Source organism: Chrysemys picta, chromosome 1 (assembly GCF_011386835.1).
Source record: "Chrysemys picta bellii isolate R12L10 chromosome 1, ASM1138683v2, whole genome shotgun sequence".
Classification (NCBI taxonomy): Eukaryota; Metazoa; Chordata; order Testudines; family Emydidae; genus Chrysemys; species Chrysemys picta.
This window is the reverse complement of record NC_088791.1, coordinates 12,246,533-12,390,711: the sequence shown is the minus strand read 5'-3', so window position 1 is coordinate 12,390,711 and position 144,179 is coordinate 12,246,533.

The following is a 144,179-nucleotide window of genomic DNA, read 5'->3' as shown; positions in this document are numbered from 1 at the left end:
TCCACTTTTCACCGGGGAGGACCCTGCCCCTTTCCCCAGGTGCCTCCCTGCAGACCACACTGAGGTATCTAATTCCCTGAGAGGGCTGAGCTTAGCATACACCCTTCTCCTCAGCATCTGCTAGTGGCTAGCTTAGGCGGTTCCCCGCCTAGCGTGCTGACCCGTGTGGATCCCTTTCTTAGGTGCCTATCTCTTCCCGTTCATGGTCTAGCCCAAGATCTGAGCATTCCATTGGGTGGCTGGGCAGCTGAAAGTGAGACCTGAGTTCCTTTGTGAATTTGGGCCTGAATGCTTTCCAGGAGTGCCGAGCGCCCTCAACTCCCATTGACTTTAATGGGCACGGAGGGTGCTCAGCACGTCTTAGAAGCGCTCAGCACCTTGCAGGGTCAGGCCCTCATGAGTTAAACAAGCATCAGTCTCATGGAGATAGGCCCTACTGAAGAGTTGACAATCTAAGGGCAGAGTCTGATCTCCTTTACCAGTCGGAGCCAGTGGAATTTTTCCTGATTTGCTTCAGTCTAAGCTATTATTATTTATATTGCAGGAGTGCCTAGAGGCAGGGCCAGATTTACACCTTATGCACCCCTAGGCACAACATCTTCAGCACCCGCCCCTGCCCACAGCTGACCTTCTAGTTTTCTGTAAAAAATGAAAAGAAATATAAACACAGCCTCCCTGGGAAGGCACGAGACCCTCCACCACGCATGGCGCTCTCAGCCCGAGCTGGGGAGCAGCCCACCTGCCCCAGGCGAGGTTCAAGGTGGGAACTGTACCTCTCCCTGATGGGTGTCTTCCATCCGTTCCAGCTCTCCAGCTCTGCCTGTGCAAGTGAATGGGGCGCTGGCCACGCCCCTCCTTCTCTCTCCCCGGTATGGAGTGGAAGCAGTGAGGCGGCCGAGATTGGGAAAGGGCTGGGACACTCCCAGCATGTTCAGTAGCTGCTCCACCTGGCAGCACCACACCACCCCAGGCAGGCTGACTAGGACACTCAGCCTGCTCCAGCCCCACACATGCCAGGAGCCCAACCGCCCGCAGGGGAGCTGTATGTATTAACTTTTTAATTTTTATCCACTTTAAACTTTTAGGTTCCCCTAGAACGCCAGCGGCCCACCGGCATATGCCTACTGTGCCTAATTGGAAATCTGGCTCTGCCTGGAGGTCAGAACTGATCAGGGACCCATTATGTTAGGCGCTGTACAAACACAGGCCTTACATTCTAAATAGACAATGGGCATCATTGTCCCCAGTTTAGAAATGGAAAACTGCGAGATTAAGTGACTTGCCCTTGGCCACACAGGAAGTCCTTGGCAGAGCTAGGAACTGACCAAGGTTTCTTGTGTCCCAGTCCAGTACCTCACCCACAAGAGCATCCTTCCTCTCTAAGGCCCTGACTCAGTGAAGACTTAAACGCACCACTGTGTTCTCAAATGCACAGAGCTAACCGTGTGCATATGCCTTTGCAGGACACAGCCCGACGTGACATAAGAATCTGGCTCTAGTTATAGTAGCCGCGGATTAGCTCACAGGAGCACTGCAAGGTTTAACTAAAGTTTGCCAAGTGCTTCTCAGATGAGACGTGCTCTAGCCAGTGGAAGGTATGATTATTATATCACACCGCAGAAAGGAACGACAGAGCACTCTAGTAAGACGCAGAATTTACAAGAAAATAGACATCAGAGCCTTGACAACGTAACCAAAACTGAATTTGTTGACAACCCCCAGGCAGGGAGGGAGATTATAAACAAATAAAAATGTCTAAATCACTGTAGTGCACTAATTTATTGTCAGTGGCCTCTTTGAGAAGGAACATTGCCAAACAATTCAGTTGCAGTGTAAATTATGCAGAGTGCAACACTGGGGAAACTGGCAGCTGCTCACCCAGCTAATAGAAATATTGAAAAATCTCTGCCTGATAATTTATTGGACTCTTCGAAGACTACAAGAGCAAGTAGCGAGCCCGGAATGTTAACTTGCTAACAAGACTTTATGCAGTTTACCTGTCATATAAATAATGGAACGCTTCCCTTTGCACGGCTTTTTACGTTGATTAGCTGTTTCTGTTAGACAACAGTTGTATTCTCGGGACGGGGCGGGATTTGCCTCTAATAACTAACACTGGGCTTGATTCACTGAAATCTTGGCTTTGATCCTGCTCCCACTTAAATCAAGATTCTGAGCCATTCCTGTGTCTCCTTGTTCTAGCCTCTTTGTGCCATTCAGGTGGCACGGAGCCAGGATCTGGCCTTAACTGAGAATTCCCATACGAGGGCTCTCAGCTAGTGTAAAACTGACATCTATGCCAACTGCCACCAAACTCAGCATAAGGGGCATGCTAAGGGAAAGAGAAGATCTCTCAGGGAGGTCAGGGCATGCCGGGGCAGGGCAGAATACAGCTGCATGTTACCAGTTCTCAGCTGGCAAGTTGGGGACCCTAGCCAGCTAGTGTAACATAAAGCAGCCTCTAGGCTGCTCTAAGATTCGCCAAGGTAGTGATTTGGGTTGGAACAGATGCATGCAGGCAGGTCCTGAATGTCTCCACTGGTCTCCTGGACCAAGTGGATCTCATTGAGAGGGAGTCTGGCCTTTCAACAGGAACAGGATTGGGCCCTTGCTTCTTTAACAGTAAAGATCCCAATGGCTCCTTCGTCTTTATGGTGAGGATTTAGTGAACTAAAGATTCATGAGACGAAAACCAGGCCATTCAGGGTTTCTGGCTAGAGTGACATTGTCACCAGGGGAAAAGAACTGGGCCCCAAACTTGCTTCTGGGGATGGAGATGAAAACAAATTGCAAGGCTGTGAGTGGGACTGAAGGGTGCTGGCAAATTACATGCTACAAAGGTAGGGGGATGTTTTGCCTCCAGGTACTGTCCACTCATAGAATATCAGGGTTAGAAGGGAGCTCAGGGGGTTATCTAGTCCAACCCCCTGCTCAAAGCAGGACCAATCCCCAGAAAGATTTTTGCCCTAGATCCCTAAATGGCCCCCCTCAAGGATTGAACTGGCAAGCCTGGGTTTGGCAGGCCAATGCGCAAACCACTAAGCTAGGGTGACCAGAGAGCAAGTGTGAAAAACCGGGACAGGGGGTGGGGGGTAATAGGAGCCTATATAAGAAAAAGACCCCAAAATCAGGACTGTCCCTATAAAATCAGGACATCTGGTCACCCTACACTAAGCTATTCCTCCCTCCTCATAGTCCCTATTCTGGTCACTCCACCATGGACACACCCTAATGGGAATGTTCATTGGGACCAGAGAAAAATTCCTGGGGCAAGATCTTTGAAATCCCTGGAACTACATCTTTTTACACTGGCTGAGAATCTGGCCCCTGACTTAAATTCCAAGCATCTCTTATTTCAGGGTGGTGTTCCAACCATCTTCAATTAGAATTCAATATATTTAAACACACTTTAGGAAACCAATGTAGCTTATAAACCACTAGCAATCGCCATAAAACCAGAGCTATAAACCTTTGTGCTGAAACTAGGATGTCTTCCCGGGCCACATGCTAGTTGGAACGGGGAGCGCGCTGTCCATCTCTGCAGAGGGGTGGCCATAATCAGAGCCATTAGACACAAACAATATGTTACACTGCCTAGGAACTGAAGAGCTGTCCTTTGTTTTAAATTAATGGCTGCAGCTACAGTTAAAAGCCTGCCATTTGCGTGGCACGGGAACAATTGCCTTGCAAGGGAGTGATGGGAAAATGGAACCTTTGGCTGGGTGTCAACAATTTACCACTAATCCTCTCTTATCCACTCAATGGGCTTTAAAGCATGACCCCTTCTTGTCTCTGCTTCACCCCTCCCATTCTGGTACAAAATTGTAGCATGCAAGAGGTACTTACATACACACTAACTCATCATCCAGTTGATCTCTCCACGCCTATCCCTTGGCCAGGGTGACAGTCCTCCAGGCGCTGTCATCCGTTGGACCGTCACATAGATCTTTGCTTCCCTGGGGTTGAAATGAGCAGGGTGGAGCAGAGTTGAAGAGCAGAGTCCACTATGGACAAGTCCACACAAATCGTAATGATTGTGGTTAGCACCCAGGTCCTACGTTAATGGGAGCTCAACAAATATGACAGATCAGAGAGACAGAGAGAAGACAGGAAGGATGACCTTGTGCCTAAGGCACTAGATTGGGACTCAGGAGGTTCCGTTCTCATATCTGCCACTGTCTTACTCTGTGATCTCAAGTAAGTAATGATCTCTCTGGGGGTAGGTTTCCCATCTGTAAAACGGGGATGATAATAATATATCCAAGCTGCCACCCTGTGTCTGTCTTACCTATTTAGATTGTGGGCTCATTGGAGCAGGGACCATATATTTCTCTGTTTATGTACAGTGCCTAGCAGATCTTGGTCAGGGTCCCTGGGTAATAGCATAATACAAAATAAGTAATAACAATCATTCTAATTAGGACTGTCAAGCGATTAAAAAATTAATTGTGATTAATTGTGCAATTAATCGTGCTGTTAAACAATAATAGAATACCATTTAATTAAATATTTTTGGATGTTTTCTACATTTTCAAATATATTGATTTCAATTAAAACACAGAATACAACGTGGACAGTGCTCACTATCTTTTTTATTACAAATGTTTGCACTGTAAAAAACAAAAGAAATTGTATTTTTCAATTCACCTAATACAAGTACTGTAATGCAATCTCTTTATTATGAAAGTTAAACTTACAAATGTAGAATTATGTACAAAAAAAACCTGCATTCAAAAATAAAACAATGTAAATCTTTAGAGCCTGCAAGTCCAGTCAGTCCTACTTCTTGTTCAGCCAGATGCTCAGACAAATATGTTTGTTTACATTTGCAGGAGATAATGCTGCCCTCTTCTTATTTATAATGTCACCTGAAAGTAAGAGCAAGTGTTCACATGGCACTATTGTAGCCGGCGTCGCAAGATATTTATATGCCTCATGTGCTAAAGATTCATATGTCCCTTCATGCTTCAACCACTATTCCAGGGGACATGTGTCCATGCTGATGACAGGTTCTGCTCGATAATGATCTAAAGCAGTGCGGACTGATGTATGTTCATTTTCATCCTCTGAGTCAGATGCCACAGCAGAAGGTTGATTTTCTTTTTTGGTGGTTCAGGTTCTGTAGTTTCTGCATCGGACTGTTGCTCTTTTAAGATTTCTGAAAGCATGCTTGTAGCACGGTGGTTACCCCGCTCCTGCCCTCAAGGGCTTAAAATAGCCCTGGGGGAAGGTTGTGGCTGGGAGCTGCTAAGCTGGGCTGATTGGGAAGCAGCTGCAGCTGGACCACACCCCAATCAGGCCTCAGCTGGCCCTATATAAAAAGGCTGTGAGCCAGAGGCCAAGCAGTCTCTCTCTGCATTCAGAGAGAGAAGGGCCTGGCTGTAGGGAGCTAGAGACAGGGTACCTGAGTGGAGCAGGGCTGGGGAGCTCCAGCCTGGAAAGCCCCAGGCTGTGGCCTAGCAGAAGGCCAAGGGGTACTAGGGGTTGCACAGGGCAACCCAGGGGTAGGCCAAGGCAGCAGATCCAAACCCAACCTTGCCAGTGATGAGTAGGCTGATACTGCAATCTGCCCCAGGTCATGGGGCTAGATGATGACTGGCAGAAGCCGTATACTGAGGGGAGGTGGGGATAGTGGGTGAGGGTTCCCTGAGGTGGGGAGACCCTAGAACTGAGGGTTTACTGCTAGGGGGTAGCACCCCAGGTACAAGGGCACTGGGGTCTGGGAGGGACACGGGGGCCGAAGGACAGGCGGACCACCGGCCTGCAGGGGGCGCTCCAACGCTGAAATGAGCTAATTCCCAGAGACTACCTGCAGGAGGTGCTGCAGGGGTGAGTCCGCTCCTCTACAATGCTCCACACCTCGTCCCTCTCAGATTTTGGAAGGCACTTCAGATTCTTAAACCTTGGGTCGAGTGCTGTAACTATCTTTAGAAATCTCATATTGGTATCTTCTTTGCGTTTTATCAGATCTGCAGTGAAAGTTTTCTTAAAACGAACAACATATGCTTGGTCATCATCCAAGACAGCTATAACATGAAATATATGGCAGAATGTGGGTAAAACAGAGCAGGGGACATACAATTCTCCCCCAAGGAGTTCAGTCACAGATTTAATTAACGCATTGTTTTTTTTAACAAGCATCATCAGCATGGAAGCATGTCCTCTGGAATGGTGGCTGAAACATGAAGGGGCATCTGAATGTTTAGCATATCTGGCACATAAATCCTTGCAATGCCAGCTACAAACGTGCCATGCGAACGCCTGTTCTCACTTTCAGGTGACATTGTAAATAGGAAGAGGGCAGCATTATCTCCTGTAAATGTAAACAAACTTGTTTGTCTTAGCGACTGGCTGAACAAAAAGTAGGACTGAGTGGATTTGTAGGCTCTTAAATTTTACATTGTTTTGTTTTTGAGTGCAGTTATGTAACAAACAAAAATCTACATTTGTAAGTTGCACTTTCACGATAAAGAGATCGTACTACAGGACTTGTATGAGGTGAATTGAAAAATACTATTTCTTTTATCATTTTTACAGTACAAATATTTAGAATAAAAAGTGTGCATTGTACACTTTGTATTCTCTGTTGTAATTGAAATCAATATATTTGAAAATGTAAAAAAACATCCAAAAGTATTTAATACATTTCAACTGGTATTCTATTGTTTAACAGTGAGATTAAAACTGTGATTAAGCGAGAGTAATTTTTTAAATCACGATTAATATTTTTGAGTCAATCGCGTGAGTTAATGGCGATTAATCGACAGCTTTAATAAATAAGAATAAGTAAGGATGGGCAGAACACATTATTTCACAACTCTGAGCTGAAAGGAACATCTTTGAGGAGCTGATGGCAGTTGAATAGCAGATGGACCATTCAATTCTGGGTCTCAGCTGACAAAATGCCTGATGTGATGGTGATTTTTTTAATGATGTGGACAGCCTGTGCAGAAGGAACTGGACCAACACCACCTAGGTCATTGAACATAGGCCACGAGGCAGCCATAGACATTAGCAACCTTTGGGCACCACTGAAGTACTCATCCAAAGCCCTCTGAACTAAATGGACAGATTCCCATTGCCATCGGTGAGCTATGGATCCGGCCCAAAGAGATTACATGACTTGCTCAAGGACACCCAGGACGTTTGTGGCAGAGCCAGGAATTTCACTTCGAGCTGAGTCCCAGCCCAGTGCCTTAGCCACAAGAAACAGCCATTCTCAGGGACGGTTAAGGTGTCATCCACATTACGACTGTTAACTGTGTTGTATCCAACTCGGGAGACCATGGTGCTGTAATCAATTTCCCCGGTATAGCTGTATTTTTAGTGCAGATGGAACCTAAAAGGAAACACGGAACTGAGACAGGTCTAAACCACTCAGGATTAAATTTGCCCATGTGCAGCAGACCAAAACAAGGCCTATGTCCTTTTCAAGATCTCAATGCTTGAGGTAACCCTTCAGGCCGTTAGTGTCATAGAGGCCTGTGCTGGTTTTCTGCATCCACAAAGGATAGGTAACAGGGAATCTCACACCACGGGCTGCAGAGTCTGGGGCTGAGACAACCTGATTACAGAATGAGCCCCACCCGGAGGAGAATCAGGCAGTTCCCCATCAAAGCACAGAAGATGGCTTCGCTAAAGTCTAGAGAACTGCAGCTAGGTCTGTAGACACTGCAGGGAGCAAGAAGATGCCTATAAGGACCTAAGTCAGTGGAGAAAAGCTGAAGAAGCAGGAGAGAGTGGGAGAAAGCGGGGAAAGCCTGTAAAGGCCAGCTGGGATGAAGACTATGTGTGTGTTAATCAGGAGAGAGATACTGACCTGCTTGGGGCCGAGAGGGCGCAGTATGTAAGGGCATGTCTTCACTACCCGCCGGATTGGCGGGTAGTGATCGATCTATCGGGGATCAATTTATCGCATCTAGTATAGACGCGATAAAATCAATCACCAATCGCTCTGCCGTCGATTCCGGAACTCCACCGCAGCGAGAGGTGGAAGCGGAGTCAATGGGGGAGCGGCAGCCGTCGACTCGCCGCCATCCTCACAGCCAGGTAAGTTGACCTAAAATACGCAACTTCAGCTACGCTATTCGTAGTGTAGACCTAGCCTAAGAGGACTAAACAAATTGGACCCCTTGTGGGGGTTGTTTGAGCCACCTTTGAACTAGGAGCCCTTAAAGGGCCCCGAAGAGGGAGTAACAAGGGCAGGGTGCCACTAGGTGACCTTTGGCCACCTCGAGATGCTTGTGTGGTCGCTGCATGATATTACAGGGTAACATATAGAATAAGGTACTGGAGTGAAAAAAGTATTGCTTCAGTACATATGGCCCCCATTACCATAGTAACAGTGCCTTACGGCCTTCAATATATTGATCCTCTCAGCACCCTTGGGGACAGGGCAGGGCTATGATTCTCACTCAGGCATCAGGGCCCAGATTCTCAAGGTGCTTCAGTACCTTGGAGGAGCTAAGCCTAAGTATCAGAGGGGTAGCCGTGTTAGTCTGGATCTGTAAAAAGCAACAAAGAGTCCTGTGGCACCTTATAGACTAACAGAAGTATCGGAGCATAAGCTTTCGTGGGTGAATACCCACTTCGTCAGACGCATGGCCTAAGTAAACACCCCAAAGTCACCAAGGGAGTCTAGGACAGAGCAGGGCCAAGAACCCAAGTTTCCCAAGGCCTAGAGTAGCATCTTAGTCACTGAACCAGCCTTCCTCTCATGTCATAATTTTAAATCCTCAACACTGTTTATTTCTTCAGCCGGAGGGCAACTAACGAAAGGGCTTGAAAAGAGGCGGAAGACCAACCAAACACTGAGCATGCGCAAGGGCCTCATCTGACTCCTACAGCATTGTTCCCCCCATGATCGGTCTTGAAACTAGCACAGCACATTTATGAAAGCGAGGAAGGGGAATCGCAGAAGGCACTGAGATGTAACCTCCTGCTTAAGGAACCTATAAATCATTTAGAAACCTACTACTGAGCTTATTATAAGGCAATAGAACAAATTAGAACTAATAGTGTTACAAAAATCTTGTTATTAAGCAACAACATATTATACCCATATACATCATTCTGCTGCTGTTTAGCTAGCCACAGTGAGAATATGTAAAAATGATGGATTAGCTCTCTTCCCCCCCCTTCTGATTATAAAGCACATTAGCTTAGACTCAGAATATTAAACTGCACTATAAAATACATTATTAATACGTACCGCAACCCTCTTTTATAGCCTTATGACGGTTTATGTCAACGGTATCCTTCAGAATGTGACATTAATAAAACTGCTGTAATAACATAACCTCTAAATTGGCTGTTACTGGTAATGAGGGAACAATTTGGTAGGGGAGTTCTTTGGCAGAACTGAAGGCCCATTATTAGTGTGATGGAAGATTAATTAATAATTATTCACTATCTAATGTAAGCGTGTGATGGTCTGGGTCTCGGCTCCCCTGTTGTTTTTCCTCTAGTCTCATCATAAATATGCTGCTGTGTCATTGCATGTGGTTTTTGGCTAATAATTTAAGAGTGTTGGGGGATTTTAAAATGAGATCTAGGGCCTGATCCTGCACCCTCAATGCCCTCTGAAGTCAGGATCGGGCCCACAATGTTCCCCCCACCCCCGCCAGCGATTTGCTGTTGTAAAATAAACGCGCCTGGTTTTTTATACCTTGAACCTGGCTTTAGCGGGAGCGTTAGCTCCTTGCAGGATGGAGCCCGTAAGGCCTTGATCCCGCAAAGACTTGATTAAGCAAGTAACTTTATGCCAGTGAACAGGGCTGGCTCCAGGCACCAGCTGAGCAAGCAGGTGCTTGGGGCGGCCAAGGGGAAAGGGCGGCACGTCGGGCTCTTCGGCGGCAATTCGGCAGAGGGTCCCTCTCAGAGGGAAGGACCTGCCGCCGAATTGCTGCCGAAGAAGAAAGCAGCGCGGTGGAGCGGCTTTTTTTTTTTTCTTTTTTTTTTTTCGCCGCTTGGGGCGGCAAAAACCCTGGAGCCGGCCCTGCCAGTGAAGACCCCCATGGAGCTCCATGTATGGGGCTGATTGTTCTATGGGACTCCTCCTTTGCATAAGTCTTTAGGGGGCGGAGTGCTCATGCATGATACAGTGATGCTTTAGTGTGATGCTGGGGAACAGCCAGAGAGAGCGCGAGAGAGCAAATGACTCCATAACCTGGAGGGGCAGATCACTCATGTGAGATTGGGGAGGGGTGGCATCTGGGTTCCAGTCTGCTCCAATGACAATTTAATTATTTATACAAACTGGCGTAGATTCAACAGGAGACTGCAACAGTTTTACCCTAGAAAATCCAATAGGCTGGTAGTTGGGGCATTTACTTAGAAAAAAGGGAGACTTTTCACATCTTTGCTGCAGAATGAGGGTTCAAACCTGTGTCTCCTATGTCTACGGTTTATGTCCTAACCACTGAGCTGTGGGTAAAAGTGAGCCACTGCTGCTGTTCTGCACCTCCAATCCCCTTAGGAATCTAGCCCTTTGTTTCCAAACCTCCTTGGCTTTATTTATTTTAAAACGGTTAAAAGCGCACAGAAACCACAGGAAACGTTTTGTTTGACCTGAAACAATCCCCCCCTCCCCCCCTCCAACTTTTTGACTTGCCAAAAACTCTGAAAAAAAAACCAGTTTCATGATGACCCCAAACTAAATATTTTTTCAATTTTTTTTTGGTGAAGTCAGTGAATTGAAAAATGCTATTCACACATCTCTAGTGCTGAAAGCCTCCTGAAATAACAGCCTTATATAGAATCATAGGATTTCAGGGCTGGAAGTGACCTCAGGAGGTCACCTAGTCCAACCCCCTGCTCAAAGCAGGACCAATCCCCAGGTAGATTTTTACCCCAGTTCCCTAAATGGCCCCCTTAAGGATTGAACTCAACCCTGGGTTTAGCAGGCCAATGCTCAAACCAGTGAGCTATCCCTCAATCCCTCAATTTGCATTAGGGTGATGTTTATAGGGGAGATTTTTCCAAGTGTCTAAGGGGTTTAGGTGTACGAGTCCATAGGCCTTCTACATATAAACCCCTTAGGTGCTCTTGAAAATCTCCCCTTACAGCATTGATACCAGGGAAAAAACTTTTGGCTACCCAGGCTAGCTAATAGCTGTACTTCACTCGTATACAGTGGGTCCAGGACAAAGCCTAGAGCAGGCTTATGTCCCCAGATCCCACAAGCACTTTCACTTAACTTACGTGAGCATGCCCTAGAGTTGTATTTTATTGCATTTTTAAAAAATCCTTCCAGCAGTGGTTCTTGGTTCATACGAAAAGCCAGGGCCAGCTCCAGGCACCAGCCAACCAAGCACATGCTTGGGGCGGCACCTGGTAAGGGGCGGCCAGTCTTGGGGTGGCGGGGGGCAGCGCGGCACGGTGCTCGGCGGGGGAGGGGTTCGGCAGCATGGCGCTCCGCGGGGGGCGGGGGTGTTCGGCAGCACGGCGCTCCGTGGGGGTTTCGATGGTGCTCCGCGCGGATGGGGGCTTCGGCAGTGCCACGCTCCGCGGGGAGCGGGGGTGTTCAGCGGTGCGGCGCTCGGGGATGTTCGGCGGCACGGCGCTCAGCGGTGAGGGGTTCGGCAGCGCTCTGTGCGGGGGGGGCTTCAGCAATGTGGTGCTCCGCGGGGGACGGGGGTGTTCGGCGGCGCAGCGCTCGGGGATGTTCGGCGGCACGGCACTCAGTGGGGGTGTTCGGCGGCACTCCGCGAGGGGGGGTTCAGCAGCTCGGCAGGGGGTGTTCGGCAGCGCGGCGGGGAGGGCGGGGGCTGTTCGGCGGCACAGCGCTCGGTGGGGAGGTGTTCGGCAGCACCGCACTCAGTGGGACAGGGGTTTCGGCAGGGCGGGGCGGCGCTGGGGGTGGGGTGTTACGGCGGGGCCGCACTTTTTTTTGCTGCTTGGGGCAGCAAAAAAGTTAGAGCCGGCCCTGCGAAAAGCGGAAACATTTTTTCTGGATGTGGAGCTCTTTCCAAGCTATTTGTTCTGCTAATGCTATAAATCATCTTCCTACTCTACCAGCTAATAGAGCACTGTTAACTAATGCCATTTAATCCAAACAGCTAGTTTTGAATAGTCTGATCTTGTCAAATCTGTTAGGCTTGAAATAGCAGAACAGTATTAACATGGAAGCTTTTTAGATTATTTTTGGTACTCAGTAATAAAGTTGTTGGCCAACAAAAGGGGAACCGCGGCCAATGGGAGCTTCGGGGGAGGTACCCGCAGGTGAGGGCAGCCCATGGAGCCCTCTGCCCCCCCACTCCAGGGGCCGCAGGGATGTGGTGCTGGCCGCTTCCTGGAGTGGCGTGGGGCCAGGGCAGAACCCGCTGACAGGAATTCCAGGCCCCAGGGCAGAACAGTCAATGGGTCCCCACGCACGCGCGCACAAGCCGCGCCCACACAGACACAGTCTGCCCGACATTTGAGCGGTACTGCGCCTGCGCTGGCCGGTGCCCAGGGGTCTGCTGGCTGCACTGCTGGGCGCGCTCTTCTGGCATGGCCAAGGCTTTCACATGCCCGCTCGGTAGGGTTACCAACTGTCTAACCGCGCAAACCCATGCCCTGCCCCTGCCCCACCCCTTCCCTGAGACCACGCCCCTGTCCAGCCCCTTCTCTGAGGCCCCGCCCCTTCTCACTCCATCCACCCTCCCTCCATCACTCACTCTCCCCCACCCTCACTCACTTTCACCAGGCTGTGGCAGGGGATTGGTGTGTGGGAGAGGGTGCGCGGTACAGGCTCTGGGAGGGAGTTTGGGTGCAGGAGGGGATGCGGGACATGGACTGTGGGAGGGAGTTTGTGTGTGGGATGGGGTGCGGGCTCTGGGAAAGAGTTTGGGTGCAGGGGTAAGGGATGTGGGCTCTGGGAGGGAGCTTCGGTGCGGGCTCTGGAAGGGAGTTTGGGTGCAGGGAGGTGTGGGGGGGCTCTGGGAGAGAGTTTGGGTGCGGGGTGAAGACTCTAGACTGGGGCACGGGGTTGGGGTTCAGGAGAGGATCAGGGGGTCAGCGCTTACCTTGGGCGGCTCCCAAAAGCAACCGGCATACCCCTCTGGCAGCGGCTCCTAGGCGGAGGGAATCCAGGGGGTCTTCACACACCGCTGTCCATAGGCACCTCATTCGCAGTTCCCTTTGGCCACAATTCCTGGTCAATGGGAGCTGCAGAGTTGGTGCTTGGGGCGGGAGCAGCGTGCAGAGACCCCCACCCTAGAGGCCACAGGGATGTGCCAGCTGCTTCCAGGAGCAACGAGGAGCGAGGGCGGGCAGGGAGCCTGCCTTAGCCCTGCCGTGCTGCCGGAGGTGGCGACGGTGGCCGGAGGTCCCCAGACCCTTTTAATTTGCCCAGGCCCCTGGGCAATTGCCCCCTTTGTCCCTCCCCCCACCCTCCCCCGTTGGCGGGCCTGCTTCCAGGTACGCTAAAAGGAAGCCTTTCTATGCCTAAGCAAGCAGCCCCTCTTGTGGAAGCTGGTCTTTATATATTTTATGGACCACAAAGGAATATAGCTGGGTCAGATTTCCTAGAAATTGCATTAATCTCCTCTGTGACATTGTGCAGGCCAACTATGGAGTTAAGAACTTGAGTTTGTTTTCTAAACTAGATTTCTCTTTTCGACAGGAAAGGATTGATAGATAGATCTACCGTGTCTCCGTGCTGCTGGAATGGTAGATAGATCTCATCATGTCTGATTTAGCTAGAGGTGTTGTATTCATCCCAACTACTACAGTAGTTCAGCATTTCCCATATTAATTCGATTAGCAACACTGAGGTCCTGAATGGACTTCAGGGAGTCTTCAGCTCTTCTCCACCTCTCACGTTGGAAACTCTGCTTGGGGTTTTTTATGGGTTATTCTGCTCCCATGGAGGTCCAATGGTCAATACCATGACTGGCAGCACCATGGTTAACAGCCCTGCAACACTGGGCCAGCAGCTTCGTGGTGTCATTTAGCTGCATTCTTTTGCAGCTCCTACAAGATCCCGCTAGTATCTCAGTGCAACTTAATACTATATCTGTTACATTGAGCAACACCCAGGATCAATTTACCTGTAGCACGTGCAGCACTGAAACAGTTAATTACACAGGGGCATAATTTGCTGATGAATCACAGATGCTGCAATTGCAGATGTGGAATTTATAAGATCTAAGGAGGAGAAAGTTTCCTGAATACAGGGTTGCAAATGCCACCTGTTCAGGCGATGACCCACAGACAGTACAATGCAAGCAAGTACTTAAGGATCTGTAAAATAAACCAAAGGTGCTACTATTATTCTGTCCTCTAGCTAAATCATAAACATCCATCTTTTTCAGTTATCTATCCAAGATGTGTCACACATGTCTACAGGAGAGAGAAGGAATCAAGCCAAATTTCAGAGAGCTTGTGAATCATTTTACTTGGCATCATTTAACCTAGGTCCTGTTGTTAATAAAATAGATTTATTTTTACTGTAAACCCACTCAGTGCTGTGTTTGCAGGGAAGTGGGTATTTACCCCAGTTGCGTTAATAAGCTGCAATGTGCTTTTGTGGCTTTGACGGAGCAAGAAACCTTACTATTTCTCTGAGCTGTCCAATAGAGGGCTGGACACTTCAGGGCACACGGTTTGGGGGAAATTCGGGACTGGGAGTGTGTTGGGGTCCTCTGGCTGGCTGTAACTAAGGCTGGTGGAAGACAGAGTGGGGTTGTAGACAGGTTGCTGGGATCAAAGCTTCTGAACCAGGTCTGACTGCATAGCACACAGACATTCGGGGTGTGACCTGCATGCTTGAGAGCTGGCTGTGAGCATTCCGGGCGACAGCTACAGTAGCAAAGCACCGTAAGACACCCCGGGTTGAACGGCAAAGGTGACACAACCCTTATTGGTCTGAATTGCACCACAGAATGTGACATCTGGTTTTTTTAGATTGTCTTCTAAAGACTTCAATAGCTGGTGATGTGTTAAAAAAAATAGCCGGCTCTGATTTTGAAACTTGAGTTCAAAAGGATATAGAGAGAAGTTCAAAGTGATACGATACCATCCTCTATTTATAGCTTTGGCTGTATCAATCACAGCAATAACACATTCTGTCAGCGTGTCTTTCATGTGATCAGCAAAATGAAAAAAGATTTAGTTGAATCAGAGCCCAGGTTAGATCTGTCACTGCTCGATTTTAAGTCTGTTTTCCTTTTCCTGAAAGTCATATATTTTTTCATTGACATATTCTCTTTTCTTCCTTTAACTCTCTTCATTATTATTTATTAAGGCTTCAGTCCAGCAAGGCACTTTAGCACATGTTTAGCTTAGCAAACAACTAGTTCCACTGAAGGCAGTTGAAATCAATGGGATTTTAAGTTAAGCATGTGGTTAAGTGCTTTGGCTCAGGGCCTCAGTCAGTGGTCTGGATAAACATTTCAGCTAACCTTGCCTTCTTGATAGGGAATATCTGAGAAATCATTTCCTTCGCTGAAACATACAAAATAGCCCAGGACAAAATGTCAGTTACAGGAGCTGTCAGGTAAATTGTTGTTGCCGTATTCAATTATGCTTTATGATGTTCAATCTCATTAGTACAGCTAGTAAAAAAATGGGCTTTCCATCCCATGGGAAATTCTGAGGCATCGAAATTTGGTTTAGTCCCAGTTCGAAACCCAAAGTCAAAATCTCTGGATTTTTTGCAAAACAAAATATTTTGTTGCAACCTTATTGAAACATTTCATTTTGATCAAGTTGAAATGTTTCATTTTGACATTATCATTTCAATGTTTATGCTAGATCCAATTCCAATTTACAATGTGAAAGTCGGCTTTTATACTGTGTACTATGTACAATTATAATTTAACAAGAATCAAAATGAAACATTTTGATAATTGCCATAGAAAAAAATGACTAAATTGATACAATCCCACAAAACGTTTTGATTTCACTGAATCAGCATTTTCTGACAGGAAAATGATTCCATCCAGAATTTTTCTACCAGTTCTATTTCTAGGCTATACAGAAGAAGAAAAAAGGAATTACAGCTTATGCCTAATCAAAAATACAGTTCTCCCTAGTGCCTTTTTTAATGCCTGGAGTAATACCCATGCCAGCAAATCACTGAAACACATGTCTAAACCTCATCCCTTTTTGGCAAAACCCTTAAACACATGCCTAGCTTTAAAGCATGTGCCTATGTCCCATTGAAGTTAAGGGCTTTGCTGAACAGGGGGGAGGAGGTCGTTCCTGGAAAGAGATTTATTTAAAAAAACCCCACGCATTTGTATCAAGTCTGAAAGCGTGAATAGAAATTAACCTCTCACAGACTTTTCATAGGCCGGTGCAGGACTGGGAAGTCCAAGCCTTTGCCATTCAGAGAAGACTTTTTCCAAACTTCCACTGCAGGCCTGTGACACACCTGTGCACTCCCACTCAGTAACTGCAGTAGGTGTCTGCTTCTACGGATAAGACAGGACTTTATAGGCCCTTGGCTTCACAGGTGTTCCACCTGCGACGGATCCCTGCTATAAAACGGTCATGGGAGGTAGGGGTGAAAGAAAAACTGGCTGATTCTGCAAAGCAAATGGTGGTGGCTTTCAACCCAGACCATCCTCTCTGTCTGTCCCTTTACTGTTCTCCTCCTCCCTGCCTTCCCCATGCACCCCTGCCATCTCCTTTTTGGGTAGGGAGTGCCATTCCTAGAGCACGGGCCCATGCAGACCTGTCTCCCTTGCAGCCACGCTCTGAGAAAACTCTGAACCACTCCCAGGGCACCACTGGCTACTGTAGAAAAAAAGGAGAAGGAGGAGGAGGAGGAGGGAGTGTGGTGGACTAACTGCCAGCCTTGATGGGACCTCTTGTAAGGGGAGCAACAACTGAGATGTTTGACCGGATGTAGGTGGGGCAGCCGTGTTTGGCATAGGGGGTGTGGGACAGTAGGTCAAAATTGGCTAACTTGAAGCACCTTGCTTCTATGACGGAGATGCGCTTCTCTTCCAGTCAATGACATGACGACAGGATAAATCACCGACAATGGTGTGTGCAGCTTTTGAGGTTTTTAAGGTCAGGCTTGACAAAGCCCTGGCTGGGATGATTTAGTTGGGGATTGGCCCTGCTTTGAGCAGGGGGTTGGACTAGATGACCTCCTGAGGTCCCTTCCAACCCTGATATTCTATGATTCTATGTATCTATGATTCTATGGCTGTACTGATGCAGTGTCTCAGCATGGTCATGGTGGAAAGGTACTCTATTCCAGACAGGTCCTAAAACCAAGGTCCTAAAATCTATGTGGCTCAAAAAGATCTGATGGCATTTTTGACAAAAGAAGTTTTATTCATGTCAGTTCCCTGGCCAAACTCCTATGTGAGTAATTACATTGTGCCTCCATAAACTGCCCCAGCAGTTTCAAGTGGATGCAGTGTTTTTCTTCATGTCACAAAGTGATTGTGCAGAACTGGCATGTCTTGTTCAACAACTGTCACGGTCAGGGGTGGCTGGATTCCAGCGGTGGGTGAAATGATTTTTTGTAGTAAGATGAGGCCCTGCAACAAACTCTTGTGTCAGAGGCCCAGTCTGAGGCCTGAGGCCTGAACCAAAGTACTTCCAGGCATTGCTAAGCAAAAGCTGGGCTGTGAGCCAGAGGCAGGCCCCACTCACAGAAATTGGCGAGAAGAGGGCTGCTAGAAGCAGGTGCATTCACATATAAGTGCTAATAAGAGGAACTTGTGCCAAGATGACATCAGGACACGCCACAGACATAACAAGGAACAGGCAGGTGCATCTTAAAGACAGGGTCAAAAGGACAGCATGATGGATAGATCTGTTTGAAACAACATGATCAAAGGAGGAGACAGCACCCTAATGAGTCAAGGGGCTGTACCTAAATACGTCAGTAGGGATGAGTAATCTGTCCTGTAACTGTATAAAAGTAGGTCCCGGAGTGCACATCTTTGTCTGGCCTAGGGGGCAGTGGAAAGTCCCGCCACTGACTGAGCCGGTCCATTGCCAGGGGGCACAAATTCATAGTATGTCTTGTAGAGTCTATGGGAAACTATCACTGTGCTTCGTTTGACAATAAACCTGGCTCGGGTTCCTTTGTACCTTACTAGAGTCTGTGGTCTTTGGAGGTTCTCTCGGGGTCTGCTGTGTCAGCAATCTGCGCAGAGCCGGGGCAGCACACAGAGGGAACACGCACGCAGCCGACTGTTATCATCATCGAACAAGAGCAGAGCACCACCCCGGTAGCTAGTGACAACAATTTTTTTCATGGAATACCTTCATATAGGAATCACTTCACCCACCTCTGGACCATGGCAGCAGTTGAGTAACACACGGCGTGATCATATTATGCCTCAGTTGTCTATAGCAGAAGTCACGTTCGGATTCTTCGGAATGAAATGCAGTAGATAAATTGGAAGATATTATCTGCATGATTTTATTTACATCCAGGCAGGAAACTCTCATTCATCCACATAATCTAATTCAAACACTAGCATCACTCCTCACCCAGGGGGAATGGCTGAGGAAGAGCATGGCTTACTCATCACCACCACCAAACACACGGTCCATCAGTTGAGGCTGTCACTAGGGACCAGCCCTTCAACGGGTGTAAACTGGCCTAGTTGTACTGACGTCATCAGGGCTCTGTGCTTTACATCCGTTGGCCCTGATTTGCAAGTCTGGAAACTGAGCAGGGAGGCTGTTCACTGACGAGCAAAGAGGGTGAATGTTTTCACTGCGGGGAGCAAGGTCTAGTGGTTAAAGCCCAATTCAAGGAGAAAGGAGATCTGAGTTATCTTGCAGCGATCCGCTGTGACACCTTCTGCAAATCACTTTACCGTGCTATGGCTCTATTGCCTGTCTCTAAAAGGGGGATAATAACACCTATTAAGACTTTGAGACCCTCAGATGAAAATCACTCCAGTGGGTTATTATTATTCACTGGGATTCAGACGGCTGCAGCCAGACAGCCATGCACATCCAGTGCAATCAGATCTGCTTGAGACTTAAGCAGTTTTGCAAACTTCCTCTCAGTTTGGATTAAAAGACGCTCTCAGAATTCATGAGGCTGGCTACTCTTTAAATCCTTAGATGCAGCAAACAGACAGCCACTTCAACCAAGCGTGGATCAGACGGGTTTGCTTTTCCTCATCCGACACAAGTAGGGGTGGCTGGGTTATTTTTATCCCCACCCCTTCTAAAACAAGAGGGATTGAATTGTCTCTGGAATGGATCCTGGAGCGCAAGGGAGTGGGATTGCCATGAGATTCATCGGGGCAGATTCTCAGTTACACAAAGGCCCCTTTACGCCCCTCTGGCAGCATAGAGGAGCCTTAAAGTGTGTGGCGGTAGCTCCCTGTGCAGAGAGTGTAAAGGGGTCACTCAGTGCACAAGAAACACATTCTACTTTAGTTACAGCAGGCTGGGAACGTGCTGCTTTATTCAGTTACAGCTGGTGGACCCACACTAACAGGAAGTATGGGAGGAGTGAAGCAAGGCTCCAACTCATAATACTTTGAGTATCCCAGTTAAACCCTTGATGACCACTTTACTACAGAGACCATCCCCAGCTGGTGTAGAGATCGTGGTAAAGGACTGGCCCTACTCCCAGCGCCTGGGTGCAGGGGGACTGATCAGGGGTGCGACCAAAATGTGCAGCACTATGGCTGTTCTCTGCTTCCCAGGGACTATAGGGGCAGAATGAACCAAAATTCAATAAAATATTTGATTAACTTTCCCTCCCTCCTCCTCGTTATTTTTCATTTTCATTCATTCTTCGTCTCCAGGTGAACTGCCAGAAGGGGAAGTGCCATGAAGAAAGTGGCTCTCATGGCATTTCTAGTCCCAACCTAAACAGGAATTCTAACGAGAAAGCATTGTTGACCTATGATCCTATCATGCCTTTGTAATAACACTATCGGGGTAGACTACTGATTGGTTATAATGCTTAGTAGATTGAAATACACTGGGGAAGTAGAAAACACAAATAACAGGGGGTGTTAGTCCTATATTATTTAGTTTGAGCCCTTGTGTGCCAGGCTTGATTTTTAGTTAGCCAAAGTACGCCTAAGATTTTAACCCCAGGTCATAAACTGTGTCATCTTATCCTGTGTAACATACATGCTGACCACAAAAGAACAGGTACGCGACAAGCTTGCAAAAGTAATCCTGAAATAGGAGCACTTGGGGAGGGGGCTTTTGCAATATAGTAATTAGGCAGTTGAATCTCAGTAATGTCTCTGATTTATTAAGAAATTGATTGAAGCAAATTGCTTCAGTCAGTGAGTGGAAGTATGACTGTGGTGACGGTCACCTGGAAAGTTACGTATGGACAGTGGGCAGGAATAGTTTATTACGATCATAGAAAGAGTCAAATGTGCCATGTGTCCCATAGAAGATGGGTATAAAAGATGTGACTTCGTTCTCCTAACATTTGGGTACATCCTGAAATGCTATCCATTAGTTCTTGGTCTACTCTCCTTTGTGCTCCACTGACACATTTTCTCTAGCTTTGTTTTCCCTGACTCTAAGGAGTATGTCTGTAGTCCTAAGACCTATCTCTCTGTTTGTAGCTTTATGTTGTTTGGTTATATTAATGATTGGACTTATTTGGATGTTAAGTAAAACCTGTGTCTGTATTTATCATCTCTGTCATTTGTCACATCAGCCTCATAACAAACAAGAATCTTCTGTGTAGCCACCTAAAGGGGAAGAATCTATGCTAAAATAATAATAATAATCATCCTAGTATACACACTTGCAATAACTGGTCCTGCTACAACATCTAACATTAAGGTCTATTGTCCTTTTTATTGGTTACCTTTATCAAATGATCTGGGTTCCTTGGATGGAAAATGCCAAGTACAATGTTATTATACATTAGAACAAGGCAAATACTTTTAAAGTACTTGTTCTGCATTTTCCACCCTTTTTGTTGTTTAATTCAGAAGGTCTGCGGGGTTTTGTAGCCTGGTTACGAGAAGGAGCTTTTCTTCCAAATCAAAATATTTAAAAAACAAATCTGAGTTGGAGAAGCACAAAAAAGTACATTTCTAAAATGTTGATTTTTTTTTCATTTTCCTACTACCCAATTTTTAAAAAAAAAATCCTAATATTAAAAGCTTTTTAAAATATATTTCTTCCAGGCTAAAAAGTACTAGCAATTTAATTTATTATTTAGAGTTTTTCTATACCATGCATTTACTATTAGAGAGACAAGGTGGGACCTTGTCCTGGGACTGACACAGCTACACGCATTTACTCTTATTATTTAGCACATATATTGCAGTAATAGAGTCCACAGCCAGGTCGGCCCTATCTCTCTATGGTCTGAGCACATTGCAGACATTAATGAAATTATGCTAACAATGCCTTGATAAGGTTGGAAATTGTGATTATCCCCATTTTACAGGTGGGAAATGGAGGCACCGATTTTTTAAAAGCCTGATATTCAGATGAGGTACCGAATGCCAGGAGTGGCAGAACTGGGGGGCAAGAGTGGCTAGTGGAAATATTGTGGAGACTCTACCCCCAGGTAAACTCACACATGCCTGGCAAGAGTGGGACCGAGAGGGGCAGCAGCTGCTGTGGGGCCAGGGAGAAGGGAATAGGAATCAGGGGAGCTGAAATGGCTCCAGAAGCAGGTAGGAACCCCCAGGGCTTTGGGAACTGGTAAGCCCGGGAAGACAAGGGGAACCAGTAGGAGGAAGCAGCCCAGATATAGAGCAGTAAGGCCAGAGAGAGAAGGCCCAGACTACTGAGCTGAGAGTCCCTGGGCTGGAACCCAGAGAAAAGGGTGGGCCCGGGTCCCCCTAACACTGGGTGAGTGGCACAGAGGCAGTGAGCGAGGAGACTGCCTAGGACTACTGAGGAGCTAAACCTCCCCTGAAAGGGGGGAACGTGGACAGGACAGTGACATGGCAGGAGGGCTGAGCCACAAAGAGGATGCTGTGGTTCCTGAGGCTGCAATAGGGGCTGCAGGCGGACAGCACATACAGAGTGACGGTGTGCAAACCCCGGAGGGGGTCATTGGCCACGAGCTAAACCCCAGAGTACTAGGAGGAGGCACCAGTCAGACTGTCAATGATGCATCCCGTGCAGGGCCGGCTCCAGGCACCAGCTTGCCAAGCAGGTGCTTGGGGTGACCACTCTGGAGAGGGGCGGCACGTCCAGCTATTCGGCGGCAATTCGGCGGACGGTCCCTCACTCCCGCTTGGAGCAAAGGACCTCCCGCCGAATTGCCGCCGCAGATCACGATCGCGGCCTTTTTTTTCTTTTTGCGCCGCTTGGGGCGACCAAAACCCTGGAGCCAGCCCTGACCCCGTGACACATAGAACTTCCCCCCAAAAGAATTCCTAGAGCAGATCTTTTAGAAAAACATCTAATCTTGATTTTAAAATTGTCAATGATGGAGAATCCACCAGGCCCCTGGGTAAATTCCAAGGATTAATTACTCTCACTGTTAAAAATACATGATTTATTTCCAGTCTGAATTTGTCTAACTTCAAATTCCAGCCATCGGATTATGTTCTATCTTTCTCTACTAGATTGAAGAGCCCATAATTAACTATTTGTTCCACATGCATTTCCGCTTAATAGACTGGAATCAAGTCATCCCTTAACCTCTTTGTTAAGCTAAATAGACTGAGTTCCTTAAGTCTATTATTATAAGGCAGGTTTTCTAATCCTTTAATCATGCTCATGGCTCTTTTCCGAATCCTCTCAAATTTATCAACATCCTTCTTGAATTGTGGGCACCAGAACTGGACACGGTATTCCAGCAGTGCTCATACCAGTGTCAAATACAGAGGTAAAATAACTTCTCTACACCTACTCAAGATTCCCCTGTTTATGCATCCCAAGATCACATTAGCTCTTTTGAACAGTGTCACACTGGGAGTTCATGTTCAACTGATTATCCACCATGACATCCAAATCTTTTTCAGAGTCACTACTTCCTGGGCTAGAGTTCTCCAGCATGTAAGTCTGGCCTACATTCTTTGTTCCTTGAAGTCTACATTTACATTTAGCCATATTAAAATGCATATTGGTTGCTTGCACCTAGTTTACTGAGCAATACAGATCACTCTGAATCAGTGACCTATCCTCTTGATTATTTACTACTCCCACAATTTTTGTGTCATCTGCCGTTTTTTTCAGTGAGGATTTTATGTTTTCTTCCAGGTCATTGATCAAAGTGTAAAATAGAGTAGGGCTGAGAACTGATCCCTGTGGGACTCCATGAGAAACAAACCCACTCGATGATGATTCCTGATGTACAGTTACACTTTGAAACATGTGTGCCATGTTAATTTTATATCGTTCTAGTTTATTAATCAAAAGGTCGTCTGGTACCAATTCCAGGACCTCACAGAAATCTAAGTATATTACATCAACGCTATTACCTTTATCAACCAAACTTGTAATCTCATTAAAAAAATCAAGTTTGTCAGGATATATTTTCCATAAACTCATGTGGATTTGCATTAATTACATTATCCTCCTTTAATTCTTTATTAATTGAGTTCTGAATCAGCTGCTCCATTATCTTGCCCTGGATCAATGTCAGGCTGACAGACCGATAATTATGTGACCCTTCTGCCCGTCAGAGTTGGCAGCAACAAGGGCCGGGTTCAGTATCTAGGGGTTCTGTTTCAATAAAGCAATGCAAAACCGGCTCGAGACCCCACCCAGTGACCTGGGACAATTACATACCACCCCCCTGGGTGCCTCTAAGAGGCAATACTTCCCCTCTCACAAGCACAGAGTCTGAGTGTAGCAAAATCCTTTTAATAAAGGAGGGAAACAATGCGGCATTATGTTGGGGAAACACCACAAACAGGATTCATAACACAAACCATGAGCAAAAGACCCTCCCCCAAGTAAGTTTGGTAGTATCCTTTTGCCCTCAGGGTCTTAAGTCTGGCAACCCAACAGTCACCCCCACCCACAGTTTCTGACCTTGGTCAGTGCAGCCCCCAGAGTTCAGAAGTTCCTCTGCAGAGTTTACCTCCCAGCCTGGGTGGAAGGTGGGGGGGAGGTATGGGGAGGCATCTTACATGCTCCACTGCTTGGGTTGACGGCCGATTGCAACGCCTCTCCGTGGGGTTCTGCTGCAGTCTTCACCGCCAGCCACCCTGCTATCCGCTCCGCTCGCCACGCCTCTCTGCTATCCACTCCTCTCTGTCCGCTCTGCCCGGCACGCCTCTCCGCTAGCCGCTCCTCTCCATCCGCTCTGCTCGCCACGCTTCTCCGCTCCTCTCTGTCTGGTCTGCTCACCACGCCTCTCCGCTATCCCCTTCTCTCTGCTAGCCATCCTGCTAGCCACTCACCAACTTGTCTTCAGGCCCCCCCCTCCACTTAACACAGCTCTCAGCAACTTCAGCTCTTTAGTGACTTCTGTTCTCAGTGATTTTAGCTGGTAGTAGGGGAACCTCAGTACTAGTGCACCACTAGCCCAAAGTAGATCTAATGCTTAGACCCAGGTATCAGTGATTTCAGCTCTGTAGCATATAACAAGATTCCAAATTGAGTCAAAATTAGCTCTGTTATTGCACAGTGGAGAGAGAAGTAAAGGTAGGGTTTAAGGCCCTCCAGAGGGGCCCACACTACCAGGTACAAATACTTGTCCCCAGCCTCTCTCAAGTCACTGAGGTTTGGAACCCATGTCTCTTGCCTAGCAAGTGCTACTTAGTTGAGGGTGAGTCCCTCCATCATAAAATGTCAAGTACAGTTCTACTGTCCTTGTTTCAGATAACCAGGATAACAACCCTTTATTACTCCTGCCCCAATAACAAAGAGACTGGGGATAGCACAGCAGCCAAAGTGACCATTTGGGCAAGCAGTCCATGATGCTAGGCAGGGTGGGTGTGTCCATGCACACGAGATCAGCCCCTGAAGTCCCTTTCCACAGCTCACCTACAGATGTCGGGGGAGAGCTCGTTCTGACTCTGCTTACAATCACATGATAATACTGTAATACAGAACAGAAATATGTATTGAACACTTCTGCTTTTTCTGCATTATTATTGATAATTTTGTCATTTCCATCTACTAATGGACCAATACCATAGTTAGGATTCTTTTTGTTCCTAATATATTTAGGAAACTCGTTCTTATTGTCCTTAACTTTGCTGGCCATAGAAATCTCCTTGTATCCTTTGGCTTCCCTTATTAATTTTCTACAATTCCTGATTTCTGAATTATAGTCATTACTATCAACTTCCCCTTTCTTTCATTTGTTATATATACTATTTTTACAGCGTCCTTCACTTCCCCTCTAAATTAGGTGTCAGAAGATGGCAGATCCTCAATAAAACCTTGTTTCTAGGCTCTCCCTATGCCTTAACCATAAAGCTGTCCCTGCTCACTGGATGGATAGAGCAAACATTCAGGTACATGGCAATCCTGGAAGGACAGGAGATCTAGAGGGACATGGATTGCCTAACTTCTGCACATAAAAGTGATTAGAAATTTAAATCATACTTGTAGGGATTGAGGAAAAAAAAATTCCCTCTCAAAATACTCTTGATCTCAAAATGCTTGCTTAAGTGGTAGCAGCTGACTGAAAGGCAGTGTGTAGAGGAGGCTACAGAGTAAGGCAAGTGAGAGCATGTAATAGTGTGGCGGCTGCTAACCATCAAGTACTCCTCCTTCGCTGTCAATACACTCAAGGAAGGAAGATCTCTTAGAGACCAGAGAAAGGGCCAGTCTGGTCAGAGTTTGCATTCACAGGGTAAGCTCAAATCAGCAAGTGGCCCAGATGGTTCAAATCAGGAAACAGATCTGGAAACCCTCAGGGAGAGTTTAATATTCAGAACCTCCCTTGTGTTCACACCACTCTATGTGAGAGAGAAGAGCTCAACCCACAGGGGCCATGTGTTCAGTCTTGGCGTCGCTGTTGATAGTCTGGATAACATGGGGACAGGTTCCAAGAGCCATTAGTTTGAAATCAATGAAATAACTCCACATTGTGTGTGTTTGAATGGAGTTACTGTATCTTAAGTTCGCCATCTAGTGGCATACAAGAATAGCACCTGCTGTATGGTTCATAAATTCAATAAAGGTGTTCTTATGCTCTGCAAATGGCTTCCTCTTACCACCTCCATAGCAACGGTAATCAGAAGCCAAGTTCAGTCAGTGGGGCTGTGAAAGCATTAGCCCAATAAAACTCATTTCACAGAGACTGCCGTGCAGCCATCAGAATTAGACTGCAAACACCTGTTTTTTGATTTCTTAACCCTGCTAGCTAAGGGACAATGGTACATCCAGGGTATTTGCTAGCCATGTGGTGAATTTTAAAAGAGTTTCATGTGAGGAAGCATATTTCATGAATCCCTGACACGCAGCAAATGCTTTCCATAAAAATTAGACATGGGATTTTCCTATCAGCTGGCTGGCTGGCTCACCCCATAGATTCTTTCCTGACATATGCACCCAGACTTTGGCTTGGTTATCCCCTCCTCTGCCATGCACAAAGAAGAACTAAATCATAAGCATCCAGTGCAGAGCTGTCAAAGGGGAGTGCTGGCTCCATGATAAGCTTCCCCCTCCTTGAGGCCCCACTGAAATCCTTCCATTAGCGTCAGGAGTGGAGCTGGGCTGGAGCCCCTGTCCATGAAATTCTTCCCTCCGGAGGCTACATATACCCAAAGTGGGCATCCAGGCCTAAATGCGATGTCACCGCCTGCACCCCAGTCAAACAGAAAGCATTTCACCCAGCTAGGGGATGGCTGGTCAATGCCAGCTCAGTCCCTGCATGAGTCATGGTGATAAGAGAAGTTGAAGAGTAGCCAAAGAGCAACCATTGCCTGAGCACCCTTGTATCAACAGGGCCAGAGTGGAGATCAGCGGGATATAGGGTGACCAGATGTCCCAATTTTATAGGGACAGTCCTGATTTTGGGGTCTTTTTCTTATATAAGCTCCTATTACCCCCCACCTCCGTCCCGATTTTTCACACTTGCTGTCTGGTCACCCTAGCGGGATAGGAAGGCGCTAACCCCATTTAGCTGGACAGAGTCCACGGAGCTTCCTCTGCTGTTTGTCCATCAGTCCTTTGCTGAAAAACATTTCCCTTTAAGGTCGTCACTTTAGCAGCACTTTGTAAAATATATATCGAAAGTGAGAGGAGACTCAGCTCTTTTCATGTGACTGCAATTTTTTTTTCATAGACAAGCAGCAGAAGTGCCCATGAAGACATCATTGTGAAATCAGTTTGGATAATACATAATTCAGTGCCTCCGATTTGGCCCCCGAGGCAATGATGGTATTTTATATAATGGCTTTTACTCACAAGGGGGAAATTAATTGCCTCTTCCCAGCGAGTTGCTCAGAGCTAAAACTTCATCTGCGAGAGGCAGAATTCCCTGTAGGAGTCCTGATTTTTATTCAGATTTCTCCCCGTCTTTTATTATTGCAACAACAAGACTAAAGCCTCCTAAACAAAATAGAACGCTTTTACGTTTCAAACGCTATGTATGACTTTGGCTAGAGAGTTCCAAACCACACATTTTAACTGAAGATGTTAAAGGAAAGAGCAGATTCAGCTGGATTGTCATTTTTGATCAGTACCTGTGGCGCAGCTTTCAACATATTTTGAAATAAACAGTAGAGTCTTTGAGGATCGCAGCACAGAGATAAAATAGCTAAGCAGTGTCCGTGGCAACATTGGGCACCTTGCCACAGATAGTCCTTCATTTAGCTTTCACTTGGCCCTCAGGGCTCATACTGAAGTTAAAATGGCAGATCAAGCAAGTTACCGAGTCACGGGCAACAAACAAAAATTCATGGAAGCTGTGACCGGTCTGTGACTTTTGCTCCATGGTTTCCCCTGCCACTGTGGTTTCTGGGAGCTGTGGGGTCAATTCTCCCTCTACCCATGGTAGCTGGGAGCTGCAGGATGACCATGTTTCCCAAAGAGAAAACAGGACACCCCCAGCCGCTTGCCTGAGGTGTTTCCCCCTCCCCCTGCGAGACTGTCGCCCATCGCTGGAACCCTGAGGAGGGCCCCCTCAGGAGACTGTCACCTGTCCCTGGAACATTGCAGGGGCCCCCGGTCGCTGCTGTCGCAGGAACCCTGCCAGGGCCCCTCTGGCTGCCAGCTCCAGAGTCCCACAGCCCCTGGGGCTGAAGCAGAGAATGTCATGGAGGTCTCTGGAAGTCACGGATTCCAACCTCCGTGACATAAACATAGCCTTACTTATGTGTAAACCACTGATGAGGATGTAATAGAGATCCCCCTCTGTGTGCCTAACCCATAGAGGATATGAGTTATCACGCCCAGCTACAAGGAATTGGCTCTTTAGTTCAAGCTATAGCAGCTCATGCTTTTAGCTCTGGAAGTCCCTGGTGTGCCAGTCTAACGGGTGGCCATCATGTATCTTTCTTTATCCTCCTGCACCCTCAGGTGCATGGGCGTCCACCAGTTTCTGCCATTTATTTCAGTCCTGTGTTGGTCTTTTCAGGCTTCTGAATGTCATGCTGATGAATTTGGCTTCTTTCTCCCTTGTTCTGTGAATGTTTCTCTAAGTGGCCCATCACACATGCACCACTTAAATACCACCTAAGAACGGATAGTGTACACGCATGGCAGAGCCAGCTTCCTCACTTGTGCTTCCAATGGGTTCCTACCTACAGCTGGTCAAAATTTTTCACATGAAACATTTTTCCATCAAGAAGTGTCCTTTTTCCAAAGAGGAAACGTTTGTGTGAATGGGATTGAAATGTTCCATTTTTTGTGAAATTTCCACAACATTTTTATCAAGATTGTGATAGAAATGTTATCAAAATGTTTCTCAAAATAAATTTTTAAGTATTTTAAACCAAAACCTGGGTTTTCAATAAGAGAACAGAGGGAGGAGGGGTTGGTAAACAAGAAATAACCATTTCCAGAGCCAATTTGATTTAAAATATTGCAAAACATCACCAACTGATGGCAAATGGGTCCATTTCAGGATGGAAACAACTTCAAAATGTCAGCATTTTTCACAAAACCTTTTCCCCGTTGTTTTTTTGAAAGATGCTCTCAAAAAGTGAGTGATGTTATAATTTCCATGTCGATTCAGTTCATGACATCACTTCTTAGGCTGACAACGGTTATGCTGGTGGCTTTTGTGATGGTGACATTATTGTTATTATGTCCTGTTTAGATCACCACAGAGTCTGGGAGCCCCTTGTCATGGATCAGGACCCCACCTTGCTGGCCACTGTACAAGCACGCAACAAAAAGATGGTACCGGTCCCAAACAGCTTACAATCCAAGTATAAGACAAAAGAGAACAGGTGAATACAGATGAGGAGTACAAGGAAACAATGAAACAGTATTGATCAGCCTGATCGTCTCTGGTCTCAGCACACCAGCAGCCTAAAGGCAAGTATTTTGTAGGCAACAGGTCAAAGGAGAGTTTTAAATAGGGTTTGGACGGTGGATAAAACAGTAGCTCTGTAGATATTTACTGGGAGCTCCTTCCAGGCATGGCAGACAGCATGGGAGAAATCTCCAAGGTGCTTGTTTGAAAATATAATGAGTGGGTGATGGAAGCTGGCTTCATGGGAACATGCTCTTGGAACTGAACTGAGACCATGAAACTCGTTTCACGTAAGCCGCCAACCAGCTACCAAATGCGATAATAAAAACACTGCTGCCTCGGGATGATTGGATTTGCCACAAATTTACCAAGCGGTGAAAAGCTTTGTATCCCATTACTGATGCATTCCCATTTGTGCTGTAGATTACCCTACCCAAAGAAAGAACTTAACATTTAAAAATCCCCACTCAGGCCAAGAAAATGGACTTTGAGCTGAATTTCAATAACTGCTTTCACAAGCAGGCTGGATTTGAGTGGAGCATGTGAATATGACCTAGATCGTTGGAGCACCTCATCGAAGCACTGTCCAATAAATTGCATTACAAATTGCACTCATCTAACAAGTAATGATAAAAATGTCATCTTCACATTACTGCCAATTACCAAATCACACCATGTCGCCACTGCTCGTGAACAATAAAATAACATTAAAATGTGAAATAGTCTAAGAGCCGGGAGAACTCTAGGATTTCAGCCCCTCATGAAACAGTCATTGGGACCATTTGAAATGCTGATAAGTGTCATAAAGAGGGGCATAGATAGCAAAGTGCTTGTGACAAAAAAATGTTACTGCCTGCTATTTCCCAAGGTGAATGACCTCCATTCTTCCTCTATCCTATCATGTGCTTACCTAGAACAACTGCAGCATAATTGTATGCCTTAGCCGGAGAGATGTACAGAAAGGAATCGCTCTCTCTCTCTCTCTCACACACACACACACATCATTAGAAAACCCACATTTTGTATTGACTTACATCCCAGGGGCCTACTCAGCTCTAGAGTTGGGTGAATGCAACATACCAAATGACTTACTTAATTTCCTCTCTCTCCCTTTCCATTTGTGAATTGAACAGCAATGAGATACGAAAACATCTGCAAATATCTTTGTTGTCATTATTTATCATTTGTGTAACAGTAGCATCTAGAGACTCCAACCATGATCTTGGCCCCATGGAGCTGGGTGCTGCTGTACAAACTCATAGTAAGAGATAGCAGCTACCCTAAAAAGCTTACAGTCCAAATAGACAAGACAAAGGGCGGGAAAAGAAACCAAGATACAGAGCGAGGAAGTGATTTGTCCAAGGTCCCACAGCAGGTCAGTGGCACTACTTGAAATAGGACACCGGAAAAGTTGCAAATCATGCATGATTCGTTTACAAATCCGCAATCACCCAAAGAACCAATAATGAACAGGAAATAAATAATGACCAAGGAAAAATGAGCGTTCTTGTGCACACATGGACACGTCACATCTGAATGTAACACACTGATGTGGTGAATGTGACCATGAATCCGCTACGGGCTGGTCAGTCACTACACAACCTGCTAACTAACACAGCCAGGGGAATTATCTTTTAGCTCGCGTGGTAGAGGCCTGTACTAATGGTGCTGAGGATCTGATGCTAGCTGGTGATCGTGACTGTTGTCATGGCTTGTTATGCAAATATGAAAAATAGCCATCTCCCAAACTTGCATGCCAACAAAACCTGTTTGCCACAGACTCCCCGTGTGAACTTGGGGAAGCCAGTTAGGCAGTGTCTTCACTGCAAAGTGGGTGTGTTTGCATATTGAGTTAACAAATTTGAGATAGCTGGTAAACCCAAGGTTGGGGTATAGGTTTGACCTTGACTAACTACTTGGAGGTAAAAGCTACCTGTGCCCGGTCTCCACTCATCCACTCAGATCTTACACTGAGATAGCTGCTGTGTTATAAAAATATATCTATTTCTACAGCGAGGATAAAGCCTTAATCTTTGTGGCTTAGTTTCCCCGCTGTAAACATCACGATGATAATACATCCTTTCTCCACACTTTGCCTTATAGACTCATAGACTTTAAGGTCAGAAGGGACCATTATGATCATCTGGTCTGACCCCCTGCATGCTGCAGGCCATAAAACCGTCCCTACCCCTTCCCTGGACTCTGCTGTTGAAGTCCCCAATCCTGTGTTTTAGTGACTTTAATCGGCAGAGACCCTCCTGCTAGTGATCCCTGCCCCATGCTGCGGAGGAAGGCGAAAAACCTCCAGAGGCTCAGCCAATCTACCCTGGAGGAAAATTCCTTCCCGACCCCAAATATGGCGATCAGTAAAACCCCGAGCATATAGGCAAGAGTCTCCAGCCCGACCCCTGTTAGCCATTATACTATTTACCTACCATTGCTTGGCTTTCCTTGACTACTATGTTTTACCATTAAACCATTCCCTCCATAAACTTATCTAACTTAATCTTAAAACCAGACAGGTCCGTCGCCCCCACTGTTTCCCTTGGAAGGCCGTTCCAATATTTCACCCCTCTGACGGTCAGAAACCTTCGTCTAATTTCAAGCCTGAACTTCCCCACGGCCAGTTTATATCCATTCGTTCTCGTGTCCACATTAGTACTAAGCTGGAATAATTCCTCTCCCTCCCTTGTATTAATCCCTCTAATATATTTAAAGATAGCAATCATATCCCCCCTCAGCCTTCGCTTTGTCAGACTAAACAACCCAAGCTCCTCTAGTCTCCTTTCATACGACAGGTTTTCCATTCCTTGCCTATTTAGGTCGTTACCTCCTTGGAGCAAAGACTGTATCTCACTATGTGTCTGTACAAGACCTAACAAGATGGAGTTCTGATCTCAGCTGGAGCCTGTAGTTGCTACAGTCATAACAACAAGGAGTGGGACCAAAAGTAGCCAGTCCAGAAAATTCTAAAGGGTTTTTATGGAGGACTTTTATGTAAGGCTTCCAAAAGAGGAATAGGGGTGGGAGGTGCTATAAAGAAAGCAGCATTTCCTGTCATGGTTCGGCAATGGAAGCACCTTCATGAAACATTCATGACCATTTTGAATATTATATAAGAACTGTTAGCAAAGGATTCATGCTGTGTATCAGTTTCCCACCCAGTGCACAGATTGTTTCTAAATATGCTATAGTCTATCTTTGGAAATATAAACGACTGTAATGAAAGACTCCTGTTCTTAAGGCTGACGAAGTGACGTTAACTGTGGCATGGCAGTTATTGATTCTGCTGTTTAGAGCAAGATATGAATGGCTTTTAGATAGTCACGGCTAGGTTGCTAATGCGTTGCTGTAGGGTATTCCAATTCGCTTCTCCAGTTATTACCAAGGTACGCCTTTCCTCAGTGTCTTGGCATAATTCCAGTCTGGGTAATTAATTTTGGCCTACTGGATTCCACTCTGCCGTTTCAATTAGATACAGTGGGCCAATTCCTCCGTTGATGGAAATCGGTGTAGTTCTAGTAACTTCAAAGCACTGCCGTCAATGGAGCTGTGCCAATTTACACCAAGTGAGGATCAAATATTCCTATTTCCAGTCTTAATCTGCTAGGTAGTTGTTGTGGCGTGCTGTTCAGCAGCTGCCGTGTTCCCACCCCAGAGGTGGCTGCACTTCAGCCATGGATGAACTGATCCCTGTGCATCGTTGATATAGGAGCTAGAGTTGGACGAAAACTGCAAAACAAAATCTTCAGCTTAATTCATGGAAGTTTTTACATGAAGTTACTCCATTTTAGTTCATAGCCCATTTGCATTCACTTTCCATGGAATAATTAAACTAACCAGTGTCGTGGACGACAAATGTACACAGAAGGTGAATTTCAAGGTCAGTTGGGAGAGTGTTGGAAGTCAACGGGAGACTCGTGGGTGCTCAGCACTTCTGAACGTTGGGACATTTATTTAGGTACCTAAGGCCCTGATTTAGCAAAGCATAAGAGCTTTGCTGACTAGAAGTAAATATAAGCATGTATTTAAGTGTGTTGCTAAATAGGGACATAAATAAAGATTTAAGAACCTGACTTTAGGCACCCAGTTTTGAGAATCTTGGCCAAGATGATTTGAGAAACCCTGAAATTTAGGTTCTGAAAGGTCTGAAAAATTAACAAATAAGGTACTATGCTTAATGACAATTTACTATTCCCTGCCTATTTCTCAGTTAACTGCCTATTCCCTTATCTTTTCATAAAGTTTCTTCTGTCAGCCTCAAACATGAACCACATAGCAAATGTTTCCATTAGCTGTACCACCGCTTCAATGAGGCAACTGCATTTTTATGTAGATCACAACAATTTGTCCTTTCGCTGATAAGAGCAACATTTTCTATGCTCATCATGACCTGCCTGTCCATCTCCAGCTTATGCATTGGCATAAGGTCAAGCACTCTGTCACTATTGTAATGAACATGATGTTGTGTCTGTAAGAGGCCCCATTCCAGAGCCTGTGACGGGACAAGGACAGTGCCTGAAAGGTTGAGAATGTATCGTTCATAGCAGAGGGATAAGAAACTACAACGTATGGGATCATAAAGACTGTCCAGAAACTTGTGGAGGGGAGCAGCAGCTCATCAAATCTCGGTCTTTGCAAATGTCAGAGTGTTTGCTCTAATCAGGTCAGTAGATTTCTTTCTTGATTCATTAGCAGAGCCATCTGGCAACAGAGGACTCATTGTTCCAAATTCGAGCGTCTAATCTCCATGCAAAGACTGCGGATTTTGCTTTGGATCCAATATGTCAGAGTCATTAGGAGCAGCGCTGTGTTTTTAATTCTATCAGAGTTGGGAGACAACAAGAACTCTTTAAATCTTCATTCCAAACTCAAGCCAGTCCTTAATAGTTCAAAGAAGAACCCTCAGTTACCTTTTCTCACGGTGCTTTCATTTCTGGAGACTCTGAAACTAGAACTACAAGAGTCTCCTGTTACTAGCCAGTCTGGAAGCAGGCAGCACTTCCAATCATGAAAGGAAGCCAAATCTCCTGAAATTACCAACTCAGTTCTGCAGAATCAGGAGTTCTATGTAGACCGAACAGCAGTGACAAAGAGTTACGGTTCCCTAAAGTTTTCCATTATTGCCACCCGTTTTCAGTTGCTAATAATTTTGACAGATGTTAGCCACTTGAGCTGAAGTTTGCCATGTTTGGTCTCTGCTTCAGATTAGTTATTTTGGAAAGTTTGAACTACACTGGTTTAGCTTTTTTCGAGAAAGTGAAAAACAGATTGACAAAACTGTTAAAAACATTTTCCCAGACACATTTGAACAGTTCTAATGCCTTAGGGGTTAAAAGTGGGAACCTGAAATTTGGCAGAGGGATAGTTCTGGGGTCAGAGATTTGCCTTTCGCTGTTCCCGTGAAAAGCTATCCAGATTTGGTTGAGTTAAAAATCACAGACCATCACCATTAACAGGTGCACACTAGAATTTGTTCTACACTTGTCCTTTGATTTTCTGGACATTCCATCTACACTGAGCATGCTTCTGGGCCCCATGGCCTCTCCTGAAGTGTGTGCATACAAACCACAGAGAGACTGAGCTCCAGACAAGACACTGGCCAAACAGATTAATCTATTCCTCCTACTGTTGCATTCTTCCATCAAGACACCCTTTGGCCTTAGTGCAAAGAACTGGAAAACCATGCATTCTGATCACACCTATTCCACTTGCTAGTGTTAATAATTCTGTGCACTTCACAATTCTTATTATTGATCAAGATCTTCTACTCCTACTATTCCTCCATGACACAGACGAGGTAGTTGAAGATCTGAAAGGCCTCACATGGCCATTTCTGCACGAATCTTGAATAGAACCTACGTTTAGAATATGTCTCATCCTCCTAGTCACATTGCCTTTCAGAATCAATATGTCAAACCTATGTGCTTAGCTATGATGTCTGTCAAAATGGGGCAACACCTTTTCAGGACCTACAGATGAATGAGCACTATGAAAATACAAAGTATCTTTAACAAATAAATAGCACTCAAGATTCTAACACAGCCCTCTGCTCTAACCACTAGACAAAACTCCCCTTCCAAAGCCAAAAAGAGAGCCCAGGAATTCTAATTTCCAGCCTCTAGTAATGACTAGCAAATAGCTGGCTGGCAAAATGTATATCACATGCCCTCTTGTGGTGAGTATACATTGTGAATAACAGTCTACTACTGGTACCACGTAAAGGAGATGCTCTTTTAGCTCAAGTGGTCAAGGTATGTGGTATGGATCTGAACATGTTGGATTCAGACACTGATGACTCATGTAGGCAGCTGTTACAGTTGCAGGTAACAGAATTGCTTTGTTTCTTCAGTTGTCTTTTTTAAAGAACAAACTAGAAAACTCTGTACGAAAAAATATATTAAAAGAACATTGGTATGGTGTCAAAGTCAAACACGAAAAGTTAGAAAATGCCAGAATTACAATCATTCATGCTACTTTATTTCGGCCCTCTTATGCTTATGCATTCTGAGTGTCCGTTCTAATTTAAGATAAGACACAAAAGCAAGTTTAATAGACAGACAGATGGACTGGGGGAGAGAAGATGAGTGATAGGAAGATGTGGTCACAATTAGCATGTTGAATAAACCAAGTAAAATATATTTATAGCCTCCATCTCCACTGACCACCTGGCAAGCTATTATCAGACAGCAATTTAACTTGGTAGAAGACAGGACAGTGGAGAACTTTAAGGAGGACAGAGCAGTGGGGTGGGTTGTCTTTGGGGCATCAGGAGCAGGTCTCATTCACCTTTCCCCAGAATGTCCACCTCCCACCTATATCCTTAGATACTTTGACAGACAAATGACTTGAGGAAAATCTGTGTGTGGTACTTCTAAGGTGCATGTTGCCATAGTCACAGGGCCCCTTTTGAGTTGGGCAACTGATCTGTGCCACTGGAGTGGTGAATATAATGTGAGATAGCAATCAGTCAAAGAGACGCGATTTCAATTTAATTTCAATGGAACCTTTCACCTCAGCTGTTAACGTTTGGGAAAGGCTTTTAATAGAATGGGGCAAATTGTGATCTCATTTGCTGTAACTAACACTATCTTTACAGCTGCGCTTTCTGATTCCAGACACAGAGGAAGAGAAGATTATTGGATTAATTCTAATCTCATAATTGATTCACTCTAGGCTAGTCCGCTTGTAATGGGAGATAAGATCTTAACGCTGTGCATTCAGCACAACTGCTTGTCTTTCAGAGCAGCCTGTCGTTTCTCTGAGAGATTGGCCCATACCATATTCCCAATTTGGAACAGCCCCAAACTTTGAGGTATTTCAGGGTTAGCACCTGACCTTTGCAGCCTGGATACCATCATTAGTTTTTTATCCTTTATAGTGTGATAATCCTTAACAATCTCTACCAGGTCTCGGCCTCATTGTGCTGGCTGTTGACAAACATATAGTAAATGATCGTCACAAGCCAAAGAGTTTATAACCTAAAAGATAACAGGTGGTTGAGACAAAGGGGTGGTGAGGTGGAAGGGGTGGCAGGGGAAGAGAAGAAATAGAATGTTGTAGCACTGATGAGCGGTGTGCACAGCTCCTAGCCAGTCTGCCACAATTATCAACCCACACCACCTGTAACCTCAGGTCGGATCCCCTCTAAGCTTTGGATGCAAATTTGGGCCTCAGACGTGTCTCGAATTTCCATTCCAACCATCCAAAGGGATACACAAATATCCCCAAATGAGCAGACCTAGTGCCGGTGGCTTCCTCCAATTCTGCTTAAATGAATAACAATAATAACTAGAGCTGGGGGAAGGCATTGAGAGACATTTCCATGTGACATTTGCTGCCATCGTTTACAAATGCTGAGGCTGGAAGAGAGAGACCACCGTGATCACACGATCAGACTTCTGTGTTTTGCCTGCTTTTTGAATCCCCAATGTTTCGTTTTTTTTCAGGAGTCTGGACGGTTTTTCTCTTTGAAGCGTGTGTCTGGGAGGGAGCGGGGAGTCCTGCTTGTGAATTTCTTCCTAAAGGCGGCCTGGTCTAGTGAGCTGTGTACAGGCTGGGAGCCAGGAATTCAGATTCTATTCATTCCCCAGCCCTGCACCCTGAGAATGTCACGTGCAGGAAAAGATTAAACCAGAAATTCTTCGATTGAATTCACCGTGCAGTGTAGGAAATCCCTCCACACCAGTAGGATTTTAAGGCTCTACCTTGTCAAGCATTGAAATAATAACAGCGATACTTCCTAACACTAAATAATATTTAAAGCCTACACATAGATTTCCAGGGCCAACGACTGTGTCCTAAGTATCAATATTGTCTCACTGTTTCCTCATGTTCCCCCATCTGTCTGTATCCACCTGTCCTCTCTTGTTTTATATTTGGATTGTCAGCTCTTTGGGGCTTTTTGTTCTATGTTTGTGCAGCACCGAGCACAAAGGAGGCCTAGTCCAAGGCCAGGACACCTAGACACTACTGCAACACAAATAATAAATACTCACCTCACTAATGCTGGCGATATCTTACCTAGGCTAAATCCTTCCACCTTTATGTTAGGTTCAATTTACCTGAACGAAGAACTCAGGATTTGCCCTTTACTGGTCTGTATCAGCCTAAAGATGGTAGAGTCCAACTGTTCATTTCTCCATGGATTCACACACTCTGGTCCTGGTCCTGTAAAAGGCAGAGTAAGTCTAACACCCTTTATATTATTGTTATTATTATTACTATTATTGTGCTCAAGAACATGCTATGCACCTTGGAAAGAGCTCTGTGCCCAAGGGAGCAGATGGTCGAAATTCAGCCTGACAACAAAGGAGACCAAAAATAAGTGCCCTGGGAAAAAGACAAGAGGAGTGCTAGCATGACGATATTGAGATTATAATTTGTTTATGGTCGCGCCTGGAGGCTCCACATGGGATCTGGGCCCAGCTGTGCTAGCTGCTGGACACACATAGGGCAAGAGCTCGTCGCTGCCCCAAAGATCTTACAAGCTAAGGCCTCAATTCAGCAGTCAATTCCCATTCAGCAAAGCATTTACGCACGTACATACATTTAAGCCGCTGCATCAGTTTCAATGGGATTTAGCAAATATTTAAGTCTGTTATGGCCTAGGAATGGGTTTAAGCATGTGCTTAAATGCTTCACTGATTTTGGGCCTAATCAGACAAGACTGGCAAAGGGTGAGAGAAAAGAAGGGCTTTTATGCCCATTTTGCAGATGGGGAAACTGAGGCTCAAACTAACTAAGTGACTTGCTCAAGATCACACAAGCTATCTACAGCACAGGCCAGTCCCATGTCTCAACCACCAGACTACCCTATACTTACAAACCAAGAAACAAATCAAGCGATTGAAAGCTGATCTCCAAGGTGACAATGACGCTACATTTCCAAAAGGTCCTTCACAAAGGCTCTTCAAGGTCAGCAGTGCTGGAATACATGCATATTTCCCTGCAATAAACCTATTATACCGGTGCGTACAGTCCAATCTCTGCCTGGCACAAGGGTTTGCCGTGCTGGAGAGCTGCTTTATTTTTAGTTGTACTTGTTGCCGTGGCAAGAAGAAAAACCAGAGGTGAGACAAGGTGTGTTTTGACCCCTCTGATTACACTTCGTCCACGAAAGCTTATGCTCTAATAAATTTGTTAGTCTCTAAGGTGCCACAAGTACTCCTGTTCTTCTTTTAACTATAATGTTACCCTGTGTCAGTGTCAACTGCAAGCAGTATCTCCATCCTTGTAGTAATAATCACAACAGAAAGAGGAGAAATACAGCCCTTTTTTTCAACCGTTATTTACAATAAACAGTCCACTTTACTTAGGCTCCACAGAATTCGGTTTTTATTGTTATTACATTTTGATAGATAATATAAATGTTTATTTGTAAGCATTTTATAAACATTTATTGATTTAAATTTTCCCAAATTGCGCAAAATGGGCTTTCCGCATTTTTTCCCTATTTTTAGCTATTGAAATGTTCACGGTTGTGGCAAATGATGGAGTCAGACAAGAGGGGGTGTCAGGCGCTAATTATTTAATGACAGTAAACACAGAGATTCAAAAAGTTAAAACTTTATAACCGTTCAAACAAATTGTCAGCAAGTCAAAATACACAAAGTAAATCTCCTTAAATCAAAAGCTAATAACTTCTCAAGCAGCATTTTTCTTACTTTGTCTATCTGAGTACGGATGGAAATATTTTTTCGCTGGTTTGTGTGTATGGCAAAATCAACGTTTGCCGACATTACCGATAAGACTCTAATCCCTCCAAGGTTATCTATATTGGGCCAGATATAGCACAGCTTCTCCTATACAGCCCTCATCACTCTAATATCTGAGCAGTTCATAATCTTTTTAATGCATTGATTTTCACAGCCCCACGATGAGGTTGGGAAGCACTTATCATTCAGGCTCTGTTTTTTTAGCAGAACGTTGCAATGCATTTCGCAGCAGACGTGCGGGAGAACAAGGATGGTGCAGAATGGGGGAAGGAGCTGGAGAGCAAGCTCACTCTGCTCTCATCTCACAGTGGTGGATCAGGTGGACCTAGGGGTTACAGTGGACGAGAAGCTGGATATGAGTCGACAGCGTGCCCTTGCTGCCAGGAAGGCTAACGGCATTTTAGGCTGTATAAGTAGAGGCACTGCCAGCAGATCGAGGGACGTGATCATTCCCCTCTCTTCAGCATTGGTGAGGCCTCATCTGGAGTATTGCGTCCAGTTTGGGGCCCCACAAGAAGGATGTGGAAAAATTGGAAAGAGTCCAGCGGAGGGCAACAAAAATGATTAGGGGTCTGGAGCACATGACTTATGAGGAGAGGCTGAGGGAACTGGAATTGTTAAGTCTTCAGAAGAGAAGAATGAGGGGGGATTTGATAGTAGCCTTCAACTACCTGAAAGGGGGTTCCAAAGAGGATGGATCTAGACTGTTCTCAGTGGGTACCAGATGACAGAACAAGGAGTAATGGTCTCAAATTGCAGTGAGGGAGGTTTAGGTTGGATATTAGGAAAAACGTTTTCACTAGCAGGGTGGTGAAGCGCTGGAATGGGTTACCTGGAAGGTGGTGGAATCTCCTTCCTTAGAGGTTTTTAAGGTCAGGCTTGACAAAGCCCTGGCTGGGATGATTTAGTTGGGGATTGGTCCTGCTTTGAGCAGGGGGTTGGACTAGATGACCTCCTGAGGTCCCTTCCAACCCTGAGCCCTGATCTACAGTGTGTGTGTCGGGGGGAGGGAATTGATCTAAGTAACGCAACTTCAGCTACGTGAATGACATAGTTGAAGTCGATGTACTTAGATCCACTTACCATGGTGTCTTCACCGCGGTGAGTCGACTGCTGCCACTTCCCCGTCGACTCTGCCTGCGCCTCTCGCGGTGCTGGAGTACAGGAGTCGACAGGAGAGGGTTTGGGGGTCAATTTATCACGTCTAGACTATCCCTGTTAGATTGATCACTGCCCACCGATCTGGCGGGTAGTGTAGACATGCCCTGAGAGTCTATGATTCTATGTCCCATGGGGTTGGGCCCAGCTCCCCATTCCCGGTGTTGTGACCTGGCCCCTGTAATTGCAGCTTCACACAGGTCTAGCACATCTTCCTCTCTCTCTCCATCTACAGAGGGGAAGATGCATGAAATTAACGATTACTGTGAACACCAGGCCAGAATCATAGCCTTAGCTATCATCACCTTTTTCTAGATGGAGAACTGAGGCCTGGAGACAACTTGCCCAGCATCACAGAGGATGCTGAATAGGGAATTGAATTGCAGCAGAATAGGGAATTGAACCTGGGCGTCCCAAAACCCGGGCTCATCCTCTAGCCACTGGACCATCCTTTCTCTCTGTTCTCCCCTGAGACACACTGCTGTCCAGAAACAATATGCCTGATCTATGTGCTCAGCTATGCTAGCCGTAAAATGGGGCAACTCCTGTATGCCAACCAGGAGCTATGCAGATGTCCAGCCAGATGATGATCTGGCCCATTATTGAGTCTGGCGCTCCATGCTTCAAAACGTATTTCTAGAACTGGATGAAATTTTTTGAACAAATACTTGTTCAGTGAATAATGCAAATTTGGTGGCACCAAAATATTTCATGAATTCATGTTGATTTTGCCAAATTGTTTGTTGAAGGGGGGGAAAAATCAAAACATTGCAAAAAAAAAAAAGTCTAAACATTTCCTTTCAATGTTTTCAAGATTGGAGTTTGGAGATTTTGATTCCAAATGACTTTTTTATTGCATAATCTCCTCTTTTTTTCATTTAAAATATTAAATGCTTAAAAATGAAAATGAAACATTTCAGTTTGAGTCAAATGAAATGTTTCATTCGATCAAAAACGATTGTTTTTTAAAACTTTTCAGTTTCAAAAAAACTTGCTTTGGGCTCTACCTGAAACTATTTTAATTTTAGTTTATTTTATTTTTCTGAATTGCCAGAGAACCAAAAAATCCATTATTTACCCAGCTCTCCATAGGTCCCCGTGTTTGAAGTGTTCTACATGGGGGATGCTCCATTAGAGACACGGGCTGGTTGTGAAATTAGAATCTAGGTCTAGACTTTGTACTCCTGCCAACCTTTGGGGTTCGAACCTATGGTTTTGATTTGGGCCAGTCCACTCGTTATGTACTAAAATTCCATCTTCTTTGGCAACAGATTGTTGGTTTGTTTAATATTTTTGTTCCCGACGCATTTGGGGAGCATGCTCAGAAGAGCACATTTGAGATCTAGCAGCACCATGATGCAGCTCCTCTCTTGAGATAGCTGTTTATATGGGAGGCAAAAATCGAGGGCACCCTGCCTATACCCTACCGAGGGCTCAAGCCGTGACCCAATCAATTTAGGCATCCCCACCCTTTCCCTTCCAAAGGCTCAGCGGGTAAGGCACCTATCCTTACCTACAGGGCTCAGGAAGAAACCTGGTCAATTTAAGTACCCGCCCTTTCCCTCAGGGCTCTACAGGTCTGCAGAACCTTTTCCCAGTGAAAGAACCTTAAAGAGCCGTGCTCTAAACATCTGATTATTAGCAACACACAGAGAATACATATACCAAGCAAATCTCTTATGGTCACCGCTTCCAATATACAGACAAATTTCACCCGATGGCCAGTCAGGATCCATTCATCTGAGGGTTCCCGGTGATGCCTCTGCACCTCACGGTCATGCGGAGGGGTCCGAGTTCCAGCAACTTGCTATTGAACTGCCGTCCAGAAATGGTTCCCAAAAATACAGTGGTTTTCATGTACATTATAGAGGTAAAACTAGCTCCCTCCTTCAAATGTACTAAACCGATCACATTATCCACACTCCTAAATAACAAAAATGTAACCAGTTACACACTGGCACCTATGTGTCCTCCTTCCTGCCCAAGTTTTTACATTTGATCCTTCATGTCCAAATTGTAACTTAGTTGTGACCTTCTCTGTTTATACAGAGGGTCAGCATAAAAACGCTGGTCAGAGCTTATCTTCCCATTTACTGAGTTTCTTTCTGTATCGTCCCTAATTTCCCAGTGCCTTTACAACCTTGGTGGTTATAACTCTCCTTAGGGACATTCCTGAGGTGGGAGTGCTTTATCAGCAGCAGAACATTCTTTCCCTCCCCCCCCCCCACCAAATTTTAGTGGTGAACTCCCTGAGTTTTACCCAAGGTTGGTTTAATATGGGGGGAGAGGGGGAAGGTTGATCAGGTCTCAGGCCTACAATGGGCCTAATCCAATTCCCACAGAAGTCAATGGAAAGACTCCCAGTGATTTTAATATAAGCTGGATCAGACTTCAATAGCTGCGCCCTCCTGAGAGGACTGGGATTGCTTTTAAATAGCAGAGCATCACAAAGGGCATTAGGGCTGCTACTTATTATTATTATTACTTTATGAAGTGCTAACGGCACGTTTGCAACTGTACCAAACACAAAGGGCCAGATCCTCAGCTGGTGTGAATCAGCAGGGCTCTGTCGTAGTGATTTACACTACTAGAGGTGTAGCCCAACATTATAAAGACAGTCCCTGCCTCAAAGACCTTACAGTCTAAGCTAAATAAAGCATAGGGAGGATCCACTGGGAAGTCTAAGGCCTGGTCTACACTGGGGGGAGCGAAAGGGGAGGCGAGCTAAGTCGGTCTAAGTTACGCAACTTCAGCTATGAAAATAGCATAGCTGAAGTCGACGTACTTAGAGCTCCTTACCGCGGTGTCTTCACTGCGGTAGGTCGACTGCTGATGCTCCCCCGTTGACTCCGCCTGCGCCTCTCGCTCCGGCGGAGTACCGGAGTCGACAGGAGAGCACTTGGCGGTCTATTTATCATGTCTTCACTAGACGTGATAAATCGATCCCAGCTGGACCGATCACTGCGGAGGTAAGTGTAGACATGCCCTAACTATGGTACATCCATCACCCGAAGAACGAGCAACTGTGTCTGTCCAATATCACATCCTGTTCCCATCAACACACATGTTCTGAAGGGCACATCAGAATGTCTGCTCACCTCTGCTGGGTTGGGCAATAGACTCTTGGATAAAGAAGGAGACTTTTCTAAATTTCTCAATCTGTTTGCTACTCATAAGGTGTTTTCCCCCACATCTCTCCTGCATCTCTTTATTTGGCTCCTCCTTTGAAACTGAATTGTGCTCATGTTGGCACAAAAATTGCCTGAACTTAGTTTAATACCACCACTCACAAAAACAATTTCCTCAAGCATTGCAATTATAGGGCTGATAATTAGAAACCTTAGTGAGTACATACTGAATTAGATTAAATATAGGCCCAGGAAACACCCTCCCCCACATTCCATTTTAATCACACCTGAAATCCTAAAGAGATTAGCAAAACACCAATATGTAGTGTCTGATCAAAGTGAAATAGCTTTGTAGAAAGTGTCAGTGTGATACATCTGCGTGAAGGCACACAACTGTTTTCCCCTACATTGTGGGAGCAGATCATCTCAATGTGGTGTTTAACACAGCTGTTTGGAAATTTTCCAATGGAACCTTTTGGTCAGAAAATGCCATTTTGTTGAAATCAAAATTTTCCACAGGAATGTGTTGATTTTGACACAGGTTTCATGTAGAAAAAAAAAATCAGAATGAAGCATTTTGATAAGATCCTGATTGGAAAGGAACATTTTGGGGTTTTTGATTTTGAAGCAACTTTTCATTTCAAAATGTGATATTATATTCAGTATATACATAGATATAAAATTATGTTATAATATAAAAAAAGAGTCAAAATCAGAACAGAACACTTCAACTGACCCAAAACAATGTTTTTTTCAAAACTTTTGTTTTGTGGGAAAATTCCAATTTTTGGGGGGTGGGCGTGGGTTTGCTCCAATTCAGAATGAAAACAAATGTCAGAATTGCCTGGAAAACACAAATTCATGTTCTTGTCCAGCTCTAAGGACATTCTGGTCTGACCATCTTTCCAAAGGTATTTGTTGGAATGAAGGCCTGGCCTTTTAACAACTGTGGTTATGTAACACTGACAGACTGTGGTTGTTGGGTGGGATTGAACCTGCGACCTCTGGAGTTTAGTGCATGAGTCTCTACAGCATGAGTTAAAAGCCAGCTGGCGCTTAGCTAAGGTTGTAGTGCAGACTCATTTTATCTCTCTTTCTAAGTCAGTGGTTCTCAAACTTTTGTACTGGTGACCCCTTTCATACAGCAAGCCTCTGAGTGAGACGCCCCTTATAAATTAAAAACACGTTTTTATATATTTAACACTATTATAAATGCTGGAGGCGAAGCGGGGTTTGAGGTGGAGGCCGACAGCTCACAACCCCCCATGTAATAACCTCGTGACCCCCTGAGGGGTCCTGATCCCCAGTTTGAGAACCCCTGCTCTAAGTGATCTTGGTGCCACAAGATGGGACAGAGCACCACACCCACATGGTGTGTGGGTTACAATTACACCTGCAAGTAAACTCTGGGCTGCTGCACAAGCCCTGGAACCACAGAAGAGGCACAAATGACCTATTCTTTCAGACAGTCCATCCACCTCCCAGTGGAGGTTTATTTCTTACTGTCCCTTTAGACTCAGGGCTTGTCTAAACATCAAATTTACAGTGGCACAGCTGCACTGTGGTAGCACTTAAGTGAAGACGCTCCTATGCCGACAGGAAAGAAGAGGGCTCTTGTTGGCATAGTTAATCCACCTCCCTGAGAGGTGGTAGCTATGTGAACAGGTGAAGCTCTCCTGTCACCATAGCTCTGTCTACACAGGGGGGTTAGGTCGGTATAATTATGTGGTTCACAGGTGTGGATTTTTCACACCCCTGAGCGACACGGTTATACTGACATAGGCCTGTAGTGTAGGCCAGGCCTCAGACTCTCAAAGAGGGCTAAGGAATTCAGTCTCTCAGACTTAGCATTTTATCCAGTTTTTTAAAACATCCCATGTGATAAGGTGTAGCGGGAAGGTCCGATGACCAGCGGGCCAAGTGATCGGCTTGTGGCCTTACAGTTTCTGCTGGCCTAGTCATCCCAGAGGGGACCCTAGCTGTGGTCTCAATCAACCCCGCGTGCTTTCATTGCTCCTCCAGAGGTTCTGTCCCGACCGAGAAGTGGGCAGAGTGGGAGTGGGTTGATAGGTAACGAGGCAGGGGGACCCACCCTCTGCACCAGGTCCCAACCCAAGTCCCAACAGGTTTATCAGAGTGCCCAGCCCAGGTACTGAACTACCCCAAATTATGGTACCCGTTGGGTCATTCCTACCAGTCTAATGCACCTCAGTTTGGGGCCTGGTCACTGGCTTAGCAGACTCTGCTCAGTCTCTTACTGTCCTGTTCAGTCAACCTTTCTCAGGGCTTCCAGCTCCCAAAGAGGAAAGGGACCCAAGTCTCTGGTGCTAGTGCAGTTTTCCCAAAGCTAGTGCCACTCCTCTTACAGCTCTCAGCATCAGCCTTGCTTCCCGGCGCCACATCCAGCTCATTTCCAGCCTATCCTGGGCTACCAGTGTCCTTTTAAATGGTTCCTCCACTAGGAACGTGCTTTGCACCTGTTGAGGGACGGGGCCTCCCTAGCCCAGTTGCTCTACTCCCAACCCAGGTTCAATGTGGGGCCTGAAGACCCCATCACATGGAGTTTCCTCCACTTCCTTTAGGAAACTATTTTGTAGCCTAATAGAACATACATTATGTAAGCCCCTCCATTATTCTTAATTATACCCCCATATGCCCACCATAAATAACCACTCTCCCTCCTTGGTGTTTACACCCTCGTACATGGTTCTGTTCCCTACCTTATTTGCTTCTTACGCAAGTTATACATATATAGCCAGATCCTGCCCATGGCAATCAGTCCTCCTCATAAATCCCCCCCCCTCCACCTTTCTGTTGCTCTTCACTGTACTCCTTCCCATTTGTCAAGATCTTTCTGGTAGTGAGGTGCCCATTGCATTATTTCAGATGTATTCACACCAGAGTCTAGGGGCGGAACTATTAAGTCCTTGCTCTGGGATGTGATGTTTCTATATACTCAGGAATTGCATTGACCTCTTCTACTGCCACAAGGCCTGATCCAAAACCCATTGAAGTCAGTGGGAGTTTTGCCATTGGCTTCTGCTGGAGTCTTCGGACCAGGCCTGTGTCGCACTAGTTTACTGACCTACATCTCCCTAAATCTCCTTCATCAGTATTGCTTCCCAGAATTTTTTCTCCCATTGAATGTTTGTGTGGATTATTTCCCTCCCTTCTGTCCCTCTATTAGCAGCATTTTCCCAAGTGTAATCTCTTTTTTTAGTTTCTGGTCATGCTTCTAACCTGTCTAGGTCGCCATGAATTTCTCCTCTTTCATTGATAGTTGGGAGGCCTCAAAAATTGAAGTTCTGTGTTGTCTTCATGACCATGAAAGGTCCCCTGGGTTATTTTGGTAGGAATACCATAAGTATGTGTGCTGTTCCAGCACTTCACCCACATTTCCTTTCCTGTCTGTAGTGGCTGGTTGCTGCTTTTCCCCATGAGGTGACTGCATTTCAGCCTATGGCGTTCTGTATATATAGCTCGGGAAGCATTCTGAGATCCTGTGAGATGGTATTACCATTGGGCGCTCACATAACCACAGTCAGGGGTAGCTGTATAAAATCCTAAAATAAAAGCCTAGATAGATAAAGTGAAGCTAAGCAGCCAATGTTTGGACTAAGGAGCGAGGCACGTCTCCTCCTGCTATCTGTAGCGTTAACCATGTTCAAACAAAATAGCCTCTGACAGTTTACTCTGAGACTGTCTCTTTCTTCTATTTATTGTATCCCACTGAAATAGAAATCCCACTCAGAGAAGTACATCACACTGCACCTCCTTCTCTTGCTTTGGTAGTAGAACATTATATTATGCACTGTTCTAAGAATTTATGAAACTCTCAGGGGTTGGGGCTGTGATTTCTCTTTTGCCATTTGCAGCTTCTTGTCTGTCCGAGGTGTATTGCATGCAGTGAAGCTTTATAACTGTTCCCTAACTGACGTGATCGATAACATTGCTTTTGCTAGAGCTGGGTTGAGTTGATGAACGTGGGTCTTCTCCCGGTGAACACTGCACCTAGAAGCTGCAGCAGGGTAACTGTGAGAGTAAATAGAGTACTGGCGTTCCACATAGAATGCTGACTTCGCTGGGAACAATGAGTCTGATTCTCCCTTGTCTTGCACCCTGTATTCTCACTTACAGCTGTGCCAAGTGACTATACAGCCTCAGCACCGGAGAAGTCTGATTTGAAAACATTTTACACCCGCTCACTTTACACTGGTGTAAAGCAGTAGAGAATGAAGCCTAATGTCTTAGAGCCAAATCCTGGCTTTATTGAAAGCAAAGGGAATGTTGCCAGGGCCTAGAGTGCAGGTAACTTTGTATCAGAGAGGAGAATTTTGCCCTAAAAGACTCCTATATGGGTCTAAATAGAAATAGTATGCAAAGAAAGCAATGGTGGGGATTTTCCTTAATTGTGTCTGCAGGCTTATGCACCCAACACTAGTTTGCTAAAAGATGGATCATCTTAACCTTTTAAGGTATAAAGTGGAATCTCCATCTGTTTTAAGATAGACCCAACTTAGCCTAGGGTTCCATGTGCACCTCAATCTTGTGCCCATGCCCTTTTCTTTCTGAATCAAGTACCCCCGGAACAACATAAATGGCAGAACGTGTGTCATGTCTGTGTCTGTTTCTTCTGCACCGATGATACCATTTGTTATGAACATACAAGGCAGCAGAAGGCAGACCTGGCAGTTACAGATTCATTTTTCCATCGGCAATGGAATAACGGAGAGGAGCCTTTAAGATTTATGGCTTTTTGGAAGCTGACGTGCCCAGCACAACATTATTTGGATCAGGGTCTAAATTACACCTCAATTGATACAACCTTGATGCGTTCATATTCCAGATGGCAGGGTTCCATAAGGGTTGGGATTTCATCTCTCTTTTCTCTCTCTCACACACACCAGTAAAAACCTGCAATTCATCTTTATTTCAAAGCTCTAGAATCCTCTAGGTGTTGGATTGTACTGGCAAAAATTGCCTTGGACTGCCTGGCACTTGGCCACTTATGCCTCAGTTCAAAGTGCTTTTGAAGACCATGGCCCTTTGTTCTTTCAGACTCTGACCCTTTATTCTTTAAAGTCCACCATGAATACAACAAGAAAATGGCCAATAAAAACCAACCGGCCAACACTGTTCATAATTCAGCCAAGCTGCACTCCACCTGAGTATTAGTATTTCAGTGCGTGGGTTGGGGTTTTCTCCTAAACAGACTTGCAATATACAGCAGCGTAGCAACCGAGAGGCATCGTCATATTCAAATCCATGTGCGTGTGCGAGAGGACAGTTGTGAGGTAACATAACTGGGATGGATAGTTGCTAAGGGTTAAATTCACCCTGTCCAAGGTACTTAGATGGAATTGATACTCAGAAAGACTGATCAGCTTGTCCTAGGTCATCAGGGAAGCCTGTGGCAGGAATTGAATCCAGGGCATGTACGTGCCCTAACCATTGGACCTGCCGTTCTCTTACTCCTACTTCAAATCCCTTAAGTGGGATTTAAATAGCATCTAGGCCTCGTGATAACCATCTGCACCAGGGTAAATTTCATGCTGTGAAACCAAGCCTACTGCCACTGACTTCAATAGGAGCAGGATCGGGAGCCCTGAATTAAAGATCATTTATGGATATTTCTCTTGTTAAAGGCTGCGGAATCTGCCTCTCTCCATTTCTGCCCTCCTGTCTGCCACACCTTTGTTTCTCTCATCCAATCCTGCGAAACGCTGAGCAACCTCCTGGCAGATCCTATGTGCCTTCAGATTCTGCTGGAGCTCAGCAAATCTCAGGATCAGGTCCTTTGTGGATAGTGGATTCCAGGATTTAATTCCTGATTTGAAACTCTGGCAGGCAATAAGCAGAGATGTGTCAACTGGTCTGTCTAAAAGAGACATCATGGGCTAAATTCTGCCATGATGTATATCCTGTGGGGTCCCATTGACTTCAGTGAGTTTCCACTGGGGACTAATCAGGGCAAGATTTAGCACCGTGGATTTAAAAACAGAATTACTTTTCCAACTCTGCTACTATGGCCCAGTGGAATAAAAATGACTTTGGCACCTCTATGACTTCAGGGGAACATAAGCATGTGTTTGAATGCTCAGCCCTTTCAGGGCCCTAAGCCTGAGATTACTACAACTGCATTTTGAGGCCCATATTTTCAAAAGTTCGCACTAATTTAAGGTGCCAAGGTGGAGATAATTAGGTTTGATACCTAGAAGGGCAGACACCTTTTAGAGTCAACAGTCAGGCCTCCAGGCCCTGATTCTCACAAGGGGCAAGCACCCACAATGCCAGTTGAGCCCAAAAGGGGGCTCAGCATCACTGAAAATCAGGGTTTTAGGCCCAGATCTTCAGAAGTATTTAGGCTCCTGCCTTCCACTGAAATCAATCCCCTTCAACAGGGTATAGTGTAGGCACAGAGTTCCACCCACATGGAGTCAATTGGAGGATCAGGGCCTTATAGGGCACATATGAATGTTTGGGCCTGAAAATCCAACTTTTCCCCTTTGATGCTGTGTATTTCCCCCTTTGCTTAGTCTGGCTTGGAGGAGCACATTGGTGTTCAGAGATCCACAAGCCCAATGAGTTATGTTCTCTTCAAATTTCACAGAATTCTTGAGCTTGTGACCCTAGCTTCCTTTGGATGATATAGCCATTCCTCCACTCCTGCCTGCAAAAGGAGAATTCAACTTGAATTATTACTTTTCAATCTCCAAGTGGATTTTTGAAGATGTTGGCTTTGACCTATTGTAAATGGTTTGACACCTGCCTCCGAGAAGTCACTTCCCTCCTCAAGCCAGCCTGCTCCAGTTGCAATCAGTGGAAAGACTCAAGAAGAGTTAGCAGGGCTCTCTCCACAAGGAACTTTTGACTTTGGAAATTTCTTCTGCTCTTGGTCCATATTAGGCCATTTCAGTTCAGACCATGGTTCAGAACTCTTCTGTGTAAAAGGAATTTGATGTGGAAGCTGAGGGTTTGATGGTGTTTCACTGAGGGGGAGCCAAGGGATTTTATTTAATTAAATCTAAATTTGAGATCTGAAACTACTTCAGATACCTCTTAAACTAAGGAGTGCCCTAGGGCCAGATTCTCAGCTGATGCAAGTCAGTACAGCCCTATTGACTCAGTATTATATCAGTGTACACCACTTGACAATCAGTGACCTACACACCAGGAATATAATTTAATGCCAATAGGGTTCTGCCCTCTACAACTCTCTTTTTATCATTACTGGGCCTGTTATTATTACATAACTGAATTTTAATCACATGAACACCTCATTGTCTTATCACCACCTTCCCCAGTGTAAGTAAGGTGGCTGGTGAATTGGTGTCATGTCTTGCTTTCAGAAAGGACCAAAGATAGAAAGATACCTCTGTAACCAGGGTTGGGGGCGCGGCGCGGCACACTGAGGTTACTCAATTAGGGCAAACTGCAAAGAATGGAGCAGACAATCCCAAAGCTGGTGGTTATTCCAATACTTAGATCCACCACGCTAGCCACAGAACAGCTTCTACAATACCTTACTGGTTACACAGAAGCCAAAACACAGTTTTCTTAAAACACAGCTCCCTCCCAGACAGCCAAGTCAAATATGAACATTCTACCAATACCAAAGGCTTGGACACATTACCTCCCAAGTTAATGAATATTTCAGATCTTACCCAAATACACACTTACAGCCAATTCTTATTAACTAAACTAAAATTTATTTAAAAAGGTGAGAGTGTACTAGTTAAAAGATCAGTATATATACACAGATACAAGTACAGTTCTGAGATCAGTTACATAGTAGAGATAGTGAGCTTTGGAGTTGCATATCGTTCTATCAGAATTAGTCCATAGGTTATAGTCCAATGTTCATATCCAGGGTGATCCAGATGGGATTGAAGATAGTTTTAGGACTCAAGCTCTCCCTGAATAAAGCTCAAGCAGATCTGAGATGAAAGGATCAGGTTCCAAGAGTTCTTTAATCACTTCCTGGTTAGCACAGAGTTCTTGGATGAACAATAGGCTTTTGAAGTAACCTTCCATTTCCTAAACATCACTGGTAATTAACTCATGGATTAACATAAGGTAATTATCCATGACAGTTTACCACAAACTTTAAAGAGACACACGATATTATTTCACTCAAGTTTCATATAAATGTTAATATTTCCTTTTGATCTCTGAAAGAGAGGAATAAAGCACTAGACTGAAGCCATTTAGTTACATTGTTAAGCTCTAACAAGCTATAAGTAAACAGACTACTACAATCACTATCTTCTTCCAGTCCTTTAATACAAATACACATTTCAAACCTCTTGTCTATCTAACATTGCTCTGCTAGCTACTCATAAGGAATAACCCTAATTACCATTTACATTCTTCCCTAATATGTCTTTAAAGGTAGAATTTGGGTCATTTACCCTGCTAGTTGCTTACCACTTTCTGGCCCAGCGTCACCACCTCATATTACAGGTACATTAAAAAACTGTTTATAAAGGGTTAATAAATGGGTAAATGATGCTTTAATAAATAAATAAATAGTTACTCAATTATTGGGGTCCAACAGGTCAATAGTAGGGCTGGTCAAAAATTGGCCATCAAAACTGTTTTGGCCAAAAATTGGCTTTTCAAAAATATGACCCTCCCCCCCAAAAAGTGTCTGCTTCCTGTAGAAAGTTTCAGTTTTTAAATTAAAAACTGAATGCCCCAAACCCAACACATTTTGATTTGGATATGCTGCCACAGGGAGCTGCAGTTTGGTTGCCTCCTGTCTCTGTTCTCACCTATGGGCTAGGCTCCCCAGGTGGACTGCATCTCCCATGATGAACCATGGCCAGAGACTCCAATGATGCACCTCCCCTATCCAAGGAAGGGAGACCATGGTGCAGCATGGGAGATGTAGTCCAAGCAGGGAGCCCAGCTTATAGAAGCGAGTGGGGACAGAAGGCACCTGAACTACAATTCCCATGAGGCACTGCTATGGCACATCTGAACTGAAAATTTTCATTTTTTAGTTAATGTTTTTTCATAGTTTAATTTTCACTGAAAAAAAAATCATTCTAACCAGCTTTAGTCACTAGGAAGTCTATAACCATGGCAATAACCACCTCTAACTTCTCCTACAGAGGTGCTTATAGCCATCTATAAGACATACTACTTGTCTGTAACATACTTATCACCTTTATTATTTATTAACCCTGTAGAGGAGCAGACTCACCCCTGCAGCACCTCCTGCTGGTGACTCTGGGAATCAGCTCATCCAGCATCAGGAGCACCCTCTACAGGCCAGTGATCCACCTTGTCCCTCACACTGCCCCCCATGTCCCTCCCAGGACCTCAGTGCCCCTTGCTCTGGGTGCTGCCCCCTGGCAGTACCCCACAGATCTGGGTCTCCCCACCCTGGGGGACACCCACCCACTATCCCCACCTTGCCTCAGTACTAGGCCACTGCCAGTCACCAACTAGCCCCCGCTCCCTGGGGCAGACTGCAGTATAGGCCACTCATCACTGGCAAGGGGGGTTTGGACCTGCTGCCTTGGCCTAGCCCTGGGCTGCTCTCGGCAACCCCCAGTACCTGTTGAGGTTATGCTAGGCCACAGCCTGGGGCTTTCCAGGCTGGAGCTCCCCAGCCCTGCTCCACTCAGGTACCCTACCTCTAGATCCCTGCAGCCAGGCCCCTCTCTCTCTGAATACAGAGAGAGACTACTTGACCTCTGGCTCACAGCCTTTTTATATAGGGCCAGCTGTGGCCTGATTGGGGTGTGGCCCAGCTGCAGCTGCTTCCCCAATCAGCCCAGCTTTTAGAGCTGCAGCCCTTCCACAGCCCTCCTCTAGGGCAGTTTTAAACCCCTCAGGGCAGGAGTGGGTAACTACCCCGCTACAAACCCCTTATAACTTATTTATAAATAGAACCTTAATATAAAGTGGTATGATTAAAAAAGCAGTGCAGATTTCAGTCCAGGGGATCCCTGGATCTGAACTGTGCATAATTTGACTAGGCACTGGCCTTTGTGAGCCACTTGCAGTAGGATGGGAGATTCTGCAGCACAATGCTCAATGGGATTAGTGGGCTTCCTCACTGAACTGTACTAGTTTTCCCCACTGTGGCTTAATCTAATTTCTTAATGGTGGTGTAATCTGCACAGATCCTTGGGTTAAGAAGCTGCAATCGTGTTTCATGGCTTGTTAATATAAAAATGGACAAATTGAGGCTACTTTGTGGCATGTTAAATGGGGGATATTACAGTGGTTGATTAGATTTCCTGGGCACTTCACAGATTGACACAATCCCCGACTGATTCCCTTTTTCATTAAAGTGAGGGTGGATGAGGGGAAAGTAGTTTAATCATCTTTCCCCAAATTTGTCTTCACTAGCCAGAGGATTTTACAGATAGGAGACAATAAATCCCTAGCAACACAGACCCCTGACAGATGGTGGTAGACAGTTTTGAGAATATTTCAAAATCTGCCCTACTTTTCATTCTCCAAATGTTTCTCCTTCTCAGCTTCTTTTTTTTTTAAATACAGCATTTTCCTACATTGTCTCCTACAGTCTTATTTCTGTTGTACTTTATGCTGCCATGTGCTCCAGGATAGAATCCAAATGCCCATTAAAAAAAGAGAGAGAGAAACAACTTGCTGAATTTTAAAGCAGGTTTCTTCCCTCCCATTGGGCTGAATATCCAATCAAAGAGGAAAAAAGGGAATATATTTCTGATCTCTATTTGCTTTCCACTCTCCAGAGAGAAACTGCTTGTGTATGTGCACCCCTACAGCAGGGTGTGAAGGTCCTAGATTCGTCCTTCAAAGAGGGACAAATTCATCCCTGGTGCATGGGTGTCTATTCATGTAATGTTTGTGGAACAGGACATTGTCGTAATATAGGAATCCACCACACTTAAACAAGAGCTGTTTATTTTTTAAAAGGAATAACCAACTATGAACTCCTCACAGCTTGAGTTCCAGCTTTGTCTCCCCTGTTTACCAGAGAACACACCCTGCCTGGACCTCTATACAGCACTGAGGACATCTAATGATGGAATAATGTACTGCAAGTAAACATGTCAGTACAGGATACAAAAGGGTGCATGAAGGGGAGTGGGTTCCTTTTTTACAGCTTGTTTTAAAGGAATGGTGCTTAGAATTGTGTGTTTTATGTGGCTTGAGGGAGTGTCGCAAACATTAAACTCACCTGGGTTCAGGTTCAAATACAAACCCATGCTTGCAAATCTGGGCCCTCAATAATTTCAAAAGGATTTTGCTTTGAGACCCCACACCAGTGCTTTAGGTCAAATTTTTCAGAGTGGCACTGTACTCTTCTTACTTTCAGCCATGCTTGTTAGGGCCTGATCCTGCACCAGAGCCAATGGGAGTGAGAGCCAAGCCCTTCTGAAAGTAATTTTTACTCCTTGTTTACCCTGGAGATTTGTTCTGATTGCAACCATCCATGCAGTTGCACTGTTCCTACCCCGAGTGTAGAAAGGCAAAGGTAGAGTTTCCCCTTGTTTCAGCCATGGCTGCTGGGCTGTTCAATGAAGGCCTACATTCTGATGCCCCCTAGTGGAATGTACACCTCTAAGCAGTACAGTCTGTACCATCAGAATGTGAATATGAGGCAAATTTATATTACTCTGATTTTTACTTACCCTGATGCGCTACCAGTGAATAATAACAATAATACAGGGATCTTATGCAGCACTCTCATCAGTAGATCAAGTGCTTTACAAAGGGAGTCAGTATCATTTTACAAATGGGGAAACCGAGGCACAGAGGAGTACAGTGACCCGCCCAAGTTCACTCAGCAGCAGAGTGACACTTGTGTAGTACGGTACAGAATTTGCACCTTAAAACCTCCACATTTCTACATACAGGTACTCAAGCAGCTGAATTAGAGATTTTGATTGAATTAATTATTTTAGCATGACGCCGCCAAGCCATCATCAGTGTAAAATGACTACCCTTCACGAGACGAGCGCCAAACATTTATTGATCTCTGAAGTGGAAGTGTCAAATCACTCCAAGCTGCCAGAATTTTAAGATCATACCTCTACCAGATAACTCTCTATTTTTCCTTTCATTAACTTACTGGAATACCTATTAATAGGCAACAGTAAAATATACATCCACATCCTCTGTAAAGATAATTATTATTTAATATTGACAGGAAAGAAGCACCTAGAGGCCCCAATCAAGGTAAGGTCCCCTTCAGGCAAGTTACTGTATATACACATGCCCCTAACAGAAAAGCTTACATGGTCCCTAACAGGTGACCCTACAAACTCAGGTCCTGATCCTGTCATGTCTCCACCTGCCATTCCCATATCAAGTGTCTGCTCAAGCAGTGCTCATTGCAGGACAGGATCCTAAGTGGATATAATGTTAATATATTGGCCAGGTCCTCATCTGGTACAAATCAGCATTTGCCATTGAAACCAACTGAACTATGTTGATTTACACCAACTCAGGATTTGGCCTACAATAGTGTATTTTTGTAAATGAATATAGCTTATGTTTTGCTCTCTAACCCCCTTCGCACAGAGTCACAACCAGGAATCAACCTGTTTTTTTTTATATATTTATACAATGCTCACCCTTAAAACTTTCCAGCAGAGCCTTGGATAACCAGACAAAGCTAACTCAGCGTGTGTAGCATTCCCTATACTACATCCCAGAAAGCTCTTGAAGCACTGAGCTAATGTTATTTAGGTATGTAGGCACCATGGGAAAGTTTGTCCCTGTTTCAGTGCACTGGATGTTGTAAGGAAAGTGAAAGAAGAGATCATGGGCAGAAGCTGAGCTGTACAGAAACGGACGTGGTGTAATTTACAATACTGTACTGGGGACAGTATAAAGCCTTGTCTTTTGTCCCCAAACATATGCCTGGAATATCATTTGCAGGAAGCTGGAGTTTCCAAGCAGCCATCTCCCAAACTTACCTTCTTATTTATTTTGCTCCATGAGGATTTGTTGGTTTATTTATTTGTGGCCTGGTGAACTGTCATGAAAAGGCATTTCTGCTTCTAAGCCAGGCATCTCTGATGGGCTTTTGGAGAACAAAGTATTGATTTTTTGACATCTCTCCGGAGGTTTTTAAATTAAAATGTCCACATCTCACGCTGAAACAAGGCCAGCCTCAGATAGGAGTTTCAATCTTGCCAGGAGCAGAGCGCTTTTCATGAAAGACTCCTGTCCGGCGCTGAACAAATTGGGAATGAGCATACCCATCGCTTGACAAAAGGAAAATAGAGCATTGCTGAAGACACATGCCAGCTTGGAATTGGCTTTCTAGAGCCAGACATGAAAAAATACTGGGTTGGCTGGGGTTCTCGCCCAGGGGGTCACAAACAGGTGTCAGGGATCCACACTGCTATTTTTAGCACTCTAGCACTTCCCAGCTGCAGTGTAGACATACCCCCAGAATCTGGTGCGCTAACTCTTAGACAACATGGCCTCGCACACTGTATTACATAAAACGGATGCATGGTTCCGAGCTACAGCTAAGTTTTGAGCTGTGGAAGCAGCACACACTAAACCCAGGAATGCCACCGGTTTTTGGGTTTCTTTTCTTTTTTCTTTTTTTTTGCTCTCTTTGACTTTTCAATGGCATGCAGCTGTGTTTCTGTGAAAACAAATCGCAAGAAAGGGGAATAAAACTACTGTTTATAAGAGCTCTCTAGATTGGTGAGTCACAGCATTTCAATAGCCCTGAGATAGACACATCTGAGTACTTATGCAAATGCCAAGCACTGGGTTTGAACAAAAGGTTATAGAATGACATAACCTGAAGCTTTTATTGCTAATGAAGCATTTATTTCCATTTGATTATGGTACTGTGTGGACTTTCCCTTTGAGTGCAACTCACAATTGAGCTAACAGTATGAAAATGATGATTCTCTTCATCTCTCTCCATCTGAGACACACATTTCATGGAATTTCTAATTGCCAGGAAAACACGAAACACTTACTGATTTTCCACTCGTTCCCTGGGACAGTCTGAAGACAATGTCAGCCTCAGTTGTGTATTTGAAATAAGAAATCTGTCTGGTTCTGCCTGTGTTACAAACACTCTGGGCCAAATCCTAGCTGGTGTAAATCAACGTCCTTCCTTTACATCCAGGCGGCTGTGCTGGTGTACACCAGCTAAGGATCTGGCCCCCTGCCAGTTATTTAAGGCATGTTTTTTACATAGGTCTTTTTTAAAAAGTTACCACCAAGTAGAGTTGAATTATTGTTATTATTCGTACTATGGAGGTGGCTAGAGCGCGCAGCCATGGGTCAGAATGCACAGGACACATGTAACAGAGATGGTCCTACTTCAGAAGAACTCACAATCTAAGTAACTGATCAGGACGGCCCTTCTTTTGGGTCCTGCTCCAAAGCCCATAAAAATTGATGAAAAAACATCAATGGGATGTCTCCCAGTGGGATCAAGTCCTTTCATCAACAGAAAGAGGGGAAATCTAGACAGCACCCAGCACAAAGTCTTGGCTCTTAGGCACTAAAGTAAGAATAAGCAGTAATCACTGGGATGGCCCAGTGGTGCAAAGGAACTATTGTAGTACCTCCAGTTCTGTGGTTAGGACTAATAGGCAGGCAGGAGAACTCTGTCAGGCACAGAGCACCTCTATAAAGTAATTGTTTCATTGTCGTTTGGTGCAGAAGCAAAGGAGATCCCCAGTGGATTCTCCATCACTTGAAGTCTTTAAGGCAAGACTGGATGTCTTGCTAACGCTACATCTACACTGCACTTGGAGGTGAGATTGAAACATGTGTAGACATACCCGAGCTAGCTTTGATCCAGCTAACTCAAAGCTAGCTCAAGAAACAATGTGAGTGAAGCTACATCAGCAAGGGTAGCAGCACAGGCTGGCTGCTTGAGTATGCACCAAGGGTCATGGATGGGGCTGACTCGTGCCATCCTGGATTCACTGCTATTGTTACTCAAGGTAGCTTTGACCTAGCTAGATCAAAATTAGTTTGGGTATGTCTACACATGCTGCTATCCCATCTCCCAGTTTCAGTGCAGACGTACCCCAAAAGAGATGATCTAGCTCAAACAAAAGTTATCAGTTTGATGCAGAAATTATCGGGCAAGCTTCTGTGACTCTATGCTCCGTTCTTCATAGAAATATTGTTATAATATGATTTTGACACAATTAAGATGTGTTTATGAAAGATGGGTCATGTGAGGTATCATCAGAAAGGTTATGATTTACTGAAGATGATTATCCTATTTGTAGGCATGTATCATTTCTGTATCTGAAGTTAGGAATATTGACTATGTAACAATTACAAGTGGGTTTACACCTGGGGAATGCCCACCAGACAGAATGTAATCAGTCTGGATAGGCCATTAGGGAAAACAATAGGACTTTGAAGATGCTAATTTCCCACCTTCCTAGGAAGTCTTCCTGGGGATTTATGGCTGCTTTGACACAGTGGGGTCATGTGATCGTGTCACCTGATACTGCACTCCATCTTGGACTGCTAGTATTTTTCCACTAGTAGGGTGTGGGGATCAAACTGGGAAACATAGGATTCATGCCATATGTAAATCCTATTAAAGGCTGGGGAGTGAGTTGATCAGGGTCGGTTCTTCACTGAATCCCCGCCCAAGATGACTGCTGAAAATACCTAAGACTGATCTTGGGATGGAAGGACTGGACCCGGCTAGAAGCTGTCTGGCCTGTGAAAGGAATAGCTGGAGTTCTAAGCTGCAAGCAAGACTTATTGGTCTTCAAGAAATTCTGAAACCTGCTTAAAACAACATTTAGGGTGAGAAAGTACTACTTGTAGCCAGCTTCTTTAGTGTATTAAGCTTAGTTTGTGCGTTTGCTTTATTTGCTCAGTAATCTGCTTTGATCTGTTTGCTATCTCTTATAATCACTTCAAATCTATCCTTTGTAGTTGTTAAACTTGTTTTGTTTTCTCTATTCATAACTGGGGGGCAAAAAGCTGTGCATATCTTCCTCCACATCGAGTGAGGGGGCGATTTTGATGAGCTTACATTGTACAGTGCTCTGTGCAGCGCCAGACAATACAATTTTGGATTTGCATCTCAAAGGGGGTGTTCACTTGAGGGCTGAGCAATCCCCTAGCTGATTCTTCTCATGCAGAGCTGATTTCAGTTTCTGTGACTTTCTGCAGCTGGGTGGGTCCCTATCTGTGTGTTTGCTAGAGGAGGCTTGAGGGCCTGGCTCAGCAGGACAGTGGTGAGGGAGCCCAGGCTGGTGGAATGGGTGGGCTCAGTGGGACCACAGTACATCAGGTGGCACCCCCGTGGGGGGTAAACCGTCACAGCTTCTTTTGCTCTGTATTATGCAGGAGTTTCAGGGGAGTCAATAGATGGACCACGGGCCAAAGCCGGACTGCCAGACACATGCGAACAGACCATGAAATCTTTATATTTACTTATTATCATTATTGTTAATATTTTTGTATTATTTTTTTCTGGAGTCTGGGGCTTGACTATACCTTGAGCAAGAAATTTGGACCTTGACAAAAAAAAAATTGATTACCCCTGAGGAGGTTAGATTAAATGATCATAAAAATCCCCTCTGGCCTTAAAATTTATGGATCCATGGAAGACAGAGAAGGTCAGATTATTGCATCTTCCCTTTTGTGGCCACAGTCTGGATCCATCCAGCTGACTTGCTGAACTCTTAAATCCAAGTTTTCAAGCTGCTGGATGGCTTGGGGTGTGCAACAATGTCTCTCTCTAGTGGCCAGCCTCAGTGTCTGTAATAATCTGCTACTTATTCACACCTAACGACGTTGCTTTGTTGGTTAAAGTGGTGGGGGCCGGTGAATTTGGTAAAGTATTTGCCTCAGCAGAAAGGACAGATTCAATGGGCATGTTGGCAATTCTAATCTAAAACCTAACACTTCATATTTTATACGTATGGTACAAATGTTGCCCCTTGATAGCAGATACTTTTAGCTTTGAATTTCCCAGCATTTGTGAATTTTTGGTTAGATCTTTAGTGCTGTTTCACACTACATTATCATTTCTTGACAGGTAAATAAATATTAGCCCATGGGGCTCTTTTGTATCCAGTGGTTTGAGGAGAGAGAAGAATATGGAGTGGGGAGAAATTACTGTGATCATCTTCATAAATAATTTTTAACGGTCTTCAAAAAACCATTTGTTCTCATCTGAAGGCCTGGGGAGGAGATAAAGCTACTGGATATTCTTTAAGTGTGGTAACAAACATGGTTCCCTGGAGACTGTTTAAGGTACATCTCTGTGCTCTTAATAAAAAAATCACAGCCCAGAATTTATCCTCTCAGATATTACAGACTTACATGAAACTTACAAATATCCAAATAGAGATGCAGCTAAAAATTTCCCAGTGTTCGTTTGGATCCAGATCAAGACAGAGCACGTTTGGATGAAGAATTGAATTTCCGCAAAGTTCTTTATATTTAATCCAATAGTTTAAACATCATTTTGGGTGGAAAATATAGAAAGTCTGATTCCTCTCTCACTGACTTGGAGTTTACATGTGTGTAAAACCCCTGAATTCTGTGGAATTATTCCTGATTCACACTGTTGGGAGAGAAAAAGTAGGTCCATAGTTTCCACTTCATGTAGCAGGTGCCCACTACTCTTTTGGGTCTCAACAAACCTCTCCAAAAATTGAGCTGCCAAGGACGTAGTCTCCAGAAATGGGGGGAAGGTGAGTTGGTTTAATACAACTTGTCATGTGGATCTCTGACATCAGAAGCCAAGGCTTGATCTACACTACCAAATTGTGTCGGTATAACAACATCGCTCAGGGGTATAGCAAATCTACCCCACGAGTGATGTAGTTATACCGACCTAACCCCCAGGGTAGACAGCGCTGTGTCGATGGGAGGGCTTCTCCCATCAACATAGCTACTGCCTCTCAGTACTTACACCAATGGAAGAAGCTCTTCTGTTGGCATAGGTAGCATCTTCATTAAGTGCTACAGTGGCACTGTAAGTGTAGACAAGACCTAAGAGTTAAACTCCGCCTTCAGAGGCACATATGTGGATCCTGTTGCTAAACTGTGACCCGATGGGAGCTCTTCAAGGAAAATGGAGGATGCAGCGGGACGTGGAGTTAGTGATTCAGTAGGGGGCTCTCTTCTTTCTAAATCAGTACTCCAGTATCATTTTATGAGGCACAGTGCTGCTGGAGGTGCCATCTTTTAGGATGAATTGTAAAACCAACATCCTGACCATTTGTTATGAAAGCTCCCATGGCACATTTTGCATGAGTCAGCCCAATATGTAAACCAAATTCCAGTCTGGGCGATTATGGTACATCCAGGGCTGGATTTACATGCCCCTAGGCACAGCATCTTCAGTGCCCCCCTCCCCCCCCCTCCCCCACCTACAGCTGACCTTTGTGTTTTCCATAAAAAATGAAACAAAAAGAAATATAAACACAGCCTCCTTGGGAAGGCATGAGACCCTCCGCCACGCACGGTGTTCCCAGCCCGAGCCGGGGGCAGCCCACCCGCCCCAGATGAGATGCAAGGGGGCAAAGGGGACTGTACCTCTCCCTGTGGTGAGCGGTCCCCGGGTGTCTTCTGTCCCTCCCGCAGCCCGGCACAGCAGCTGTGCTCTGGCTCTGCCCATGCAAGTGAATGGGGCGCCAGCCACGTCCCTCCCTCTTCTTTCTTGGCCCAGGGTGGAGGCAGCAGCGTGGCTGAGATTGGGAAGGGGCTGGGACGCTCCCAGCACCTTCAGCAGCCGCGGCTCACAGCAGCCCCAGGTGGGCTGACTCGGACGCTCACCCTTCTCCAGCCCCACACACTGGGCGGCCAGCAACCTGTGCCAGGATCCCGCCCACCCGCCTGCAGGGGAGCTGTGTGTATTAACGTTTTAACTTTTAAACCACTTTTAACTTTTAGGTGCCCCTAGAATGCCGGCACCCCACACACGTGCCAACTGTGCCTAATTGGAAATCCAGGCCTGGGTACATCTTACTTAATTGAAATCCCACTGTAATGTCGATTGAAAACAATATCCTTCACTTCCTGTCCTAGACTGTTGTGCAGGGGAAACCAAACATTACTTATGTTTCAAGATATGTAGCAAAACAACTACAACAAAAACTGAAGATTTCAGGCAGACCATGAGATCACTATTTTAGACCTCTGAGCCTTATCCATCAGACGCAACTGCTGAGAACCTGAACACATCTGAGAGTACAAACTGCATTTATTCCCTGCAAGCCAAACATAGAAACCTAGAGGCTATGACAGACCCAGACACTATATCAGAGTCTCTGCCTGCATGCCTGAACACCATGGAAGGGGGAATAGACATTGTGGCCCACTCTGCTATTCGGACAGATACACCAGCCAAGGAGCATAAAAATAAAACTGAAGAGTCTATGTATTGTGGGTAGGGTTGCCAACCCACCATGATTGTCTTGGAGTCTCCAGGAATTAAAGATTAATCTTTAATGAAAGATTATCTCATGTGATGAAACCTCCAGGAATACGTCCAACCAAAATTGGCGACCCTAACTGTGGGCTGTGGAACCCATAAAAGACGACAGGAGCCCCAGTTCTTGAGGAGAGCAGACAGAGCGCCAGGTATGAGCCCACAACTTACAAATTCTTATACAATTCCCACAGAAACTTGCTTTGGGAAGAGCATCCACCCGGAGTGGAAGACTCACTCAGGAGAACTGGACACTGGTGAATAAGTTGGGCATTGTGGCCCAGGGCCGCCCAGATGGGGGGGCAAGTGGGGCAATTTGCCCCAGGCCCTGGGCCCCGCGGAGGCCCCCACGAGAATATAGTATTCTATAGTATTGCAACTTCTTTTTATGGAAGGGGCCCCCAAAATTGCTTTGCCCCAGGCCCCCGAATCCTCTGGGTGGCCCTGTTGTGGCCTGGTTCCCAAGCTGTGTGAGCTGGCCAATCTGGGAAGACAATACCAAGCCTTAAGAGAGAGGGGGAATATCCTTTAAGGAGACACAGGCCAGATCCTCAAGCTGGTGTAAATCACCCAACTGTATTGAAGTCAACAAAGCTAGGCCAATTTCCCGTAGCTGAGGATCTGGCCTTTTGGACCACAGTGTTAAAGCCGTGTGACTGATGTGGTCTGGAGTAGTCTGTACTGCACATTTCTACCGTGGATTTTGTTGTTGTTGTGCACGCTATAGGTAGTTGTTACATACTTTGTGGTTTTTATATATTATTTCTGACCTTCTGTAGCCTCCAACATGCTCAGAGATATACTTTAGTTCAAGCCGTAGAGCGTCGTGCTCTTGGTATTGAAGGTCTGGGCTTCAATCCCTGCTGATCAGCAGGTTGGCCCTGATTCTGGGCTCCATTCTGACCCATTAACACCATTGCTATGGCCCCAAGGGGCTGAAAAGCAATCCGATTTCCGCAGTCCTGATTGGTTCCCTGGCTGATGCAAGTGCAGGTGCGGGGGAGGGGTGTGTCTGGATCACTCTGTGCTCAAGCTGTCCTGGGTGGTTCGCGAAATAATTTCCAAAAGTAACTCTAAGGGTGGGCTGTGCAGAGGATTGTCTGAGATTCCGTATTACAATCACCCACCAACAAACAGCAATAATGAAGTCTTGACGTCCTTCCTCGGGCAAAGCTCCCATTAAATCCAATGGGAGCTTTTCCTGAGTATAAACTGGAGGGTCAAGTTCCATAAGATCAGTAAGGGCCAGTGTTGAGAGTCACAGATGCTCAGCACATTGTAGGATCCAACCTAACATACGCTGTGTCTACACTAGCACTTTTGTCAGTATAACTTATATCCCTCAGGGGTCTGGAAAAAACCCTGAGCGACATACGTTACACCGACAGCAGCACCGGTGTGGACAGCAAAAAAAAAAATGATTAAAGGTCTAGAAAATATGACTTATGGGGGAAGATTGAAAAAATTGGGTTTGTTTAGTCTGGAAAATAGAAGACTGAGAGGAGACATGATAACAGTTTTCAAGTACATAGAAGGTTGTTACAAGGAGGAGGGAGGAAAAATTGTTCTTCTTAACCTCTGAGGACAGGACAAGAAGCAATGGGCTTAAATTGCAGCAAGGGCAGTTTGGGTTGGGCATTAGGAGAAACTTCCTAACTGTCAGAGTGGCGAAGCAGTGGAACAAATTGCCTAGGGAGATTGTGGAATCTCCATCATTGGAAATTTTTAAGAGCAGGTTAGACAAACACCTCTCAGAGATGGTCTAGATCAGTGGTTTTCAAACTGCGGGTTGTGACCCAGTACTGGGTCACGGAATGTAAGGCACTGGATCACAGCAGCTCTGATCAGCACCAACGACCGGGCCGTTAAAATTCCCGTTGGCGGTGCTGCCCGGCTAAGGCAGGCTAATCCCTACCTGTTCTGACACCGCGCTGAGCCCTGGAAGCAACCAGAAGCAAGTCCGGCTCCTAGGTGGGGGGGCCACAGGGCTCCGTGCGCTGCCCCCGCTCCGAGCACCAGCTCCACACTCCCATTGGCCTGTTCCTGGCCAATGGGAGCTGGGGTGGGGCAGTGCCTATGGGTGAGAGCCGTGCAGCGCTGCTTGTGCGCCTCTACCGAGGAGCCGGACCTGCTGCTGGCCACTTCCAGGGCTCAGCGCGGTCTGCGGTACCAGGACGGGCAGGAAGCCTGCCTTAGCACCCCTGCTGCGCCGCTGACAGGGAGCCACCTGAGGTAAGTCTGCGCCCCAACCCTGCACCCCAATCCCGTGCCCCAGCCCTAAGCCCCCCCAAAGCTGGAGCCCCTTCCTGCACCCCAAACCCCTCATCTCTGGCCCCACCCCAGAGCCTGCACCCCCAGCCCAGAGCCCTGACCCCCTCCACACCCCAACCCCCTACCCCAGCCCAGAGCCCCCGCCCATACCCTGAACCCCTCATTCCTGGCCCCACCCCACAGCCCTCATCCCCACACCCCCACCCTCTGCCCCAAACCCCTAATCCCCAGCTCTGTTGGGTCATGGGCATCAACAATTTTATACAACTGGGTCACCAGAAAAAAAGTTTGAAAACCACTGGTCTAGATAATACTATAATAGCCATGAGTGCAGGGGACTGTACTAGACAACTTCTCAAGGTCCCTTCCAGTCCTATGATTCTATGTTGGCAGGAGACGCTCTCCCACTGACATAGCTACTGCCGCTGGTTGCAGGTAGTTTAATTATGTCAACAGGAGAGCTCTCTCCTGTTGGCATAGAGTGGCTACACGGGAGATCTTACAGCGGTGCAGCTTTATGGGTAGACAGTGTAGACACGGCCATAGATGGTGGTCACAATCAGAGGTAGTAGAGCAAACTTGATGGACTCCTGGTTTGATCCATTTTTCAAATCCTGTGTTCTGGAATAACATTTTTCCCCGTTTATTAAGGGCTCTAATGTATTCTACCAGATGCCGATTCCTAGCGTGGAGTAATCATTTTCCACTTGCACTGCCAGAGGACTGATTGAGCCATATTGTAGCAGTACTTAAGCAGAAGGACTCCCTGTCACGTATGAGATGTTGCTGGTCACCACTAACCCTGAGTTAATGTATACTCCAGCAGGGAGTGAAACTGTCATGCATGGAAGACTTTCATCAGTGTAAAAGAAAACTGCTGAGATAAATGCACCCAGTCACAAATCCTGTTAATTCAAGAGAAATCAATGGCGAAAGGTTTCTGTACCCTTAATTAAAAAAAGAAATACATGCACAGCCACATCAATGAAATCACTTATTGGTACAGAATAACCCAGGCTTTAGCACACAGTATTTATAACGTAGAAACTGGAGACCCCAGTCTTCTGTCACCCCATTCTTGGAGTTGCCCCTTATTTACATGGGTGAAAATGCGGGGAGAATCGAGCCAGGTGTCCACAGCTGCCAACATATTGAGGGTCAGATCCAGAGCACTGCTGAGCACTTGACTCCCCGGCATCTCTCAGTTTTGGGTCCAGATCCAATGGGCATTGAAAACAATGGAAGGACTTCTGTTGACATCACTGGGCATTGGATTGGGCCCTTAGCTCTGAATTAGCCCAGTAAGAAACCCAATTAACAATCTTTTTTCCCCTTCATTAATGGTCTGGGGAGAGAAGTCTATAAACAATTAGTTCAATATTTATATCTATCAATATCCAAAGCCATCATCTAAATAGTACCATCATTGGGAGACAGACGGGTCTTGTGGCTGGAGCATGGAAAAGGTTATCAAGAGACGTTCCCTTCAATAAGCTTATCTTACATAGAATAACACCAAGGGCAGGTCTACACTACAAATTTACATGGGCGCAGCAGCACCGATGCAGCTGCGCCACTGTAGTGCGTCTGGTGAAGACGCTCTAAGCCAGTGGGAGAGAGCTTTCTCGTCAGGTCACTAACTCCACCTCCCCGAGAGGCAGTAGCTATGTCAATGGAAGAAGCTCTCCCACCAACATAGCACTGTCTACACGGGGGGTTAAGGTTGGTAGATCTACGTCGCTCAGGAGTATGGAAAATCAACACCCTTGAGTGACAGAGTTATACCAAAGTATGTACAGTAGAACCGCAGAGATACGAAAACTCAGGAATGGAGGTTGTTTGTAACTCTGAAATGTTCGTAACTCTGAACAAAACATTATGGTCGTTCTTTCAAAAGTTTACAACTGAACATTGACTTAATACAGCTTTGAAACTTTACTATGCAGAAAAAAATGCTGCTTTCCCTTTATTTATTTATTTTAGTAATTTACATTTAACACAGTACTGTGCTGTATTATCCTTTTTTTTTTTTTTTTGTCTCTGCTGCAGCCTGATTGTGGAACTACAGTTCCGAATGAGGTGTGTGGTTGACTGGTCAATTCATAACTCTGGTGTTCATAACTCTGAGGTTCTATTGTAGTGTAGACCAAGCCCAAGACGCATTTCCTAGTTGTCTCCAAGACCCTTATAATTCTGACAATGCACTGACTGGTGGACGGTTGACCCATGCAAACCTGCTGGTTGCAGCTAATCCTTTTAAATATTTTCACATGCAAACAAACCATACAAATGGAACTGCCAATAATCACACCACATCACACTCCCCTCCAGGAGATCCGGAGGTTGGGCCATGGGGCAAAAAGTCTGAAGACTTCTAGTTCTTTCTTGGCTCTGACACCAGTTTAGTGTGCAACAACTATAGATAAATCACTTAAACTCACTGTGCCTCCACTTATAGTATGGAATGATGATAACTTAGCCTACTTTGTAATGCTCAGATCCTTTGCTAAACCTTAGTCTAAGTACTAAGTAGAGCTAAGTAGAACGGGCCAAAAATGGTAAGTATATTTTGCAAAAAATGTTGACAAAAAACATTTTCATTTTGTTAAAAAAAACCCGACATATTTAGGGGGGTTTATATGAAGTTTCTAAAAAAAAATTTTTTTAATATACTTCATTTTGGAAGGAAAAAACCCAACACACATGATCACTTTTTTACTTTTTTTCCACTGGAAAAAAAGGAGGGGTATGAAAGTGTTTTTTCCCTCCAATTTATCTGTCTTTGCTGTAAACCTTTCCCCATCTCCTCTCCCTTTTTCCAGTGGGGGAAAAAGTACAAAAGTGAGAGAAAGAGGACTTTCCCCCCAAAAAGCCATTTTTGTTTCAGAATTATAGTGATAGACTCAAGGAGTTCAATCTATTCATCTTAACAAAGAGAAGGTTACAGGGTGACTTGATTACAGTCTATAAGTACCTTCATGGGGAACAAATATTTAAGAATAGACTCTTCAATCTAGCAGAGAAAGGTATAATATAATCCAATGACTGGAAGCTGAAGGTAGACAAATTCAGACTGGAAATAAGGTGTACATTTTTTAACTGTGGGGGTAATTAACCATTGGAAAAATTTACCAACGGTTGTAGCGGATTCTCCATCACTAACAATTTTTAAATCAAGCTTGGCTGTTTTTTCTAAAAGATCTGCTTGAGGAATTATTTTGGGGGAGTCCTCTGGCCTTTATTCTACAGGATGATCAAAGTGGTCCTGTCTGGCCTTTGGAATTTATAACCTGCTGTAGACACACATTTGTTTCTGTAGTAAAATCCATCAGTTACCCTGTGTTCTGTGAAGCTGAAGAATCTCTTCTGCTCAGGCATGGTGTGCATCTCATTAGTGATTTTTGCTGAAGAGAATACTCTAGCCTGTATTAATTAGCATGCACTAGAACCTAATCTTCTGGGAGCTAGGTTCAAATACAGTCCAAGCAGTTTTCATTAACATCCTTTTTTTCACCCTCTTTCTTTTAGTGACTCTTCGGCATTGCACGTTTTCTGAAAGGGTCTGATCCTGTGCTCTTTGAAGTACTCCCACTGACTCTAGTAGACATTAGCTCAGCCTTTATGTTGTTCTTGTAATTATTCTGCCTCCAGTGTCGTCTATTTTCCTTGCGGATGAGGTGGCCGTGACTTGCTAACACAGGGTGCCATTCTATTCTATATAGTTTTTTAGACCGTGCTTATCACCATAGTAACTGAGCGCCTTCCAGTAATGCATTAAGCAACGTGACCACACGTTTGCCACATGTTTGGTCTCTCTGCTTCTCCCCAAACAGAGAAGCGAGTGGAGTGAAGGGTCTTGTTTTGGTAGAGATTTTTTTCTTTGTTTTTTGTTTTTAATTTGCTAAACACACCTGTTGCTCTGTGTTTATAGTAGAGAAGGCAGGTCACTTGGAGCAGAAGTGGTGAGGTTTGTGATGGTCCTTGGTTCCTGTGGGAGTTCATTCCACAAGCTCAGACCAGCTCTGGAGTAGCTTCTGTCTCCCACACAGATGAGCTTTACTCTTATTGTTGAAGGTCCCTTTGTGTCAGAGGAGCAAAACTCTCAAACACGGCCTTTTGTCCTGGAACATGAAATGGTCTTTTAAGTATCCTGGGTCCAGGTCATGGAGTGCTTTGAAAATAAGAACCCTGAGACCTTGAACTTGATTAGAAATTCCATGGGAAGGAGGTGTAGAGAGTGCTGCACAGGTGTGATGTGCTCACAATAACCCCGTGTTGCTGAGGAGATGCCCTGCAGCATTCTGTACTAGCTGGACTTTCCTAAGTCATGAAGGCCTCATGCCCAGGTATATCGCATTTCTGTAGTCAGCCGAGATGTGATGAAGGCATGAATAACTGAGACCAGATCTCCACTCACCAGGATGGGATGGAGTCTCCTAGCCAACTGGAGACGATAGCCCATGTTTAGGGTGGGTGTCCCGTTTAAAATCGTGTTACTTAAACCTAACGTTTTAAAACACAACTATTTATCCTAGTCCAGATATGTCCTCACTGTGGCAAACAACCACCCTCACCCCTTTCAGATGCCCTCCCATGACTTCTGAGAAGCTCTTAAGGGCCACGCTACCTCCTGTCCGTGGTGTATCCAGCGATGTAACTGTCGGGGAGATGTTAGGTGGTGTGCCTTCGGGAGCCTGCAACTTAGGAAAGCCAGCTTCAGTTCCCCACTGTGCCACAGACTTTTCTGTCTGACCTTGAGCTAGTCTCTTTGGCACCTCAGTTCCCCATGGAGATAATAACACTCTCCTGCCTCACAGAAGTTAGAGATTGTGAGATGCTCAGATAAATATTATGGCAGTACAGAGATATACATAAGTACCATACATAAGAACAGCCATACTGGGTCAGACCAATGGTGCATCTAACCCAGTGTCCTGTCTTCTGACAGTGGCTAATGCCAGATATTTCAGAGGGAATGAACAGAATTAGGCAAATATCAAGATCCATCCCCTGTCATCGAGCCCCAGTTTCTGGCAGTTTCAGCAATATCCAGAGCATAGGGTTGTGCCCTGACCATCTTGGCTAATACTCATTGATGGACCCATCCTCCATAAACTTATCTAATTCTTTTTGAACCCAGTTATACTTTTGGCCTTCACAACATCCCCTGGCAAGGAGTTCCACAGGTTGACTGTGTGTTGTGTGACGAAATACTTCCTCATCTTTGTTTTAAATCTGCTGCCTAGTAATTTAATTGCATGACCAGTGGTTCTTGTGTTATCTATCTAGTCAGATATGTGAAATCAGTCCAAGATGGCTGTTAGAGTAACACACACTGTGCACTGTCTTTTATGGAGACTTTACATTGGTTCTTTCTTTATTTTTTTTCTTTGTCTGAATTAAAGCCAACTAGACTTAGGGCTCATCTACATGGGGAAACTAACAGAATTACAGCAGTATAATTATACCACTAGAGCTCCTCTATAGATATAATTATAGTTCTGCCACTATAGTTTTGCTGATCAATTTCCTCATGTAGACATGCAGAAAAGTGCTGAGAAATATACAATTTGCAATTGGAGCGTGGAAGGCATAACACTGAGGAAGTGCTAATTATTTGAATAAAACATGTTTAAAACCTTGCAGGAAACACCTGCACAATTCTGCAATTAATCCAGCCCCTGGATACCGAGTGCTTAATGTATCAGAACTATCGTCTGTACGGTTTATCTTTGAAGCTGTAAACTCTTAGGTGGTGGGACTGTGTTTCCTCCAAGTTCTCTCTAGCACCAAGCACTCATCAAAGAATAATGTCAAATGCATGTTCACTTGCAAAGAAGAAAAACACTCCCCATCATGTACCTCCAGGAAAGCATTAAAGGCCTGATCCAAAGTTCATTGAAGTTAATGGAAAGAGCCCCACTGACTTTGATCAGGCTTAACTGATTTAGTGGCTAGGGTGAATGGCAATTGTGTGAAGCAGAGCATATTATATGCCTTTTATAAGTACATTTCATGGACCCCTTCTCTCAGTGGTGTTTTCAGCACTGATCTGAGGACTCAGCGTTTATAAAAGCAAACATCAGAATGCTGGGTAACTAGAGCCCACGCCTGCTAAGGATTCATAAGAAGCAATCTACTGTTCTCCCTCTCAATTTTATTCGTTGGGACTCCCCTTTACAACGGCTGAATACCATTGTTACGGTGGCAGTGGGGTGGTTTTTATCTGGGATGAAGCTCAGCCGCCTATGAAAAAGTCATCATGATTTCAAGAAATAACAAAAATTGGAAGCCCGAGATTACACTGAGTTTGTTGCATGCACAGACATGGGCAGAAGTTTAAAGAGGAGAATGAGAGAGAGAGAGAGAAAGAGTTTTGAAAGACTCCTGCCATATTGGATGATTTATTTATAACGCATCTGTCTCATTTGTGACATGTTGACCATGCTGCGACTTCTGCTATGGAAGTGATGTGTAGAAGGACAGTGTGCCAATGGCCAGAGGATTTATTATTTATATTACATAAGGGCCTGGGACAATCCCTGCCCCAACAGGCAAAGGAAGTATTATTAGCCCCATTTTACAGATAGATGAGGACCTTCGAGATTAAGGCCTGATTTATTGTTGTCCTAGGTCAGGGAAGAGGCTTCTCCAGGACTGAGGCCTCTCACCACTTCCACAACAGCCTCAGACACAGGGTGCCTTCTAGCGATGACCTGCAACCTGGTGAGTTTTGTTAGGATTCCTTTCGAGACCTTTGTCACTCAGTTTTTTCCAGAATGCCTCCGGGAAAATAGGTCGTCCAGGTCTCTGGGATCCCAGAAACCTCTGGTCAACTCCTGCTTGTCACTCAGGTTACTTTACTTCTGCCAGGTGGAGTCAGCAGCAACCAGGGACGGGTTCAATATCTAGGGGTCCCTCTTAACACTGCAATTCAGATGGGTTCGAGCCACCATCCAGTAATCTGTGAAAAGTAAATGTTACCCACACACCTTCTGGGTGTTGTGTTCTGTCCCATCTAGTGGCACCGAGATCACTTAAAGAGAGATTAATGAGTCTGCTCTACTGCCTTAGCTAACAGTCAGTTGGCTTTTAGCTCAGGCTGTAGAGGCTCATGCACTCAGCGCCCAAGGTCACAGGTTTGATCCCGCCTGCTGATGACCATGGTCTGTTAGCATTACAAGTGGGGGCTCATCCGGGATTTCAACTGGGAAGTCTCTGAAGTTTAGTGCATGAGCCTCTACTGCATGAACTAAAAGCCCACCAGCTCTTAGCAAAGACTCATTTTATCTCTCTCTTTAAGTGGTCTCGGTGCCACTAGATGGGACAGAACACCGCACCCAGAAGGTGTGTGGGTTACATAAACAATAATCCTGGGCACTTCTAAGAGGCAATACTTCCCCTCCCACAAGCGCCGAGTCGGTGTATAGCAAAAAAACCCTTTTCATTTATTTTTTTTAAAGGAAAGGAATCCAGCATTAATTTGGGAAAATGCAACAAGTATGATTCGCAAGCATATGACCATGAGGAAAACACCCACCCCAGAGGACGTTGGGCCATGTCCTTTGCCTCAGGTTCTCACCTTTCAGTGTGAAAGTCCGACAAACAAATGTTCCTTTAACTTGCCACTCCCCTCTCCCTCCACTGCACCCCACACACAGTTGTTGTCTTGGGTCAGCGAAGATCCAGAGTTCAGAGATGCCATGCGTTCACCTCCCACCCCAGCGGGGGTAGGGGTCAAGCAATGCCTCAGTAGCGGCGTGCTGCCACCACTGCTCCATCATTCACTCCCCCCCGGCCACTGCATCATCAATCATTCTGCCACTGCGCTGTTACCCGCTGCATTATTCTGCTGTAACCTCAGCGATCTCTTGAAGTCCCACCCCTTAACCCAGCTCTCAGTGATCTCAGCAGCTAGTGGGAGGGGCCTCACTGCTGGGACAGGTAGTCAGTCTCTTTCACTGGAGACGCTGCCCTGCGGCAGGTTTTAGGTTTAGCACCGAGAGCAGATTATCAGTAATTCCAGCTCTTGTGATCCGTAACAAAAGACTTCCCGTTGAGTCTATTCAGCTCTGGTATTAAACAGTAGAGCAGGGAAGAGTCAAATCAAATGGCACCTAGGAGCACTGTAGGGGCAGAGCCCACATCACCACATAGGAGCACCAGCCCCCACCCACCATTATCTCCACTGGCTTTAGGCACACCTACCCCCTGCTTAGTGAGTGCAGTTCAGCTGAGGGTGACTGCCCTCAAGCAGGGCATGCCAAGCGCAGTTTAGACGCCCTTTACTCACACAACAAGGGTAAAAACCATTTGTTACCCCGGCACTCAATACCAAAGTGATTTGCAAGCCAACACCAGCCAAGAGTGATCGTTTGGGCAGAGCAGCTCCATCATGCTGTGTACGAGGTAGAGCAGGCGTGTCTATGCAAACAAGGTTGGGTCCTGAAGTCTTTTTCCCCGAGCTCATCACTTAGAGAGAGATCATTCAGACCATGCTTACAGCGGGCATGTACCAGCTCTATGCCCACACTGGCCTGGCCCAGACCCAAGGGGGTTAGGTACAGGGTGATACAATTCCAAATTATGTCACACTCTACACAGTTTATATACATTTCCCCCAGCTACTAACATCTATACTTCTGGAATTTAATTGGTTTGGACATTGTACGGCTCATGTAAGGACCAATCGCTTTGTATATTGTGTAAGGACCAATCAATTATGTCCTCACCTTATTTACGTTTCAAGTTTCAGGGTGTTCCCACTTATCTCAATCTCCAGGATACAGCTTATCCCACCCTTGTTTACAGTTTAACCTTGCACTCATATTTACCCATGTCCAGTAAGATCTATGTCTACAATTCTAGGGTCTTGCAAAGCCCAATAATCACCTTGAGGGGAGGGTGCAGCCCAGTCTGTGCCAATGGTCACAGAGGAACCAAGGAGACACAAGCTGCCTCCCCCTCTATTCCTACACTGACCACTGTGGAGGGTTTGCCCACATGTACCTCAGAAATCTATGGCAGAGCCAGGAAACAAACCCAGATCTCCTGAGTCCAGGTCCAGGCCAGTCCCATCACCGCAAGTCCAGCCGTTCTGCTTGCAGAAGACAGAGGCAAACAGAATGCCTTGGTGCTGGAAGACAGCGCATTTATCCCTTTACATACATAAAGCATTTGCTCCAACAGTGCTCTACTAGGACCACCAGGCTGGGTATGCTTGGGCACACATATCTCACTAACACCAGCCAAGTTCCCCCTGGCCTGTGCTTAGGGTATACAGCACAGCTGGCATAATGATATCAAATGTGTGTTCATTTGTAAAGAAGAAGAAGCCAGTCCCCACCATGTACCTCCTGAGAAAGAATTAAGGACCTGACCCAAAGCCCTTTAAAGCTAAAGAAAACAGACCCATAGCAGTGACCGCTCATTTTGTGGTCAAGAGCCAGTATCATCTTCCATGTTCTCAGCCTTTTGGTGCACCTCTAATGACACCCCTGAACAGACTTCAAGCGGGGATTGAACCCAGGACTTCTAGCTATACAAACACAAGATGCCACTGCTTGAGCAGAAAGACATCAGCAGGCTGGTACTCATCTGCCTGTGATCTAGCCACTAAGGGGCAACAATGAGCCACCCTATGTGATGGTGGGAGACGGGGTCAGCCTCGTTCTGGCCTCTGAAATCAGAGGATTTTAAATCCTCTTCAAGAAAGAACAGACTTCGTCTGCACCCTTGGCCTTATATGCTGCCGCTTGGGTGCCCTGCACAGCCACAGAAGTTCTGGATCATTTTTACCCATTGCCCACATAAACTTATTCTGAGGAATAATATTGTTTCAGCTAGATGGGCGCAGAGGAAATGTCACCAAGTGGATAGTTGGGTTTGATTTGAAGGAGAGGAGCTCCTCTCTCTCTGTCCCCTCTCAAGAGGACATTTCATTCAGTACTACAGGGAAAGGCTGATGTTCGTTATAGCTACTCAGGGCCGGAGGTGATGCCATTCACATGCCCAAGCCAGGGAGTGCAGCTTTGCCGTAAGCCCCCTGGTACCGTCATGCACTCAGACTGCCTCGCCAGAGCACTGCCGGACCGAAGCAGGGACGCTGTTAATTGCATTGAATGGGGGGAACTTGAAGGAAGGGAATTCAGACAGTTTCAACATCTCACACTGATTGACACATGTCATTGATCTCCGTGGGGTTCACCTGGGCACAGGGGGCCACAGTAGTGGATCTGATTGCAGGAGTGAGGCCACTGGGCTAGTTAGTGACCTTTGGCACAGCCCAGAGCAAGCAGTGCTGTAAAAGCAGCACCACACCGGGATGCACTGGTTTGGAGACATCCCTCTGAAATACAGCTGGGCCCCTGCTCCCTCCTTATTGGCTGGGGACAGTAATTTGCTGCTGGCCTGTATCAATAGCAAATTACTAGCCCACATGATGCTGGCCCAGCCATTCTAGCCGGCAAGCGAAGGAGGCGAGGCCAGGCTCATCCCCAGTCCCCATCCCTCCTTGCCTACCAGCTCATAAAAAGACAGCATGTGCCTCAGAGAGGTTACAACCAAAGAGCTAGGTTGGGACTTGAGTTTACACAGGAGTAAGAACATGGCTCCTCAAGCCAGCTGCACCTGGAGCCCTTAGAGTCTAGCCCACGTTGCAATCTAGCCGTTAGGACTGAGATCGCTGAGGTCTTGGCTCGGACTCCGTGGATTCAGTGAAATACTTAGCATTCTCGGGGTGCCGTACAAATAACACATCTGCTAGGAATAACATCTCACCCCGTGACTGTCTTTGTGGGCCGGTGGCCATTAGATGTCAGAGCGTCCTCCTCTAACCAGTCGTTTCAGAGAAATAGCGCTCCAGACGCATTTTCAGGTCTCCCCTGCTCCTAACATGCTACAAATCCATTCGCCACCGCCATCTGAAATCCCGACGGATACCTGTTCCTCTGACTGCACTTTGTTTGTTTAGTTATTGCTATTTAACCCTGGCGTCGATATGCCTCCCCTCCCTATTTCGGCGCGTGTTGGTCATTCATTTCACCTGTTTCCAGACGTTAATGGCTTGAATAGTCCTTCAAGATGGCAAAGGCTCAAGAAACAGGAATACTAATCAGCCTAACTATGGGTATGTCTACACTGAAATAAAAGACCTACAGCACAGCCACGGATGGCTTCGATCAGCTGAGCTGCAGGGCAGGTTTACCCTATGGTAACTATCCTCTCCCATTACAGCACAGAAACGTCTCTCAACAACCATCCCTAGAAACCAAACATCAAGAGGACAGCAATAGCATTTGGTCTTCGTAGGTAGCGAACTTGAACAGCTTGTCAAAAAAATGAAACCACATAACAAAGATCTGGCAGACGAAATAAACAAGTCTGTGAGTTCATCATTCAGCTGATACAAACTCAGAGACATTGAAGGTCTGTCTACACGACAGCAGCACTGCTATGACACTGCAGCTGGGCCACTATCGTGTAGACGCTTCCTACATTGACAGAAAGGTTTTTCCCATGGATGTAGTTAATCCGCCTCACCAAAGGTGGTCGCTAATTCTTCTTCTGCATCTGGCAGGAGAGGGTGGTGTTGGTTGACCTAACGAAGTTGCGCAGGGCATGAAATTTTTCACAGCCTTGAGCAATGTAGTGAAGCTGATCTAATTTTTAGGTGAAGACGAGGCCTTGGGGTACGTTTATCCGGGATCGATATATCGCATCTAGTTAAGACGCGATATATCGATCCCCGAACGCGCTCACCGTCGACTCCGGAACTCCTCCAGAGCGAGCGGCGGTAGCGCAGTCGACAGGGGAGCCGCAGCCATCGATCCCGCGCCGTGTGGACCCCAGGTCATTTGATCCAAGATACTTAGACTTCAGCTACGCTATTCGCGTAGCTGAAGTTGCGTATCTTAGATCGATTCCCCCCCCCCAGTGTAGACCAGCCCTAAGGGAAGAGCGGTCTTAAACCTATGGACTCAATGACTCCATTTTATGAAAGTACTTTAGGGACCTGGGTTCAATTCCTGGTCCACCACCGACTTCCTGTGTGACCTTGGGCAAGTCACTTAGCCTCTCTGGGCCTCAGTCCCCCATCTGTAAAATGGGAATAACCGCACTGCCCTGCCTCCTGGGGGTGTTGTGAGGATAAAGACATTAAAGATGGTGAAGCACTTTTGAGATCTACTGATGAAAAGCACTGCAAGAGCAAGGGATTGTTATTAATATGAAAATTCAGACAATACAAATTATTAGCATTATTCTCATAGTATTTTCATTACAGATTATTTATTTTTATGATGATCATTTTATTATGTTATTTATTATTAGTTTAGCACCGACTGCTGTACAACACATAGGAATAAAATCAGAAAATTGTTCAGGTCAGGCACTATCTAGAAAGCAGAGAGAGGGAAGAGATGGCAAACTGGGAAATTCAGAGGACCAGACTCTGATACCCTAGCAGATGTGAGGTAGGGCCTTCATTCTGCAGAGACTTACGCACACGCGCTAGGAATATTCCCATTAAGGTCAATGGCACTACTCAAAATATGGAAATTTAAACAAACGCATAAGGGCTTTGCAGGATCGGGCCTAGCACTTTACTCCACAAGTGGTCCCATTGAATCAGATCATCAGCTGGTCAAAATTAACGTAGCTTCAGCGTAGCCACGTCAATTCACACGAGCCGAGGATCTAGTCCACCGACTGGAATGGGACTGCTTCTGAAATACGGCACTATTCCGCAGGAGTAAAGCTACCAACCTCTGGCCCAGAGGTGGGGAAAACTGACAACACATACGTTGGCAGATCCAGACAACTTCTCAATACCATACATTTCCCTTTCAGCTCCCTTAAAAAATAGTTGCCATACCTAATAAATTCCTGTCTCCCATAGACAGCATCTGTTTGCTTTATGTAGATGGCAAATGCTTGAGAGTTGTTGGCAATCAAACAATTAATTATCTGCTGTTTCCGATGATCCATAGACAATTTAAATACCAGTTTTATCAAATACTTGATACAAAAGCTACTTTAAATCATAGAATATCAGGGTTGGAAGGGACCTCAGGCGGGTTATCTAGTCTGAGCCCCTGCTTAAAGCAGGGCCAATCCCCACATAGATTTTTATCCACATTCCCTAAATGGCCCCTTCAAGGATTGAACTCACAAATGTGGGTTTAGCAGGCCAATGCTTAACCCACTGAGCTATCCCTCCCAGCAACTACCATTTGCATTTTACATCCTTGCCTCAAATCCATATTGCAGTGTCAGCAAACATATCACGTGAGCCAAGTAGCGGATTGTAAAGTAAGTATCATTGTTACAGTGAGACCAGTGCTTAATTTGTGCCAGGGCTTGTCAGGGCTGAGCCCGGCATCTAGGCTTGGCGGTTCATAGCCCTGGCACATTCTGGGCTTGCCACAACCGTTATAAAAGTAAAAAAATTGCTTGAGCCCGGGCACCTCTTTCATTACAAATTAAGCACCGAGTGAGGCGAAAATGACTGAAGAACACTGAGATTAGTGTTGGAAGGAATGGCCTTTTCAAAGCAGTATATGGCAGCTTGTCATGTCATCTGACGGTAGCTGAAATCATTATAGTCAATAGAATTACAGCCAGATTTTCTTTGGCATCCTTGAACAATTCTTTAAGTGTGAAGAGCATTGGCAAGAAAACCTGCTTTGCAAAAGCACAGCGGTGCTTAAGGAAGGCATAATTCTCGCTGTAGTGTAATTATCGCAACACACTGAAAGAGAAGAACGGATGTACTGAAAATGCTCCAATAGAATCTGCTGTATCGGTGTCAGCTTTCATTCGTGATATGTGTTTGGGGCTAGATCTTGCTTGCCTTATTCGCGTGAGTCCACTTTAAAGGGGCCCGTGTGAAAGGGATAAAGAGGATGGGAGCCATTGCTTGCAATTTTTTTCACTGTCTTCTATGAAAATACTGCTGTGGCAAACCAACAAATGCACTCCCATCCTCATTTCCCTTGCATACTCTGTGCAAACCTAAGGTAGGGTTACCATATTTCAGCGAGCAAAAAAGAGGACGGGAGGAGCCCCGCCCTAGCCCCGCCCCTGCCCCTCCCACTTCCCGCCCCCCTGACCTCCCAACCCTCCCCCCGTTCCTTGTCCCCTGACTACCCCCTCCTGGGACCCCTGCCCCTAACTGCCCCCCAGGACTATCTAAGCCTCCCTGCCTCTTGTCCCCTGACTGCCCCAACCTTTATCCACACCCCCACCCCCAGACAGACCCCTGGGACTCCCACGCCCCATCCAACCACTCCCCACCCCCTGACAGCCCCCCCCCAGAACTCCCAACCCATCTAAACCCCTCTGCTCCCTGTCCCCTGACTGCTCCGATCCCTCTCCGCACTCCTGCCCCCTGACAGCCCCCCCCAGAACTCCCAACCCATCTAAACCCCTCTGCTCCCTGTCCCCTGACTGCTCCGATCCCTCTCCCCACCCCTGCCCCCTGACAGCTCCCCCCCAGAACTCCCAGCCCCCTACCCCCCCCGCTCCTTGTCCCCTGACTGCCCCCTCCTGGGACCCCTGCTCTTAACTGCCCTCCAGAACCCCACCCCCTACCTAAGACTCCCTGTTCCTTGTCCCCTAACTGCCCCCTCCTAAGACCCCCCCCCAACTGCCCACCAGGACCCTACCCCCTACCTGTACCCTGACTGCCCAAAACTTTCTCCACTCCCCCCAAAAAGCCCCCCCCCGTTTCTTGACTGCCCCCTCCAGAACCTCCCTGCCCCTTCTCCTGCCCCCCCTTACCCTGCTGCTCAGAACAGGGTGTTGGGCTCTGTGCGAGCCGGACACGTGGCTAAGCTCCCCAGCACAACAAAACCCGGTCCCTGGCCCTGCACAACAAAACCCGGTCCCTGGTCCGGACCGGGTTGCAGGGGAGAGCTGCCCTTGTATCAGCACAAAGTGCTCTCGCTCCCGTTTTGCTACGCTGCATGGCAGAAACCGCTCCCAGTTGCAAAAGGGAAGGGCTGCACTTTGTGCTGAGACACTTGCTCAGAATGCAGGGCGGAGCTCCTCTCCAGCTGCTCCGGAGTCCAGCCCGGGACTTTCCTGCAGCCCTCCCAGCCGCTCGCTCTGCTGTGCCGGGGGAGGGGGAAATCCCGGACATTGTGAGTGCTTTACAAATTCCCCCCGGACGCTATTTTTAGCACAAAAAGGAGGACATGTCCGGGTAAATCCGGACGAATGGTAACCCTACCTAAGGTCCAGAGGAAATCACTCTTTGGCCCTATGCAGAGATAGAAGCTAATCTTGTCATTAACTTCAGTGGATCAGCCTCGGAGCATAACTACCATGAGGGCCGGAATCTAGCAATTCATTCAAGAAACCCCATTTAAGGTAATGGGACTAAACATATAATTTAAAGGCTGTGTCTACACCAGCCATTCCCCACCCCGGACTTCTCACTGTTGCTACCACTGGGTCAATCCATGGAAGTAGCAGTGGCAAGAGCATGGAAGAGAAGGAGAGATGAGCGTGCTTAGCATCACGCAGGAAGTGCTTCTCTAAATAGCCTCATTTTTCTCATCATAAAAATATTGACACTATTGGTCCAAAAGGTTAAGGGGCTGATTCTGATCTCCCTTTCACTAGCCTAAATCAGGAGCAACTCCGCTGAAACCAATGGGTCATTCTTCACTGCCTGGCCCCTTGCACAATTATTCACCCCTGTTCAAAGAGGGCGTAAAATAATCCCACCGGTGTAAGGGCCTGCACAGGGGTCAATGACAACACAAGGCACCAGAGAATCAGTTCCGATGCACTTCCACTGGTCTCAGACTCAGGTTCAGACCCTCGAGTTTAAAATGTGGTGCATCAGGCACCCTTAGATCTATTACAACTGTCATCTCAACGCCATTTAAACTGCCAGGCCGGCAGCAATACCCCCACTGCGTCTTTTCACATACAGCGCAAACAGGGACTGTGCCATTTTCTGGATAGGGAGCTGACAGAAGTCACATTTTCATTGCCGATTTTACACTGCCGCTCCTTGTTTAATCAAATCAACACAGATCTGGCTGATTACATTGACAAAAAGCAACAGCGCAAACACGTTTGTTCAGGAGTAACTGAGCGTACGGTGGATTATGTAATGTTGCGGTAAGTAACTGCATAGCTTAACATTATGGTTTCCATGGAAACTATCAAAGTGAAAGAAAGGTAAAGGAGTTCAGAATTCTTGGCTCTGAGAAGCAAATATCTTCATTTTGACATGTATTTTGGGCCCGGAGATTTTGTTTGTCTTACCTGATTGCAGAATGAAGGAAACCTTTGCTAATAACGAAGGAGCAGGAGCTGGACTTTAAGAAGATTGTGCTATGCAGCTCTGACCGTACAGGGTATAAACTCCTGGCACACGGATAAAGCCACATGAATTTTACATGTGACAAAGCAAGTTACAAAGCCCAGCTGCGCTCACATGGATGATCAACGTGACTCTAGGATTTTCTTTTTTCTAAAGAAAGTTCTCGCTACCAGAAGAAAAATCTCAGCTCATGTATTTTGCAGAAGAGCGGCAACAAGGTTAATTACAGAAGGTAAAAAAAAATTGGCTTTAGTCATTTTTGTTTGCTGTATTAAAGGTCTAGGGTCTGTTTGCTGCTATGCCACTGACTTACTTTTGACCTAATCCAAGACCCATTGAAGGTAGTGATAGCTTCCCATTAACTTCTATGAGCGTTGGATCAGGCATCATGTGACTTTGGGCAAGTCACTTTACTCTCTGAGTCCCAATTTCCCCATCTGTAAAATGGCCACAATAATACACACTTCAGAGAGGTGGCCACACACAAAAAAATCAGAATTTTTTTAATGAAAAACCCATCTTTTTTTTAGGCCAGAATTGAAACCTTGAAGCAGCCCTACAAACTAGATGAAAAACGGGATGCAAATTTCTGCAAGAAATGTCATCCCCTTTTTGTTGAAATTAAATGTTGATAACAAATGTCATTAAAATAATCAAAAGGCAGCAAATGTTGATGAGCTCGAATCATCATTCAGGCTATGTTCCACTGTGACACCCCACCCCTACCCCCCAGTTTTATGTGGAATTCCAAAAATACGAAGAAAATGCAACACACCCAGACAGTCAGAGCAGAATCATGGCATTTGTGGGGCAGTTGGGGAAATGTTATAGGGAAAAGAAAGCAACGTGTGGGCCAGACTGACTCCCTTGCTCACGTTAGCCAATGGTTCAGTAGTTCCACTGACTACTTGTGTAACCGCTCACCAGGGCAAACAAGGTTGTGTCTATACTGAAATCACGGGGTGTACTGCAGCTCAAACTCCCATGCCCAACCTAGCTTTAAGCTAGCTAGCTTGAGTGCTGGAGCATGGCAGAGTAATTACCCAGGGTTCTGGGCAGGCTTGGATAGCCTGCACTGCTGAGGTTTCATGGCTCCAGTACCCGAGCTATGTAGATTAAAGCTAGGTTGGGGACGTCTACTTGAGCTGCAATCACAGCCTGTAGTGACGGTAGTGCAGTCAGACCCAAAGAGGGTTACAATTTGGCCCTATGACACGTGCTTCGCATCACAAGAGCAGGCTCCTTTTAGTCAGAGAGACGGGCAGCAACGACGGGTCCATCTCAGCAGAAGCGCCGCCAGCTTTTTTGCTGCCCTAGGCGGCGGAAGGTCCCGCCCCCAAAATGCCGCCCCCGACAGAGGCGGCCGAAGGTCCCGCCCCCGAAATGCCGATGACGACCAGGGCGGCTGAAGATCCAGCCGCCGCGGTCGCTGCCCCCCAAATGTTAGCGCCCTAGGCAACCGCCTAGGTCACCTAATGGGTTGCGCCGGCCCTGCATCTCAGACAGGGATCCTCGGTTCTATTTAAATATTTGCAGAGTGCAATACACTTTTAAAGATCTTTCCTCAGTGTGTGAGTTGCCTACTCAGTGTGTGATGCTTTTATCTATTCTGAGCCAGGTCTATATGAGACTGGAAGCACCTGGCCAGATCTTAGCACTTGGGCAGCATGTTAGTCTGAAGGAGATATAAAACACACAAACCAGGGCTTAAAATTCTCAGAGATTATTTCCCGGAGCCCCCCACGTCCCTCCCCATTCGGGGCTCCCAGGGAGGGGCACTGGGTCTCGGGCCATTAGCCCTATGGGGTGGGGAGGGGCACCGGCGCTTGGGGCTTTAGCTCTGCGGAGTGGGGTCATGCCACAGTTCGGGGCTTTAGCCCCGCAGGGGGGGCACCAGGGCTCGCAGCTTCAGCCCCGTGGAGCACGCCGGGGCTCAGGGCTTCTACACCATTAGGCGCGCTGGAGCTTGGGCCTTCAGCCCCACAGGAGATGTAAACACACCCTTTGTGCTTCAGCAGAGGCCTAGGATGCTGAGCTAGCTGGAGTTAGGACCAGTAAAAACAGCGTCGGAGCAGGAACAAATACTTTTCGTCAACAGCCATCCCTGCTCCTTCAAACAGAAGGTTCCTTCTTGGAACATGGAGGATGAAGCATTCTCTCAGGGTATTCCAGTGAAATACATATTAACTACTTATGCTAAACAGTCTTGTGTTTAGCTGTGACGGTCTGAGTACATCTCCCAGGCCCGAAGAAGAGCTCTGTGTAAGCTGGAAAGCTTGTCTCTCTGACCAACAGAGTGGGGAGGTGCAATTCCTAGCTCATGCAGACAGACACACACTAGCTCTGGCTAAAAAAAGCCGTGTGGATGCTGTGGCACCGGTGGGGGCTCAGACTAACTATCCAAGTTCAAGCCTGCCCCCGTCCTTGGGTTTGAGCTCCGGTTGCTAGCCTGAGCCACTGCTCGTGCCGCAATTTCCACGCTGCTACTTCTAGCATCCTAGCTCCACAAAACCAAGCGTCTGCCCGCGCTCCCAGCCGCAGTGTAGACATCCCCAGAGTGTCTATTCTCGCTCATCCTACAGCAGGGCATGCCAGTGCCCAACCGAGGAGACCAGTAGGGTTACAGCAAGAGAAAATTGGATCTGATCTGTGCTGGTTAATTCCCTTCCCCCTGCATTGCTCTCATTCTGTATCACTCCCCACGTTCATTCCACCCTGTTCAACTGCAACCGTGCCAGAGCAGAAACAAAGTCTTTAAACCGCCTCCCCCCGATCCCTGCTCCTTTGAACGCCAACGCGGCAGCGTCGCCTTGAGCCGCCAGCTGCAGTTTCGCTTAAGCTACCGGTGAGATTATTTTTATCACTTTAAAACTGTGGGTACTCAAACTTCCTCTCTTGTTCCTGGCAAAACCAGCGTGTCGTTCGCAGCCCATGGCTTGGAGCTTAGCAGCAAATCTGCGGAGCCTGGTGCTAGGCGCTGAGCGGCTGACACAAGCTCGGGCGGCACATCTGTGCTTCAAGAACAGGAACTGCTTTCAGAAGTAACGGTTGCATGGGAGCGTGGGCCTCATCCAGATCCCGCTGAAGCCTAGGAGAGGTTTTCCATTCTGGGAAGACTCTAACTAAGGGATTGGAATGAGTGACAGAGAACCACCCAGTGGTGCTTCTAGGTATTGCACGTTACAGGAGATTCTTTTCGTGTTAGTCCAGGACTAACTCTCTCTGTGCAACTCCTACGCAGGGCCGGCGCTTCCATTTAGGCGACCTAGGCGGTCGCCTAGGGCACCAGGATTTGGGGGGGGGGGTGGCATTTTGCCGCCCTTGGTGGCAATTCGGCGGCGGGGGGGCCTTCCGCGCTCCGGGTCTTCAGCGGCAATTCTGCAGCGGGTCCTTCACTCGCTCCGGGACCCGCCGCCGAAGTGCCCCGAAGACCGGGAGCGCGGAAGGACCCCCCCGCCGCAGAATTGATGACAACGACCGGGAGTGCGGAAGGACCTCCGCCTAGGGCGCCAAAAACCCTGGCGCCGCTCCTGCTCCGAGGGTAGCTTGACCTTAAAGGAACATATGGGCCTGACAAAACAGCGTGCAAAGATTTAACATACCTGTTCCATCGGCGGGTGAAATATTCACCCCTGCAAAGAGGACCAGCACAGAACCTATGCCCTGCTTAAGGCCTATTTTGAGGAGTTACGTAGTGCATATTCCTCATGCTGGCCCTCTGCATGGGGTTTTTCACCTGCGAGAGCTGCTCCAAACTCCAGCACCTTAGCTATACCCTGATTAGAGCTGGGCGAGCCCTACAGAAACAGCGCTCATGCACATTCATTCTAAATCCAAACCGATATTGGCCATATTTGCAGCCCTGATTTCCACATGTAGGCCATGAGGTCAGTGTGTTACAAAGCCCCCTCTGCAGCTCATCTGTACATGATGGGGGTGAGTTCAGCATCAGGTCATGTTGCGAGGGACGTGTTTTTTAGCTCAGCTGTAGCAACTCATGCATTTAGCGCTAACAGTCCCAGGTTCAGTCCTCCGTGTGTCCACCAAGATGGTGGCTGTTATACAACATTCATAGAAATGGGCTACTGTTCACATGAATGGCTGAAGATTGGATGTTCGTCATGCCATGACCCCAATTGCATATTAACTAGGATATCTGCACTTGACAAGGGGGGGGCTTGATGCTCACTCCTCACTGTTTATCATTTGTTATTCCTTATTCCCCTGCCATTCAGCCACTCAGAGAGCAGGAAATATACCCTGTGACGTACCTGACCAATGGCTAATAATGGATAGTGAGAAGCAAATGGTTGAAGTGAGTAGTCTGCAAAGTGGCACATACGATGAAAATGGTCCGCAGGCACCAACTTTCCAGTGTGCTGGGGGGTGCTCAATCCCTGGCTCTGTCCCAGGCCTTGCCCCCCACTCCACCCCTTCCTCCAAGGCCCTGCCCCAATCTGCCTCTTCCTTTCCCTGCTCTACCCCCACCTCGCCTCTTCCCGCCCTGTTTTGCCCCTTTCTCCCAGCGCGCTGCCCCGTTGCTCCTCCCCCTCCCTCCCAAAGCCTCCTGCACGCTGCGAAACAGCTGATCGCGGCAGGCGGGACGTGTGGGGAGGGAGGGGGAGGCATTGATCATGGGGGCCTGCCAGTGGGTGGCAAACATTGGGGGGGCAGGGGGCAGCTAACAGGGGGGCTTCCACCCACCATTTTTTCCCCGTGGGTGCTCCAGCCCCAGAGCACCCACGTAGTCAGCGCCTATGAACTGGTCCACATTTAGCAAGTATCTGTGACTACCCAAGTTACTTGCAGTCAGGATTGGCTTATGAGTGACTCATGTCAAATGACTAAGTCTTGGACTCTTGAAACTCCCTGTCTAAACACATTGAGTAATTTATTCACCATGAATAATTAGATTGTCTCAAACATTCAGACATTTAAAATAAGAATGCTATTGTCACGCTGTCTGGAGTGGCTCACGACCTTCATGGCAGACTATCAAAAGCAGGGTAGACCTTCCAAACTGGTGGTTTGCTCGATAGTCAGATTTCACCAACCCAGTACCAAATGTCAACTCCCAAAGTACTACAATAGTCTTATAATGGAGTCACACATAGTCCCCTTAGAGACTTCAGTACAGCTTTCCACCCAGGCAAGCTAGACTATGGCTAGGTCTACACTGGGGGGGGGGGGGGGAATCGATTTAAGATACGCAAATTCAGCTACACGAATAGCGTAGCTGAATTCGATGTATCCTATTCGACTTACCCCGCTGTGAGGACAGCGGCAAATCGACCACTGCAGCTCCCCCGTCGACAGCGCTTACTCCTCCTGACGAGGTGGGAGTATGTGCGTCAATTCGGGGATCGATTTATCCGTCTAGATGAGACGCAATAAATCGATCCCCGAGAGATCGATTTCTACCTGCCGATCCGGGCGGGTAGTGTAGACTAGCCCTATGTGATACAGGGCCACTTACAACAAAACTCACAAAATATTCCAGGTTACACACAGTCCCAAGAGAACAGTCACTCACCCAGGTTGATTTGCATCCCAGATCTCACACCAAAGACAACCCTCGTAGCCAATTCTATAGAAAACTAACTAAAGGTTTATTAGCTAGGAAAAAGGAATGAGAGATATTGAGAGGTTAAAGCAGGTAGAATACATGTACAGGTGAGTCGCAGTCTATACTTTCAACAGGTAGCAGAGATATAGTAATCTGCCAGTTTCCCCCCCAAAAATTTAGGGCTACCCAAAATAACTCTGGGGCTCTCCATCTTCTTATTCAGTTATGCTGCGCTGTTAGAATCCAAACAGTCCAGAGATGACTAATTTTTCCTTGTGTCCATATTTACAGATTCTTCTCAGAGAAAAATAAGCTGACAGCTCACTCACTGGCTTCCAGTTGTAAGTTTGTCAGTTCTCAGCTGATGCCTAGGCCTTGGCCAGAGCTGGCCCTTGGCTTACCAGTGTCACAACTACTTCTATCCTATAGCTGTAGCACCTTCTCTTGAAGGATCTCATCAAGCGGACATGAATAAATGAAGCTAGTTTATAATTAAGAACATTAAAACAAAAAAATTGCTAAGGACTAGATTGTCACTTGCTTGTTCCAGCACCATGCAAAGGAATAAGAGAAACGTGCCCTCCTCTTGAGCATTTTTGCTGTATCGCTGCTCTGCTGGTCTTGGGGAGAGCAGGTTCTATGGCGCTCGCATTCCCCCTGCCCATGCATGTGGGAAGGGAGGGGGTGGAGCTTAGTGCTCACCAATCAGTAGGCTGGCCAGTGGATCTGGGCAACCAATAGAGGTTTTTTGAGTCAGACAAAACACGTTTTGGTTCCCAAAACCTATTTGTCAAATTTGGGTCAAATTTGGCAAAAGGTTTTGGTTGAAAAAAAAAATCAAGAGTCAAAACATTTTGTTCTGATTTGGACTCAAAACAGTATTTGAAACTGACATTTGGTTAATTTAATACCAAAAAAAAAAAACCCATCAAAAAAGGGTTTTCACCCCCAAAATAGCCAATTCAAGATTTAAAAAAATTGCTTTAAGTGAACTTGTTGACGTCACTAGGCCTCACCCTAGGTAACTCGGGAGGGTGGAAGGCCACTAAGTGTCAATGAAGCCTTCCTGCACTAGGCCTAAGTGAACCAAACTCTATCCTTCCATGTTTAAACTCTAATCAACCTCAAAAGCCAGGTGCAATTGGAATATGTAAGCAACCAGTTATCTGTGTGCAACCCCCTGCTCAAGCAGTAATAATGAGGCCTGCATGTTTCTGGCTGAAGGGAAAAAGGACAAGATAACGGTTTAAAGAAGTTATTAACAAGCTAGGTTTATAGCTGCCAAGAATGACTTAACTATTACCAGGGACGGGAGGGGTAGAGGGAGGAATGGGGGGGGGAGAAAGGGAGGGCTAGAGGGGAAAGGGGGGGAGGTGAGGCTTAACTGCAAAATGTATAAAAGAAGAAAAACTGTTCCTGTTAATGTGCTTGATTTGAGACTTGCCAGTCTCCTTGCACCGCTTTGGGATCCCAAATAAACTTTGTTTGCTTCTCCACCTGGTGTGTTTATTGGCGCGAAGCACACCGGGCAACGAACCCGCTGTTGCTGTCCTCGAGCACACCTGTGCTGGCAACAAACTCAACCTGAATAAAAATTTCCCAAAATTTTGGTTTTGAGTCAACATGAAGCAACATTTTTTGGGGTGGTGGGGAGCAAGTTGTTTTAATAAAAACTTTGGGGGAAAAACGATTTCAAACAAGAATTTTTTTGGCTTTTTTGAGTCTGTCTCCTGAGCCAAAAAATCATTTGTTCTCTCAGCCCTAACGCTGAGCCTGCAGGAGGGGAGAAGCAATCTGTGCCTGATGAAGGGAGGATGTGGATTATTTCCCCCCCCGGAGCAATGTGGGGAATCAGAGAAGGAATTGTGCCAAAGCACAAGAAATAACACATCTGCTTATGGAGGACATGTCTGTGGGTGGCTCAGCAAAACCACCTCAAAAGACAACTGGAGAAAGAATGGAGAGGCGTGACCTCCTCAGGCAATGGCTGGTGCCTGTTGTGGTGTCACGCCCTACACATTTCTGAACACAAACTACGGGAAAATAGCCATCTCTAATACCTTTGTAACACCAGCCATGGTAATGTCTAGGCCCTGTGGGCAGCTGTATTGTGGTGGAACTCAGGAAGCAATTCCTGACTCCACCACAAATTTCCTGTGTGACCTTTGTCAAGTCACTTAGGGTACGTCTACACGGCAGAACAAAGCCGAACAAATAATCCCATGGCAGCGAGTCTCAGAGCCTGGGTTAACTGACTCGGACTCACACTATGGAGTTAAAAATAGCAGCATGGATGTACCTGCTTGGCCTGGAACCCGGCCAGTGGGTAGGATCTCAGAACCCGGGCTCCAGCCTCAGCGGGAACATTTACACTGCTCTGTTTAGCCCAGTAGCCCCAGGGCCGTTTTTGCAATGTAGATGTACCCTATAGTCTATTCTGTGCCTCTGGTCTCCATCTGTAAAACAGGGATAATACCCTCCCTGCCTCATAGGTGTGCTGAGGGGAAAAAACGCCACTGATGATTGAGAGGCAGCCAAATGCTACAGAAAGGAGAGATGTCACTACCAAGAAAGATACGCAGAAGTTGCTTTCTACATTACATCACAGATTCAGTTGTTGCTCATTTCATAAAACCCAGGTTTAAGCCACAGCTGGTATTTGTGGACCTGCGCGTGTTTGTGTGCATACCCAATCTTGTTTCACTCGCAGACTTGATTTCGTTGAGGGGAAGGCATGATTGTTTTCTATGAAAAGTTCATAAACATGATGGATGCTTTGCCAGGAATAATTAGATCTAATGCTCATACGATCCTCCATGAAATACATGCGCCTGTTGATCAACATTTGCTGCCTGACGGCGCTGTTAGAGACTATCTTGAGCCAGTAGCATTATTAAATAGAGCAGGGGAGGGTTCTGCATACAGAATCAACCTTAATATTTATTATAAGTTCATATGAACAGATGTCCTCTTGCTTCCTGTGTGGTGTGTTGTCTGATCATGGAATTGACAGTAACACCTCTAAGCAGTAGCATCTTTGTATTAAATAGGAGCTTCTAGAGTTCCCAGTTGAGATCGGAGCCCCCCCGGTCTGGGGCATTGCACATAGTGAGCAGACATGCCAAACCCACGAAAAAAATGCAGAAATTGGGCTTGGTTTTGGCTTAATTGGCTTGTGAGTTGCTTGTTGGCTAGTTTTTGGCTTGTAGCTTGTTGTAGCTTGTTGCTTCTCTTTTTTGATTGGCTCCCGGCAAGCAGGGGCTAGGGGCAAGCAGGGGCAAGGGGAGGAGAGAGTCAGGGGCGCACAATGGGCCCACCACAGTCCCAGACTGCACGCCGAGGGGGATCTAGTCACATAGAGTGTTGGGGTTCTTAGGGATTGGCTTGTTTTGGCCTTGTTTTGAAATGGGATTCGCTTGATTTTTGGCTTATTGTGAAAGTCGGGTGCTTATTTACTGCGTGAAAGTTGGCAACTGTGATAGTGAGAGATGGCCTTTGGTTCAAAAAGTTTGCAACTGAAATTGACAAAGGCAGTGTTAGCCCCATTTTACAGCTGGGAACTGAGACACAGGAAGTCTGTTGCAGAGCTGGGAATCGAACTGAAATTTCTCAAATCCTACTCCAATGCCTTAACCTCAGAGTGGCTTCTGGACCCTCAGGAAAGCATCTGTTCTTAGAAGTGGCATAAAACACCTGGCTCTGTTTCCAGCTCTGCACAATGGAGAGTACTGTAGCGAGGCATAGATACCCAGATCTCTATTTGAGGAACAGAAGGTAGATTGATCAGTTTCGGCTTTGCCATCTGTATAATGGTAAGCTCTTGACGAGTTTAAAAACACCCACAAGCACAGCAACCCAAATGTATTGTATGTTTATTTCAAATGTGTCAACATTAGTATAATTTGTATCTTGCAGTATTTGGCACCAGAGGGAAAACTTTGGACTGAGACCTAGCAGTTTTTATAATTTTGGATATTTTTCTTTGCCATTTGGTCCGCATTGCATTACAGTTCTACAAAGAAACTTTTTTGTGCTATATTTGCATATAATATTTTTTTAACATTACATAAAAATTCTCCCTATGTATAATATGTACAGAATCTACGCCAGACTCACAGTGTGAGATACCAATCCCTGGTAAACTTGTTACGTACTATCAAAGGGGTAGCCGTGTTAGTCTGGATCTGTAAAAGCAGCAAAGAGTCCTGTGGCACCTTATAGGCTTACAGACGTATAGAAGTCCCCAGCTAAAACCTCTCCAACGTATCATCAGTGATCTACAACCCATCCTGGACAACGATCCCTCACTTTCACAGGCCTTGGGTGGCAAGCCAGTCCTCACCCACAGACAACCCGCCAACCTGAAACATATTCTCACCAGTAACTACACACCGCACCATAGTAACTCTAACTCAGGAACCAATCCATGCAACAAACCTCGATGCCAACTCTGCCCACATATCTACACCAGTGACACCATCACAGGACCTAACCAGATCAGCCATACCATCACCGGCTCATTCACCTGCACGTCCACCAATGTAATATATGCCATCATGTGCCAGCAATGCCCCTCTGCTATGTACATCGGCCAAACTGAACAGTCCCTACATAAAAGGATAAATGGACACAAATTAGATATTAGGAATATAGAAAAACCTGTAGGAGAACACTTCAGCCTCCCTGGAGACACAGTAGCAGATTTAAAGGGAGCCATCCTGCAGCAAAAAAACTTCAGGACCAGACTCCAAAGAGAAACTGCTGGGAGCTTCAGTTCATCTGCAAATTTGACACCATCAGCTCAGGATTAAACAAAGACTGTGAATGGCTATCCAACTACAGAAGCAGTTTCTCCTCCCTTGGTGTTCACACCTCAACTGCTAGAAGAGGGCCTCATCCTCCCTGATTGAACTAACCTCGTTATCTCTAGCCTTACTCACTCTTGCTTGCATATTTATACCTGCCCCTGGAAATTTCCACTACATGCATCCGACGAAGTGGGTATTCACCCAGGAAAGCTCATGCTCCTATACGTCTGTTAGTCTATAAGGTGCCACAGGACTCTTTGCTGATGTTACTTACTGTTTATCATTTCGGTTATATCACTTTGTCAGGTACGTGGTTTTTATTTCTTTTTGATGAGCAGCCCAGGTAGCGAAGAGGAACAGCTGTTTAGCAATGAGAAAGGCAGTGTGGTAAGTTAGCTCTAGGAAGAAGCAATTTTTGAAAAGCACCAGGCAACATTTTCAGAAGAACTCACTTCCATTTAGAGACCTAAGTCAGGTCTGATTTCAAGTATACACAAGTAGGGCCAATCTTTCAGAAGTTCTCAGCACCCAGCATCTCTCATCAGTTGAGTAATAATGGCAGGATTTTCAAAGGTGCTCAGCACCCAATGTGCTGAGCTATTGATGATCTAGATTCTTATTTAAGGGCCTAAATGGGTGCACAGCTTTATTGAAAATCGGGCCCAGTCTTATGTAGTATTGGAGAACCTTCCAGTAGCGCATTAAGCAACGTGACTCCACATCCGTTGTGTGTCGTTTGTTTGCTCCTTTGGCCTCTCCCCAGCAGGAGAACTGTGTGTGCAGTGGGTGTTTTGTTTTGCTAGGGATTTTTGTTTTGTTTAAATGTACATGCTGGTCGGTGTTTATGGCAGAGAAGGCAGGTCAAAGAAGTGCATCTTGAGATGGTTGTTAGTTCCATGGGGAGTTTATTTCACAGGGTAAGGCCAGCCAACTGGAAAGCTCTATCTCTTACCCAGATGAGCTTTACACTGATGGTAGGGAATTCCATTGTGCCAGAAGAATGAAATTGACCAGGGTCTTCATCCCACATCATTAATCAACCTTTTAGAGGACATGCTGGGCTCAGCCATTGAGCGCCTTGAAGATAAGGACCAAGACTTTGAATGTGACTTGTTATTCAGTGCCGAGCCAGCTTGGAGATGGGTTTGATGTGCTCACAGTAGCCTGTGTTGTTGAAGAGAGGGGCTGCAGTGTTCTGTACTAGTTGGTGTTTCCTCAGGGCTGATGATTTCATGTCCTGCTTTGGATTGGTAACATTATTAGTTATTTGTCCAGGGTCACACATAGAATGTCTGGCACAGCTAGGACTTGAACTCAGCTCTCCTGAGTCCCAGTCCAGTGCCCTAACCGCAAGTCCTACCTCTTTCTCCATTTATGAAAGGTCATCCTAGCGCCAATTATTACTCAACCCCCCAACTCCATTCTCACACTGAAAATTCTTTGGCCGATGTTAAGACTCAGGTTCTTGCTTTGGCCAGGAGTTTGTTTGGAAGAATTTCAGCACTTATCTTAAAGAACGTCCAGGGTTTTTTCCAAGCTGGTTTTTCTCACTGTAACCCAATCCTCCATTAACCAAGATAGTTCAATAACAAATCAGCTGGCCTATTCTAAACAACCATGGAAAAAGTCAGTGACGCCCACTTAAAGACTTTCCCAGAGACTTTTCAACTAAACATTGGTGTGCATTAACCTGTTCCAATGCCCTAAGTGTATAAACGAGATCAGACGCCAGAGAAGTATATCAAGCAGTTATAACTTCTTCACACCCCTTGTTATTGAGGAGAAGGAGTGGGAGAGCTTATAAAACACAGCATCATTTCCTGTCATCCTAGGACTAGTGTTCTACAATATTTAATACATAAGGCCCCTATCCTGCAAGGTGCTGAGCATCCTTTGAAAAGTACTGAATGACTTTAGCCACTACCCAACCAACGAGCGTTGAGGAGCAAAGCTCCCTGGCTGGATCAGACCCTTTGTTTCCAGGGCAACTGTTCAGATGAGAAGTTTAATGAGAATGGGAGGATTCCCACAAAGTGAGAGAGCCCTTTGAAACGAACAAGAGAATTGAGAGTTTACAGAAACAATCATTCCGTTTAGGGGAAAGGATGGGAGACTTTGGTGAAGGTACAATACATTATTTCAAGTTTTAATGGGTTAACATGATGTGGAAATGGCTTGAATAAAATGGTCTGATTCCCATTGAGGAAAAAAAATGGAAAGAAGAGTATAAAGGACTAAAATGTAGGTTTAACTCAGATGGATCGGAAAGATGTGAAAGGAGCACGTTACGTCTTTGTTACAACCCTTTAACAGCAGTCGGTCTCAGAATGAATAGGGAAAATGTCTGTGACAACTTGACATAGAAAAGCTGGCTTGGTAAGCTCTATAGAGCAAAGCTTTTATATGAGAACAGCTAACGAGAGAAAGTCATATGGTGTGTTACAAAATAAGCAACGGGTGCCTCTTGTTCAAACGTTGGACAGTGTAACGCATTGTGAGGAAAACAGAATTACAGCCTGTCTCAAATCATCTGTAGGCCTTAGTTCTGGAATTTTCCAGGGTTTTAGTAAAATAAATGTATTTGTAGCAACAGGAGGTTGTGACCAGAGCTCCATTGTGTTAGGTCCTGTACAGCAGAACCAAGCAAAAAGGGGAATTTCTGCCTTGCAGGAACGTCTAATAGTTTGACATGTGTTTTCATCCCGCATTAGGGTGAAAAGTCAAACGATCACATTTTTTTGCAGAATGAAAAGTGCAAAAAATTTCAATCTGGAAATGGCAAAACTCCTCATTTCAAGTCAGTTCAATATTAAACTGCATCCACTTACAGTGTCCTGGGGTGCTCCATGGAAGCTGTAGTTTGGGTGCCTTATGCCTTTATTCTTCCCTATATGTGAGGCTCCTGGGCCAAGCTACATTTTCCATGATGGACTGCAATCATGCAACTCCCATGATGCATCAAGTGGCTCAGTCAGATGGAGCCCACACTGTATGATGGGAGATGCAGTCTGGCCAAAGATCCTGGCCCATAGGAAAGAATGGAATCAAAAACTGAACTGAACGTAAGTTTTGTTTCAGTTCAGCAAACCAAAATGCTTTGATATGGGTCAAACCAACCCAAAATGAACTATTTCATTTAGATTTTCGCAATGGAAAATCAGAAAACTGTCTAAATTGAAATTTTTCTGCAGAAAAATTAGATTTTTGCAGAAACTACTTTTCCATCAAGAAATCATTGATGGAACATTCCCAACCAGCTGCTCTGTACATACACACAATAAAATCATCTCTGCTTAGAAGAACTTGCTGTTTAAATGGACAAACGTAGTATATTTATCCCCATTTTACAGACAAGGAACTGAGGCACAGAGATTAAATTCCTTAGCCAATGTTATACAAAAAGTCTTATGCACAAATAGAAATTGAACTCAGCTCTCTTGAATTCCATTCCGGAGCTTCAGCCACAAAATTATTCGTCCTTTCAGTGGTGTTTTAATGTATACCAGTTGCAATCTGGTATAAACAAAGCCATTGTAGTTTAATCATTACTAATCAAAGGCCAAGGTGTAAATCAAAAACCCTTCTCCCTCCCACCACCTCATTCAGGGTGACTCTTACGATATGTCTACACTGGCAAGTTTCTGCGCCACAAGTTATACCACTTTTATTGAAACGCTGGAATAAAACTGCTGTTGCATGTCCACACTGCTCCTTGTGACACTGAAGTGTTTCCACATTAGCAGCTCTTGCAACGGCAAAGACAGCAGTGCATTGTGGTAGCTATCCCACTGTGCCACTGGCTGCAGGGTTCTTTGGGAAGGGTTTGCAATGCCTCATGGGGCAGGCACAGCATCACATGATGCAGGTTTCTCAGTCCCATTGTTCCATGGGCATCCTACTACATTTGCAGCTGCTTTTCAACTGAAGTGGGGGAGAGAGTGTGTGACTGGGAGTGTGTGTGTGTATGGAGGGGGGAGAGAGACCAGGGCCGGCTTTAGCAAGAGCGGGGCCCGATTCCTGGGGGCGGGGCTTGCTGCAAGCCCCGCCCCCAGGACCCAAGCCACGCCGCGGGGGGGGCGGGGGGGACCCGAGCCGCGCCATGGGGGGACGGGGGGACCCGAGCCCCACCGCGCCGCGGGGGGGGGACGGGACGGGGGGACCCGAGCCCCACCGCGCCGCGGGGACGGGACGGGGACGACCCGAGCCGCGGGGACGGGACGGGGACGACCCGAGCCGTGCCTGGGGGGGGGGGGGGGGACGAGACGGGGACGACCCGAGCCGCGCCGCACCGCGGGGCCGGGGGGGAGCCAAGCCGCGCCGCGGGGCGGGGGGGAGGGGAATCCGAGCCGCGGGGGCCGGGCTGGAGCCAAGCCGGGCCAGAGGGAACGGGCCGCGCCTCCCCGGAGCCCTTCTCCCGCCCCCACCCCAGCTTACCTCGTGCTGCCGGTCGGCCCGCCCCTGCTTCGTCTCAGACTTCCCGCGAATCTCTGATTCGCGGGAAGCAGGGGAGGGGGCGGGGCGTGCAGGGGAAGGGAGGAGGGGGAAGTGAGCTGGGGGCGGGGCGGACAGCTGCAGCGCGGGGCCCTCTTGGCGCAGGGCCCAATTCAGCCGAATCGGCTGAATCAGCCTAAAGCCGGCCCTGAGAGAGACAGTGTGTTTTGGGGGACAAAGTGTGTCAGCATGCTGTCTTGTAAGTTCAGACAGCGGCAGGAAGCAACCGGTCCTGAGGCGGGGCGGGGCGGAAACCCCAACATCAGCCCCCGCCTCCCTCCCTGGGCTCTCTGCATAGCAATCTCTCCCTCACACACACACACACAGAGACACCTCGGTGTTCAACAGCACCAGCATTCCACATTAATGGTTTGCTTTGTGTCCTGGAGCAGATCAGCACAGCACGCAAGGGCTGTCAAAAACGGTGCTTTGAAAGGGGAGGGGCGCATGTCTCCAGGGCAGCTGCGTTCAAAACAGTGAGCAGAGTGGTCACTCGAGGCATTATGGGACAGCTCTGGAGGCCAATTACAGCGCAGAAAGCAAGCAAGTGTTTAGACTGGCAATGGAGCCTCTGTGCAAATAGCCTGACGATGCTCGTCGAGGTGGGGTTTTTTTGCAGCGCTGCAACTGAGGAGTTTCTGTGCACAGAGTGGCTTGGCAGTGTGTGCACGCTGCAGTTTGAGCGCAAAAGGCTGCTTTACTGCACAGAAATTTGCCAGTGGAGACAAGCCCTTAGCGAAAGTCTTATAGATTTAATAGAGAATGTAATAGATGACCACAATATAAGGGTCTCCAATAACTCCTTATGCTCCTACTGACCGAAAAGATTTACCCTTTCAATTCACCTGATAACATTGCAGCTTTTAGAGACAAAGTGCCCCAGTTCTAGTCCCAGCTGCCTTCATATGTAGGGACTACAGAAATTTCAGACATGGATGGGGGCCTCCTATTGCTTAAATCAACTATTAATGTCTAGGGACAGGTCAGCAGACAACAATGGACCGTGACAACTTCACTTTTAACCTCTGCAAAGTAATGGTTTTCTTCAGATCATGGGAGGCCAGCCTGTTGTGGAATACTGTTGTTGTACAGAGCAGGTATTTGGCCTACATTTTCAAGAGTGACTGGTGATTTTGAGTGCCCCAATTTGAGGCACTTTAAAGGGGTTTGTTCTTTTTCCGAAAATGCCAAGAACCCCCCATCCCCTCGTGAATCAGGCTCCTTTAAGGTGTCTCAGGTTGAGCACCCAAAAAATTCAGGTATCCATGACCACTAGTTACTATTTAAAAGGTAGTTGGAACAAGTACAGTGGTTTTAGTGAGAACTTCAAGTCTTGCGGCTTCCGTCTTGTGGTGAGGTTCAGTTTGTGTGTGGTCCTAAAGGCTGCCCATTCTGCTGCCCTGACACCATCTGACTGGCTCAACGGGCCCATTTCCTGAGTCGCTCTTGCAACAAACGGCTTGGGTGGGTCATCTACAGGGATCAAATCCACAACTTCTCGATCTAGACACATGAGCTTGTACCACTTGAACTAAAGGAGCAGGGCTGTTAACTGGGCGGCAGACTGAACTTCTATATGTGGTGTAGCAAATTGGAAGCTGATGGGGTACCCAGAACTACAGCCATCACATGGGTTATACACGCCTCGTGGCTGGGGAAGTACATCCTGACCTTCAGAAGTTCCCAGCCATTTAAATCCCTGTACCGCTTTGGTTGTGTTGAGTGGTTTCCAGGGGCCTTGGCTCACTCATGTGCAGGGTGTGCTGACTAGCGCTGCCAAGGGGAAACGAGGGCGTCCGCAGCAGACGCAGAGTTGTGAGCATAGGCACTGACTCCGTGGCTGCTCTGGGGCTGGAGCACCCGTGGGGAAAAAAATAGTGGGTGCTCAGCACCCATCAGCCACCTGACGATGAGCTGTTCAGGTACGGTCAGTGGAGCAGGGGCGGGAATAGGCAGAGTGAGGGCAGGATGTGCTTGGGGGAGGGGGCGGGGCAGGAGCAGGAAGAGGCAGAGCGAGGGTGGAGACTCGGGGGAGGGGCGGGGCAGAAGCGGGAAGAGGTGGAGTGAGAGTGGGGCCCAGGGGGGAGGGGCAGAGTGAGGGCGGAGTAGAGCAGGGGTGGAGCACCCACCTGGAAAAATGAAAGTCGCCACTTGTGGTGGTGAGAATGACCTCCTTACATTGTGGATCGCCCCTGTGCCATTGATCACAAGTGGGGAGCTTAGTATCTTGTAACTTAGACAGGACCCTATATACCTGAAGATTGAGGCAGGCTTTGAAGGCTATGCCTTTCTGGTTGAAGGTCAGGTTTTATCTCCTTGTTTTTAATCTGGCACCACTTGGAAGGCCTTTTGTTCGGGAATTTTTGCTTTAATATGATGCGGAGGGAGAGGAGAAATAAGTGAACAATTATTTCTTCTAATAGAACATCTAAGGTCAAAATTTTAGCAACCGTGAAATGTCTCAGCCTTATCAGCACTTTTTTGCTCATGCACCTTTATGGCTGATTTTAAAGCAGTATCTTCATCCATAATGTTCTCCCAGCCTTTAATCTTGTCGACCCTGTTTTCTTGAATGTTATAGCCAAGATCACTTGACTAATTCAGCTTACAAAGTACTACTGGGAAAGTATATTTATGGTAGTCAAGGCAAGGACAACCAAATTAACTGTAGCAAGCAGCGAGCTTGAAGAGGAAATGAAAGAGGGAGTGACATAATTTGGAACAAAAAGTACAAGAAGCGCAAATCATTTAATAAAGCTTTTCCTAGGGAAAACTTCCCAGGTAGTTGAACTTTAGGACAGCTAAGGGGCTGTTGTCAACTTAGTTGAGACATAACATGTAGGGTTTATTTTAAAAAATAGTAATGTATAAACATTTTATGGGCCCCATTCGTTTCTCAGTTTAAGCAAGAGCAGAATTTAACCCTATAAAATAGGAATGTTTTCAGCTCCATTGAAAGTTTATTATTTGTTTTCTGGAAGCACCTCAAAGCCCCAACTGAGATTGGGTCCCCACTGAACAGGTGCTGTACAAACACTCAGCAATAGTCCCCAGCCCAGAGAGGTTACAGTCTAAGCTGCCATCCTGCAAACATGTTTCATTTTACATACTGAGAGGTCTCATTGATTTCACTGGGACTACTCAATGCATCAAGTTAAGCATGTGTGTTTGTGGGATTAGCATCTAAGTAGACAGGAGAAAGGAAGGATCATGATGCCCATTTTAGAGATGGGGATTTAGATATACAGAGATTAAAATGACTTGCCCATGGTCACATAGGGTATGTCTACACAGCAAACAGACCCCCAAACAGTAAAACCACAGCTGTGAGTCTCTGAGCCCAGGTCAACTGACTCGGGCTCTTGACGCTCCTGCGACAGGGTTAGAAATAGCAGTGTAGACGTTCCCACTCCGGCTGGAGTCCGGGCTCTGAAGTCTGGCGAGAGGGGAGGGTCTCAGAGCCCACGCTCCACCCTGAGCCCAAATGTCTACATTTGCTATTTCTAGCCCCGCAATCAGAGACAACCCGTGCCTGTCAACAGTGGGGGGGGGGGCAGAGTGAGGGCAGCCGGCCTCAGCCGTGTTACTAAGCATGCTCAATACAAGCCAAACAGCAAATCTGGGGGGAGGGCACATGACCCCGCACGCCCCCACTACACGTCGTCTCTCTCTACAGTCAGTTGATCCAGGCTCTGAGACTCGCTGCCACGAGTATCTTCTTCTTTTGCTGTGTAGAAGCACCCATTGTGAGTCTGTGGCAGAACTGAACACTGAACCCATTCCCTCTGACTCCCTGGCCGGTGCCTTAACCCAGAGACCACCCTTCCTTTTCACGTATAGCTGCTACAGCACTTATCTTTCCCTACCCCCAGGCAGGGCCAGTGGTAGCCTGCATGACAGGACACTTTATGGCAGAAGTTACAGAAAACTGTGGGGCAAAGACGTTCTGGGCTGACTCCATGAAACAACTGAGTCATAAGAGCGACAGAGAGAGGATTAGAGTCCACAGGACAAGGGGCAAAGAAATGCTTTTAGAATGAGCTTTGAAAAAAAGACACGGAGACAGCAGCAGCCTGGATGCCATGCTAAGAAGCTGTGGCGGTCCAGGAAGACGCTCAGCAGCAAAGAACACATCTCCCTCCCACCATCACCCTTCCTGCCAATCATCCATCTCATTGCCAGACACTGTACTTACATTTCACCCGCCCTATTTACTGAGCGGTCAGTGGTCGTCTAGTCACAAAGGCATGCAGCATACATCTCCTATTGTTTCTCCTCATTAAAGGAAACAATTGGAAAGAATAACTGGCATTGCCTAACTTCACTCTCACACTAGTGTTATTGGACCAGATCCTCAGCTAGGGTAAATAAAGTCAGAGAAGGGCCACAGTTTTATACCAATTGATGATCTGCCCTCCCTTCCTGCCCCCCTCCCCCCGGACCCCTTTTTTTCAAATGAAAGAAGTCATGGGTGTTTCAGTTACATCAAAGATCCTTTTTTCCAGGTCACCAGAATATTCACCCTTTTCTTCATATGTTGCGCTCATACTTAAATAACTCAATAATAAATAATAACTCTTCAGTTTCCAAGGATGCAGAAATGACAAAACGTGAGTGAAAGAGTTCCGCCGTTCCCACAGAAGGTGAGAAAATGTGGCCTAACAGTTGAATCATAAACTCATAGAACTGGAAGGGACCTCGAGAGGTCATCTAGTCAGTCCCCTGCACTCATGGCAGGACTAAGTATTATCTAGACCAGGCCTGCACAACATGCGGCCCAGGGGCCGCATGCGGCCCGCGTGGGCTCATTGTGCTGCCCACGGGGGTTGAGTAGATGGGCTCGCTGTGCGGCCCGCAGGCGGGGGGGGGGGGGGGGGGTGAGTAGACAAGCGGCGGGTGAGGGAGGGGGGCTGAGTAGGTGAGCGAGCGGGCAGTGGCAGGGAATGAGTAGGCGAGCCGGGAGGGTGGAGGGCTGAGGAGGCGAGTGGGTGGGCAGTGGCGGGGGGTGAGTAGGCGAGCCGGGGCAAGTGGGCTGAGGAGGTGAGTGGTAAGTCGGTGGCTGACCTGTTCTACTAATCTGGTCTTGCTCCCATCCCCTCTCCCAGGGCCGGCTCCAGGCACCAGCAAAACAAGCAGGTGCTTGGGGCGGCACATTTCTAGGGGTGGCATTCTGGTGCCGGCCATCAAAGGTGCCAACTCCGGGACATGGGAAAAAAGTGCCCCCGCCACCCCAGCTCGCATCCGCCTGCTCCCCTGAGCACGCCGCCACCACTGTTTCGCACAGCAAGGCTGGGAGGGAGGAGAAGCCAAGTGGCGGGGCGCTCGGGGGAGGCGGCGGAGGTGAGCTGGAGTGGGGAGTGGTTCCTCTACCCCCCGTTACTTCCTGCACCCCCCCACGTTAGCTCACCTCAGCTCCGCCTGCTCCCCTGAATGCGCCGCCGCTCTGCTTCTCCCCCCTCCCTCCCAGGCTTGCCACGTGCGAAACCGCTATTTCGCGCAGCACGGCTGGGAGGGAGGAGAAGCCGAGCAGCGGGCGCTCGGGGGAGGTGGTGGTGGTGGAGCAGAGGTGAGCTGGAGTGGGGAGCGGTTCCTCTAACCCCCCCATTACTTCCTGCGCCCCCCCACCCTAGCTCACCTCTGCTCTGCCTGCTCCCCTGAACGCGCTGCTGCTCCGCTTCTCCGCCCTCCCTCGCCTGAGAGGGACGGGGGAGAAGCGGAGCGACGGCATCCCTGGGGGAGCAGGTGGAGTGGAGGTGAGCTAGGGCAGGACGTCACGGGGGGCCCGTAGGAAGCAATGGGGGGGAGAAATGCGGCACGCCAGGGGAGGAGGCGGTGCTGGGGATTTGGGGAAGGGGTTTGGAAGGGGTGGAGTTGGGGTGGGGCCGGGGGCATGAAAAAGAAAGGGGAGGCAGCCAAAATTTTTTTTGTTTGGGGCGGCAAAAACCCTAGAGCTGGCCCTGCCCTCTCCAAGCGTTGCAGCTGTCCAGAGGTGCCTGCCTTCCACGCCTTCCTCATTCACACCTCATTCATTCAACAGGGCAATCGATTACAAAGTGGGGGGAAGATCTTATTTTACTTCTAGCAAAAAGACATTTTTCTTTTACCTTAATTATACTACCTTAGGGGCCGCTATAACATATTGCCGTTCAATACTGCTGTTTCGGTGGGGCGGCGCTGGGGAAGAGGGTTTGTTTCCGCGGGGCAGATGGCACGCGGGAGGGGGGGGAGGGTTCAGCGGTGCTGGGGGGGTTGTTTCTGTGGGGCGGGCGGTGCTGGGGGGGATGTTGTGTTTCGGGGGGGGCTGGGTGGCGCTGGGGGGGGTTGGCGGCGCTGGGGGGGGTTTCGGCCCTCAGTTGTTTTCTTTGGAGTAATATGGCTCTCACCACTTTACGAGTTGTGCAGGCCTGATCTAGACCATTCCTGATAGGTGTTTGTCCAGCCTGCTCTTAAACATCTCCAATGATGGAGATTCCACAACTTCCCTAGGCAATTTATTCCAGTGCTTAACCACCCTGACAGGAAGTTTTTCCTAATGACCAACCTTAACCTCCCTTGCTGCAATTTAAGCCTATTGCTTGTTGTCCTATCCTCAGAGGTTAAGAAGAACAATTTTTCTTCCTCCTCCTTGTAACAACATTTTATGTACTTGAAAACTGTTATCATGTCCCCTCTCAGTCTTCTATTTCCAGACTAAACAAACCCAATTTTTTCAATCTTCCCTCATAGGTCATATTTTCTAGACCTTTAATCATTTTTGTTGCTCTTCTCTGGATTTCTCCAATTTGTCCACATCTTTCCTGAAATGTGGCGCCCAGAACTGGACACAATACTCCAGTTAAGGCCTAATCAGCGTGGAGTAGAGTGGAAGAATTACTTGTCGTGTCTTGCTTACAACACTCCTGCTAGTACATCCCAGAATAATGTTTGCTTTTTTTTTTTTTTTTTTTTTTTTGCAACAGTGTTGCACTGTTGACTCATATCAGCTTGTGATCCACTATGACCCCCAGATCCCTTTCCGCAGTACTCCTTCCTAGGCAGTCATTTCCCATTTTGTATGTGTGCAACTGATTGTTCCTTCCTAAGTGGAGTACTTTGCATTTGTCCTTATTGAATTTCATCCTATTTACTTCAGACCATTTCTCCAGTTTGTCCAGATCATTCTGAGTTTTAATCCTATTCTCCAAAGCACTTACAACCCCTCTCAGCTTGGTATCATCCGCAAACTTTATAAGTGTACTCTCTCTGCCATTATCAAAATCATTGATGAAGATATTGAACAGAACCAGACCCAGAACTGATCCCTGTGGGACCCTACTCATTATTCCCTTCCCGCTTGATTGTGTTAATCACTGATAACTGCTCTCGGGGAACAGTTTTCCAACCAGTTATGCACCCACCCAGGGCCGGTTCTTCCATTTAGGTGACCTAGGTGGTCGCCTAGGGCACCAGGATTTGGGGGGGCGGCATTTTGCCGCCCTCGGCAGCAATTCGGTGGCGGGTCTTCGGCGGCAATTCTGCAGCGGGTCCTTCACTCGCTCCGGGACCCACCGCCGAAGTGCCCCGAAGATCGGGAGCGCGGAAGGACACCCCCCCCCCGCCGCAGAATTGCCGCCAACGATCGGAAGCGCGGAAGGACCCCCGCCTAGGGCGCCAAAAACCCTGTCGCCGCTCCTGCACCCACCATATAATAGCTCCATCTAGGTTGTATTTCCCTAGTTTGTTTATAAGAAGGTCATGCAAGACAGTATCAAAAGCCTTACTAAAGTCAAAATATACCACGTCTACCACTTCCCCCCATCCACAAGGCTTGTTACCCTATCAAAGAAAGCTATTAAGTTGGTTTGACATGATCTGTTCTTGACAAATCCATGCTGACTGTTACTTATCAGCTTACTATCTGCAAATTGATTGCTTAATTATTTGCTCCATTATCTTTCCAGGTATTGAAGTTAAGCTGACCGGTCTGTAATTCCCTGGGTTGTCCTTATTTCCTTTTTTTATAAATTGACACTATATTTGCCCTTTTCCAGTCCTCTGGAATCTCTCCCATCTTCCATAACTTTTCAAAGATAATCTCGAATGGCTCAGATATCTCCTCAGTCAGCTTGCTGAGTATTGTGGGATTTATTTCATCAGGCCCTGGTGACTTGAAGACATCTAACTTGTCTGAGTAATTTTTAACTTGTTCTTTCCTTATTTTAGCCTCTGATCCTACCTCATTTTCACAGACATTCACTATGTTAGATGTCCAATCACTACTAACCTTTTCAGCAAAAACTGAAACAAAAGAATTATTTAGCACTTCTGCCATTTCCACATTTTCTATTATTGTTTTTCTTCCCTCATGGAGTAACAGGCCTACCTTGTCCTTGGTCTTCCTCTTGCTGAAGCATAGGACTATGAGTTAGGATATGTGCGTTCTCGTCCCAACTCTGCCACAAAGTTACAGCTTACCCTTGGGCAAGTCATTTAACTCCTGCCTTAGTTTCCATATCAGCAAAATAGAAATAAACCAACTTAATCTCTGCATTTAACTCAGATCTTGCTTCCGGCACCTCCATCCATATCTCTGCTGTGACCTGCCATGATGTATTGCAATCAGTTCTGGGAAGTTCACTACCAGAAAGATATTGATAAACGGAATGGATTTTGGAGAAGAACATCTGAAGTGATCAGAGGACTGGGGAGATTAATGGCTTCTTTAATCATGCTTCAGCTAAAAGTGCTTTGGAAAGAGCCAAGGAAGGAATGCAAAGCCAAAAATAGAGTGAGAAATAATTTAGTTGTACAAGTATCTAATCTATTTTGGATATTTATAGGGCACTGATCATGGAGGTATCTAGGCATGAAGAATGGGCTGAAATTAATAAAGGGAAAATATTGTGCTGCATATAGCAGGCAAAACTTGCTGAGTGTGAGCTGTATTGGGCTGTGATGTTATATCCTGAAGAAAACAGTGGCAGCCCCAACACTTGAGACTTTTAAAAACTAGTCTCAACAAAACACTAGCGAAAGGACAGTAGGAAACAATCCTGCATTGGCAGGGAATGGACTGGGGGACTTAATAGGTCTTTTACCATCTCTTACAACTCTGATTCTATAACTCACATGTGACTTTGTTTTTACTGCCAAAAAGGTGCATTTCTTACCACAGGATAATTATATGCAGTGTTGTTGTAGCTGTGTGGGTCCCAGGATACTAGAGAGACAAGGTGGGTGAGGTAATATCTTTTATTGCACCAACTTCTGTTAGTGAGAGAGACAAGCTTTCGAGCTGACACAGAGCTCAGTAATGAACACATATGAGCTATCTGGACATAAAAACATGGTTGAAGACTAGGCGCTTTAGTTTTACTGTGAGGTAAATTTGCCAAGGTCAAAGGGAATAGGGCTGGTCACCTCTCAATAAAACTCAAGAGTCTGGTCTTCACTGTGTTTTTACCTCGGTATAGCCCACGCCTGTTACTTACCCCAAGGTAAAAATGCGCCCTTTTTTAGCAGTGAAGAAAGGCCTGTCAGGAGCGGTGTGCGGACTGGTTGCGCAGTATTCTGACTGCTAGGAAAACGTGACGCCGTTCTCAGTATTCGGAGTCAGATGACTATGAAAAGGCAGCACCAATGTGTACAGATGCCCTCAGAGCCAATTTACAGCGGCAAGTAAAGATCGTCCTTCATGGGGCCTCACTTCAGGAAACCCTGAGGAGCATTGGCTGGTCTGAGTCTGTTAAGATGCCCAGGGTTGCAAATGAGGCTGACACTTTGTGTGAACAGCAGTGTGTACAAGCACACAAAATTTGGGGCAACTTCCTGCAAGAGGTGGAGCACCTTCTGGGAGGGCTCATTGCCTTCAACTTCCATTTAAGTGGTAGGAGAAGAGGGGTGCCTAGCGCCTCCCAAGAGAGGCTCAGCACCTTGCATTATGGGCCCTGTGTGCTAGAGCATGTCTAGAGAGACAACATGGGTGAGGTTCTATCTTTTATGAGACCAACTTCTGTTGGCGCGAGAGACGAGCTTTGGGGCTTACCTCTCTGACCAAGAGAAGTTGGTCCAATAAGAGGTATTGCCTCGCCCACCTTGTCCGTCGAATATCCTGGGACCGACACAGCTACAACAACACGGCCAGAGCAAGCCTGACAGAACCAGGCATCAAATGGTGAAGGACTGAATCCTGCAACTCCTGCTCAGAGAAGTCCCCGTTGGACCCATTCAAGATAATGCAGCTCCTTCCACTTTTTAAGTCAATGGGGCTACTTGCATGAGTAAACACTCACCAACATGAGCCAGGGTTGCCCCATTGGGCTTAACTGTGTTTTCCTCTCTGGGTGGAACGCGTGGCCAGCTGTATGGACACTCCTCCCACTCATGTCCAAGGAATGGGTTAGTCCCCTGAACGGTTCACCCTGATTGACAATCCGTATGCAGAAAGGCAAATGCTGGGAATCCCATTCAAGGGGCTCAAGTCAAAGCCAAACTCAACGTGCGCCTCAGCCCTCATTTGCCATTAGCGTTGGGCATCTCGCGAAGAGCTTGGGTGGGGGAATGGCTTCTCCTGGCAGGATTAGCACCAACATAACCTGGCTTTAAAACAGCTTCCCATGGAAATAATCTTTTAAAGAATGGGCCAGATCCTTGGTTGGTGTAAACTGATTTCCATGGAGCTATGCTGTTTGACACCAGCCGCGGATCCAGGCCAATATTTATTTTCTGCCCAGTTTATAACGTGACCAATCTGTCATTTGACTACAGTCTAAATTTAGCTTTGCTTTTGATTGGAAAGGTGATCAGCGCAGGAGGCCAAGATTCAGGCCAGCACTTGAGCACATGCTTAACTTTAAGCACATGCTTGACTCTCAGGGAGACTTAAGAACATACTTCAGTGTGTTCTTGAATAGGGATGCTTTCCTGAATCGTAGCAAAGGTTACCGTTTAGGCGTTTGATTCGTGCCAATTATAGAAATCGGTGCAAACTCTCCCATACAGATTTGGACCCTGTAAGGGAGTGGAACTCACCGCTGCGGTGCCGCCTGCTGGTCTCTCAGGGAAGTAGCTCAATTTCCAGACCGGAGCGCCCTCTGCAGGCCGGTGATCCACTACCACTTGGCCCCCGTGTCCCTCCCTGGACTCCGGTGCCCTGTTAGCTGGGGTGCTGCCCCCTGGTAGTAACCCCTTTCTCTCAGGGTCTCCCCTCCCCAGGAAACCCCCACCCACTATCCCCACCTCGCCTCAGTATAAGGCTACTGCCAGTCCTTGTCTAGCCCCCACGCCCTGGGGCAGACTGCAGTATCAGCCTACTCCTCACTGGCAAGGTTGGGTTTGGACCTGCTGCCTTGGCCTACCCCTGGGCTGCCCTCTGCAACCCCCAGTACCTTTTAGCCCAATGCTAGGCCGCAGCCTGGGGCTTTCTAGGCTGGAGCTCCCCAGCTCCTCTGCCTTTCCCCAGCCCTGCTCCACTCAGGTACCCTGTCTCTAGCTCCCTGCAGCCAGGCCTTTCTCTCTCTGAATGCAGAGAGAGACTGTATCTGCCCCTGGCTTCCCTGCCTTTATAGGGCCAGCTGAGGCCTGATTAGGATGTGGCCCAGCTGCGGCTGCTTCCCCAATCAGCCTAGTAGCTTTTCCCCTCCCCAGCCCTAGCCCTCTCCCAGAGCTGTCTTTAAACCCTCTGGGCAGGCGCGGGTAACCACCCCACTACAGGCCCATTGTATACTGGGGATTTCTGCCAAAGGCCAGCCATGGGGGTAGACAGGCGAAATCGCTCTCAGCTATATTTCGCATGGGTTGTGCACCACTGCTGGGTGCTGAGGTGAGCACCCCCAGTGTGAATTGCAGCTTCTCTTATCTACTCTTGTACAGCCACAGCAATGGCTTGCAATTGATGGCTGGCCTGAGTGCAAAATCCCAAGCGGAGACCATGTTTTTTCACGCCTCAAGGGGAAAGCAAACAGTGCAGGTACAAAGAAAACTCTGTGTTATGCTCACGTCCCGTCTCCCCCACCCCCTTCTCTTGGGTGTTTTTATCCTTTAACTGAGTAATAGATGTCACAGGATGCACTGCTCACACAGAGGCAATGTTCAATCCTTTGAACTTTTAATGAGTTTGAGGGTTTTTTTTATTTTCTTCTCTCCACCTCTCGACAAACATCTCCGGGTGTGTCGGCTTTCCCATGCGGTTCTGGTGAATAACGATCCCCCAGAGACCAAGCAATGAAAGCAAAACAATCTATACAGCTTCAGCTCTAACCCTACAATAGTTGCTGAGACGCAGCCGCTTAACTATGCTTCCCTCCCCCCCCCCCATTGACAAACCTCTGCATCTTTTGATCTTTGCAGGGCATGTTTATCCGACATTGTTCTTTACAGCGATAATGCTTCTGGTTACAAATTGTGAGAGTCATGTTGCATTTGAACGAAACAATGGCGTTTAATTATTAGCCGTCTTCAAAGACAAGTGCAGGGCTAACCATCTCGTCTGAGGACAAGGTCAGAGCTGAAAATCCATAGCTAAAACGCTCTGGAGTTGAATAATGCTGTTGACATTGGTCAGGGAGAAACGTGTAAGACTTTAATTTTTAATTCTATTCTTTCCCCCCAAAAGTTTTATTTTTCAAAGTAGAACAGTCACTATGTGATTTGAGCCCCAAGTGATCTCTCTTCCAATCCAGCCCTTAAGCGCGTGTGTAAATATAAGCATGGGAGGAAACCCATTGACTACCTTGAAGGAATGAGCCCTAAATCACTCTATGGGAACAAAAGGAGAGAGAAAATCCCTAGCAGTTCAAAGTCAGGACTGAAAGGTCACATTGTGTTTTGCTATATAAAGCAACAGACAAACAAGTAATCAGTTTGCCACCAAATATGTCAGTGAGTCATATTCTGATGAAGAATTATGCAAAAACATTTTTATCCGGACTCACATCACCATCCTTTTTCAAATGAGCTTCCTTTTAGCCTAAAATGACATTAAAAAAAGGGATGTAGTTTTTCAAACCTTTTATGTTTCGGTTAGCTAGAAAGTTGAAGGAGGGCCCAGTCATTGTCTCATGATTGTGAGCAATGATACGAATACCAGGAAATACAAAGATCTTTTTTTATCTCATAACTGCAAGTTTCCCTTCCTTCTCCATACTAGAGATAGAATACATTCCGCGTCCCTTGGCAACGATTGTCATTGTATCCCTTTTAGCTGAGATACATGACATAGAGGATGCAGTCTCCTGCTTCAAGGAAGCACTTAAGCATGTGCTTAATTCCATCCCTATACAGGAAACATGGGAATTAAGCACATATGAGATGGGATGCGCAGGGGGCACTGGCAGGGAAAGTGTTAATCCTGCTGCCAAGAAAGAGCCACCTCGGCCTGAAATCCAGTCAGAGATCAGTGGAGTTAGACTGGGGTAAATCTGGTGCAATCAGGATCAGGCCCAATCTCTGAAAAGATCAGGGGAAAGAATAGGTTAGATAAATCGCTGTTGCAACGCCAGCAACTTCACAGGTGTTACACCAGAGATTGATTTCACTCGGTATGACTGACGGGCACAAGGAGCGGTAAAATGTGAATAGGTCTAACATGGAAGGGGAGTGATTAAAATTAAGCAGTCTGTATGATTAACCCAAATACTGGTCACCTTACTAAGGGCAAGGGGTCCTTATGCCGTTATTGATGTTGAGTAGTATCTCACCCCATGAGTAGTCCCATTGTGTCTAATATCTGGGGAATCGGGTACTATTTAACGTGATAAGGAATATCAAAGCCTCTCCATATGCCCATAGCTGTCTCTGCCTATAACAGCTGCATAGTCCATACTGTAAGAGTCCAGTAACTTCAATTTAATATTACCACTCAACCGATGCAGTAAACAATGCCCTAGATTGGATTTTACCCGATTGTGTCTGATCCTGCATTCCATGCAGACCCCAAACTCACGTCTATTCCAGCCTGAGTTCTCTGTACATCAGGAACGCAAGTTTGGGACCATTATGCTATGGCCAAAGGAAAGTATTAAGCCCAGCAGATAAGCAAATTCCCCCGTGATATCTGTTGCCATAAAACAAACAACAAGACAAAATCTGGGTCTGCTTGGTCAGACTTTTGTCTTGTTGTGAAGTTTGTTTTATCAGATTTCTGTGACAATACAGCCACATTTCACACAGCATCTCTTATCATCTGTGCCCCAAGTGCACAACAGTATTAAGGATTATAACACAGGCGACAGCATGTCTTCAGTTATATTATCCCATACTGGTTTCTGCCTGCTTTCGTTTGTGATTTAAAGCATGTGCAAAGTGAGCATTTTTTTTCTTGTGTGTCGTGTTAAATCCCACACAGAAGCAAAATAGTCTTAAATCCCTTGACGAGGACTAAGGAAATGAGGGTTCAGTTCTTTTTCTCTGCCACAGATTGCCCATGTGACCTTGGGCAAATCACATAATCTCTCTCAACCTCAGTTTTCCATCTGTAAAACCAAGATGATACTTCCCTGCTCCTACCTGTGATATGATGAGTAATCCTTGAACCAGAGCCTGATTAAGCCACATGGGGGTGTGACCCTACACCCCATATTCTTCATAGAGATATGCTTATGATATGAATATGGCATAACTAAGATATGTTTTATGCAAGATGGGTCATGTGAAGTATCACTGGAAAGGTTATGATTTACTGAAAATGATTATCCATTTTCTACGCATGTATTGTTTCTGTATCTGAAGTTAGGAATATGAACTATGTATCAATTGCAGAAGTGCTGGCACCTGGGGAACGCCCACTGGACCGTAGGCAATCAGCCTGGATGGGCCATTAGGAAGGACAATAGGACTTTGAAGATACTAATCTCCCTCCTTCCTGAGAAGTTTCCTGAGATGCTGTCTTAACACTGGAGGGTCAGGTGATCATGTCACCTGGTACTGAACACCATCTTGGAGTGCTAGTGTTTTTCCATTAAGAGGGGGCAAGAGTCAAACTAGGCGACAAAGGATTCCTGCCATATGTAAATCCTATTTAAGGCTGGGGAGTGAGTTAATCTAGGCTCTTCTCCACTGCCTCCCTGCCCAAGAAGGAAGACTGCTGAAAACACCTGAAGAAACAAAGGAACTAAGCTGGGGGGGCCAGGGGCTGAGCCCAGGCAAGAAAGATCTAGACTGTGAAAGGAATACCTGGAGATGTGCTGCAAGCTGTGCAGTTTACCCAACAAGAAACTCTGCAACCTGCATAAAGCAACATTTAGGGTGAGAACTTGCTACTATTAACCAGTTAATTTAGTGTAATAAGATGAGTTTGCATGTTTTGTTTTATTTGCTCAGTAATCTGCTTTGTTCTGTTTACTATCCCTTATAATCCCTTAAAATTTACCTTTTGTAGTTAATAAACTTGTTTTTGATTAGTCTAGTTTATAACTAGCTTGTGTAATTCATAACTGGGGAGACAAAAAGCCGTGCATATCTTCCTCCACATTGAGGGAGGGAGGGAGCAATCTCTATACAGCTCAAGACAATATCATTTTGGGCTTACAGAGTGCTGGGCAAAGCTCAAGACAATATCATTTTGGGCTTACAGAGTGCTGGGCAATTCCCGAGCTGAGTCTTCCTAAACAGAGCTGATCTCGGTGTCTGTTTGAAGCTGAGTGTGTCCCTATCCTGTGTGTGTATGTGCAGAAGGACAGGGTGAGGGAGCCCAGGCTGGTGGAACGGGTAGGCTCAGTGGAACCCCAGTACATCAGGTAACACCCCAAAAGGGGGTGCAACCTGTCACAGGGGGATGAGTCATTCCTGTGCTTAGGCTCCAGCCAATCCACAAGCCAGGAGCTGGTCTGGTGACTCTCAGGGCAGGTATATAAGCCTCACAGGAGAATCAGCCGCTGAGTGTTATGTTGTGGCTTGGCACTCTCCTCTGCCTGGTAGTGGTGAGAGACTCCACAGGCCTCAGCCTGTTCCAGCCTCACTCCCAGCCCTACTCTTGCTTTGTTCCAGCCCTGTTCTTGACTCCTGATCCCAGCTCTGACCACTAGACCTGACCCTCCTTGCCTCAGTTTCTGACACCACTGTTTTTCTATCTTGTCCCCCAACACTGTAAGTATCTTCATGTTTGTGTGGTGCCCAGCACAATAGGATCCCAGTTAGGGCCTCTGAGGCTGTATCCTTCCTGCGCCATCCACCATCACTTAGACCACGAGCAAGGCTCTATCATCCCAGTCTATCGTGCTGTGTGCTGGAATAACGACCCCATTGTGGTTCTAAAACTTCTTTACGAGGATCAGTTACAGGCCTCTTGCGCTTATCCCCCAACCTGCAGGACCAGTGGCCTGCTTTCTATCGGGTCCTGATCCCTTGATCTGTCCGACTTGGGGGGCTCTACAAGGAGTTAAAACTGCCCCCTGCCTAGCGCTCGGGGCCATTGGAACACGCAAGCTTCCCAATGCATCAAGGGGCACTGCCCTGAGGAGATGATGCTTCCCTGTGATACCATAATGCAAATAAACATGTTGACTCACTAGTTTCACAGTAGTAAGCCCTCAATCATGTGACTACTCCCTACCCAGCTGAGCAGTTCCACTGGGAGTACTCAAATGAGTAACAGGTTTCAGAGCGGTAACTGTGTTAGTCTGTATCAGCAAAAACAACGAGGAGTCCTTGTGGCACCTTAGAGACTAACAAATTTATTTGGGCATAAGCTTTCGTGGGCTAAAACCCACTTCATCAGTTGCATGGAGTGGAAAATACAGTAGGCAGGTATAAAAACACAGCACATGAAAAGATGGGAGTTGCCTTACCAAGTGGGGGGGGGGCAGTGCTAATGAGCCAATTCAATTAAGGTGGAAGTGGCCTATTCTCAACAGTTGACAAGAAGGGGTGAATACCAAGGGAGGGAAAATCACTTTTGTAGTGCTAATGAGGCCAATGTAATCAAGGTGGCCTATTTCAAACAGTTGACAAGAAGATGATCCCTCTGCTGATACTCATACCTGACTCCTGTATTTTCCACTCCATGCATCTGATGAAGTGGGTTTTAGTCCATGAAGGCTTATGCCCAAATAAATTTGTTAGTCTCTAAGGTGCCACTAGGACTCCTTGTTGTTTTTTCAAATGAGTAAGAATCACTCCTGTTAATAATGGTTTGCAGGCTGGGCCAAAGTCTTTTGCTTCTCATTGGCTTTGGGTCTGAGATGCTGAGTGCCTCTTGGGAAGGGCTGGGCTCCTTCAATTCCTGTTGCTAGTGAGAATAGAGGCTTTGAAAGTTCAGGTTCCTTTAGGGCTTGTAACATAGTATCAGTTTGATATTGGGACATCCAGTATCAGAGAACCATATCCTGTAGGTCCAGAGGGATGGATTCTGTAATCTAAAGGTCATATCTAGCTCTTATCAGCTATGATATCTTATGGAATCTTCCTCTCTTCCCTGCTGCCCCCATTTTAATCTACTTTGCATCTTGGCAGAATTTAAGGACAAAGAAGAAGTACTTTCTTCTAACCAAATATGCTGCAATTACTTTACTTTTATGCACCCTAGTAAGAAGAGCAATGTTAAACAAATGGCACGTTTTAGAGCCCTCTTCTGCAAAATGATTTACGTAATTTAAAATTAGTCCTTTAGGACCCGATCCTGCAAACCTTCCTCACCTGGGAGCTAATTCTTATCTCTTGTATAACGAGAAACTAAAAGTTACCCTAGTGGTAAAGCTGGCATGATATGGGAATAAGTTCCATGGTAGTAAAGGGGGCTGCTGTCTACATCTATATTGAAATAGATCTGAACAATGGGTTGTATTTATTGATGGATAAAGTTCCAGTTTGTTTTTTTTATTTATTTATTTGGGGGAGGAACAGGGGGCTGCGGCTAAAGATATTTTTTGTTAAATTATCCCCTAAAATGTCACCAAATCTCTCACTCCCAGCACTTTGCTTAAAAAAATGGAATCAGGATTTTTGTATTCACTGAAAACCTGCCGAGGAGGAAATTAGAGAAAATAATGGCTAGGCACACACACATAACGTGCACACACTCTCGCAGAAATAAGGGAGCAGAGATGTTTGAGAACACTACATCAGCACCTTGATGAGAGGCATAAAAGTGTAATTTCCCTTGAGACTAGAAATGCTGCAAGAACAGCAATGCCCTGTAAAAACTGAACTAACAATGCAATATCCCGAGACAATGGTGGGGGTGGGGCATTGAAAGCGCCTGAGCAGAAATCTAAGTCAATCTTTGTCTTTGTCATAACTGCTGAAATTGTGCACTCCATCTAATTATAGTTACTTTTTTATTGGACTGTTTAACAGGCATCCACATGAGATGACTGGCGGTTTATGTTATCCAAACAGGGTCTATTTATGGCAGAGGTTGGAAAGAGAGGAGAAGCAAAAACTGGATTGAGTTTTGCTGCCCCCTTGTGTCATACTTCATAATGGCAGATAATCAATGCGTTCGCCTCTCTCACTCTACTTGGTGGAAGGATTTCTGTTGACTGTTATATGTTTAGCTCCTGGTTTTAGTTAGTGAATATTTGTGTGCTGATCCTGATTTCTGCTAATGGATCTTTTCACTCATCTTATTCTCCCATCATCTGTTGGTTGTCTCCGTCTCTTCTATAGAAAGAGATGAAGTAGATGAGGTAATATCTTTTAGTGGCCCAACTTCTTTTGGCAGAAGGTACAAGCTTTCGCACGTCAAAGAGGCTTGGGGAAGGTAACCAGCGTGTAACTTAAATTGTCAGCTCTTTGGAGCAGGGCCATCTTTTCATTACATGTGTGTATAGTGCCTAGAATAATGGGACCATGATCCTTGATTGCACCCTCTACTGCAATACAAATAGGTTTTTTGAGCAATACTTGTCAGCCCATGGGGTTGTCTGAATTATACACTTTAACTAGTCCTGATTTGTGACTGGTCATCTAAGTAACATGGCCTTGTTTCTGCTCCTGGGTTAGAAGAATGATCATTACTACCAGGAGGTTAATAAATAAGAAATCACTTTTGGGGTACCAATCACATGCTAAAATTCATGCAGACTTTGCAATCTGCAAACATTTGACCCACTATACCGTGGTAGTCTGTAAAAACAATGAGTAAATGACTTGAGCTCATGAATTAGAGAGAACTGAACTTGCTACTTTTACTCATTACCCATCTCTCTTCCTGGGCAGGGGGGCAATTCAGCTTTGAAAAGTTTGTAATGCTCAGGTTTTAATTAGCAGGCAAAAGAATGGACCAAATTCTGGGCTCCAGTTCATTAGGGGGAAAGAGTTGTATCCAGGAGGAAGAATTGCCAAACCCAATTGTTCAAAAATCAGGAATCATCCCCCAAAATTTTCTTTAAAACCACAATTTTAAAATAATACATTCGAGGTCCTTTTTATTTGCCTTCTGGTCATTGAGCCTTTGGGGTTCAACACTTACAAACTTCTCGCTGGAGCCACAAGTGCGAGAAACTTAAATGAAAGCAAAGATTCTCATATGCTCACATGACTCCAGGAGCTGGGACATTACAAAAAATAGCAAGTATTGTGGCACTTGCAATAAACTAGGTAGGACTGGCACTCTGGCCTGTTAATTTTCATAAACAAAACTTGTGACAGAAAATCAGATTTCAATGCATTGCAGAATTAGATCAGCACAATACAATGTGATACTACAGTTTGCACATCGTACTTTGAAGTGCTGGGCTGGTGGAGCATCAAGCTGTTGGCACGTGTTTGGCTGTATGTTGATGTCAAAGGATTTGGTAATCCAGAGGTCAAGTAAGGAACACGGAGCCAAAGTCTGCAGTCAGGGATTCCCATGCAACTCTAAGCCAGAGGATCTACCTTCCTGCAAAGAAGATTTAAATATACGGAGATAAACTATCTCATAGAGCTGGAAGGGACCCTGAAAAGTTATCAAGTCCCCTGCCTTCACTAGCAGGACTAAATACTGATTTTGCCCTAGATCCCTAGGTGGCCCCCTCAAGGATTGAACTCATAACCCTGGGTTTAGGAGGCCAATGCACAAGCCACTGAGCTATCCCTCCCCCAGTTGCACCCTGGAGAAGTGAGCATAGAGGGAATGGATGAATCTCCTTGTGACCATATGGCAAGATGGAAGTACCAACCTTACTTCTTCCCTTGAGCCATAGAGAGGGCTTCATAGATTTAGGGAACATGAGGAGACCTGTTAGTGTCCCTGTTTTTCTCCCCACCCTCAAGATTGCAGACCACCGCCGCGTAAGCTATTGCAGATTCTGTATTACTTGGGAAATAGTATGTGATCATGTAATGAAAGCCTCTACCCTAGTGCATGAGCACAATGGGGCAAAGCTAAAGTTGCGGGAAGAAGAGGTCAACAATTTTCCAGTGGATTATTTTTCCTCTCAGCAAATGCCATTTCCTCAACATCTAAACTTGTCACAGGAACGCATTGACTGACATAATTACAGTTTGGAAAAAAATGTTTTGATTTGCTGGTTTGAAATATTCTGATGTCATAAAGTAAGATGAGTCAACATCAGAATGAAACATTTCATTGTTATTGACACCGAATGTGTTTATTGATCCCTATTTTTCTGAACATTCCATTGGGCAGGAAACTTAGAAATTTAATTTTTGTTCTGAATTGGAATGAAAAGAAACATCAAAAGGCTGGAATTTCCTGTGAAACGTACATTGTGAATTTCAACCAGCTTTAACTGTGGGTGCTCCCACAACCGAGACATTTCCTGTCTGAAATGTGCTGAACTATGCAACTTCAAATTCTCAACAAGATTTTCTGGATGCAAAGCATTGTGGGTACAGCCATAGTCTTAGAAACCCAACTGACCTAATTTATTGTCCGAAACCGCCCTGTTTCACCTGCAATTTTGTGCCAATACCAATAAGGACCCTATGAAGGCTGAGCAAAACACATTAGACCCATTACGTGCATAAGTAGAATTTATACCCTATTTAAATGTAGTCTGCCTACCGCCTCCTCTATTACAGTGATTCTGAATAAGTGCAAAGGCAATCCCCAGTGACTTTCTTTCTAGCTACAGTACATACTGGACAAGTTGTAGCATTTTCAGGGATCCTTTGTTTGAAGCATAGACTGAAAATGAAGGACCAGATCATCAGCTGGTATAAAAGAGCATATTCCCATGGAAGTCAATGGCGCTAGTGCCCATTTATACCAGCTGAGGATCTAGCCCCATGTTTCAGTTGCGTTGTTTGATGCCTGTTTGAAATTACCTATACATTCAAATATTGCAAACGCTCTTTTTGAAGAATACAGCAGCCATCAGCAGACAGATGGTGATCCCTGTGTTTAAACTGCCGGTGGATACTAATTTAAGGCTGTAGCATATACACTAGGGTGACCAGATGTCCTGATTTTATAGGGACAGTCCCGATTTTTGGGTCTTTTTTTAGATAGGCTCCTATTACCCCCCCACCCCGTCCCGATTTTTCACACTTGCTGACTGGTCACCCTAATATATACTGTGGTATATACAGAGGAGAGGCAGCATGACAGTGCGTAGGCTTCTAGTCTGGGAGGCTCTAGTCCTGGTTCTGCCACTGACTTACTTTGTAACCTTGAGCAAGTCACTTCTCTGTGCTGCCATTTCCCCTGCCTCCCTGTTTCTTTAGCCTGCCTATTTTGATGATCATCTCTTTGTTGGAGAGGCCTGTCTCTCTCTCTCTCTGTATTTGCACAGCACCTACCACAATGGGATCCCCTGTTGTGTCTATTTAGATGATAGGCTCATTGGGGTAGGGACTATGTTAGTACAGACACCCCCCGGGTTACTCAAACCTGACTTCCACACTTAGGCTAGGTCTACACTACCTGCCTGAATCGGCGGGTAGAAATCGATCTCTCGGGGATCGAATTATCGCGTCTTGTCGGGACGCGACAATCGATCCCCGAATCGACGCTCTTACTCCACCAGCGAAGGTGGGAGTAAGCGCCGTCGACGGGGAGCCGTGGAGGTCGATTTTGCCGCCGTCCTCACAGCGGGGTAAGTCAGCTCCGATAGGTCGAATTCAGCTACGCTATTCGCGTAGCTGAATTTGCGTAAATTAAATCGACACCCCTCCCCCCCCGTAGTGAAGACCTGCCCTTATGGAAAAAGTTCCGTAAGCTAGAAATAGGTTTTTGTTTGTTTGTTTGCGTCATTGTCGGGTATACACTCCCGACTTATGCAAAATTCGAGTTATGCAAGGCATTCCGGAACGGAACGCTTGCATAAGTCGGGGAGCGTCTGTATGGAATTGTGCATGGTTTAACATAACGGTGCTTATCTCTTGTTGGGGAGCCCTAGGCTCCACCATTAGATCAATTAATGAGAATACAGAACAAAGAACCACCTTTGCAGAAGTGGAATATTATCTCCTGGCTCAGTCCCCCGGCGGGAGAAACTCAAATGGCAGACCTCAGAGCGGCAAGTCATCCAGAGGGATGTTCTGCTTATTTGTGCAAAAATTCTGTCAACGTGATTTGGCTGACTGTTTCGCTCCCCTTTGTAAACTATTTACATAACACATTAGCTACCAGACCCACTCCCTGTCTTGAGGACTAATTTCCCCTGGGCTTTCTCTGCAAGGTACCGGTGTTTTCTCTTCTGTGTTAAGAGTTCTCTTTGGGGTCTGGCATCTTCAGTGGTTTCTGCCATTAAAACCTGCTCATAGTGAACTCTGGGTGAAATACTAGTCGAGCAGGGTTGAAAGCCCCAATTTGTTTTAACACACTGCTGCGTTCACATGGCAATTCTGCTGAGAGGAAAACTGTTCTGTAGCTGATCCATGGAGCTGCCCAGGGATGAATTCAGCCTCCTAGGTTCAGTCTCCATACAACAAAATATTTATGGTAACTCCTGGGAGGGTAATAGCAGCCAATTAACGCCAGCTCTGTAAGTACTGCAGTTAATATACCGGCACATGCAGGGAAAATTGGGTTTTTCATCATGATGTGAGAATTAGCGATGGGGCCAAACCCTGCATTCCTAATCCAAACGCCATTGGATTCAGGGATAACCTCTGCATGGGAATCAGGGGAGCCCAGGCGGTCGGTTGTTACATAAACTTAACATGGCAACGTGGGCCAATGAATAGGGTGGAAGGCAGGAGACTGACCTTTTTCTACCACTGACCTGGGTAATACGCTTCACCTCTGTTTCCCCTCCCATTCTTTATCCTGTCTAGTTTGATGATCATCTCTTTGTTGGTGGGGCCTGTCTCTTGCTATGTGTTTGTACAGCACCTAGCATTAATCGGATCCCCTTCTTCCTCATCAAAAAAAGCCTTTCCCCTGTCAGAATGACCCTCAACACTGACACCCCTGCAACCCTAGCCCCCGCCAAAGTATTTAAATACACACCTATCCCAAGCAGAGCGTTAATACCCAAAAGGGGAAAGTACCAGAAACCCCATGAAGTCTACTAGGGACATGGCTATTGGTATTTCTTGGAAGATGCTCAGATACTATGGTGATGGGCTGCAGTATAAAACCCTTAGGCAGATTTTGGTCTGTAGGTGGCACTGTAATCTAATAACTCTGCCCACCTAAATTCCCCGGGTTTCACTTTCTTCACTTCCTGTCCTAAACCGAGCACAGCAGGAGGCTGACTGCCAGTACTAGGAAGTGGAATGTTCCCTGTAAGTGGAAAGGGACCCAAGATCCTTTGCAACAAACGGTGCGGGAGAAACACAAAGCTGTTACACATCCTACAGACTGTCGCAAATATGTTTTATTGCCCATTGACCGGGATCAAGTAGACATTTAGCAGGCTTTAATTCTTCAAACTTCAGGCTTCCCATAGCGGAAATGTTCCTCTTCCACCCCTCCCCTTTTCTTTGTTAAACATGGGACATCACAGTGGGCGAGATGATTCCTGTTGTAAATTGAAAGATCTACCACGCGCTGGAGTATGAATACATTATTAAAGTTCTTTCCCACTGTTCTGGGTAATATATTCTGTACTTAAAGAGGTTTTGCAGTTGGCTTAAAGCAGCATACATACTAGGTTATTCAAATAAGCTTGAGCTGACACTTGCTAATACAGGCTACCCAGGGGTTGGCAGCATTGACGTGGGTGGGCTTTGGAGCTGTCCACTGGCACCAGAGGGGTGAGAGCTAAAAAGACAAGGAGATGGCAGTGTTTCAATAGTCAGTATAACTATCCAAAAATGCTTCTCCCCGAAGACATACTTTGTGCTTCTATAGCAGCTTTTTACAAATACTAATTCTCACACTACCCAGATGGGGGAAGTCTTACTGTATCCATTTTACCAGCACAGCTTGCTTGGATAACTTGCCACGGTAACAAAGTGAATCAGTGACCTACCCCGGACCGGAACCCAGGAGTCCTGACCCTCACACCCCCTAGTCAGACACCTCGACAATCCCACCGCCTGCAGCAAGGGGGTGCTTTAATAAATAGCCCTTCATTCGTTACAGTGGACGCAAAGCTGGATATGAGACAGCAGTGTGCTCTTGTTGCCAAGAAGGCTAACGGCATATTGGGCTGTATTAGTAGGAGCATTGCCAGCAGATCGAGGGAAGGGATTATTCCCCTCTATTCAGCATTGGTGAGGCCACATCTGGAGTATTGCATCCAGTTTGGGCCCCCCACTACAGAAAGGATGTGGACAAATTGGAGAGTCCAGTAGAGGGCAACGAAAATGATTAGGGGGCTGGGGCACATGACTTACGTGGAGAGGCTGAGGGAATTGGGCTTATTTAGTCTGCAGAAGAGAAGAGTGAGGGGGGATTTGATAGCAGCTTTCAACTACCTGAAGGGGGGTTCCAAAGAGGATGGATCTAGACTGTTCTCAGTGGTGGCAGATGACAGAACAAGGAACAATGGTCTCAAGTTGCAGTGGGGGAGGTCTAGGTAGGATATTAGGAAAAACTATTTCACTATGAAGGTGGTGAAACACTGGACTGGGTTACCTAGGGAGGTGGTGGAATCTCCATCCTTAGAGGTTTTCAAGACCCAGCTTGACAAAGCCCTGGCTGGGATGATTTAGTTGGGGTTGGTCCTGCTTTGAGCAGGGGGTTGGACTAGATGACCTCCTGAGGTCCCTTCCAACCCTGATCTTCTATGATACTATGTGGATCAGAGGCTGCTGCAAAAATGGGGTGGCGCAGGATCAGGCCGTGTCAGCCTCCCTTCCCTCCCCCCCCCCCCCGGCAGGATCGGGGCCAGAAGCATTGGCAGGCGGCCAGGGTGCTCAGTGCCCCTCCCCCACAGCCCACCATGCAGGCTCACGGGTCCAGTGACCCCGGCTGGAGCAGGCTCCCCTGCACTAGGACTGCAGTGGCAGGCAGGCAGGGCGGGCTGAGCTACCTGAAGCCAAACTAGGAGACCAGTGGGTGCGGGGAGCGGGGGTGCAGCTGGTGCATGGGAGACAGACTCTAGGTGTGGAGACCAGTGGGTGCGGGGAGCGGGGGTGCAGTTGGTGCATGGGAGACAGACTCTAGGTGTGGAGACCAGCGGGTGCGGGGAGCGGGGGTGCAGCTGGTGCATGGGAGACAGACTCTAGGTGTGGAGACCAGTGGGTGCGGGGAGCGGGGGTGCAGCTGGTGCATGGGAGACAGACTCTAGGTGTGGAGACCAGTGGCTGGGGGCAGTCCCTGGATGTGGGGGATAGATGCTGGGGCACAGTCCCTGGATGGGGGAGTTGAGTGCTAGGAGGGAAGTCCTTGGGGGTGGGGCTTGGGTGCAGTTGCTGGGGGATGTTGGAGGGCAGCCTTGGGTGGGGGGGTGGGGTACATGGGGGGCAGTCCCTGGGTGGGGGACTGGATGTTGGAGGGGGCAGTCCCTCAGGGAGCTGTTCTGCCCTGGACAGGGCACTGGGTCTCTGCAGGGAAGGCACGTGTGCCAGCCCAGCGTTAGGGGTTCTGGATGCTGGGGGGACAGTCCCGGGGGGGTTGGATGATAGGGGCATTCCCTGGCTGGGGGGGGACAGTCTGGGGAGGGGCTAAGGGGCAGTCCCTGGGTGTGGAGGCTGGGTGCATGGGGTACAATCCCTGGCAGGGTGGTTCCTGCACCAGGCAGAGCTCCCCATCTCCAGACGCTCAGCCCAGCCGTGGAAGTGAGGGTGGTAACACGCCTGCCATGCCACCCCAACAGGAAATTCAGGAATTTGCACAGTTAATGTTTTGGCTTATTTTGCTAATTTCAAATGCTCTTGGCAGACACTTGCCAGTGTTGAACGAGAGGTTCTCGATCGCTTTGAATCGTATTGCTGTGCTATCACAAATACTAAACCTCAGTGGTGTTTGTAAAGGTACAGGCGATATATCTATTGTGTGGATACGGCCCACATAACACACACACAGCTGCATATGTGGCCCGCATGGTAAACAGGTTGAGAATCGCTGCCCTAGAGCCGCTCAGCTCAACCACAGTGGGACCCGGGACCTGGCAGGGAGCAGTTCCCAGCCTGTTGGGCTCTTGTTAAGGGGCAGCATGGAGACCCTGTTCTGCACGAAGCCACCTGAACTGCAGGTGCTGATACACACACACACACACACACACACACACACACACACACACCAGCAGGCTCCTTCCCACTGGACAGTCCTGTTCTCAACCCTCTGCACCCATAGCAAACCCCCCACACTCCCGCCTGGCCCCCAGCAACCCCCACACCCACCGCTGGTCTGGCCCTCCACGCCCCTTGCCTACACCTTTCCCAATGAACTCCTCGCTATCGACAACGCCAGTGCCTCCAGAGTCTGGGCACAGTGGCCTTGGAGTAGCGATCGCACTGCGAGTCCAGGGAAGTGGCCAGGGGCTGCCAGGGCAGCAGGGCCAGCAGGGGTGGGGTGCAGAGTGGCTGGTGCAGGCTGGGTGCTGGCAAGGAGTTGGGTGGGTCACTGCATTTGTGCAACACTTGTGGGAGCAGCCCTGACCAGTGGCCCAGCCACAACCGTCCCCACACCAAGGGCAGGGAGCAGCTGGAGAGGGGGTGGGAGCGCTTCTGCAGTAGCCCAGCTGGGATAGCTTCCTGCTGCTTGGAGCCCTGGCTGGAGGCTGCTTCCACCAGCCTCATCCACCACCCAGAGAGGGAACCAGAGTGAGTTTACAGAAATCTGCTGCATTAAGCAGCTGGCTAGTAGGCTCCTAGCTAGACAAACCTCTGACTTGAATAGATATTGACTCATAAGACACTTGCGCTGCTCCTGCTCCTTTGAAGTTAATGGGAGTTTTGCCACTCATTTCAATGAATCAGACGCAAACCCTGCACTGAGATCAGGAATTTTAATGAAAGTGGAATCAAGAGCAATAGTGCAAATAAGAGATTACAACAGCACGAGAGTGCTGGTAAATTTAAGTCCATCCGTCTTGACTTTTGAAAACATCTTTCATACATATTTGTGTTACCAGAAAAATTGCAGTGAAATGGGGTAGAAATTACACTTGATGCCCATTTAAATGCAAACAAAGATTGAAATACACACTCCTGTTGTAACCAAGGATCGGTGTCAGCAGTAAATAATAAGAGAATCTTGCACACAAATCCTTATGGAACCTAAAATATAGGCTATTGATTGTCTCTTGTTTAGTGGAAAATTCCATTTCCTTTTCCAACCTGCATTCAGACAAGATTAACTGTCTCGGTAAGTCAGGTCTCTCCACCGGTCACTAGGAAACGGGTCTCAAACTCCAAACCTATCCTTTCTAAATTCAGCCATGCCTCATTCCAGCAACACTTCATTCTAACTGTGCATTAGCCAGCACTAAATGTTAGCTGCGGAGTACAATGGCGCAAAAGCCAGGCTCAGATGAACATGGCAGCCTTGTTCAGTTTGGGTCTCTCTGCATCAGCAGCAACATGGACTGCTGATGACACGGTGCTTATAAATAAAATACTCCCCCATTTTTCAATTTCAGATCCTGTGCTGTTGTTTCCCATCACTCATGGGCGGCAGGTAGCATAGGCAGGGGCAGGCTGTGTCTCTCCAAACAGCCTTGCGTGGCCCCACTCACGCTCCACCCCGAAGCCCCCTCCTTCCTGCTTCCAGTTCCCAAACCCTTCCCGCTCTTCTTTGGCCCAGAGACTGGGGCAGGCAGGCTAGGGCCTGTGCGCACAAGACCCGGGGCTGGGGGCCCTGGGGCTGGGGGCACACCGTGCTGCCCGTCCATTTGCGACCGCACCACCCACCCAGCACTCTGGGGCTGTGCACAGTGGGGGGGGGCAGCAGCTGCGCGGGGCGGTGGGGGGGGCTTTGGGCTCCAGCAGGTGAGGGGGGGAGAAGGGGCGGAGCCTCAGGCAAGGGGGAGGAGCCAGGGGCTAGTCTCCCCGAACGGCACGTTCACCCGCTGCCCATGCCATCATTTCAAGCATGATTTGATATCCTTGCCCCAACAAACAGCCCCAAGGTAAGAAGATTACCAGGTGGAAAAGACCTGCATGTGTGTCTCTAAAAATGACTGTCCCAGGGTTAAATTCTCCTAAAACCTACGTGATCTGGGTTTGTGTCAGGAACTTGCGGGCAGACTGCAATGAAGTCCACTGTCCCTCCAGACCTCTTCTGCTTGAGCTCTGTAAACATGGATTCCATTTCCCCCCCTCTGAACTCACCCTCATCCTGTTCTTTATGGTCCCCTCCATGCCAGCCTCTTTGGAGCCAACACTTTGCCGCCCTCCCCCACCAATCACCCCCTCCCCACACAGAGAGGCTGAAGCAGTGTAGAGGTCATTGGCAGGGTCAGCACTCCTGGGTGCATTTCAACTTAAGTACTTATCCTTGTACTAACCTTATGTATTGGAACTGATCCAGCCATCACAGTGAGGGAAGAAGGTTATGAATTAAAACAAATCAGCCACTTTCTGCTTTCCAAGTGTGCAGCACCATGTACGTTAATGGCTTTTTATGGGTGTAGATGAGGGTGTCATTACAGGATGTGGTGCAAATAACAGTAAATCCCATCTCCATAGGAAGTCAGCAAATAGGTCACTAGACTGGGGCTCAAGTGACCTGGTTTCTATGCTGGGCTCTCCCACTGGTCAGCTGGGTGGCTTCAAGTCACTTTAGCTCTGTTTCACCTCCCACCTGCTGCCTGTCTTGTCTAGGTCAGAAGCTCATTGGGACAGAGTCTTTCTACTATGTGTCTGTCCAGCATCTAGCACAAAGCATCCCCCGATCTCAGCTGGGGCTGCTAGGTGCTACCATAATACAAATAATCTGCACTCTTGCAAACTTCGTCAGCATCTAAGGTGCTGTGTGTTTGGAAAGCAGAAACTGGCTCTGTGCAGTCAAGACTAGGCCCTGGTCTGAGACCCAAACTAGACAGGGCACATTCTATTGGGGGCATGTACTCAGGGCCGGCTCCAGGCACCAGCTGAGCAAGCTGGTGCTTGGGGCGGCAGATTGTTGGAGGCGGCATTCTGCCCAATCGTAGGGCGGCACGGCCGCTTTTTTGTTGTTGTTGTTCTTGTTCCGTTCTGGCCGCCCTGTAGGGGGCGGCGGCGCAGAGAACCAGAGCGCCCTGCAGGGCAGTCCTCTTCCTTCCCTCCCCGCCGACCGGAGCGGAGCCCTCGCGGCAGGCAGCAGGAGCCGCGTGGCAGTGCCCCTGCTGTAGCCCTGGCCGCCCCCTTCTCTCTCTCTCCTGCCCGCTTCCTCCCCCTCCCCCCCCCCCGCCCCAGCCGGTCCCCCTGCACCCGCGCTCCGGCCGCGCCGCAAGTTTTTTTTTTTTTTTTTCTTGCTTTGCCGTTCTGGCCGCCCCGTTTTTTTGTTTGTTTGTTTTTTTTTGCTTGGGGCGGCCAAAAAGCCAGAGCCGGCCCTGCATGTACTTCTTGGAATTTAGATATGAATTTGTTTCAGCCCGGTCCCCCCCATGTAGAATTCCCTTTTGGAAGATTGGGTGTTACTTTGTGAGTGTTCCATCTCGCTCTGGGGTGGAAAGGGGGGGTTCTCCCCTCCATCTCCCTCCTGACAGAGCTGAACAATCCGGCCTGCAGCTGCAAGGAGCTGGGAGGAGCGGAGCTGGAAAGTGGAAGGCGTTTCCCCATCACTGCTGAGCCCCTGCCATTCTAGACTCAGAGAGAGGCCTTCTCTCCTTTCTGACCACAGGTGTGGGGAAGCAAACCCTGCTCCTGCGGTGCCTGCCACCTCCAGAGAACAGGAAAATCTCCAGGTGGAGGTGGGGAGGGAGCCTCAAAGGGGGGCGGGAGAGGGAGGTGGGTCTAGAAAGATGGAGGGAAAGGAGAATTCCCAAAGGAGGTGTCAGAAACGGTGGCTAAGGACAGTGATCTGCTCTGAGATCATCCATGATCTAGCGAGCGGGGGACCAGAAACAGGGGAGTTTGTAAGAGGGAGTCATAATATAATCGTTATGGTTATGAAGGGCCACATCGCCAGTGGCAATGCTGCTCCTGTCTCCTCCACCTGCGCCTGTATCCGGACAGAGAACCTGACCATGGATGCCTCTACCCAGATCCTGGTGTGGATTTGCAAAGACTGTGGCCTGAATTTCCCACTCTCAGAAAGCCAGGCTGGGGGGTCATCCAGTGTGAAAGGTGCCTGCTGGTGGAATGTCTCAGGAAGCAGGTGGGAGAGCTACAGGAGGAGGTGGCGAGGCTGAGGAGCATCCAAGCCCATGAGGAATTCCTCAAGAGTATTCATATGGGGACTCCAAGTTTGAGGAAGCTAACCAGCGAGAGAGGTCGGGGAAGGAGGATATGGCTCTGTCACACGGAGGACACGGGCTGCTGGTTACTTCTGGCAGCAGGCAGTGCTCCACCCCTACTCCCAACCCACCCACCATTGCAATGAAGAACTGTTAATGAGCAATGAAGAATCGCCTCCAAAAGTGGAGAAGGAGAAGCCATGTAGCCCCAAAGCTGGGAGGATTGCAGCCACTGCTCTGAGGAGGAAATGTAGGGTAGTGGTGGCTGGTGACTCTCTTCTGAGGGGGACAGAGGCACCCCTCTGTTGGCCTGGTGTAACACCAAGAGACCCTGGTTGTTGTCAGGGAGGATCGAACCTGGGGTCTCTGGAGCTTAGTGCATGAGTCTACTGCATGAGCTAAAAGCCCTAGGCGCTCAAGGTCCCTTCCAGTCCTATGAGTCTATGAACAGGAAGAGCGTCTGAGTAAGACAAGTAAATCATTCACTCCATTCTGCACAGGCCTGGAGGTTAAAGCATCATCTTCCACTGAACAGGATTCCCCAAAAGAGGCCCTGAAAAGCTAGGTCCTTGGTCTGGTTGTCATCCCCATATTTTGGGGGATCTCTGCCCTTGGGTCACAACCTACAGAAAACAGAAATCAAACAAACACACAGGAATAGACACGCAAGCCAGCGCCTCGGCTGGTGGAAAGCAGCCGGGCTCAATTGACTCCAATAGAGCTGCACTGAGTCATGCCAGCTGAGCCTCTGGGCCAGGCGCAAGACGTGCCGTGTTTTAACCACGCTTCTCCCGCTGGAGAGCCTACCAGCCTAGTGAGGTCATCACAACAGAACCGGTTGAAAAAGGAAACCTGAGGAGTGTGTTCTAACGACACGATATAATACTACCTGTGCAAAGCAGGATAGCACCTGGTATCCATGCAATCTTAAATGCTTCACAGGGTTATGACTCCTAAGGCCCCTTGGGTTTGCCAACACAGAGACTTCCACCAGGAATACTTAACTAAAGGTGTGTTTTTAAACCAATTTAAAGTAGGTCATGTTTGCATGTAGATGCCCTTTGCTTTCAGAGTTAGGTTAAATTGATTCCGTACTAGCTTAAGCTAAATTGCAACCAGCCACTCTAAAACCATATGTGTCTATAGATGGTTTTGTATCAGTTTAGCAATCTGGTTTTGAATCAGCTTAGTAAAGTGAAACTGGTTCAACTTCCCTTAGCCACGCTGGGGAGGAGGAGAAGGTTCATTGCCAAAGCAGCAGTGTCCAGCGACATCATGGTTTTCAAAAGCACAGCGCCCTCCATTGGAGGTGGATGGAGCATGCTGGGCAGAGAGGGTTATAAGCCTTTAGAAGGGAGGTAGCTATGGTGTCCCCATAGCTCTACTGGTGCACAGTGGAGAGCAGGGCCTTGGATTTAGCCCACCAGGACAACTCCTTTCTGCAGAGAGGAAGCACCATCTATTTCTAGAGCACCGAACACCATAACTTTTGAAGCTGGCTCCTAGAAGCTAACAGGTCTCTGTCATCCAGGCAGAGCTATCTTTCTCTGGCCCTGTCTCTGAGGAGATTGTGTTATATTGGTCTTTGGGAGGCAATAGAATTCAAAGGTGTTGCTTTTGTCCAAGGCCTTTGCAGTATGCTGGGAAGAATGCAAAATGTGAACTGATCCCCTTTTACAGGGAATGCCAGAGCCAGGGGCCCTTCACCAGAAAGTCTTCTCTCCAGCTCCAGGGGAGGCTTATGTTGGGTACCCATCAGTTTCATTGCACCCTCTTTACTTACAGGCATAAGTATTTGTTTATTGGCTTGACTACGGCACCTCTGAGCACCTCAAAGATCTTGTGGCATAGGGAGATACTATTATACACAGTTTTACACATGGGGGGGGGGGGAACAGAGTCATTAAGTAACTTGTCTAAGGCTAATTATCCAGTCAGTGGCAGAGTTGGGCATAGAACCTAAAACTCCCAGATGCTATCTCTCTCTGGGTCCACCCACTCCCCTTTGGTTGCGCTGCATGTGGACATGAGGGCAGGCAGAGGCAGAGCCATAGAACTCAGACTCAGTGCATCCTCCAAGCGAGAAATATAATCCAATGGTACCAACCAGCGTTCGCATCCATTCCTTTGAATAGCTGTGCAAGTTAAAGTATTTCCACCCCTTTGAGTTTCGTTGCCAACATCCATTTGACCGAACACACACTGCAAAAGAACTGTAAACGGCTGAAGCAAATCTGTGGTGAACACCCCATTTCTTTGGTGAATACTTATGATTAATTAATTTGAAATCAGGATTGTGGGTGATTCCAGAAACAGGAAAAGGGGGCTAAAAATTCCTCTAACCATTTATTCACAATGAACAGATCTACTTTTGTTCTTAAAGTCCCCGAGACACAGATGCAAGCTGCATAATCAGAATCGTTTCTCTGTCAGGTGTTTTCTTTGCATGGGAGAAGCCTTTAGCCAACTCATCAGATGAGGGCGCGGGGGATAAAAGGTCAGAGTGTTAACCAAATATGTTTTAAATCTTTCCCGGACCATTTTTCATTTTGAAAGTAAAACCGTTTCTGAGTGTCAGCTCTTATTTCTGCATTTGACAGCACAATGGCGTCCCGTGGCACTGAGAGACGCTCTCCTGCAAAACCAGCCAACCTTGACGTCGTTTAGAACAGACAGAAAAATGACACCGGGCTCTCCGTAGGCAGCAGTTACCCCCACGCAGACATGGGCAGGTGTCCCGAGAAACATGGTCTTTCTTTGGCAAAGGCGAAAACCGCTGCCTTCTGCATGTGTCAGGAAGGTCAAGCTCCTTCAGTTTTGTTAGATGAGAACAACACTAGGTGGCAGTGACTTCATTATGTGGAATATTCCAGGGCCAGACAACTGGTTGTATCAATTGAACTAAGGCAGCGTGATGCGATAAAAAGTTCTGCGTCAATGAGGCTTCTTCCTCATCCACCTAGATATTTATATATCCCCTCTCCACTGGAATCTATGAGCACTTTGCGCACACAGAGGATTTATCCTCAATACCCTGTGAAGAAAGGAAGTATTATCCCCATTTTACAGCTAGGGAACTACGTTAGAGAGATCAATGCCGCAATTCAACAAGACGTTGAACTTATATGGAACTTTAAACACGTGAGTAGTCTCCTCACTGTTCAGTAAAGCACCTTAAGCACACGCTTAACTTCAAATGCATGCTTAAGTTCCATTGAAGTCAACGAACTACTTATGTGCCTAGAATTCATTATATGATTAAGTGTTTTGCTAAATCAGACCCTCAGTTACTTGCCCCCAGCCATACAAAGAATGAGTGGCAGAACCAGGCATTAAACGCATATTTCCTGTAGGCCCGTCCAATGTTTTAGCACCAGTGTATCTACACATAGACATTGTATATAGACTGTTCATAGCACAAACATCTGCTGCGTATACGGCATATAACATGAACACTGACAGTATAAAAGATTCTTCCACTTCTCTGTTGATAAGAATCATGATCTCTCAAGCCTCCAAATGTTTCATCCAGATCTACCTGAACTTCAGCACATAGGGGTATTATAGGTTCAGATTCCATTTTTGTCCTATGTTCAGTTTTGAAAGGTGTGACGGGGCAAGGCCAGATGGCTATAGTAAAGTAGTGGGAGACAGATATATTAGCCACAGGCTAAACAAAATCCCTGCTATCAGGATAAGCAAATGGCAGCTGCTCCAGGTCAATTAAGACACCTGGGGGCAATTAAGATCTTTCCAGAAGGCAGGGAAGACAGTGGGTTGACTGGGACACCTGAAGCCAATCTAGTTAAAAGCCTCCCAGTTAGTCAGGTGTGTGCGTGTGTCAGGAGCTGTAGGAGGAAGCCATGCTGTTGCAGGAACTAAGCAGTACAAACCATATCAGGTGCAAGGAAGTAGGCCCTGAGGTAACGGTGAAGGAGCTATTGAGTGGGGGCTGCTGTGGGGAAGTGGCCCAGGGAATTGTACACGTCCTATTTCCAAAAGGTCAGCTACCATAGCTGCTACTATTAGGGTCCCTGGGCTGGAGCCCGGAGTAGAGGGCAGGCCTGGGCTCCCCCTCCCATCCCCGATTAATCACTGAGACTGGGAGACAACAGAGACTGTACGAGAGAGGGTAGCTTCTCCTCACCTCCCTTGCTGGCTTATGATGAAAATGGCTCAGTAGGCTGTGACCCTTGTCTCTAGAGAGAGAAGGGCTACGTGGAGGATCACAGTGAGCGTCTGAGGCTAGCGAAATCCGCCAAGAAGTGTGGGACCCACGGAGACAAGGACAGAGCTTTGTCACAATGGGAAAAAAAATCAGATTTCAGCTTCCTTGCTCCAGCTGCAGTGGGAATATATTTAAATGCTAAACACTAGAGGTGGTCAGGAAATGTATTTTATTTTCCAGTAAAAAAAAAAAAAAAGAAGAAGAAGAAAGTGAAAGCTTGTTCTTTCCATAAAAGTTTCATGAAAAATTTGGAGGTGTGGAAACCTGGAACATTTTCAGTTGGTCAATGAAAACCCAGTTAAAAACAATAAACAAACTTTTCAGCAAACAATGTTCAGCCATCTCTACAAAATATATAGGTGCTGGGCAACCCACAAGAGATTTGAAGGCTGAGTTGGGTTATTATCCAACGCTTAATTGAACCTGGGTTAGGAAATTCCTGAGAATGAACTACATTTTTGTCACAGAACCTTCCTGTAACAGGATCTTACCTTATCCAGTGTCAGACCCTGCCCCTGCCTCAGTTTCCCCATTCTGGTAGACAAATGTTTCTTAATATTTAGCCCTCTGGCCAAGTCACAAAATCATTTTCCCTTTCCAGGAAAGATAAACAGAAATGAAAGAAAATGAAACAGATATCTAATAACATACATAAGAACATAGAAATGGCCATACTGGGACAGACCAATGGTCCTTCTAGCCCAGTATCCTGTCTTCCAACAGTGGCCAGAGCTAGATGCTTTAGAAGGAATGAACAGAACAGGGCAATTAGTGAGTCATCCATCCCCTGTCAATCAATCCCAGCTTCTGGAAGTCACAGGTTATGGACACGGAGAGCATGGGGTTGCTTCCCTAACCATCTTGGCTAATAGCCATTGATGGACTCCAAGAAGTTATCTAATTCCTTTTTGATCCCCAGTTACACTTTTGGTTTTCACAACATCCTCTGGCAGCAAGTTTCAGTGGGCAGTGGCAGTCAGAAAAGCTAAGAGAAGGTTAGGAACCATTAGGGAAAGGATTGATAATTGGACAGTAAATATCAGAATCCCACTATATGCATCTATGGAATGCCCACATTGTGAATACTGCATGGAGTTCAGGTCACCCATCTCAGAAAAGATATTAGAACTGAAAAATGTATAGAGATGGACAATAAAAAGGATCAGAGGGTCCTGTGGCACCTTTAAGACTAACAGAAGTATTGGAGCATAAACTTTCGTGGGTGAATGCCCACTTCATCAGACGCAAGTAATGGAAATTTCCAGAGGCAGGTATAAATCAGTATGGAGATAACGAGGTTAGTTCAATCAGGGAGGGTGAGGTGCTCTGCTAGCAGTTGAGGTGCGAACACCAAGGGAGGAGAAACTGCTTCTGTAGTTGGATAGCCATTCACAGTCTTTGTTTAATCCTGATCTGATGGTGTCAAATTTGCAAATGAACTGGAGCTCAGCAGTTTCTCTTTGGAGTCTGGTCCTGAGTTTTTTTGCTGTAAGATGGCTACCTTTACATCTGCTATTGTGTGGCCAGGGAGGTTGAAGTGTTCTCCAACAGACCCTGGAAGAATTCCACCATGATTTCAACAGCTTCCACCCCACCAACAACCTCAGCCTGGACCAATCTACACAGGAGGTCCACTTCCTAGATATCACAGTACAAATAAGCGATGGCCACGTTAACACCACCCTATACCAAAAACCCACTGACCGCTACCCCTACCTTCATGCCTCCAGCTTCCACCCTGGACACACCACAGAATCCATCGTTTACAGCCAAGCGCTGAGGTACAACCGCATCTGCTCCACCCCCTCAGACAGAGACCAACACCTACAAAATCTTCACCAAGCATTCTCAAAACTACGATACCCACACAAGGAAATAAAGAAACAAATCAACAGAGCCAGACGTGTACCCAGAAGCCTCCTGCTACAAGACAGGCCCAAAAAAGAAACCAACAGAACTCCACTGGCCATCACCTACAGTCCTCAGCTTAAACCTCTCCAACGCATCAGTGATCTACAACCCATCCTGGACAATGATCCCTCACTTTCACAGACCTTGGGAGGCAAGCGAGTACTCACCCACAGACAACCCGCCAACCTTAAGCATATTCTCACCGGCAACCACGCACCGCACCATAACAACTCTAACTCAGGAACCAACCCATGCAACAAACCTCGATGCCAACTCTGCCCACATATCTACACCAGCAACATCATCACAGGACCTAACCAGATCAGCTACAACATCACTGGCTCATTCACCTGCACATCCACCAATGTTATATATGCCATCATGTGCCAGCAATGCCCCTCTGCTATGTACATTGGCCAAACTGGACAGTCACTACGCAAGAGATTAAATGGACACAAGTCAGATATTAGGAATGGCAATATACAAAAACCTGTTGGAGAACACTTCAACCTCCCTGGTCACACAATAGCAGATGTAAAGGGAGCCATCTTACAGCAAAAAAACTTCAGGACCAGACTCCAAAGAGAAACTGCTGAGCTCCAGTTCATTTACAAATTTGACACCATCAGATCAGGATTAAACAAAGACTGTGAATGGCTATCCAACTACAGAAGCAGTTTCTCCTCCCTTGGTGTTCACACCTCAACTGCTAGCAGAGCACCTCACCCTCCCTGATTGAACTAACCTCGTTATCTCCATACTGATTTATACCTGCCTCTGGAAATTTCCATTACTTGCGTCTGATGAAGTGGGCATTCACCCACGAAAGCTTATGCTCCAATACTTCGGTTAGTCTTAAAGGTGCCACAGGACCCTCTGTTGCTTTTTACAGATTCAGACTAACAAGGCTACCCCTCTGATAATAAAAAGGATGAGAGGTATGGAACAGCTTCCATATGAGAAGAGATTAGAGAAAATAGGGCTGTTCATCTTGAAAAAGAGACAACTAAGGGGGAGATATGATAGAGGTCTATAAAATCATGAATGGGGTGGAGAAAGTGAATAAGGAAGTGTTATTTAATCTTTACATAACACAAAAACCAGATGTCACCCAATTAAATTAATAGGCATCTGGTTTAAAACAAACAAAAGGCAGTACTTCTTCACATAACACAGAGGCAACCTGTGGAACTCATTGCCAGTGGACATTGTGAAGGCCAAAGGTATAACTGGGTTTCAAAAAAGAATTATATAAGTTCATGGAGGCTAGGTCCATCAATGGTTATTAGCCAAGATGGTCAGGGACGCAACCCCATGCTCCCTAAATGTCTGACTGATAGATGGTGGGATTGGAAGATGGAATGGCTTGCTCAGTAAGGGTACGTCTACACTTACCAGAGGGTCCAGCGGCAGGCAATCGATGTTCTGGGATCGATCCCGGAAGTGCTTGCCGTCGACGCCGGTACTCCAACTGGGTTTCAAAAAAGAATTATATAAGTTCATGGAGGCTAGGTCCATCAATGGTTATTAGCCAAGATGGTCAGGGACGCAACCCCATGCTCCCTAAATGTCTGACTGATAGATGGTGGGATTGGAAGATGGAATGGCTTGCTCAGTAAGGGGACGTCTACACTTACCAGAGGGTCCAGTGGCAGGCAATCGATGTTCTGGGATCGATCCCGGAAGTGCTCGCCGTCGACGCCGGTACTCCAGCTCGGCGAGAGGAGTACGCGGCATCGACGGGGGAGCCTCCCTGCCGCGTCTGGACCCGCGGTAAGTTCGGACTAAGGTACTTCGAATTCAGCTACGTTATTAACATAGCTGAATTTGCGTACCTTAGTCCGAAGTGGGGGGTTAGTGGGGACCAGGCCTAATTGTCCTGTTCTGTTCATTCCCTCTGAGCTAGTTTTTCCTCAACCAAGGGTGTGTGTACACAGAGATCTTCCAGGGGGTACATGAATTCATCTAGATAGCGGCCTAGTTTTACAACAGGCTACATAAAAAGCACTAGGGAAGTCAGTACAAACTAAAATTTCATACAGACAATGACTTGTTTATACTGGTCTATTTACTATACGCTGAAATGTAAGTACAATATTTATATTCCAATTGATTTATTTTATAATTATATTGGAAGAATGAGAAAGTCAGCAATTTGTCAGGAATCGTGTGCTGTGACACTTTTGTATTTTTATGTCTGATTTAGTAAGCAAGTGAATTTTAAGTGAGGTGAAACTTGGGGTACGCAAGATAAATCAGACTCCTGAAAGGGGTACAGGAGTCTGGAAAGGTTGAGAGCCACTGCTCTGAAGCATCCAGCAATGGCTGCTATCGGAAGACAGGATACTGGGCTAGGTGGACCATTGGTCGGACCCAGTATGGCCATTCTTCTGTGCCACAAACATAATAAATGACAGTCCCTGCCCCCACAGGCTTACGGTCTAAGAGATAAGGCAGAACAGGTGGACAAGATGAACAAGTGGACTGAGAATAACAAAGAATAACAAGGTAACAAATCTAGTAGGATGTACACAATTCTTAGCCCAACAGGAGCCGTGATCACAACCTCCCTCCTTAGCAGAGGATGTTTGCACTTGTGGATAGCACTCACTGCCAGTTATTACCACGTTGCGGTTTGTGTGCATACCTATTGCCCAGAGTAATGAGCATTTGCACACACAAAACAGGCAATTGCGTGTGCAAGTGTCAGCTGCGTGTGCATTTATCCATTCTAACATGTAAATGAGGGGCTTTTTGTGTGTGACGGACACACAAATTTGAAGGGCACTGTGTAGGAATTCATGCTTAAATACTTGGCTCTCACCATCTACACGTGTATTATATGTGCACCGTTTCCATGTTCTGTCACCTGTATTCTGAAAATGTACAGTACATTTCTATGGAGAACCTATGGGTGCAGGTCATTCAGTAACACTGCAACCCCCTTGACTTGCGAAATTCGAATGGCCTAACATTTTTCATGGATTTATTTTAATTTTACTTTAATGGGCTCTTGGTGGTTGGGCTGTAGTGTGACCACATGTCCCACCTTGTAATATGGCCTGATTTTCAGAACCACTGAGGGTAGGAACCACAAAGGCACTTAGGCATCTAAACCCCAAATGTAGGCTCCAAGGTCCCAGTTTTGGCTCCCTGGCGATGCACAAAACTCCCACCAAACCCTATAGATGCTTAAACTCACCTGGTGCTTAAGTTTTCAGGGTGGAAGTTCCCTAGAACAGGGGTGGCCAATCTGTGGCTCCGGAGCCACATGCGGCTCTTCAGAAGTTAATATGCGGCTCCTTGTATAGGCACCGACTCCGGGGCTGGAGCTACAGGCACCAACTTTCCAATGTGCTGGAGGGTGCTCACTGCTCAACCCCTGGCTCTGCCACAGGCCCTGCCCCCACTCCACCCCTTCCCGTCCCCTCCCCTGAACCTTCAGTGCCCTCGCACCTCCCTCTCCCCTCCAGAGCCTCCAGCACGCCACGAAATAGCTGCTCGGGGGGTACAGGGAGGGAGGGAGAGGCACTGACTGGCAGGGCTGCCGGTGGGCGGGAAGCGCTGGGAGAGGGGCAGGGGAGCAGATGGGGGGCTGCTGACGTATTACTGTGGCTCTTTGGCAATGTCCATTGGTAAATTCTGGCTCCTTCTCAGGCTCAGGTTGGCCACCCCTGCCCTAGGAGGTTACGTTTCTGCCTCTGAGCACACACACCGCAGCCTCACTCTGTGTGTCTAGATGCCTATCTCCTGCCTCAGCCCCAGAGCAATTCACAAACCCAGAGAAGACAGGCCTTTGGCTGCCTACATTTCGCATGAGGCCCAGTCTAGTACTCAACAGCTGCCTGCTGCTAGACTGTGTCCCATTTCAAATCTGGCTGGAGGAGGAGGGTGGTTTCAAGCCCAGATCATGTGCAATATAGCATATTAAATTGGAGAGGGCTGTTCAAATCCCAACGTTTAGGAGCATAAACTCATATGGAATGAAACAGGAAACAAGGGGGTTCTTACAAACTCCTTTGAACCAAGAGCTGCAAGTTTCACACCGCTACATGCTTCTAGGATTCTCTGTACAGTTCTGAGTGGGAGAAAGCCAGCCCTGGCGGAGTTACATTAGAGATGAACTTAGTCCACTCAGCAGGATTGTTCCCAGATACATTGTAGGCAGCTTTAAGTTGCTTTTAGTGATAATAGTCTTGAATGCCTACAGGAACTCCTCACTTAACGTTGTAGTGATGTTCCTGAAAAATGCGACTTTAAGCGAAACAATGTTAAGTGAATCCAATTTCCCCATAAGAATTCATGTAAATGAGGGGGTTAGGTTCCAGGGAAATTTTTTTCACCAGACAAAAGACTATATTACATATATATATACACACACACACACACACCAACAGTATAAGTTTTAAACAAACAATTTAATACTGATACACAGTGATGATGATTGTGAAGCTTGGTTGAGGTGGAGGAGTCAGAGGGTGGGATATTTCCCTTACTGCTAAATGATGAACTAGCAATTGGCTGAGCCCATAAGGGTTAACTCTCTCTCTACAAGGCAGCAGGAATGGAGGAAGGGGAGACAGCATCGCAGACAGAGACAGAGGACACACACCGTGTGTGTGTATGAGTGAGAGATGTGCATTTCCCCTTTAAGTACGCTGACCCTACTCTTAACTACACTGCCTTGTTAATTAGATCAGCCTCCTGAGATTGCAGCTGCTGCCAGCAAGCTCCCTCCGTCCTGAGCCCTGTCATGTGTCCCCCCTGCTCTATGGAAGATGGGGTAAGCGGGGTGCAGAAGCAGGGGGAGGGGGACACCCTGTCATTAGCCCCATCTTCCTTCCCTCCCCCCCGCACAGCAAGCAGGAGTCTCGGGGAGCAGCTCCAAGGCAGAGGGCAGGAGCAGCACATGGCAGTGGGGGGAGGGACAGCTGAACTGCTGGCAATTGGTAGCCTGCTGGGCAGCTGCTGCACAGGGAACTTAGGGGAGGAGGGAGCTGATAAGGGGGGTGCCAGTCCCCCCTGGTTCCAAGCCCCCACCAGCTAGCTGCAACGGGCTGCTCTTCCTGCAAGCAGTGGACAAAGCAGGCGGCTGCCAAACGACGTTAGAAGGGAGCATTGCACAACTTTAAACGAGCATGTTCCCTAATTGATCAGCAACATAACAACGAAACAACGTTAACCGAGACGGCTTTAAGTGAGGAGTTACTGTATTTGCTAATAGAACTGTGACCTGTGGCTGGAAGGTTGTTATTTACCTCTCTGTGTCCAAAGCAAACACTTACCTTTGGTGCGTGGCTATTTGTTTTATTATACTTGTTTGCTTTTCAAGCCCAAGCAGTTTGATCGTTTTTTGTCAAGTTTTCTGCTTGGGAATACAATTCTTCTCGCCTTCCCCGCATCCTGCCCACTGCATATTTTCCCAGCCACCACCCAGCACAACCATATCCCACTTCCACAATTCAGCCTTGTCTACACTACAGGGAAAAGTCAATCTAAGCTATGCAATTTGAGTTACGTGAATAGCGTTAACTCAAATCGATGTAGCTTAGATCTACTTACCACGGGGTCCACACTACGCGACGTCGATGGGAGACGCTCTCCCGTCGACTCCCCTTACTCTTCTTGATCAGGTGGAGTACAGGAGTCAACAAGAGAATGATTGGCGGTCGATTTAGCGGGTCTAAGACCCGCTAAATTGACCGCCGCTGCATCAATCACTGCAGCATCGATCCTCCTATAAATGTAGACAAGCCCTTTGTTCTGTGTCAAGCAGTAAAATTCTTGCCTGATACCGTTTACACACTAATAAGAACCACAGGACTAGGATGTGAAGTTAGTTCTGCCTTTTGTAGCTCTTTTGCCAATCCGGATAAATTAAATTATATGGCAACCAGCAAAGAGGCATCTGTATAGAACATTGTTAATGGGGCTAATCCGTTAATGACTGTATAGCATGGCCAAACAAGAGAAAACATTTGTTACTTGATGGTAGCAAGCACTTCTCAAATGCTACAGCTGGAAGCATTCAGAACAAATATTGCAAGAACTGGAGAAACAACTTAGAGCAGGATTTGTCATGTAACTGAGTCTCTTCCTCATCTTTTTAGACTGGTAAACAGCAAGAGTGTTGGATGTACTGTGTAGAGCACCCATGCAAATGGGAATTTTAAAATGAATCCACAATCTAACAATCTTGATGGAGGGGCCATATTCGGAAGTAATATCATGTAATGGCCTTGGGTGTAAACGATATATTGGTGAGTGGGTGAGAAAATACCCACTCTTTGGCCACTTTACAGTGCTAGAGTGAGGTAAACGTATCTTAATATAAATTTGAATTCAGGCTACACTGAGGGAACTAGAAAAAACAGCAACAAATTTCCTCTAAACTGACTTAAACTCACTGGACGAAAATCTGTTTTCTGTCAGGGCTGGGATATGGGCAGTGGTTTGCCTAAGGCAGCGGGTCAGGTCCCTACACCAGCCAGCATCAGACCGAGAAGGTCAGGAGCCAGAACAAGGAATCACAAGTCAGATACTGGGAATCAGGCGGAGTCAGGAAACCAGGAAATCAGAGTAGGCCATGCAGAGAAGCAGCCCAAAGCCAGATAGAGCTCACTTGTACAAACAATTTCCCATTTCTCCTTCTGGCTTAAGTAGGGGGAGTGGGCCAATCAGGTGCTTCACATTTCCACCCATTGGAGCCCAAGTGATGGAGCCTCCTATCTGATCTGGGCTTCAAGGAGTCCCTGTTCTAGTAGATAGCAGTAAACCAGCAGGTGGAGGGCTGGCGCATGATAATCTATCCCGTGGACCCAAGTTTAAGACCTGCAGGTCATGACACTTTTATTTGCACCAGCATAAACCTGGAATAATGCCATAGCAGAGTTTGGCCTGCTTAGCATCAGACTCACCAATAAATATGACCCCATGGGCCAGATCTTCAGCTGGCATTAATAGGCATAACAGCCAGATGACGATCCTTCCTCATATCACTGGTGGCCACTGAGAAACTCATCCTTGTCCATCCCACCCAAGAAGTTAACCAGTGCTTGGTGGGTGCCTCAGCATTATTCCTGTGGTTGTGGCCTCAAGAAATGAGCAGAGACTCTAGTTGGATTTCTCTTGGTTAATGAGTTTCTTATGTTTTTTTTTTATTCAAAGTCAATTTTCTTCTTGATCATCTCTAAACAGCCTCAGTGGCCTTTAGGGCTTCTTGTTTAGTTTGCTATTATCTTCTGTAAATGACTAACTCCTTTGTGTCTTGATGCTTAACCAGGAGGGGCTGTGAGTCATCTGAACAAAACAGCTGTTTAGAAATAATTGCTTCTTTCAGGCTTCTGGGATCTAGTCCCGGTTCTGGCAGTGGCACACTGTGTGACCTTGTGGAAGTCATGTCAAGCTCTGTGCCTCAGTTTACCCCCTCTGTGTTCATAGATTTTTAAAGCAAGAAATAATCCTAATATTGCCATAACTAGCTGAGGTTTCTCTTTAGCCTAATCGCAGTGTGACAAGTTGGATACCTTGGGAAGTTACCTGATGTGCTGAGATACCACTAAGTCTACCTGTTCTGCCACACGGGTCCCCTTTAACCTGTCTTGCTGAGGCAGGCTATTTAAACCTCCTCTAACACACACACAGGCAGGGTTACACCCAGGTGCAGATCAGCTCTGGGAAGACTCAGCTTCAGGGACTTGCTACGGCACTCAGATGTCCACCTCCCTTGGAGTACAGACCCAAAGATAGATTATATTCGCCTCCTCCCTCAATATGGAAGAGGGTATGCACAATTTCTCGCCTCTCCGGTTAGCAATCACACAAACTGGGTTGTATTATAAACCAGAAATAAATGTATTAACTAGAACAGGTGTATTTTAAGTAGTTAAGAAGGTAGCAGAACAGGGCTGATAACTAAGAAAATAAAACAGATCACGCAAACTAAACTTAATACGCTAAAGAAACTGGTTACACGTGAGTTCTCACCCTAAATGTGGTTCTAATAATCTTCTTCACAGGGCAGATGTCCTTCCAGCCTGGGCCCAGTTCTTTCCCCCGGTTCAGTCTTAGTTGTTTCCAGCAGTCATCCTGGGTGGGGTAGCAGGGGAGAACTGATGACCTCGGATTACCTCACTCCCCACCCTTAAATAGGATTTGCATAAGGCAGGAGTCCTTTGTTTCCTAGTTTGACCCCCCCCTTCCCTTACAGAGGAAAGTTACAAGAAGTCCCAGGTAATGTTTAAGTATCAGGTGACAAGACCACCTGACTCTGTAGGGCCCATTCTTCACAGGCTGACCCACACGTTCACAGGAAGACTAAGATCTTTTATAGTCCATTGTCCTTGTTGATGGGCCATCGGCCCTGTCGGGCTTTTCCACTGTTGTGCCTGAAATGTTGACAGTGGGCGTCACCCAAAGTACTGTAGCATAGTTGAAATACAGATACATAGTCAATATTCCTACTTTCAGATACAGAAATGATACGTGCATACAAATTGGATAATCACATTCAGTAAATCATAACCTTTGCAATGATATCTCACATGAGCTATCTTGCATAAAGTATATCTCAGTGATGTCATATTCATATCATAAGCATATTTTCATAAAGAATATGGAATGACACGTCACAAGGGGCCTGTGTGTTTGGATCTTAAGGATCTCTTCCTGTTGATAACAAAGGGGGGAGGGATAGCTCAGTGGTTTGAGCATTGGCCTGCTAAACCCAGCACTGTGAGTTCAGCCCTTGAAGGGGCCATTTAGGGATCTGGGGCAAAAATCTGTCTGGAGATTGGTCCTGCTTTGAGCAGGGGGTTGGACTAGATGACCTCCTGAGGTCCCTTCCAACCCTGGTGTTCTATGATTCTAATGTAGTCCATTCTGCCATGTGTTCAAGAGATGAAAGCCATCAAAGTAGTCATTGTTTATTATGTGGTTTACAGCAGTGCTTAGAGGCTCCAATCAGAGAGCAGGGCCCCATATTTCTTAAATATCTGTACAGCACCTAGATCCCCAGCCCCTTCCCCCAAAGAGCTTACAATTGTAGTATGTTACAGTCATAGTAGAAAAGGGGAAGTGTCATGCACCAAGCAGTAGTCATTGCTTATCACAGCTTAGGTGTGGTCAACCAGCTGGGTCAAGGAATTGTTACACCCTCCATAGCCAAACAACCAAAAGCGATGGTGTTTATAGGTGGCTGAGAGTGGAAGAGTCTGAGCAATGACTAAGGCTCCAAGTATTCTTGTCCAAAATGACTCCAAAGTCACTTGCAGCAGTTCTGTTTGAGCAGAGCTGAGTGGTGTTTGGCTTGTTTACCATATTTGTATTTGCATTTCTCAGGCACTTTAGGAGATTTTAGGAAGCTGAAGAAGTTGCTGCATAATCCAAACCAACGCAATGAAACGAAGCAACGCATTTCACAAGAGACAAGACAGACACGGAGCAACATCGGGAAGTGCGGAAACTAATTCTGATGGCGTGTCAAGGAATTGCTTTGTTGCAGCAGTTGGGAAATTTCACTTTGACTGACATCTGTCAAGCTATTCTGGCATTCTTTATTTTTCCTATTACGGTAGTTTCTAAAAATCCCAGAAAGGGGTTAGGGGCCCCTTGTGTTAACAGTGTTAAACAACCACCACTAAGACTCCTGGACCCAAAGAACTCACAATCACCTTCTGAGTTTGGACAGCACCTAGCACAGTGGGATCCTCTCCATGACTAGGGCTCCTGTACTCTCTGATTATACGGATATATACTAGGATAAGAATTCACCATGACAGCTTGAGTGGCAAACAGAACCTTTTACATTAGGAGATGAAGCCCATTGTTCCCATTCCTGTTGGCTAGCAGTTGCAATCCTTGCAGCAAAAGAGGTGCACGGCCTTGTGGGAAATAGGAAGGAACACCAGATCCCAGTTTTTGCAGATGATAATCTGTTATGTCTGAGTGAACGTGACAGCACTAGACGGTATTAGAGGAATATGGTGTTTCTAGGTCAGGGGTCAGCAATCTTTGGCACCCGGCCCGTCAGGGTAAAAGCGCTGGCGGGCCGGGCCGGTTTGTTTATCTGGAGCGTCCGCAGGCACGGAGCCCCGCAGCTCCCACTGGCCTCGGTTCACCGTTCCTGGCCAATGGGAGCTGTAGGAAGCAGTGGCTAGCACGTCCCTCGGCCCGCGCCGCTTCCTACAGCTCCCATTGGCCAGGAACGGTGAACTGTGGCCAGTGGGAGCTGCGGGGCTCCGTGCCTGCGGACACTCCAGATAGACAAATCGGCCCGGCCCACCAGCAGCTTTATCTTGATGGGCCGGGTGCCAAAGGTTGCTGACCCCTGTTCTAGGTAAACATGTCCAAAGCTGAAAAAACGCCTTTGGCAGCAAATTAGGAAAGCAAAGTCAAATTAACTGGTTTCTAAATGCTTTAAATATCTGGGAGGGACAGATTTCACTTGCTTTACACTGACGACATTTAATCTACTCCCCCTAACCTCAGTGCTAGACCCTTAAAGATGCCATGACCCCTCTGTCTCTGCCTGATCCCATTAGTTTAGTTAAGATGAATATCCTACCTACAGTATTTCCTTCAAGTGTTACTAAAAATTCTTCCAAGCTGTAATAGGAAAGAATTGGGCCATATCTGTATTTCATTTACTAGCTTCTGATAAGCAAAACAAGAAATATATACCAAGCAAACCTAGTATAATCTAATACTATTATTCCTTTGGAATTGTAATGGGAGATTCAAGCTTCCTTAACTGGAAATGCTCCGGTTCACCCATAAGTTATTAAGCTCAGTGCGGCAATTACTAGGTGAAATTCTCTGACCT